The sequence below is a fragment of the Lampetra planeri genome, chromosome 74 (assembly GCF_965212315.1).
Source record: "Lampetra planeri chromosome 74, kcLamPlan1.2.h2, whole genome shotgun sequence".
In the NCBI taxonomy this organism is placed as follows: Eukaryota; Metazoa; Chordata; class Hyperoartia; order Petromyzontiformes; family Petromyzontidae; genus Lampetra; species Lampetra planeri.
Genome location: NC_136179.1, coordinates 2,482,210 through 2,626,388, shown reverse-complemented (window position 1 = coordinate 2,626,388; position 144,179 = coordinate 2,482,210). Strand labels below are relative to the sequence as shown.

The 144,179-nt window shown below is 43.9% G+C and overlaps 3 protein-coding genes, 1 long non-coding RNA gene and 1 pseudogene across 4 annotated transcripts; 2 read left to right on the top strand and 3 right to left on the bottom strand.

The window, feature by feature from the left end:
* The window catches only part of LOC144737819 (uncharacterized), a 3,320-nt pseudogene extending 103 nt beyond the window's left edge, over positions 1-3,217 (bottom strand).
* Positions 3,218-30,881: 27,664 nt separating this feature from the next.
* LOC144737818 (uncharacterized) lies at positions 30,882-81,022 on the bottom strand. Its single transcript, XM_078620692.1, has 5 exons — positions 80,984-81,022; positions 77,980-78,208; positions 56,418-56,798; positions 31,097-31,705; positions 30,882-30,898 (listed from the first exon to the last, which is right to left on the bottom strand). The coding sequence occupies exons 1-5, from the start codon at positions 81,020-81,022 to the stop codon at positions 30,882-30,884; spliced, it is 1,275 nt and encodes a 424-aa protein (XP_078476818.1).
* Positions 37,581-44,191, top strand: LOC144737855 (uncharacterized). Its single transcript, XR_013589087.1, has 3 exons — positions 37,581-37,657; positions 39,260-39,332; positions 42,271-44,191. It is a non-coding gene; the product is annotated as an uncharacterized LOC144737855 (long non-coding RNA).
* A 7,616-nt stretch (positions 81,023-88,638) lies between the features above and the next one.
* On the top strand, positions 88,639-126,956 carry LOC144737817 (uncharacterized). Its single transcript, XM_078620691.1, has 8 exons — positions 88,639-88,656; positions 89,496-90,007; positions 91,542-91,710; positions 91,792-91,929; positions 99,032-99,621; positions 113,784-114,156; positions 126,428-126,728; positions 126,934-126,956. The coding sequence occupies exons 1-8, from the start codon at positions 88,639-88,641 to the stop codon at positions 126,954-126,956; spliced, it is 2,124 nt and encodes a 707-aa protein (XP_078476817.1).
* A 454-nt stretch (positions 126,957-127,410) lies between these two features.
* LOC144737816 (uncharacterized) lies at positions 127,411-143,320 on the bottom strand. Its single transcript, XM_078620690.1, has 4 exons — positions 143,288-143,320; positions 141,175-141,690; positions 136,397-137,117; positions 127,411-127,496 (listed from the first exon to the last, which is right to left on the bottom strand). The coding sequence occupies exons 1-4, from the start codon at positions 143,318-143,320 to the stop codon at positions 127,411-127,413; spliced, it is 1,356 nt and encodes a 451-aa protein (XP_078476816.1).
* Between the last annotated feature and the right edge of the window lie 859 nt (positions 143,321-144,179).

Genomic DNA, 144,179 nt, shown 5'->3' with positions numbered 1-144,179 from the left:
CTCGGTTGAGGGTCCCCGGGTGCTGTTCCAGTCTTCAGGTCTTCGGATGTCCTCAGGCTTGAGTTGGTGAACACTGCCCGGTCCGTCCAGAGGGCCGGCCTTTTATCCCCAGGTCGGGATCACCCCTTCCCTCCTGACCCCCCCCCCCCGTCCCAGAACCTTCTGAAAGATCTTAATGGGCCTTAGGGACGAGTGGGGGGGTCAGGGGTGTTAGTCTCCGGTCACGGTGGGGGGCCGGGGGTTTAACCTTTGGTCGACCCCTACGCACCTCGCTCTCTCTCGCCTGCTCCCTGTTGACCAGTGCACGTGGTGGCAGGTCAGCTTACAGCGCCTTGTTATGGCGCTTACGCACAACTTCGTGACGAACGCTGCACGTTCCGTCACTTTCATGCAGGGGGCGCTGCAAACCTACGTGCCCCCTGCATAAACAACGGAGAGGCAGGGACAGACGTTCGATCGCGTTGGAATCGATCTGCAGACGGCGGTCTTATCGCACGGCCAGCTCTGTGTCGCCTCATCTCGATCCCGCGATCCCAAACAGGTGAAAGTCCGCATCAAACTGAACCCCCAGCAAGGCCATCTACTTCACGACGAGAGAAAATTCACACGAAATATCGTTTTCAATGAATAAGCTTTTAATGAAGTACATTTATCTAATTCAAAACATAATACAATTCAAAGTTTTCATTTTCAAACTTCAAAACGGAGCATCGGGAGCTTGCGTGGATGCGTCGCTCGTGTGCTATTTTTTTCGTCACTTTACAATCAGCAAGGACCATTTCTCGTCCTAATTCGACAAAATGTATTTCAACACATAATACAAAATTATAATTCGTGTTGTAGAGAATGTTCCTCCTTTTCGTGTAACTTTTAATTGTGTGTGCCTTGTAACTGATTAATGATCCGAGTGTGCTCACTATTTAAAAGACAATGAGTTGCTCCAGAGGCAGACGCTTCCTGAAAACACAAAAGTACGCTTTGACCTGTATCACAAGAACAATGAGTCTCACCCGAGTGATCTGTACAGGTTACTTGCAAAACACAAACTTTGTTCTAACATCACTTATTCAATGTTTGACCCTTATAGACAAAATGTTACATGTGCGCCCACCATCAGACAAGTAATCATTCTAAATTATTGACAATCATTTTAACTAATACTATTGCGCCATTCAAAACGAATGCTGGTGTCTGGGTCAAAATTGAGCAAATTCCAAACATTACCTACAAACTCCACAACCAAGGTGCCACATCAACCATCGCCCTCTACTGACAGGCTCTTGTCTACATGCAGGCCGGTGCAGGGCCACCACCTTGTGCCAAACAGGGGCAGCTGCTACTTGGGGGTGCTCTTCGAGTGTTTGAAACGAGATACGATACAAAACTCCGAGTTGCCGAGGCGATTAAGTAAGCACCATATAAATGCAATTTATAACAGTGAATGCTTGGGGGCTTATTGGCTCTCGCTCCTGGTTTGAAATCTACCCAACACACAGGTCCACAAAGACTGGCCGCTCTTACCCTGCAGGTTGAACCTAGGAACCGAGTGTTCAACTTCACATTCTTGTCATTAAAGGCCTGTGACAAAGGTGCGTCTATTGGAGCGACATCGTCTCAAGCTGACACATCTCCCGGGTCTCCATTTGACTTTCTATTGTCTCGGAGGAAGTCAACCCACACCTCCACTTCCACAAACTGCTGGGAGTTGCCTCGCTCTGCCTCACAGTGAGAATTCTCCTCCTGCTTCACGTTGCCTCCATCGATGTGAAGGTCCGCCTTTGGAGTTGAATCTTCATCTTCACATTTCACCTTCACATCTTGACGTTTCACCTCGATACCTTTCAAAGTATCCAAGTTGGGATTTTCTTCCGGTTCTTGTTTCACGAGGGATGGACTCATTGCATCACTTTGACTTTCACAAGCTGATTTCAGACTCCACTCCTTGTGGATATTGTGATGCTTGTGTGTTCTCTGGTGTCTTTGAAGATTTGGTGAAAGTGTAAACGCCTTCCCACACACACTGCACTTGAAGGGTTTCTCTCCCGTGTGTGTTCTCTGGTGTTCTACAAGAGTAGATGACCGTGCAAACGCCTTCTCACACACACCACACTTGAATGGTTTCTCTCCCATGTGTGTTCTCTGGTGTTTTACAAGAGCAGATGACTGTGCAAACGCCGTCCCACACACACTGCACTTGAAGGGTTTCTCTCCTGTGTGTGTTCTCTGGTGTTCTGCAAGAGTAGATGAATGTGCAAACGCCTTCCCACACACACCGCACTTGAAGGGTTTATCTCCCGTGTGGATTCTCTGGTGTATTACAAGAACAGATGACCGTGCAAACGCATTCCCACACACACTGCACTTGAAGGGTTTCTCTCCCGTGTGTGTTGTCTGGTGTGCTTCACGAGTAGATGACCGTGCAAACGCCTTCTCACACACTCTGCACTTGAAGGGTTTCTCTCCCGCGTGTGTTCACTGGTGTATAACAAGAGGATATGACTTTGCAAACGCCTTCCCACACACACTGCACTTGAAGGGTTTATCTCCCTTGTGGGTTATCTGGTGTATTACAAGAGCAGATGACTGTGCAAACGCCTTCCTACACACACTGCACTTGAAGGGTTTATCTCCCGTGTGGGTTCTCTGGTGTTTTAAAAGAGTAGATGACTGTGCAAACGCCTTCCCACACACACCGCACTTGAAGGGTTTCTCTCCCGTGTGTGTTCTCTGGTGTTCTACAAGAGTAGATAAAAGTGCAAACGCCTTCCCACACACACCGCACTTGAAGGGTTTCTCTCCCGTGTGTGTTCTCTGGTGATTTACCAGAGCAGATGACTGTGCAAACGCCGTCCCACACACACTGCACTTGAAGGGTTTTTCTTCTGTGTGTGTTCTCTGGTGTGCTACAAGAGAAGCTGACTGTGAAAATGCCTTCCCACACACACTGCACTTGAAGGGTTTCTCTCCTGTGTGTGTTCTCTGGTGTTTTACAAGAGTAGATGACTGTGCAAACGTTTTCCCACACACACTGCACTTGACGGGTTTCTCTGCTGTGTGAGTTCTCTGGTGCTGTGTCAAATGTTCAGTACGATCTGTGCTGTTGGCACGCAGGTCGCATTGTTGCCTTTTTGCACCGAGCCGCGCCGAGTGCCTTTGCTCCATCAGACCAATTCTGCAGAGGAAGCGACAGCTGCAGACAGAAAAATATATCCACACCATCTACACATCAGTATCAATGCATATATAGTCACACGTGACTTACACGTCTATACTTATACATATATTCAAGATAGTGAAAAAGTATCCCAAATTCATCACACGGGCTGTTATGGCACACAATGAGAGGGCAAATGGTTATAAACATGCCTGGAAGCCCTAGTATCTTCAAAATGAATGTTAACCCAAAACTCCGAGCACACGATTTCAGCTGTCTGGCTTCAAAATGACTATTTATGAAAGCTAAATTCAGCTGACATAGCAAAGGGTGTTGAAAAAAATACTATTTGTGTTATGCACAAATGCATAAATTAATGTTCAATTGCAACTTAGAGGTGTGAAGCAAGGCACAGATGTCCTTGAATGCTGGTATGAAGTTCCGACTTCAGCTGCACGTGTGCTGTGATAATTTCCTGACTCCAATCTTACAAAGACTTCCAGAGGAACACAAAAATAAACTACCGTTTTGATATAACCTCCGTGCTCAATAGAATTAATAGACTTTACTGCAAATACAAACTTGACACTGTCACACACTCAGGGGCGGAGCCAGTATTTTAAGGTAGGGAGGGGGGCAAACCCTCCAGCAATGAAAAATGATAGGAGTTAATAATAGGAGTTTTCCGCTTTTTTCTGGCAACAAAACTGAAACCTTACGACGATTCATTTCTGTGTCGTGTTTTCTCCGGAGACACTTTGTTGGGGGCACGTCTTTATTATATACACGCACCCTAACTACTAAACATCAACTCCTCGTACAGTTTATCTCGAGTACTTCCACTCGGTATATTATACGCCTCCTACGTAGCATGCCTGCCCCGGCTGTGCTTCAGGTCCTCTGGCTATAATATCCTATGGGAGACCCAGGGTCCACCACTGGCCTCACAGAGCTTCGGCCCTTAAAAAGACGGCAAAGCTAGGGGTCCAGGGTCCTATTCTAGCAGGTCTTCTTGCTTCAACTGGTCGTCTTAAACTGCCAGGACCTCTCCAGAGGTCTGCCTTATATACGTTTCTCAGCCGAGGTGCGGACCTCCGTGAGGGACGCGGGTGACCCCAGAGTCCCTCACCGAGGTCTGCATGTCTGCCGTTGCAGGCCAGTACGTCCGTAGCCCCCCCGGCCATTGGGAGTGTTTGCGAGGGATCGTAGGACCCCTCACAACCCCCAACCGCAAAAACACACTATGATAATGTGTGAGCTGTACGCCTTTTGGCGTCCTCTGGTCGAGCACCAATTGGGTCGAGGCTCAAAAAAAGCTGTCCCTTGGTGTGGACCAATCAGTTTCAAGGACAATGCATATATATTCTTGGTTTTTTCGGTAAAGTCACGTAGAAGGGAAGTAATAAAATAATAAAAATAAAACATAATAAAATAATTCTCACGACGTTTCGGCTACAACGCAAGCAGCCGTCTTCAGGTAAAGAATGAGGAGCTTATATATATAAGCTGAGTTGGGGGTGTAAGAAGAGCGCCTTAACAAAAGAATGTGCATATCAAGAGGAATTTAGCATATTCATGGGAAATGCGTAGGAGGTGGGCGGGCGGGGGGGGGGGGTTTCAAAGTCATATTATGCCCATGCATTATGCAGGATCAGCAGCACCAAAGGGAGCATTAACAAAGGGAGGGAATGTTAATAGTATGTAGAAGCAATGAAACATGTGAATGGGAGAGCGGTGGCAGGAGATCCGCAGCGGAGCAAATAATGCATTCCCTGTGGAGAACACAAGATACACAGTTAATGCCAGTGAGTGGACTGCGGTCTGAAAGTCACCGTAAACGTGAACAACAATCAGTTAAGATCCGAAATGGTTTATTACGTCCTTCCAATGATTGCTGAGCTAGAATCCATCTTCTCGGTTGAAATTGTCTCTGTGTTTGTATATGTGGATCGCCTCATGAACGAATCTCTCATGGTAGCCAGATGGCTTGCAGAGAACCTCTGTCTTGTAGAAGTCAATGTCATGTGAGCCCACTGAATTGTAACAGTGATCTGCCACGGCTGAGGTGTTTGTCCTACCGTGTTTCAGGTCTGCTTTATGTTCACGGATGCGGTCCGAGACATGTCGTTTGGTTTCTCCAATGTAACTGCTACCACAGAGGCAACTTAGTTTGTAGACGCCAGGGTACTGTATGTCTGGAACCACGTCTTTTACAGACGGGACCAGATCACGGATTTTATGTACTGTGTTGAATCGGACCTGAATCTTGTGTTTAATCAGGATTTTGGAGATCTGTGACCCCAGCAATGTAGGGTAAGGTGATGGTTTTTAAAGGCTCCTCAACAGGATCCTTCTTGATTGTTGGAGTGATTTGCTTTACGGATTGTGTAGTCGGAGTAACCATTAGCCTTAAGAGCTTGGCGTACGTGTTTGAGTTCACTGGCAATGTGTTCCTGGTCGGAGATGCATTGGGCTCTATGGTATAGAGTCTTGATGAGGGAGTTCTTCTGGGATGGATGGTGGTGGGAATCCAGTTTTAGGTAGGCATCCGTATGGGTGGCTTTCCTGTAGATAGAATGGCTCATTGAACCATCAGGTCTCCTTTTAATTAGGATATCCAAAAAGGGTAGCTTGCCATCTTTTTCGACTTCCATGGTGAATCTGATGGCTGGGTGTATGGAATTGATGTGGTCGAGAAATTGGTCTAGAGCAGGCCGGCCATGTGGCCAGATGACAAAAGTGTCATCTACGTACCTCTTCCATAAGGTTGGGTGTAGAGTGGCAGTCTGGATGGCGTCAGTCTCAAATTTCTCCATGAAACTGTTGGCTACAACCGGAGATAGGGGGGAGCCCATTGGGGTGCCCTCAGTTTGCTTGTAGAAAGTTCCATTCCAGGTGAAGTATGTATTGGTTAAGCAGTGTCTCACCAGGGTGGTACCCCAGTATTCAGTCCTTGATGAACCAAGTCTTCAATTATTGCGATGGTGTCAGGCACAGGAACCTTGGTGAACAAGGAAACCACATCAAAACTGACAAGCAGGTCGTCTGGGGACAGGGAAATCCCCTTGATTGTCGATACCAGGTCAGTAGAGTTTAGTACCGCAGAGGTGGTTTTTCCAGTGAAAGGCCGTAGGATTTCAGACAAAAAACGAGCCAGTTTGTAGGTGGGGGAGTTGATAGTAGAGACAATGGGACGAAGAGGTGTATCTTCTTTATGTATCTTTGGCAAGCCGTACAATCTTGGTGGCCTGGCTGCAGAAGGTTTCAACGAAAACTGTTTGGTCTGATCAATGAATGCGGTTGAAGCAGAAATGATTTTGTTGGTTTTGGAGACGAGGCTGTTGGTGGGGTCTCTTTTTATTTTTGTATAGCTGCCATCGTTGAGTAGTTCCTGAATCTTGTTGTTGTATTCTATTTTGTCCATGATGACAGTGGCATTGCCTTTGTCGGCTGAGAGGATGACAATGTCATACCTCTTTTTTAATTGAGCTAATTCAAAACGCTCATCTTTGCTGATGTTGCTAGCAGGCATCTTAGCGTTTTTGAGGGTTGCAGAGATTTCAGATCTTGCTACGTCTGCAGCGATGTGACTCAGGCCCTTGAGAGCTACATCTAGTCGGGCAATTATATCATTAACTGGTATGTGTCTAGGTGTGACTGCAAAGTTTAGTCCTTTAGCTAGAACGGATTTCAGACCTTCAGAAATAGAACTGTTACTGCGATTAATTACGACTTTGTTAGCGTCTAGCTTTTCTATGTGTGGGTCCGGTTTCTACAGGAAAGCCACCCATACGGATGCCTACCTAAAACCGGATTCCCACCACCATCCATCCCAGAAGAACTCCCTCATCAAGACTCTATACCATAGAGCCCAATGCATCTCCGACCAGGAACACATTGCCAGTGAACTCAAACACGTACGCCAAGCTCTTAAGACTAATGGTTACTCCGACTACACAATCCGTAAAGCCATCACTCCAACCAACAAGAAGGATCCTGTTGAGGAGCCTTTCAAAACCATCACCTTACCCTACATTGCTGGGGTCACAAAACAGATCTCCAAAATCCTGATTAAACACAAGATTCAGGTCCGATTCAACACAGTACATAAAATTCGTGATCTGGTCCCGTCTGTAAAAGACGTGGTTCCAGACATACAGTACCCTGGCGTCTACAAACTAAGTTGCCTCTGTGGTAGCAATTACATTGGAAAAACCAAACGACATGTCTTGGACCGCATCCGTGAACATAAAGCAGACCTGAAACACGGTAGGACAAACACCTCAGCCGTGGCAGATCACTGGTACAATTCAGTGGGCTCACAGGACATTGACTTCTCCAAGACAGAGGTTCTCTGCAAGCCATCTGGCTACCATGAAAGATTCGTTAATGAGGCGATCCACATATACAAACACAGAGACAATTTCAACCGAGAAGATGGATTCTGGCTCAGCAATCATTGGAAGGACGTAATAAACCATTTCGGATCTTAACTGATTGTTGTTCACGTTTACGGTGACTTTCAGACCGCAGTCCACTCACTGGCATTAACTGTGTATCTTGTGTTCTCCACAGGGAATGCATTATTTGCTCCGCTGCAGGTCTCCTGCCACCGCTCTCCCATTCACATGTTTCATTGCTTCTACATACTATTAACATTCCCTCCCTTTGTTAATGCTACCCCCTGCACCCTCCCTTTGGTGCTGCTGATCCTGCATAATGCATGGACATAATATGACTTTGAAACCCCCCCGCCCACCTCCTATGCATTTCCCATGAATATGCTAAATTCCTCTTGATATGCACATTCTTTTGTTAAGGCGCTCTTCTTACACCCCCAACTCAGCTTATATATAAGCTCCTAGCTTGGCAGTGTCTCATTCTTTACCTGAAGACGGCTGCTTGCGTTGTAGCCGAAACGTCGTGAGAATTATTTTATTATGTTTATTTTTATTATTTTATTACTTCCCTTATACGTGACTTTACCGAAAAAACCAAGATGAATCCCTACAGTCACGAAAGCTTTAAATCGAAAAATGCATATATTATCATAGTGTGTTTTGTTTGCATTTGACTGCAAGTATTGTGGTAAATGCAGACATGAATCCTCGTAAAAGACGTTTGGTTGGTTAGATCTTGTTGGTTTTTGTCATTAGGCTGTTAGTAGGATCCTACTAACAGCCTAACGACAAAGACCAACAAGATCATCAGTAGGATCCGACTAACAGCCTAACGACAAAGACCAACAAGATCATTACGAGTTCGACGTCCCTAATCGAACCAACCAAACGTCCCTCCTTAAAACCCTCGGCTGCAAGACCTCCCAGATTCTATGGTCTTCCCAAGATCTATAAAGAAGGCTCCCCACTACGACCCATAGTGTACAATCAACTCTCCTACCTACAAACTGGCCCGTTTTCTATCAGATACTCTGCTCCCCTTCACTGGCAAGACCTCGACAGCAGTACTTAACTCAACCCAATTGGTCTCTATGGTCAAGGACATGGTACTGTCTCCTGATGATATGCTCGTCAGTTTTGATGTGGTATCTCTGTTTACCAAAGTCCCAGTTCCTGACACCTTAACAAAAATCGAAGACTTGGTCCAACATGGACTGAACTCGGATGTACCTGCGCTGGTTAGGCATTGCCTCACCAACACTTACTTTACCTGGAATGGCACCTTCTACAAACAGAATGAGGGTACCCCCATGAGCTCCCCCTTGTCACCAGTGATAGCCAATGTGTTCATGGAAAAGTTTGAATCAGATGCTATCCAGACGTCCACCCTGCGTCCTTCCCTGGGGAAGATATATGTGGATGACACTTTCGTCATTTGGCCACATGGCCTCCCAGCATTGAACCATGTTTCTGGACCACATCAATTCCAGACACCCATCCATCAAATTCACCATGGAAGTGGAGAAAGATGGCAAACTACCATTCTTGGATGTTCTGTTTGAGAGGAGACCTTATGGATCCTTGGGACGTTGTGTTTACAGGAAGGCCACCCATACAGATTCCTACTTGAAACCTGATTCCCACCATCATCCGGCTCAAAAGAATTCTCTCATCAAAACACTATACCAGAGAGCTCATTGCATCTCTGACCAACACCACCTGGCCAGTGAACTGAAACATGTACATTTGGCCCTCAAGATGAACGGACACTCTGACCGCACTATCCGCCAAGCTGTTTCTCCCACCATACAGAAACAACCACTTGAAACTCCGATCAAAACTGTCACGTTGCCATACATAGCAGGCGTGACCAAAAAGATCTCCAAAATTCTAAACAAACATAAGATCCAAGTCCGATTCAGTACAGTACATAAAATCCGGGATCTGATCCCATCCGTAAAGGATGTCATTCCGGACTTACAGTACCCCGGTGTTTACAAATTCAGTTGTCCCTGCGGGGACTTGTATATTGGGGAGACGAAACGACATATTTCGGACCGAATTCGCGAAAACAAATCAGATTTGAAACATGGCAGAACAAATTCTTCAGCCATTGCCAATCATTGTTACAATGCTGTGGGTGATCATGATATCGTTTTCTCTGATACGAAGGTACTCTGCAAGCCGGCTGGATACCACCAAAAATTTGTCCATGAAGCCATACAGATATACAAATGTAGTGGTGATACGCGCTGGGTGTATACGTCGTGTGCCAGCGCGTATGTACGGGTGTGTGTGTGGTGACGCGCGCTGACGGGGAGGAGCAGGCGTCAGTGCGCGGGTGGGGGTAGTGCTGCTGATTGGCTGTGGGCCGGTGACGCGCTGAGAGGGAGTGATCGGGTGGCAGCGCGGTGTGATTGGTCGGGGAGTGGAAACACGCGCTGGGCGAAAACGGATCGTGGAGATAGCGCGTGGTGATTGGGTAACTGAGGAGCGGGTGCCGACGTTGAGGTCCGCATCCGCTCCGTCTCCCGGGAGGAAGAGATATATAAGGTGATGCACAGAGGAGTAGGGGGCAGAAGTGGAACCATCTAAGAATGAAGACGAAGGTGCAGAGATAGAGCCCGGAGAGGAGAGGAGAGTAATGGAGAGTAGAGGAGAGTAAGGTATAAGTGTGTAGCCAGAGAGAGAGAACGGTCTACACGAGCTGAGTAATGTATAGTGTGTAGCCAGAGAGAGAGAAAGGTCTACACGAGCTGAGCGATGTATAGTGTGTAGCCAGAGAGAGAGAAAGGTCTACACGAGCTGAGCGATGTATAGTGTGTAGCCAGAGAGAGAGAAAGGTCTACACGAGCTGAGCGATGTATAGTGTGTAGCCAGGGAGAGAGAAAGGTCTACACGAGCCGAGTATGCATACGGTGTAGCCAGAGAGAGAGAAAGGTCTACACGAGCCGAGTATGCATACGGTGTAGCCAGAGAGAGATGTAAAGTCTACACGCGACGAGTAAAGAGTGTAGCAGAGGCGTAAGGTCTACACGCGACGAGTGAAGAGTGTAGCAGAGGCGCAGAGTCTACACGAGACGAGAGAAGAGTGTAGCCGAGGCGCGGAGTCTACACGAGGCACAGAGAGCCAGCAGCACAGAATCTACGAGAGTCAAGAGAAGCGTAGGGCGGAGAGAAGAGGTCACGAGTTGTACCGTTGTATGGTGACCGCATTGTGAAGAAGAGAGGCCACGCGTTGTATCGTTACAAGTCAAGATTTAATAAAAGAAGTGTGTTCCCGTCAAGGAGTTTCCTGCCGTCATTTTCCAATACTTCACAAACACAGACATAATTTCACCCGAGAAGATGGATTCAAATTGAGCAATCATTGGAAAGATGTGATTAACCATGTTAAACTTAAATCGCCACTCCCCCCGCTCTGCGTCCCTCCTCCACCATCCGTGACGCCGTCTTTTAGTTCCACCTTCACCTTCCTGGCTCCACCCACATCCTAACCCCCCCCCTCCCCCATCCTACACTTTGTCCTCCCTCCAATGACTCTTTAGACGCCGTTTTACTATTTTCACCTTCCTACAACGTTTTACTATTTTCACATTCCAGGCTCCACCCACACCGCAACCCCCCCCATCCTGCACCCGTCCCCCTTGGCTCCTCCCCCTTCCTCTTACCCTATATATTAAATGCCCCATTACAAATAACTCCCACTACAGTTATTTTGCTGTGCCTTTTGACACCTGATGAAGGAGGCTTGTGTTGCCTCTGAAACGTTGTGATTTTAGTTGATTTATTTTCATTTATTATTATTATTTTACTTAAGTTTTAACCTACGTGACTTTACCGAAAAAACCTAAGAGTATGAATCCTTGCAGTCACGAAAGCTTCAAAGTTGTTAGTTAAGAGTTATTAGTAAGGACTTGTCCCTTGCTTTTTATTCGACTCGTGTGATCGGCATCGCACTCGCTGAAGGTGTTTGCCTTCAGGGAAGTCGTGTACTGTATACGCAACTGCGCACAATTCTACGAGTCGCTTGTAACTGCTTTGCTGTTACTTATTGCAAATTATGGTCTTGGACTGTTGTCCTCTCAAGAGTCCCTGGCACATAATAATATGCCACACGGTGGCGGTCGCAAAATGCTGATTTATCTATATATAAAAAAGGGAAGTTTGTGAATATGTCTGTTCGAAATGTTTAGCATACTTCCCGACATGCAACAAACTTGAAATGTGGCATGTGGGTAGCTTTCAGACTGTACACAATGCAAGAAGTATAAAAATAGATTTGAAGCTTTCGTGACTGCAAGGATTCATATTCTTAGGTTTTTTCGGTAAAGTCACGTAGGTAAAAATTTTAAAATTAAAATTAATAAAAGTAAAATAAAATAATAAATTAAAATAATAGCGACGTTTCGATTGCAGCACAAGCAATCATCATCAGGCATAAACGAAATAGCAACAAAAAACTAACTAGAAAACTATAGACAGACATACAAGCAGACAGATATCACAACGGCACACAGAGAGAGGACACACATCGGCACAAAGAGACGGGCCGCCCCTGTGACGGTCCCTTAAACATAGAGAGGGGGGCGGGGACGGAGAGAGGGAGGGGGCAGAGAAAACCAGCACATCAATGAGTGTACGGCAACGCACTGCTGCTGCAAGCAAGATGACGACGCGGCACGGGCACGCAAGCCTGAAAACTAGGAGAAAGGCACACGAAAATTAAATAACCTAGCAAAATATCGAAATGTGATGTAATACAACACAGAGAGTCGGTTAACACACAATTAACGCATAGCCTGGTTGATTACATATCCCAAAGATTGCTAAGTTAGAATTTTAAGTGTGAAAATTCCAAAGAGAGGACACAGGCAGAGAGAACACATAGCCAGAGAGAGAAAAGGATAAGCTTAAAACTTCCCCGTAGAAGTGGTTCAATCTTAATTTTGGAGCTTTCGTGACTGCAGGAATTATTCTTTGTTTCTTTCGGTTAAGTCACGTCTAAAGATAAAATAATAAATTAAAATAATAGCGACGTTTCGATTGCAACACAAGGAATCATCATCAGGCATAAAATAAATAGCAACAAAAAACTAACTAGAAAACTGTAGACAGACATACAAGCAGACAGATATCACAACGGCACACAGAGAGAGGACACACATCGGCACAAAGAGACGGGCCGCCCCTGTGACGGTCCCTTAAACATAGAGAGGGGGGGCGGGGACGGAGAGAGGGAGGGGGCAGAGAAAACCAGCACATCAATGAGTGTACGGCAACGCACCGCTGCTGCAAGCAAGATGACGACGCGGCACGGGCACGCAAGCCTGAAAACTAGGAGAAAGGCACACTAAAATTAAATAACCTAGCAAAATATCGAAATGTGATGTAATACAACACAGAGAGTCGGTTAAGACACAATTAACGCATAGCCTGGTTGATTACGTATCCGGAGTCATTGCAATTGTAATGATTCATTATTTCACGGGCTAATATTGGGTTTGTGCGATTATTTTACATATTCATACTGAATATTGTTATTTGATTCCATTTAGATGGAACATTCATCCATTAGTGGACAGCTTGATATTAATACCACCAAAGTGTTATTCAAATAATTTTAATCCCATCCTGATCCTGCACCTTCCGTTTCACATATCCCACCCTTGGTTCGCACGTCCATATTACATGCATACATGTTACATACAGACATTACATTCATGCATATTACATACATGTTACATACTCACGAGTGTGAAGCTAAGAATTCGAATGAGATTCGAATATCACAATTCAATGTACGGTGTTCTAATCTGTAATACGAGTTCACAACATTATAGTTTACTATGACACTAGTTTGTAGTGTTATTTTAAAGCGTGGAAATGTATAGCTCATAGTTTAAAGGTTATATTCTTAGAGGTTATAATGTTAGAGTATGCAATGTGAGTTTACAATTTGAGAGTTTGTGGACGTGCCCTATTCTCGTGGGACCCGACACAGATTTGGAAATAATTGGTATGATCATGTTTGAGCTGGGATGAGCGACTAATGTTTACTTTGATTAATCATAACTGTGTGTAGGTTAGTGCAATCGGGGCTTAGTGAATAATACTCATGAATGAACTCATACTTCTTTTGGATAGAAATTTGAAATAGTGTTGGTAGAACAAGTCGCCTGCCTTTTCTAGACGAATTGTTATCTTCAAGTGCGTCCGTAAATATACTGCTAAAATACACAGCATATGGAAGGCTGCCTTGTTTGGGAGATGTAGTTTGGCTAAGGCACTGTGGCCGGGTGATGACACGGATTCTCAAACAATGGAGTTAAACACTCGCTGCTTGGCCCCGTCGACAGCAGCGACGGCTGTCATATACCGCCCCATTTACGAGTTTGCTCTTTGGGGCTGTATAATGTGTATAGTTGAAGGTGCTAGGTGTTGTCTTCTTCTAACAGCTACGAACGTGCGTGTGTTGTCTGTTTTTAGGATGTGTGCATTGATGTATTTTTTTTTATTGCGGCGTTTATTTGTTGAGTTCTGTCACTTGAGTGTTGCAGTTTGTTTAAGAATTCGTCACGTGAGCGTGGTGTTTTGCTTGTGGGAATTTCGCTTTGTCACAATTTGTGATTGTTTTAATAATTGTAACGATTCATAATCTCATGAGTTTCTAATGGGTTTGTGCGTGATTCTTATACGACCACGCTGTGATTCTAATGATATTATAATACCTTACCTCCGTTTATATGGTTATAAATTAAACACTGGTTTATAATCGTTTAATGTTTAGTGTTATCGTTTTTAGTATTACAGTTTACATGTTATAGAGTACAGTTTATCCCCGACATACTTAGGGATTAGGGACTGGTACGTTGATGAACGATTAATAATGGGGCCCTTTCCCCTCCAGGAACACATGTTAATGGGGAGACAGCCAAGATGCTGCCGGTTAAGGGCAGATGTGTGACGAAGATCCTCCACCTGAAACTCGCTTAAAACACGTTGTTGATATGAATAAATAAACGGACACACATTTGTTAAAAAACTTTTTATTCATCTGCAATCATTTTTAAGTCAAAACTCGAACCGAATGTATTATGTCCTATGTTCAAACAGTTACAATACAACGCAAACCATATCCGTTCCAGGAATACCAAAGCGTTAAAGTATCATTCCCCATTATTTCCTTATTAGTTCACCACATTTGTTCACTGTACATCTATGTTGAAGTCAAGGCCATATATCCAACGAACGCGTCATGAATGTACATCCTTAAATCGGTTATCTAAAGTCGATTAATACCAACCAAAAAAAGCTATATGCTTGAAAAAAACCCGTTAAAAAGATCTAACTAAAGATGCATTCCAACTTTAGCTCAACAGGAAGACTTAAACACTACAATATTGTCCGGAATTGAATAATATCACAACCACTGCTCATCACGCCACTTCGGCAAGTAATCCGATAACATTACAAACCAACATTGTGCACGTCACTAAACTCTCACAAAAACTGTAAAACTAACAAATATTACCTGACGTAATATTTGTTCATTCATCCCTGACTTTCGGTTTGATCGTCGAGCCACTCCATTACATCCAGCCATCTCTCGGGATCCAACTGCATGGGATCGAAGGTGGACAATTTTTCAGGACTCATTGTAGCACCTTGAACTTCAGCTTTTGATTTCAGTTTCTTATCATTGTGGACCTTCTGATGCGTGTTAAGATTTGACGACTGTGAAAATGCCTTCCCACACACAGGGCACAGGAATGGCTTATCGCCCCTGTGTGTTCTCTGATGGTCTTGAAGAGTTGACGAGTGTGCAAATGCCTTCCCACATACAGAGCACAGGAACGGCTTCTCGCCCGTGTGTGTTCTCTGATGAATCTGAAGATGTGATGAGTTTGCAAATTTCTTCCCACACACAGGGCACAGGAATGGCTTCTCGCCCGTGTGTTTTTTCTGGTGACTATGAAGATGTGATGACTTTGCAAATGCCCCCAGGATATTTGCATTCGATTGTTAATTTTGGAAGGTACAATATGCATGTATATTAACATACCGAAGGGTAATGTGCCCATTGTGCTTCATGCATGAATATGTAAGTGCATCTCAGTGTGTAATTGTGCGCTTATTTTGAATAAATGGAAAAACATTGTCCTCGATTTAAAGTGAATGCAGAGAAATTAGCATGTAACTTTAGAAAAGGAAGAGAGCGGCCTTCTCGACGAGGGAGTGAAACCCAATGGGTAATATTCTTTTACAGCGTTACAATGGATAGGTTGTAGTTCATAGGTTATAATACAGTATTATGTTTCACTATGATAGAGCTTAACATGTGAGAGTATACAATATTAGAGTTGATTAAATGCGACGATCAAGGTCCTCAATCGGGTGAGTTTGATCAGAGGATTTAATCAAAGGCGTCATCCCATCACGGAACACCACCTCCCTGCGTTTATTACAGAAACAGAAGCAACTACAGCAGCAACAACAGCAGCGACAACAACAGCAGCAACCTCACATTTCGAGGGCGACGCAGCTACTTCCGATTCTGCTGCCCAGCTGTTTGTAGTCGGGACCTGCTCTCGCAGGACCCCACACGTCTTTGGAAATGATTGCGATGATGAGGTCTGAGCTGAGAATTAAGTACCTCAAGATTACTTTGTTTAACCATAACTTTAGGTAGGTTAGTGTCATCGGGGCTGTGTGAATACTACTCATAAATGAAATCACACTCCTGTATGACTGACATTGTACTAATTTTGGTTGATCGAGTAGAACAAGGCACGTGCCATGTCCAGACGAGTTATTATCAACAACAGTGTCCTTAAATGTGATGCTAAAATAAATGTTAACACTAGATTTAACGTGCACCTCTTAACCCCTCCCTCGCATTTACTACTAACGATTTGCATGTGCACATAACATACATTCAAGCACAGTAAAATGCTAATACGACCATATTGTTATTCTAAAATTTGAATGCGATTCATCTTCTTGGTTCTTTCGGTAAAGTCACAGATAAGGGAAGTAATACAATAATAAAATAAAACATAATAAAATAATTCCCACGACGTTTCGGTCCCAACGCAAGCAGCCGTCTTCAGGTGAAGAATGAAACACCACCAAGCTTGGAGCGTACATTTAAGCTGGGTTGGAGGGGGGGAGGTGGGAAGAAGAGCGCCTTGACAAAATAATTTGCATATCAATAGGAATTTAGCATATTTATGGGAAATGCGTAGGAGGTGGACGGGGGATTTCAAAGTCATATTATGCCCGTGCATTATGCAGGACCAGCAGCATCAAAGGGAGGGAATGGGGGTAGCATTAACAAAGAGAAGGAATGTTAATAGTATGTAGCTGCAGTTAATAAACAACCACGTAAAAAACTAAATTATAAACTACATAGTATCATCAGTATACTAAATATACTCTCCAATAAGCTGAGCTACTAACAGTAAGTAATACATTACAATTCTATGTCGCAAAAAATAGAATATGCTTCCAGCTAAACTTTTTTCTCTTACATCACACGGGTCTACCCCGTACTATATACTACCATAGACAAACCCAACATTAAATTACATACTGTATTACTATACACCACTCTATACCTTCGACTATAATATTACCGATTTAAAGCGTTCGTGACTGCAGGGATTCATCTTCTTGGTTCTTACGTGACTTTACCGAAAGAGCCAAGAAGATATAATATTACCCTCAGTATTATTCTACCCACCCTACTGTATACCACACTGCTGTATATTCACTATACAATTACGATATTGTATATTACGTTATACATTGTATTAAACATTACAATTTTATACTATTTATACAATCTGCTATACACTATACCATTGACCGTCGCGTGAAAGATACTAAGAGGATTCTAGATTTGAAGCTTTCGTGACTGCAAGGAATCATCTTCTTAGGTTTTTTCGGTAAAGTCACGTAGAAAGTAAAATAAAATAAAAACAAAAATCACGACGTTTCGAAGTGATACTTGATACAGCTTATCTGGCTGTGACGGTCCCACCTGATGACTGTATCAAGTGATACTTGATACAGCTAATCTGGCTGTGACGGTCCCACCTGATGACGGAGACTTGTGTTGCCTCCGAAACGTCGTGATTTTTGTTTTTATTTTATTTTACTTTCTACGTGACTTTACCGAAAAAACCTAAGAAGATACTAAGAGGATGCAATGAAATATGTCAATGGGAGAGTGGCGAACGGAGACTTGCAGCGGAGCAAAGACACCATTCCCTTTGGAAAATACAAGATACATAGTCAATGCCAGTGAGTTATTCAATGACATCTAGCAGTGAAAATCGTGATTGTAATATAACCATGTTGTAATTGAAATATGTTTTATCCGATCCTTTCACGTACACTATACATACATATGAGCAGAGTGCGATTCTTATACGACCACACTGTGATTCTAATGCTTCTAATGATATTATAATACCTTACCTCCGTTTATATGGTTATAAATTAAAATACTAGTTTATAATCGTTTAATGTTTAGTGTTATCGTTTATAGTATTGCACTTTACATGTTATAGAGTACAGTTTAACCCCGACATACTTCGGGATTAGTGACTGGTATGTTGATGAACGATTAACAACGGGGACCTTTCCCCTCAATGAACACGTGTTAATCGAGTAGACAGCCAAGATGCTGCCGGTTAAGGGCACACTTGTGTGACGGAGATCCTCCACCTGAAATTCTCTTAACATGTTTTTGCTAGGAACGTTATAAAATAAAGACCGGACAAACATTTGTTAAAAATACGTTTTAATTAATCTGCAATTATTTTTACGTCAATACTCGAAGGGAATATTTATTACATTTCCAGTACAATGCAAACTATTTCCGTTCCAGGAATACCAAAGCGTTAAAGTATCATTCCCCATGATTTCCTTAATAGTTCACATTTGTTCACTGTACATCTATGTTGAAGTCAAGGCCATATATCCAACGAACGCGTCATCAATGTACATCCTGGAATCGGTTATCTAAAGTCGATTAATACCAACCAAAAAAAGCCATATACTTGAAGAAAATGCGTTTAAAATGTTGAGTAAAGATGTAACTGGACGCATCCCAAATTTAGCTTAACGACTACAATTGAACCCTCTCACAACCAGTGCTCATCACACCACTTCGGCTAGAAATCCGATAATATTACAAACCACCACTGTGCACGTCATTAAACTATCACAAAAACTGTAAAACTAAAATGGTCAAAATTACACACAAAAGTACTCAAGACAGCTTAATAGGTATAACCGCATGCAACATTATATTTCAGTCATCCCTGACTCTCGGTTTGATCGTCGAGCCACTCCATTACATCCAGCCATCTCTCGGGATCCAACTGCATGGGATGGAGGGTGGAAAATTCTTCAGGACTCAATGCAGCACCTTGAACTTCAGCTTTTGATTTCAGTTTCCTATCATGGTGGACCTTCTGATGCGTGTTAAGATTTGACGACTGTGCAAATGCCTTCCCACACACAGGGCACAGGAATGGCTTCTCGCCCGTGTGTGTTCTCTGATGGTCTTGAAGAGTTGACGAGTGTGCAAATGCCTTCCCACATACAGAGCACAGGAATGGCTTCTCGCCCGTGTGTTCTCTCTGATGAATCTGAAGATGTGATGACTGTGCAAATGCCTTCCCACACACAGAGCACAGGAATGGCGTCTCGCCCGTGTGTGCTCTCTGATGAATCTGAAGATGTGATGAGTTTGCAAATTTCTTCCCACACACAGGGCACAGGAATGGCTTCTTGCCTCCGTGTACGTGAGGCTGTGGAGAGCCTCTCTGCTCCATGTGAGCGTAGTAACAGCAGCGGTGTAATTGAGTCAAAAGTACGCTATCGGCCGCAAGGATGTTTAACGTTGAGTTTTGGATTTTGTTAACTGCTGAAACAAGAACGACACTCGCGTCTAACCGAGACGCAAAAAAATCCCGCTAATTTAACACTTACTTGGAGATTCACGGTATATCGATGTCTGTAACCCGTCTGAAGATGTCGCCACGAACTCTCCCGACGCAAAGTCGCCTAACTGTCGACACAGCAATTGTGCTCGCCAGGCTGCGTTGTCTCGCGGTTGAAGGGCGATCAGCAGAGCGACGAGTCGAGCGTCCAACCTCATCAAGTTCCCTCTCGAAATGGCATTGAGCTCTGCTTCTGAGCCGCCTTATAACTCCCCCCCCCTAGGATCCAATCCTTTGTCTTTCAGGATATTTGCATTCGATTGTTAATTTTGGAAGGCACAATCCGCATGTCTATTAACATACCGAAGGGTAATGTGCCCATTGTGCTTCATGCATGAATATGTAAGTGCATCTCAGTGTGTAATTGTGCGCTTATTTTGAATAAATGGGATTAAAGTGAATGCAGCACTCCGGAGACAAACAGCGAGACATGGTTTTGCCAGCCACCACCTCGTTTGCCGCAGCGACTTTAATAGCTGCTCTCAAACAACACTGTCACCAATAGTGGTTTATGGGCTAGGGTGTTAAGCGGACAATCAGTCGTTTTGGGCAAGGCGTATGGGATAATACACACCTCTGTTATCCCATAAACACAATACACAGCAGCGGGAAGGCTGCCTTGTTTGGGAGATGTAGTTTGGGTAAGGCGCTTTGACTGGAGTTCGGCGATGTGACTGGGTGATCACACGGATTCCGAAAAGCAGCTTAGACGATACGATCCACTGCGCTCCATCTCCCCACATGGACAACGACATTCTAGTTTAAAAAAATTACATTGATTCGACACATTCAGTGGACAGTGTGATTCTAATACGACTAGCGGGATTCGAATAATTGTAATTCGATTCAAATCCTGCACATCCTTCCCCTGGTTCGCATATTCACTTATCATACGTACGACCACAGTGTGAGAGATTAGCATGATGTTAATGTAAGAAATAAGCATGTAACTGTAGAAAAGGAGGAGAGCGGCCTCCTCGACGAGGGAGTGCAACCCAACGGGTGCAATACAAAGGGCATGAGAGCATGATATATAATATTACATGTTTGAGTTTAACATGTGAGAGTTTACAATGTCTGAGTTGATCAAATGCGCCGATCAAGGGCGTCAATCGGGTGCGATTGATCATAGTTTTTGATCAAAGGCATTATCCCATCACGGAACACCACATCCCTGCGTATATAACAGCAAATAAAGCAACTACAGCAGCAACAACGATATCAGCAACGACAACAGCAGCAACATCACATTTCGAGGGCAATGCAGCTACTTCTGATTCTGATTTTTCTGCTGCCCGGCAGGACCCCACACGTCTTTGTAAATGATTGCTATGATCATGTCTGAGCTGAGGTTTGAGCGAATAAAGTTTACTTTGTCTCACCATAACTGTGTGTGGGTTAGTGTAATAGGGGCTAGGCGAATACTACTCATTAATGAACTCGTACTCCTTTATGACCGACATTGTACTAATTTTGGTTGATCGAGTAGAACCAGGCACGTGCCATGTCCAGGCGAATGATTATAAACAATAGTGTCCTTAAATAAAATGCTAAAATTAACGTTAACACTGGATTCAACGTGCACCTCTTAACAACTGCCTCGCATTTACGACAAATGATTGCATTTGCACATAACATACATTCAAGCACAGTAAAATGCTAATACTATTGTTATTCTAGGAATTTTAATGCGATTCTTACCCTGCACCTCCCACAATTCGCATATCCGATCCCCGGTTCGATTGAACGAACACTTTACATACATATGAGCAAAGTTCGAATATAATACTTCTAATGAGATGTGAATACCGTATCCATAAATTGCCTAAATATGAAAATGCGTCGTTAAACCCGCCACCACCCAACACACCTAATTAGTAAGGGTTGTCACGTCCAGCACAATGGTGTGTTTGAGAGCCAAGCCACAACATATACAATCTGAGTACGACGTTTCGCCAGTAATTACAACAATCTTCATTAGGCGACGGCCAGTTTTGTGGAGAAGTCCTCCCGTTTCGTTCCGTAAATAGAGAGGTAGATGTGATGACAAAACGTGTGTGCTCTTCTTGCGCGAAGTGGGGAAGGGGGGGTGTTAATGGATACATATATATATGGCGATGGGTACCCATTGCCGTTTGGGTTATTTATATGGTAATCAACGTACATTATACATGCGAATTAAGTGAACCCATTGACCTTGTACTTCCTGTCGATTGTGTGTACTAAAATAGCCTGCTAACGGTAATCCTAATTGAAGAATAGTGACCGGAATAGACATGCTTTAGTAACGAATTGTCATGTTCTGTTTAAGTGACAAACCTTACTATTTTGATGTGTCGGGTGGTGGCGGGTTTAACAATATATATTTTTTACTTACGCAATTTAACCCCAAAAACCTGTTCGATTGAACATACACTATACATATTTATGAGCAGAGTGCTATTCAAATACTTCTAATGAGATTTTAATACCGTACCTCCGTTAATGGTGTAATACATTATTAAACCAGTTTATAGTAGTTTAATGTTTAGTGTTATCGTTTATAGTGTTACAGTTTACATGTTATAGAGTACAGTGTATCCCCGGCATACTTCGGGATTAAGGACTGGTAGGTTGAGAAACGATTAACTACGGGGACCTTTCCCCTCAAGGAACACGTGTTAATCGGGTAGACAGCCAAGATGCTGCCGGTTAAGGGCACACTTGTGTGATAGAGATCCTCCTCCTGAAATAATCTTAACATGTTTTTGCTAGGAACATTATAAAATAAAGAACGGACAAACATTAGTTAATAATACGTTTTTATTCATCTGCAATCATTTTTACGTCAAAACTCGAATGGAATATTTATTATGTCCTATGTTCACATATTTCCAGTACAATGCAAACCATTTCCGTTCCAGGAATACCAAAGCATTAAAGTATCATTCCCCATGATTTCCTTATTAGTTCACCACATTTGTTCACTGTGCGTCTATGTTGAAGTCAAGGCCATATATCCAACGAAAGCGTCTTTAATGTACATCCTGAAATCGATTAATACCAATAAAAAAAGCTATACACTTGACAAAAAAGTGTATAGCTTTTTACCTACAGACGCATTCCAACTTTAGCTCAACAGGAACACATAACGACTACAATTGAACCCTCTCACAACCAGTGCTCTTCACACCACTTCGGCAAGTAATCCGATAACATTACAAACCACCATTGGGCACGTCATTAAACTCTCACAAATACCGTAAAACTAAAATGGTCAAAATTACACACAAAAGTACTCGATACGGCTTAATAGGTATAACCACATGACATAATATTTTCTCAGTCACCCCGAGGTATCTGGTTGACTCTCGAGCCACTCCATTCAAGCCATCTCTCGGGATCCAACCGCATGGGATCGAAGGTGGAAACTTCTTCAGGACTCATTGCAGCACCTTGAATTTCAGCTTTTGATTTCAGTTTCCTATCATTGTGGACCTTTTGATGCCTTTTAAGAGTTGACGACTGTGAAAATGCCTTCCCACACACAGAGCACAGGAATGGTTTTTCGCCCGTGTGTGTTCTCTGATGAATCTGAAGATGTGATGACCTTGCAAATTTCTTCCCACACACAGGGCACAGGAATGGCTTCTCGCCCGTGTGTGTTCTCTGATGAATCTGAAGATGTGATGAGTTTGCAAATTTTTTCCCACACACAGAGCACAGGAATGGCTTCTCGCCCGTGTGTGTTCTCTGGTGTCTCTGAAGATTTGATGACCGTGCAAATGCCTTCCCACACACAGAACACAGGAACGGCTTCTCGCCCGTGTGTGTTCTCTGGTGTCTCTTAAGACTTGATTGCCGTGAAAATGTCTTCCCACACACAGAGCAATTTAATGTCTCCTTGCCCCCGTGTGCGTGGGGCTTTGGAGAGCGTCTCTTGTCCATATGAGCGTAGTAACAGTAGCGGTGTTATCGGCCGCAAGTATGTTTAGCGTTGAGTTTTGGATTTTGTTAACTGCTAAAACAAGAACGACACTCGCGTCTAACCTAGGCACAAAAAATCCCGTAAATTTGACGACGAACACGTTTAAGAGTTTATCCGGGAAAATAGACACTTACTTGGAGATTCACGGTATATCGATGTCTGTAACCCGTCTGAAGATGTCGCCACGAACTCTCCCGACGCAAAGTCGCCTAACTGTCGACACAGCAATTGTGCTCGCCAGGCTGCGTTGACTCGCGGTTGAAGGTCGATCAGCAGAGCGACGAGTCGAGCGTCCAACCTCATCAAGTTCCCTCTCGAAATGGCATTGAGCTCTGCTTCTGAGCTGCCTTATAACTCCCCCCCTAAGATCCAATCCTTTGTCTTTCAGGATATTTGCATTCGATTGTTAATTTTGGAAGGCACAATCCGCATGTCTATTAACATACCGAAGCGTAATGTGCCAATTGTGCTTCATGCATGAATATGTAAGTGCATCTCAGTGTGTAATTGTGCGCTTATTTTGAATAAATGGAAAAACTTCGTCCTCGATTTAAAGTGAATGCAGAGAAATTAGCATGTAACTTTAGAAAAGGAAGAAAGCGGCCTTCTCCACGAGGGAGTGAAACCCAATAGGTAATATTCTTTTACAGCGTTACAATGGATAGGTTGTGGTTCATAGGTTATAATATTATGTTTCACTATGATAGAGCTTAACATGTGTGTTTGTTTAAGAATTCGTCACGTGAGCGTGGTGTTTTGCTTGTGGGAATTTCGCTTTGTCACAATTTGTGATTGTTATAATAATTGTAACGATTCATAATCTCATGAGTTTATAATGGGTTTGTGCGTGTATTTATATTCAATGACATCTAGCAGTGAAAATCGTGATTGTAACATGACCATGTTGTAATTGTAATAATTTTTATCCGATCCTTGCACGTACACTATACATACATATTAGCAGAGTGCGATTCTTATACGACCACACTGTAATTCTAATGCGTCTAATGATATTATAATACCTTACCTCCGTTTATATGGTTATAAATTATAACACTAGTTTATAATCGTTTAATGTTTAGTGTTATCGTTTATAGTATAACAGTTTACATGTTATAGTGTACAGTTTATCCACGACATACTTCGGGATTAGGGACTGTTACGTTGATGAACGATTAACTACGGGGACCTTTCCCCTCAAGGAACACGTGTTAATCGGGTAGACAGCCAAGATGCTGCCGGTTAAGGGCACACTTGTGTGACGGAGATCCTCCACCTGAAACTCGCTTAACATGTTTTTGCTAGGAATATTATAAAATAAAGACCGGACAAACATTTGTTAAAAATACGTTTTTATTCATCTGCAATCATTTTTACGTCAAAACTCGAAGGGAATATTTATTATGTCCTATGTTCACACATTTCCAGTACAATGCAAACCATTTCCGTTCCAGGAATACCAAAGCGTTAAAGTTTCATTCCCCATGATTTCCTTATTAGTTCACCACATGTGTTTACTGTGCGTCTATGTTGAAGTCAAGGCCATATATCCAACGGACGCGTCATCAATGTACATCCTGAAAACCGGCTATCTAAAGTCGATTAATACCAATCAAAAAAAGCTATATACTTGAAAAAAAACCGTTTAAAATGTTGAGTAAAGATGTTCCTACAGACGCATTCCAACTTTAGCTCAACAGAAACACTTAACGACCAGTGCTCATCACACCACTTCGGCAAGTAATCCGATAACATTACAAACCACCACTGGGCACGTCAATAAACTCTCACAAAAACTGTAAAACTGAAATGGTCAAAATTACACACAAAAGTTATCGATACGGCTTAAAAGGTATAACCGCATGCAACATTATATTTCACCCCGAGCTCTCGGTTTGATCCTCGAGCCACTCCATTACATCCAGCCATCTCTCGGGATCCAACTGCATGGGATCGAAGGTGGAATCTTCTTCAGAATTCATTGCAGCACCTTGAATTTCACCTTTTGATTTCAGCTTCCTATTATTGTGGACCTTCTGATGCCTGTTAAGAGTTGATGACTGTGCAAATGACTTCCCACACACAGAGCACAGGAATGGCTTCTCGCCCGTGTGTGTTTTCTGGTGACGCTGAAGAGTTGATGCCTGTGCAAATGCCTCCCCACACACAGAGCACAAGAACGGCTTCTCGCCCGTGTGTGTTTTCTCATGATCTTGAAGAGTTGATGACTGTGCAAATGCTATCCCACACACAGAACACAGGAATGGCTTCTCGCCCGTGTGTGTTCTCTTATGGTTTTGAAGAGTTGACGAGTGTGCAAATGTCTTCCCACACACAGAACACAGGAATAGCTTCTCGCCCGTGTGTGTTCTCTGATGACTCTGAAGATGTGATGACTTTGCAAATGCCTTCCCACACACAGCGCACAGGAACGGCTTCTCGCCCGTGTGTCTTCTCTGATGGTCTTGAAGAGTTGACGAGTGTGCAAATGCCTTCCTACACACAGAGCACAGGAACGGCTTCTCGCCCGTGTGTGTTCTCTGATGACTCTGAAGATGTGATGACAGTGCAAATGTTTTCCCACACACAGGGCACAGGAACAGCTTCTCGCCCGTGTGTGTTCTCTGGTGTCTCTGAAGATGTGATGGTCGTGAAAAGGACTTCCCACACACAGAGCAATTGAATGGCTTCTTGTCTCCGTGTGCGTGGGGCTGTGGAGAGCGTATCTGCTCCATGTGAGCGTAGTAGCAGCAGCTGTGTTATAGAGTCAAAAGTACACTATCGGCCGCAAGGATGTTTAGCGTTGAGTTTTGGATTTTGTTAACTGCTAAAATAAGAACGACACTCGCGTCTAACCCGAGAGGCAAAAAATCCCGTAAATGTGATGACACGTTTAAGAGTTTATCCGCGAAAATAGACACTTACTTTGAGATTCACGGTATATGGAGATGTCGCCACGAACTCTCCCGACGCAAAGTCGCGTAACTGTCGACACAGCAATTGTGCTCGCCAGGCTGCGTTGTTTCGCGGTTGAAGGTCGATCAGCAGAGCGACGAGTCGAGCGTCCAACCTTATCAAGTTCCCTCTCGAAATGGCATTGAGCTCTGCTTCTGAGCTGCCTTATAACTCCCGCTAGGATCCAATCCTTTGTCTTTCAGGATATTTGCATTCGATTGTTAATTTTGGAAGGCACAATCCGCATGTCTATTAACATACCGAAGCGTAATGTGCCAATTGTGCTTCATGCATGAATATGTAAGTGCATCTCAGTGTGTAATTGTGCGCTTATTTTGAATAAATGGAAAAACTTCGTCCTCGATTTAAAGTGAATGCAGAGAAATTAGCATGTAACTTTAGAAAAGGAAGAAAGCGGCCTTCTCCACGAGGGAGTGAAACCCAATAGGTAATATTCTTTTACAGCGTTACAATGGATAGGTTGTAGTTCATAGGTTATAATATTATGTTTCACTATGATAGAGCCTAACATGTGAGAGTCTACAATATCAGAGTTGATCAAATGCGACGATCAAGGGCGTCAATCGGGTGAGTTTGATCAGAGGCGTTTTATCAAAGGCGTCATCCCATCACGGAACACCACCTCCCTGCGTATATCACAGCAACAGAAGCAACAACAGCAGCAACAACAGCAGCGACAACAACAGCAGCAACATCACATTTCGAGGGCGACGCAGCTACTTCCGATTCTGCCGCCCAGCTGTTTGTAGTCGGGACCTGCTCTCGCAGGACCCCACACGTCTTTGGAAATGATTGCGATGATCATGTCTGAGCTGAGAATTAAGTCACTCAAAATTACTTTGTTTAACCATAACTTTAGGTAGGTTAGTGTCATCGGGGCTGTGTGAATACTACTCATGAATGAAATCACACTCTTGTATGACCGACATTGTACTAATTTTGGTTGATCGAGTAGAACAAGGCACGTGCCATGTCCAGACGAATTCTTATCAACAACAGTGTCCTTAAATATGATGCTAAAATAAATGTTAACACTGGATTAAGCGTGCACCTCTTAACCCCTCCCTCGCATTTACGACTAACAATTTGCATTTGTACATAACACACATTCAAGTACAGTAATTTGCTAATACGACCAAATTGTCATTCTAAAATTTGAATGCGATTCTTACCCTCGACCCCCCACAGTTCACATATCCGACCGTCGGTTCGATTGAACGGACAATTAACCATCATGTGTAGAGTTCCATTATAATACTTCTAATGAAATTAAAATACCGTTCCTCCGTTTATGGTGGTATAAATTATAAAACCAGTTGGTAGGTGATAATTGGTTCTTTACCCTTCTATCTGGCAACAAAACTGACACCTTTTTACAAGGAGTCATGTTTGCATAGACCGCAATACCTGCAGTCATAATACAAACAAAAGAACATAACTCTGATAATGTGCACTGTCCTTGAAGTTGATTGGTCCACACCCGAGACAGCTTTCCTTAGAGCCTAGTCTCATATGGGTTGGACCAGATGACGCCAAAAGGCGTCTTTTGGCGTCATCTGGTCCAACCCATATGAGACTAGGCTCTAAGGAAAGCTGTCTCGGGTGTGGACCAATCAACTTCAAGGACAGTGCACATTATCAGAGTTATGTTCTTTTGTTTGTATTATGACTGCAGGTATTGCGGTCTATGCAAACATGACACCTTGTAAAAAGGTGTCAGTTTTGTTGCCAGATAGAAGGGTAAAGAACCAATTATCATATTTTTACTGGCAAATGAGGTTCCCATACAGTTGGTAGGTGTTTTTGTCGTTTAATGTTTAGTGTTATTGTTTATAGTGTTATCAGTTTACATGTTTTAAGTACAGGTGATTCCCGGTATACTTCGGTATTCTGGACCTGAATGTTGCGACACGATTCATAACGAGGACCTTTCCCCACCAGAGCGCAATCCGCTAATGAAAATAACACGGGGCGGCGGGAACACGTGCTTCCATGGGCAGTGGGGGACAGGGCATGGTTGTATTGCCTCCAGGTGCCAACGGGTATGTCCCCCAAGTTGCTCCGCCCATGGCGGGGTCAGGTAGGTCATAGAGGTAGGTGATGTAAAGACAGTGCATCAACTAAGGGACAAGTGGTGACAACATGATAGAGTTCGAGAAGGGAAGGCGGGACCATGTGTGGGCGGAGGTTCACGCCGAGAATAAGAGAGGGGGAGGAACGAGGTTCGGGGCTGTGTTGACAGGGATTCGTGTCGAGGCTGGTTGCCGTCTCGTCGTAGTTGCTATATCGTGACGCCAGGGTCCTAAGCCGCGTTAATGGCTAAATAAAAGAACCTTCTGCAGTGTGAGTCCGGAGTCATTACAATAGTAACGATTCATTATTTCACGGGCTAATATTGGGTTTGTGCGAATATTTAACATTCACACTGAAAATTGCTATTTGATGCCATTGAGATGGAAAATTAATCCAATAGTGGACAGCTTGATCCTAATCCCACCAAAGTGTTATTCAAATAATTTTAATCCCATCCTGATCCTGCACCTTCCATTTCACATATTCCACCCTTGGTTCGCACGTCCGTATTACATACATACATTTTACATACAGACATATGACATACAGACATATTACATACTCACGAGCATAGTGTGATTCTTAGAGGACCACGGTGTGAAGCTAAGAATATCAAATGAGATTCGAATATCACTGTAACACTAGTTTATGATAGTATTTTATAGCGTTATAATGTATCGCTCTTAGCTTATATTGTTAGAGTTCACAACATTATAGTTTACTATAACACTAGTTTGTAGTGTTATTTTAAAGCGTTGCAATGTATAGCTCATAGTTTGAAGGTTATATTGTTAGAGTTTATAATGTTAGGGTATACAATGTGAGTTTACAATTTGAGAGTTTGTGGACGTGCCCTGTTCTCGTGGGACCCGACCGGGATTTGTAAATAATTGCTATGATCATGTCTGAGCTGGGATGAGCGACTAATGTTTACTTTGTTTAATCATAACTGTGTGTAGGTTAGTGCCATCGGGGCTTAGTGAATACTACTCATGAATGAACTCATACTTCTTTCGGATAGAAATTTGAAATCGTGTTGGCAGAACAAGTCGACTGCCTTTTCTAGACGAATTGTCATCTTCAAGTGCATTCGTAAATAACTGCTAAAATACACAGCATAGGGAAGGCTGCCCTGTTGGGGAGATGTAGTTTGGGTAAAGCGCTGTGACCGGGTGATGTCACGGATTCTGAAACAATGGAGTTAAACACTCGCTGCTTGGCCCCGTCGACAGCAGCGAAGGCTGTCATATACCGCCCCATTTACGAGTTGGTTGTATAATGTGTATAGTTGAAGGTGCTAGGTGTTGTCTTCTTCTAACAGCTACTAACGTGCGTGTGTTGTCTGTTTTTAGGATTTGTCATTGATGTTGTTCTTTTTATTGCGGCGTTTTTTTGTTGAGTTCTGTCACCTTGAGTGTTGCAGTTTGTTTAATAATTCGTCACGTGAGCGTGGTGTGTTGCTTGTGGGAATTTCTCAGTCACAATTTGTGATTGTTATAATAATTGTTACGATTCATAATATAATGGTTCTAATCAGATTATAATACCTTACCTCCGTTTACAATTATAAACACTAGTTTATAATTTAGTGTTATCGTTTATATTATTACAGTTTACATGTTATAGAGTACAGTTTATCCCCGACATACTTCGGGATTAGGGACTGGTACGTTGATGAAGGATTAACTACGGGGACCTTTCCCCTCAAGGAACACGTGTTCATCGGGTAGACAGACAAGATGCTGCCGGGTAAGGGCACACTTGTGTGACGGAGATCCTCCACCTGAAACTCGCTTAACATGTTTTTGCTAGGAACATTATAAAATAAAGACCGGACAAACATTTGTTAAAAATACGTTTTTATTCATCTGCAATCATTTTTGCGTCAAAACTCGAAGGGAATATTTATTATGTCCTATGTTCACACATTTCCAGTACAATGCAAACCATTTCCGTTCCAGGAATACCAAAGCGTTAAAGTTTCACTCCCCATGATTTCCTTATTAGTTCACCACATGTGTTTAATGCGCGTCTATGTTGAAGTCAAGGCCATATATCCAACGAACGCGTCATTAATGTACATCCTGAAAACCGGCTATCTAAAGTCGATTAATACCAATCAAAAAAAGCTATATACTTGAAAAAAAACCGTTTAAAATGTTGAGTAAAGATGTACCTACAGACGCATTCCAACTTTAGCTCAACAGAAACACTTAACGACCAGTGCTCATCACACCACTTCGGCAAGTAATCCGATAACATTACAAACCACCACTGGGCACGTCAATAAACTCTCACAAAAACTGTAAAACTAAAATGGTCAAAATTACACACAAAAGTTATCATTACGGCTTAAAAGGTATAACCGCATGCAACATTATATTTCACCCCGAGCTCTCGGTTTGATCCTCGAGTCACTCCATTACATCCAGCCATCTCTCGGGATCCAACTGCATGGGATCGAAGGTGGAATCTTCTTCAGAATTCATTGCACCACCTTGAATTTCACCTTTTGATTTCAGCTTCCTATCATTGTGGACCTTCTGATGCCTGTTAAGAGTTGATGACTGTGCAAATGCCTTCCCACACACAGAGCACGGGAATTTCTTCTCGCCCGTGTGTGTTTTCTCATGAGCTTGAAGATGTGATGACCGTGCAAATGACTTCCCACACACAGAGCACAGGAATGGCTTCTCGCCCGTGTGTGTTCTCTCATGGTTTTGAAGAGTTGACGAGTGTGCAAATGTCTTCCCACACACAGAACACAGGAATAGCTTCTCGCCCGTGTGTGTTCTCTGGTGCCTCTGAAGATGTGATGACTTTGCAAATGCCTTCCCACACACAGAGCACAGGAACGGCTTCTCACCCGTGTGTCTTCTCTGATGGTCTTGAAGAGTTGACGAGTGTGCAAATGCCTTCCCACACACAGAGCACAGGAACGGCTTCTCGCCCGTGTGTGTTCTCTGATGACTCTGAAGATGTGATGACAGTGCAAATGTCTTCCCACACACAGGGCACAGGAACAGCTTCTCGCCCGTGTGTGTTCTCTGGTGTCTCTGAAGATGTGATGGTCGTGAAAAGGACTTCCCACACACAGAGCAATTGAATGGCTTCTCGCCTCCGTGTGCGTGGGGCCGTGGAGAGCGTATCTGCTCCATGTGAGCGTAGTAACAGCAGCTGTGTTATCGAGTCAAAAGTACGCTATCGGCCGCAAGGATGTTTAGCGTTGAGTTTTGGATTTTGTTAACTGCTAAAATAAGAACGACACTCGCGTCTAACCCGAGAGGCAAAAAATCCCGTAAATGTGACGACAAACACGTTTAAGAGTTTATCCGCGAAAATAGACACTTACTTTGAGATTCACGGGATATGAAGATGTCGCCACGAACTCTCCCGATGCAAAGTCGCCTAACTGTCGCCATCCATTGTCCTCGATTATAATCCCATACCTCCATTTACGTGATTATACACTATAACAATTAATAGTATTTTACAGAGTTAAAATGGATAGGTTGTAGTTCATAGTTTATAATATTATATACTCTTTGGTTCTAGGCATTTAATAAATCACGACGTTTCAGGCGCAACCAAGCGTCCGTCATGTGGAAAAGCATGGTCTGCTGCTGAGGCAGACTGTTTTAAAAGGTTTGAAATGGGTGTAGACCTCGGGTCATAAAGAAGTGGCCGGGGTTAGTGATGTTCACGTGAGAAATAAGCATGTAACTTTAGAAAAGGAAGAGAGCGTCCTTCTCGAAGAGGGAGTGAAACCCAATGGGTAATATTCTTTTACAGCGTTACAATGGATAGGTTGTAGTTCATAGGTTATAATATTATGTTTCACTATGATAGAGCTTAACATGTGAGAGTCTACAATATCAGAGTTGATCAAATGCGACGATCAAGGGCGTCAAACGGGTGAGTTTGATCCGAGGCTTTAATCAAAGGCGTCATCCCATCACGGACCACCACCTCCCTGTGTGTATAAATTCAAAAGAAGCAACTACAGCAGCAACAACAACAGCAACAACACATTTCGAGGGCAACGCTGCTACTTCTGATTCTGCTGCTTACGCTGCCCGGCTGTTTGTGGCCGGGCACTGCTCTCGCGGGACCGCACACGTCTTTGGAAATGATTGCGATGATCACGTCTGAACTGAGAATTAAGTGACTAAATATTACTTTGTTTAACCATAACTGTATGTAGGTTAATGTCATCATGGCTCAGCGAATACTGCTCATGAATGAACTCACACTGTTTGATGACAGAAATTGTAATCATTTTGGCTGCCCGTGTAGAACAAGTCACCTTCCTTGTCTAGACGCATTCTAAACACAACACTGGATTATACGTGCACCTCTTAACCCCTCCCTCGCATTTACGACTAACGATTTGCATTTGCACGTAACAAACATTAAAACCCATTAAAATGCTAACACGGCCATATTGTTATTCAAAAATTTTAATATGATTCTTGCCCTGTACCCCCCACAGTTCACACATCTAGACCCCCGGTTCGATTGAACAGATAATTTACATACATATCTGTAGAGTGCGATTTTAATACTTATAATGAGATTTAAATACCGTACCTCCGTTTATGGTGCTATAAATTATAAAACCAGTTGATATTTTTGTTGTCGTTTAATGTTTAGTGTTATTGTTTATAGTGTTATCAATTTGCATGTTTTAAGTACAGGTGATTCCCGGTATACTTCGGTATTCTGGACCTGAACGTTGCGAAACGATTCATAACGAGGACCTTTCCCCACCAGAGCGCAAGCCGCCAATGAAAAGAACACGGGCCGGCGAGAACACGTGCTTCCATGGGCAGTGGGGGACAGGGCATGGTGTATTGCCTACAGGTGCCACCGGGTATGTCCCCCAAGTTGCTCTGCCCATGGCGGGGTCAGGTAAAGGTCATAGAGGTGGGTGATGTAAAGACAGTGCATCAACTAAGGGACAAGTGGTGACAACAAGATAGAGAGAGTTCGAGAAGGGAAGGCGAGACCAAGTGTGGGCGGAGGTTCACGCCGAGAATGAGAGAGGGGGAGGAACGAGGTTTGGGGCTGTGTTGGCTGGTTGCTGTCTCGTCGTCGTCGTTGCTATATCGTGACGCCTGGGGTCTGAAACCGCGTTAAAGGCTAAATAAAAGAACCCTCTGCAGTCTGAGTACGGAGTCATTACAATTGTAATGATTCATTATTTCACGGGCTAATATTGGGTTTGTGCGATTATTTTACATATTCATACTGAATATTGTTATTTGATTCCATTTTGATGGAACATTCATCCATTAGTGGACAGCTTGATATTAATACCACCAAAATGTTATTCAAATAATTGTAATCCCATCCTGATCCTGCACCTTCCGTTTCACATATCCCACCCTTGGTTCGCACGTCCATATTACATGCATACATGTTACATACAGACATTACATTCATGCATATTACATACATACATGTTACATACTCACGAGTGTGAAGCTAAGAATTCGAATGAGATTCGAATATCACAATTCAATGTACGGTGTTCTAATCTGTAATACTAGCTTATGATGTTATTTTATAGCGTTATAATGTATCGCTCATAGCTTACATTGTTAGAGTTCACAACATCATAGTTAACTATAACACTTGTTTGTAGTGTTATTTTAAAGCGTTACAATGTATAGCTCATAGTTTAAAGGTTATATTGTTAGAGTTTATAATGTTAGAGTATGCAATGTGAGTTTACAATTTGAGAGTTTGTGGACGTGCCCTATTCTCGTGGGACCCGACACGGATTTGGAAATAATTGGTATGATCATGTTTGAGCTGGGATGAGCGACTAATGTTTACTTTGATTAATCATAACTGTGTGTAGGTTAGTGCCATCGGGGCATAGTGAATACTGCTCATGAATGAACTTTCGGATATAAATTGAAATCATGTTGGTAGAACAAGTCGCATGCCTTTTCTAGACGAATTGTTATCTTCAAGTGCGTCCGTAAATATAGTGCTAAAATACACAGCATAGTGATGGTTGCCTTGTTGGGGAGATGTAGTTTGGCTAAGGCACTGTGACCGTGTGATGACACGGATTCTGAAACAATGGAGTTAAACACTCGCTGCTTGGCCCCGTCGACAGCAGCGAAGGCTGTCATATACCGCCCCATTTACGAGTTGGCTGTTTGGGGCTGTATAATGTGTTTAGTTGAAGGTGCTAGGTGTTGTTTTCTTCTAACAGCTACTAACGTGCGTGTGTTGTCTGTTTTTAGGATTTGGCCATTGATGTTGTTCTTTTTATTGGGCGTTTTTTTGTTGAGTTCTGTCACTTGAGTGTTGCAGTTTGTTTAAGAATTCGTCACGTGAGCGTGGTGTTTTGATTGTGGGATTTAGTTTTTGTCACAATTTGTGATTCTTATAATAATTGTAACGATTCATAATCTCATGAGTTTATGATTCTGTGCGTGTATTTATACAAATATATTCCGTCTTTTGTTATTCGATTACATATAGCAGTGAAAATCGTGATTGTAATATGACCATGTTGTAATTGTAATAATTGTATCCGATCCTTGCATGTACACTATACATACATATTAGCGATTCTTATACGACTCTAATGCTTCTAATGATATTATAATACCTACTAATACACTAGTTTATAATCGTTTAAAGTTTAGTGTTATCGTTTATAGTATTAGTTTACATGTTATAGAGTACAGTTTATCCCCGACATACTTAGGGATTAGGGACTGGTACGTTGATGAAGGATTAACTACGGGGACCTTTCCCCTCAAGGAACACGTGTTAATCGGGTAGACAGCCAAGATGCTGCCAGTTAAGGGCACACTTGTGTGACGGAGATCCTCCACCTGAAATTCTCTTAACATGTTTTTTCTAGGAACATTATAAAATAAAGACCGGACAAACATTTGTTAAAAATACGTTTTTATTCATCTGCAATCATTTTTACGTCAAAACTCGAAGGGAATATTTATTACGTCCTATGCTCCAGTACAATGCAAACTATTTCCGTTCCAGGAATACCAAAGCGTTAAAATATAATTCCCCATGATTTCCTTATTAGTTCACCACATGTGTTCACTGTGCGTCTATGTTGAAGTCAAGGCCATATATCCAACGAACGCGTCATCAATGTACATCCTGAAAACCGGCTATCTAAAGCCGATTAATACCAATCAAAAAAAGCTATATACTTGAAAAAAAACCGTTTAAAATGTTGAGTAAAGATGTACCTACAGACGCATTCCAACTTTAGCTCAACAGGAACACTTAACGACTACAATTGAACCCTCTCACAACCAGTGCTCTTCACACCACTTCGGCAAGTAATCCGATAACATTACAAACCACCACTGTGCACGTCATTAAACTCTAAAAAAAACTGTAAAACTAAAATTACACACAAAAGTACTCGATACGGCTTAATAGGTATAGCCACATGACATAATATTTTTTCAGTCACTCCGAGCTCTCTGGTTGACTCTCGAGCCACTCCATTACATCCAGCCATCTCTCGGGATCCAACTGCATGGGATCGAAGGTGGAAACTTCTTCAGGACTCATTGCAGCACCTTGAATTTCAGCTTTTGATTTCAACAAACTACAACATCAGCTAGTTGCTCTAAAACTAGTCCTAAATCCTGCCAAATCCTGCCAAAACCAAGGTGCTATGCTTCTCACCAGGACTAAAGCGGGAAGTTATTTTCCCCAAATTACATTCCTTAAATAATGATCAAATAGAGCAAGTTAAGATCTATAAGTATCTTGGGATCATCCTGGATTCAAAACTGAATTTTGAAGATCACATTGATTATATTGGGAAAAAGACAAAAATTAAAATTGGTTTTCTATATCGACACAAGCACTGCTTCCCCCCTATGTTCCGTTTGGAATTGATTAAAGCTACCATACTGCCTCTACTTGATTACTGTGACATTGTTTATAAATCAGCCCCAAGTACTGTACTGAAGAAGCTTGACTCAATGTATCACTCGGCCTTAAGATTTGCATTGAACTGCCCATATAGGACTCACCACTGTGACCTCTACATTGGGTCAAACTTAACATCTCTGAATGTTCGACGGCTTGTGCACCAGATCTTATTTATTCATGATGTACTTGCAAAAGAATCTGCAGATTACCTGCTGGATCTCATCTCTGTTTCAAAGAACAAATTTGACCTAAGGTCTACACTCATTTACCAGCTTAATATTCCCTATTGCCGTACATATACTGGAGGAAGGGCCTTTGCTATTGATGCCCCCAGGGTCTGGAATACTGTTGCCAATAAATTGAAACTTGAGTCACTACCTATGAGATCTTCACTCAAAACTGCTCTAGAGGAGTTGTACACCCCTAGCTGCCAGTGCTATTCAGTGACCTAAAGTAAAATGTTTCGCTCCGGATGATCGCTACAAAGTATGACCTGTGTTTTGATTTAGTGTGCTGATCTTAAAGGTGGAGTGACTCATGCAGCCAGCTATGGCTGCAGGGTTTTGGTAGTACATGTTGTTTATGCCATTTATTGTGAAAATTCTGTCACAGTTCCTATGATTGCTTTTTCATTGCTTTCATGGCTTTATTTTGGTGATTTCGAAAAGTGTATTGGTTTAGCCATGTTTGTTTGTTGTAGTACAGAGTTAGACTGATGGCCTTAATTTAAGCTGTCTTGTGGTTGTTGTTGTTGTTGTTTGACTTGCATCCCACTGGGATTTTTGCACACAGCGTTGGTGTACGGTGTTTTTTCTGCAATATTTTGCTGTCTTTTCTTGGATTTTCTGTTTGCACTTAGTCACATATTCACTTTAAGATGTTTTTTTGTTCATGTTTTTGTTTTTTGTTTGTTGCGGTTGCACCCGATTCAAGAGCTGAATGGCTCACAGGGCTATACCTAATAAATGAACTTGAACTTGAACTCGTATGGGCTGGACTCATTAACATAATTTATTCAAGTTAAGACCCGCTCATTGCGGAAGGGGAGTGTTTTGTACCCAAGAAGTGACGTCACGGCCTGCTGCCGCGTGGCTGTTGCATCTCCGCGCGTGAACTGAAATCCGAGGTGAGAAATTCTCATCGCGGTTGTGGTGGTGGTTGTGGTGATGGTTGTGGTGATGGTGGATGTGGTGGTGGTGGTAGTGGTGGTAGTGGTGGTGGTAGTGGTGGTGGTTGTGGTGGTTGTGGTGGTGGTTGTGGTGGTGGTTGTTGTGGTGGTTGTTGTGGTGGTTGTTGTGGTGGTTGTAGTGGTGGTTGTAGTGGTGGTGGTTGTGGTGGTGATTGTGGTTGTTGTTGTTTACCGAGGTAGAGCCTCACTCTCGTAGGGATGTCAATTGAGTAGCAGCGAGCATGGAAGCGATGTCCAGGTTGGAACTTTACAACGCGGGGCCTTGCCTCCTGCCCTCGCCTGATCGCGTTTGCTTCAATTCTCTCGCTTAGTTTAGCAATCTGTGGAAGAACGTAATCTCCCAGGCTATGCGTTCATTGTGTGTTGACCGACTCTCTGTGTTGCATTGCATTACATTTCCAAATTTTACGAAGTTTGTTTGATTAAGTGTGCTCTCTCTGTGTCCTCTACTGCAGTCACCAAACCTCCAAATATCTCATTGACACAAGGCCATAATTATAATATGTTAGAATAATTATTATATATTATAATAATTCTTATAATCAAATATGCCCCTCCAATTTATTGCTATAAAAATCTTCTTTAAAAGTAATAGTTGCGATGCTATGTTAATAAAAACAACAATTTGCTAAACCTTGGCCACGAAATCTGGACTTGTCTTCATATAACAATGCATAGATTTATGTTTATGTGATTGCGTTGTACTTTATGAATCCCTAATCTCTGCCATTACATACTATGAAACAAGAAAAGGTTAATAAAAAAACACAGCAATGTAATACAATATACTATTACACATTATTGTATCAAATAAAAAAAATTCCATCCCATGTGTTAGTGAATTTTTAAAAATATTTTAGGGAGGAAATGGCAGGAAATGAGTTTTCAAATATAGATATTTTTCTAGTGGGGGACCCTTGACCCCCTGTATGATTTGATCCCCCCCCAATGTTGACTCCATGGCTACGGCCTTGCATTGACATGCTAATTTCTCTACCCCCCCCTCTCTCTCTACCCCCCCCCCCTCTCTATTTAAGACCTCGACACAGAAGCATTGTTTCTCTGTGTGCCTATGTGTGTCTCTCTCTGTCTCTCTGTCATCTCTCTCTGTGTGTCTCTGTGTCATCTCTCTCTGTGTGTCTATGTGTGTGTGTCTCTCTCGGTGTGTCTATGTGTGTGTGTCATCTCTCTCTGTTCATGTGTCTCCGTGTCGGTGTTTCATCTCTCTCAAATTGATAAATCTTTGGAAGAACGTAATCAACCAGGTGGGGTGTTGACTGTTATGTTAGCCGACTCTCGGTGTTGTATTGCAATACATTTATGAGTTTACTAGGTTTTTTTCCTCTTTCATTTGTACCTAATGATGATTGCTTGTGTTGCAATCGAAACGTCGTATGCTATTATTATTTTTTTATACATTACTTTACTGAAAGAACCAAAGAGTATCTTGCTTACGTTTTAATTTCTCTTCACCTGGCTCGCTACTTTGTAACTTTGTTTTATTTTAAATATTCACAGTTTTTTTTCATTTTTTACCAGGCCACGCCCGCTTCAGCTGCTGTACCGCTCTTGTTTTCAGAAGCGACCTGCCCACAACAACAATAACAACAAGGTGGGGCTTGTCAACAGCGTTGCGGTGGTCACTCTAGACGCGTGGCGGTGTTCACTCTAGACGCGTGGCGGTGTTCACTCTAGACGCGTGGCGGTGTTCACTTTCGACGCGTGGCGGTGTTCACTCTGGACGCGTGGCGGTGTTCACTCTGGACGCGTGGCGGTGTTCACTCTGGACGCGTGGCGGTGTTCACTCTGGACGCGTGGCGGTGTTCACTCTGGACGCGTGGCGGTGTTCACTCTGGACGCGTGGCGGTGTTCACTCTGGACGCGTGGCGGTGTTCACTCTGGACGCGTGGCGGTGTTCACTCTGGACGCGTGGCGGTGTTCACTCTGGACGCGTGGCGGTGTTCACTCTGGACGCGTGGCGGTGTTCACTCTGGACGCGTGGCGGTGTTCACTCTGGACGCGTGGCGGTGTTCACTCTGGATGCGTGGCGGTGTTCACTCTGGACGCGTGGCGGTGTTCACTCTGGACGCGTGGCGGGTAAACCGGGGGATCCGGAGGGAAATCCCCATGACCACAGAGAGAGAGACACGCAGCCTCGGCTGTGTTGATTGATCCTCAATTATTTACTTGGTGGAGTGAGGAAGCATTAATACTGAGCAGGTGATTGTGGCCAGGCGTGGGTCTGGACACACCACCACCTGTGAACTATGCCAGTGCGTGACAGTGGTGGAGGAAGTGGGGGTGGAGTGGCACGTGCCCCCCCAATGGTCCGATCGAAATCACTAATTTCGATGGGATCATTGGGGTTTATTAGTAACATGCTTCACTACGTGGCTTCGCCCGGGACTTGGATTCTTGTCTTGGATTAATTTCATATTCCCTTTTATTTCATTGTAAAATCCTGAAAAAAATGTATGCTTGCAAGAAAGAAAAAAGCCTAAACAAATCAGTTTAACTAAATCGGATGTTTTTCACTGCAGGAAATTCAACCTTAACCCACTTCGACGTAAGGTCGATTTTGCAACTCGGGAAGGGAATGACGTGGCAAGCTGAAAATAGTCACGTTCACTTAGACATTCCAGACAGCATAAGTTGTGCAAATTTAATGATGCTAGAGCTCAGCGTTGGAGAGTTTTTGGTGCTTCACACAAACAAACAGATGTAATTTCTGCTTCATATTTAAGATAGCAGTTGTACCTGTTCTTCACACGGATATGTATTGAAACTCCGAGAAGCGAATGACTTCATCGTCCAGGAGCGACGCGCCACCTAAAATCTCCCAGCACGCTGTTAACAGCTCGAGAAGTACGGCGCACGAAGAGCCATATGGTAGGGGTAAGCATTGCAGAGCGCTTAACTCAGGTGTGTTGCGGGTTGACGCCACACACTTCATGGTCATTTCCCCCCCCCCCCCCCCCCCCAAAATACAAACGTCTATTTTTATACTTTTTTCATTGTGTACAGTATGGAACCTACCCACATGACAAATTTCAAGTGTGTTGCATTTTGGGAAGTATGCTAAACATTTCGAACAGTCACAAACACATATCCACACATTTCCCTTTTATATATAGACTAGCTTTACTACCCGGCTTCGCCCGGGACTTGGATTCTTATCTTGGATTAAAACACGGCCTACGCGGAGTGTTGGGGGGGGGATGCGTGACGTTAGCAGGTACACTGCGTAACGCTGCCGCATGTGGGTGACATCACCGATATGACATCACCGCTCACTTGCGTGCAAAATATATGCATTATTGCGCCCCCCCCCCCCCCAAAATACAAAAGTCTATTTTTATACTTTTTGCATTGTGTCCAGTCTGGAAGCTACCCACATGCCAAATTTCAATTTTGTTGCATGTCGGGAAGTATGCTGAACATTTCGAACAGACACACATTCACAAATTTCCCTTTTATATATAGATATCCATAATTGCGCCCCCCCCCAAAATATATAAAAGCCTATTTTTATACTTTTTGCATTGTGTACAGTTTGGAAACTACCCACGTGACAAATTTCAAGTTTGTTGTATGTCGGGAAGTATGCTAAACATTTAGAACAGTCACATTCACAAATTTCCTTTTTATATATATATAGATGAATCAGCATTTTGCGACCCCCACTGCCACCGTGTGGAATATTATTACGTGCTAGGGACTCTATGAGATGATAGGACAACAGTCCATGTCCATAATTGGCAATAAGTAACGGCAAAGCTGTTACAATCAACTTGCAGAATTGTGCGCAGTTGCATATCCAGTACACGACTTCAGCGAGCGCGATGCCGATCACACGCGTGAAATAAAAATCAAGGGACAAGTCCTTACTTAATAACAACTCCTACGATTTTTCATTGCTGGAGGGGTTGCCCCCTCTACCTGAAAATCCTGGCTCCGCCTCTGAGTGTGTGACAGTGTCAAGTTTGTATTTGCAGTAAAGTCAATTAACTCTATTGAGCACGGGGGTTATATAAAAACAATAGTTTTTTTGTTTTCCTCTGGAACTCTTTGTAAGAATGGAGTCAGGAAGTTATCACAGCACACGTGCAGCTGAAGTCGGAACTGTTCATCACAGCAATCAAGGACATCTGTGCCTGGCTTTACACCTCTTAGTTGCGATTGAACATTAATTTATGCATTTGTGCATAACACAAATAGTATTATTTTCAACATCCTTTTCTATGTCAGCTGAATTTAGCTTTCATAAATATTCCTTTTAAAGTCAGACACCCAAAATTGTGTGCTCGGAGTTTTGGGTTAACATTCATTTTGAAGATACGAGGGCTTCCAGGCATGTTTATAACCATTTGCCCTCTCATTGTGTGCCATAACAGCCCGTGTGATGAATTTGGGACACTTTTACAACTATATCATGAATCTATGAATACGTATTGGTGTGTAAGTCACGTGTGACTGTGTATATATGCATTCCGCTGTGCCTCGATACTGACGTGTACAAGGTGTGGATTTTCTTTTTTTTCTGTCTGCAGCTGCCGCTTCCTCTGCAGATTTGGTCTGATGGAGCAAAGGCACTCAGCGCAGCTCGGTGCAAAAAGGCGGCAATGCGACTGGTGTGCATACAGCACGAATAATCCTGGAAATTTGACACGGCACCAGAGAACTCACACAGGAGAGAAACCCTTCAAGTGCAGTGTGTGTGGGAAGGCGTTTGCACAGTCATCTACTCTTGTAGAACACCAGAGAACCCACACGGGAGAGAAACCCTTCAAGTGCGGTGTGTGTGAGAAGGATTTTGCACAGTCATCAAATTTTCATGTACACCAGAGAACACACACGGGAAAGAAACCCTTCAAGTGCGGTGTGTGTGAGAAGGATTTTGCACAGTCATCAAATCTTCATGTACACCAGAGAACACATACGGGAGAGAAACCATTCAAGTGCAGTGTGTGTGGGAAGGCGTTTGTACAGTCACCACATCTTCAAAAACACCAGAGAACTCACAAGCATCAGAAGATCCACCAGGAGTGGAGTCTGAAATCAGCTTGTGAAAGTCAAAGTGCTGCAATGAGCCCATCCCTCATGAAACAAGAACCGGAAGAAAATCCGAGCTCGAACACTTTTAAAGGTATCGAGGTGAAATATGAGGAGGTGAAGGTGAAATGTGAAGAAGTGATGGTGAATAGTGAAGAAGTGATGGTGAAGATTGAAGAAGTGATGGTGAAGAGTGAAGAAGTGATGGTGAAGATTGAAGAAGTGAAGGTAAAATGTGAAGATGAAGATTCAATTCCAAAATCGGACCTTCACATCGATGGAGGCAACGTGAAGCAGGAGGAGAATTCTGACTGAGGCAGAGCGAGGCAACTCCCAGCAGTTTGTGGAAGTGGAGGTGTGGGTGGACTTCCTCCGAGACAATACAAAGTCAAATGGAGACCCGGTAGATGTGTAAGCTTGAGACGATGTCGCTCCAATAGATGCACCTTTGTCACCGGCCTTTAATGACAAGAATGTGAAGTTGAACACTCGGTTCCTAGGTTCAACCTGCAGGGTAAGAGCGGCCAGTCTTTGTGGGCCTGTGTGTTGGGTAGATTTCTAACTAGGAGCGAGAGCCAATAAGCTCCCAAGCATTCACTGTTATAAATTGCATTTATATGGTGCTTACTTAATCGCCTCGGCAACTCGGAGTTTTGTATCGTATCTCGTTTCAAACACTCGAAGAGCACCCCCAAGTAGCAGCTGCCCCTGTGTGGCACAAGGTGGTGGCCCTGCACCGGCCTGCATGTAGACAAGAGCCCGTCAGTAGAGGGCGATGGTTGATGTGGCACCTTGGTTGTGAAGTTTATAGGTAATGTTTCTAATTTGCTCAATTTTGACCCAGACACCAGCATTCGTTTTGAATGGCGCAATAGTATTAGTTAAAATGATTGTCAATAATTTAGAATGATTACTTGTCTGATGGTGTGCGCACATGTAACATTTTGTCTATAAGGGTCAAACATTGAATAAGTGATGTTAGGACAAAGTTTGTGTTTTGCAAGTAACCTGTACAGATCACTCGGGTGAGACTCATTGTTTTTGTGATACAGGTCAAAGGGTACTTTTGTGTTTTCAGGAAGCGTCTGCCTCTGGAGCAACTCATTGTCTTTTAAATAGTGAGCACGCTCGGATCATTAATCAGTTACAAGGCATACCAATTAAAAGTTACACGAAAAGGAGGAACATTCTCTACAACACGAATTATAATTTTGTATTATGTGTTGACATACATTTTGTCGAATTAGGACGAGAAATGGTCCTTGCTGATTGTAAAGTGACGAAAAAAATTGCACACGAGCGACGCATCCACGCAAGCTCCCGATGCTCCGTTTTGAAGTTTGAAAATGAAACAACTTTGAATTGCATTATGTTTTGAATTACATAAATGTACTTCATTAAAAGCTTATTCATTGAAAACGATATTTCGTGTGAATTTTCTCTCGTCGTGAAGTAGATCGCCTTGCTGGGAGTTCAGTTTGATGCGGACTTTCACCTGTTTGGGATCGCGGGATCGAGATGAGGCGACACAGAGCTGGCCGTGCGATAAGACCGCCGTCTGCAGATAGATTCCAACGCGATCGAACGTCTGTCCCTGCCCCTCCGTCGTTCATGCAGGGGGCACGTAGGTTTGCAGCGCCCCCTGCATGAAAGCGACGGAACGTGCAGCGTTCGTCACGAAGTTGTGCGTAAGCGCCATAACAAGGCGCTGTAAGCTGACCTGCCACCACGGGCACTGGTCAACAGGGAGCAGGCGAGAGAGAGTGAGGTGCGTAGGGGTCGACCAAAGGTTAAACCCCCGGCCCCCCACCGTGACCGGAGACTAACACCCCTGACCCCCCACTCGTCCCTAAGGCCCATTAAGATCTTTCAGAAGGTTCTGGGACGGGGGGGGGGGGGTCAGGAGGGAAGGGGTGATCCCGACCTGGGGATAAAAGGCCGGCCCTCTGGACGGACCGGGCAGTGTTCACCAACTCAAGCCTGAGGACATCCGAAGACCTGAAGACTGGAACAGCACCCGGGGACCCTCAACTGAGGCTCTTGTTAGAGCCGGGTTGTAGCGGACCCGAGGTGAGCTCAGACACTCTGGGACCCTCCCCCAGCTCTAGCCAGAGCCGGGTTGTAGCGGACCAGAGGTGAGCTCCAGTACCCTGGCTGGGACGGGTCGTCCAGTCTTCCCTTAACGCCGGGCTAAGGGACCCGTGGGTGGCAGAGCCCGGAGTGTGCAGGCTGCGATAGAAACGAGGCTGTCACTCCCGTAGGCTATCGGGTGGAAGGGGTCGTACCCCTTCGTGTTTCAGTCGTGTGTAGAGCCGAGTTCGAAAGAGTTATCTTAAACAACTACGCTGGTTTGGTCGTCTGCGTGCGTATCTGGACGTTAATTTATTTACGGACCCGCCCAAACAGCTAGCTCTGATTCGTCGATAAAAATTAATAAAACAGCCGGCAAAAAGCCACAGCTCACTTTCATTCGACAAATATAAATAAATAAACCTGCCGCACAACAGAGTCTCTTCGGTCAACAATTGCACCTACTTTCACGCAACACCATATTCACAGTGATGGTCGCAACGCAAAATCTACTGTAGGTACAGTGTTGCTGTTGCACCCGCCGAACACTGCGTTTTGGTGGCGATATCTCCCCAACGAAGAACGTCCGCGGCTGCAACCAAGAACCCTCCACTAATCAGATAGCCACATACATTTTCAATTCCAGAACTTTCAATAAAATCTGTTCATTATTGGTGGGGTTCGCTTCGACGGCCCATGCAGTGGACAAAACTGACTACTCTTTCGTACGCAGCTCCATCAATATTGCGCCCATTCCCTTGAAACCACTGTGCTTAATCTTTCATTGGGCCGAAACAAGTGTGTGCAAAGTGGCCCTGCACAGTTCCCCGCCCTACATATCAAACCAGCGCTCGAGAAATTATGTCGGTGTTGCCTTCAATCTCATTGGACTAATTCATTATCCCTTACATTTAATTGCCTCAAAGTGGGCTGCTTGCTTTGTGGCGGCAGCACGCGTCAGTCAGTCAGTCGTCCATTTCCAAACAAGCAGAAGCACACAGAAGGTAAGCGCTGTGTGATAGCATAGGTCTGCCAAGGTCTGCGCCGCAGTGCTGCAGTGCACTGTGGGCGCAGACCCTGCGCTGTGTGAGTGTGGTGTGTATGCAAGTGTGCGAATGGTAGTTACGCTAATATTATGTATATTTATGTAAAAAATGGGTGCTGCGTGCTGCGATTAGTGGAGTCCCCAAACAACTTTACCTGACGAGTAGGCAGGGGTCGCTATACAGTGAGTCTTAGCGGACTGAGCTGGCAGCTTCACCTGCCGGGACCACGGCCAGTTGCGTAGCGCCCCCTACAGTTTCGCCCATGGGTCAATACCCCCATGGGGCAACCCAGCTGACTGTTTGATGGGTACAATGGGTACTTTTCGGTTTATCCGGCTTATTACCATTATTATGTATTGACGTTGATCACGTCTCCGTGGACGGCTTGCTGTCTACTTCGGTTGTGTAATTCAGATGTTGTGCATGCTGCTGCTGGTAAGGGCATGTGTTGCGTAATATGCAGCATGTGTCCGCGTATCATTTTTGCCACGGATGCAGTTGGCGTTGCTGTACATTTATCATGTTTTGGAGTGTCAATCCCATGCACTTTGAAATGTAATAAACTGTCTAAAAAGGTTGCAGCCCGGACCCCACCGCTGTTACTCTCTGGCCGTTGCACAAGCCATATCGGAATTTGCGACATGCTAAAACAATGAGTCCAGTGTAAAACCACCCGGGTAACTCCCAGGATCAAAATGGGCATTGGAAAGTGATCGCTTTATTGAGATGATTATGGTACTACCACAGGGTATTGTGAACGGTTCAGTAGGAGGAGAGGTCTGGATTTATAAGTATCACAGTACCGGTAAGAAGCGCCGGGTGGGGGATGCCCTCCACTGGGGTACAAATTCTGTCATTATTAGTATACGATCATGCAATGTTTCTATCTGCAAGCTGTCATAACTCAAACGATCCCCGTTATTGTTCGATTGAGAAATGGAGTGACCCACACCTCTGATACCATATGTGAGGAACCCAAAAATCTGATGCATGCGTAAAACACCCACAATGGGAATACGTAAACGTCAAAACACCAACAAAATACATTTTAATATAAGAAAAAAATAGGTGGCCCCATAACGGATCTGTCTGTGTGTGTACATACAGACGGAAGATGCAGGGGCTAACCTGTGTGCGATCGGAACGGTGCATTTTCTGACCAATGTCACTGTGGATGGCGCACACGCTGACGCACACCGGAGCTGTGTCTTTGCGATGCAAGGGCATGGTGGATGGTGGAGCGCATATGAATGGTGCGTTACGAATAAAATTAAACAAAACAAACCGCTGGAAGCAGCCATGCGAGCAGGATACCTTGAGAGCGATCGCGAATGGGTTGCGTGTCTGGAAGAAGCCTCGCTCTTTCAGATGCCGTACCAGCTTCTTCAACTCTTCGCTACCATTCTGCTGTATTCCATGCCAGCAGATACCAAGGCTCTCTGGGATAAATTCTATGACGAATTGGCTCGCGATTACGAGTACCAGTACCGCCAGCTGACCAACAAAGAAGATATGCTAAATCTTCTTGGTTCTTTCGCTAAAGTCACGTACAAGAGAAGTTATACAATAAAAAAAATTAAACATAATAAAATAATTCTCACGACGTTTCGGCCACAACGCAAGCCGCCGTCCTCAGGTGAAAACCAGGTCTGTCGAGGCGACAGCGTCTGAATGAAACAGCACACGTGCTTGGAGCATATAGATAAGCTGGGTTGGAAGGGGGGGAAAGGGCGCCTTGACAAAAGAATTTGCATATCAAGAGCAAGTTAGCATATTTATGGAAAATGCAGGTATGTGATTAGTACTACTTATGCCCGTGCATTATGCAGGATTAGCAGCATCAAAGGGAGGGGATATGGGATATGCAGGTATGTGATTAGTACTACTTATACCCGTGCATTATGCTGGATTAGCAGCATCAAAGAAAATAAAAGAAATGGTAAAGTGCAAGACCCTTCACAGCCTCCACGAGTTCCTCACGGCAGGTGGGATGGCTCTGTCGGACTTTGACGACCTCCCGCAGCTTTCCGAGTACCCACACTTGGTCTTGGACTCGCTGCTTGAGAAAAACCATATCCGCCGCGAATTGGACACGAAGGACTTCCCATTTCGACTTCGGCGCAAACAGTTCCCCATTGTCCCAGCCTTCGCCCTGACAGCTCACTCTGATTCGATGAAAATTAAACAGCCGGAAGAGAGCGAAAGCTCACTTTGATTCGATAAAAATAAATAAATAAAACAGCCGCCTGTCAGCAAAAGCATAGGTCTGCCAAGGTCTGCGCCGCAGTGGTGCAGTGCACTGTGGGCGCAGACCCTGCGCTGTGTGAGTGTGGTGTGTATGCAAGTGTGCGAATGGTAGTTACGGTAATATTACGTTTATTTATGTAAAAAATGGGTGCTGCGTGCTGCGATTAGTGGAGTCTCCAAACAACTTTACCTTACGAGTAGGCAGGGCTCGCTATACGCTGAGTCTTCGCGGACTGAGCTGCCAGCTTCACCTGCCGGGACCACGGCCAGTTGCGTAGCGCCCCCTACAGTTTCGGGAGTTCCGCCCATGGCTCAATACCCCCATGGGGCAACCGAGCTCACTGTTTGATGGGTACAATGGTTACGTTTCGCTTCATCCGGCTTATTACCATTTAGATATATTGACGTTGATCACGTCTCCATGGACGGCATAACACCGACAAATCACATTTTCGAAGTAAAAAAACAGGTGGCCCCATAGCGGATCTGTTTGTGTACATACAGGCGGAGGATGCAGGGGCCAACCTGTGTGCGACCGGAACGGTGCCATTGCTGACCAATGTCACTGTGGCTGGCGCACACGCTCACGCACACCGGAGCTGTGTCTTTGCAATGCAAGGGCATGGTGGATGGTGGAGCGCATATGGATGGTGCGTTACGAATTAAATCAAAAATAACAAACCGCTGCATCTGTAAGTGTGCCAGTGTGCGCTTATGGTGGATAGTGGTGCGTGCGGAAGTGAGGGTCATCTTTGGGTAAAAAAAACACTGAACGCGCAAGAACATAGCTGGCGGTCGCGTAGGGACTTGGTAGCGAGCAGGGTAGAGGCACTGCGTGTATTATATATGTCGTCACAACGTTTGTGCGTCAGTCGGGGGGGACTTTATCTGCCAGTACCCGTGCGCAACAGTACAGCGATATATATTCTACAGTGCTTCAGATGTCACGGACTGAGAGGCAACGCGGTTTACATAGGCTTTCTGTCTAACGCGTCACGTTTGTGTACGCAGACTTCCAGATATCTGACCACAGCCACCACCATTACTACAAGCACTGGTCGTGGAACACGGAGAGGGTGCCTAAGCTGCTCAACTATTTCATACTCCATCTCCCCACAAGGTCCACGAAATTCTCAGTTTTTTTTTAAATGAACGTATGTTTTTCAAATCATATGAAATGCAATTATGTTATAATATGTCCATAATCAACGATTTTTGGGTTTAGATCGCGTTATTTATAAATGTGTCGTAACCCTCCACCACCCGACACGGCCAATCAGTAAAAATGTGTCACGTTGACAAAAGACAAATAGTTCACTGCTTTAGCCCACCGGTGTGTTGAAGCCACAACATTTACAATTTGAGTACGACGTTTCGCTGGTAATTGCATCCAGCATCATCGGGCAATTCGCCAGAATGGTGAATTGCCCGATGATGCTGGATGATGCTGGATGCAATTACCAGCGAAACGTCGTACTCAAATTGTAAATGTTGTGGCTTCAACACACCGGTGGGCTAAAGCAGTGAACTATTTGTCTTTTGTCAACGTGACACATTTTTACTGATTGGCCGTGTCGGGTGGTGGAGGGTTACGACACATTTATAAATAACGCGATCTAAACCCAAAAATCGTTGATTATGAATGACATTGGTCGCGAAAGCCTACGTGTTAAACCGTTATAATATGTGATTGTTATACACTTTATCTGTTTACATACCGTATATAGCTATTCGATTCAATTAACATGACATTCATACAACAGTGGACAGTTTGATTCTAATACGACTACAGTGGGATTTTAATAATTGTAATGAGATTCAAATCTTGCATATCCTACCCCCGGTTCGCATTCACTTAACATGCATATGACCACAGTGTGATTCTAACATTATCACAGTGCAATTGTAATGCGGGCGTAAGCGACCTTCCGGATGTGACGTCACGAGGAGGCGGAGCCAGGTGACGTGGGTGAAAGGTTGGGGTCCTTAAGCGGGTAAACCGGAAAGAGAAGTCAGTCGGGTTGTGAATGGAAAAGGGTGAGGCCACGAGGGCGAATGAGAGGAGGGGGGCACCGCCGGCGAGCGGGAGCCGACCCCAGAGTACAGCCAGGAAGGCTGTGTGTTAGAGGCAGCGGTGTGGCTGCAGAGAGTCGCAGGAGCGACGAAGAGAGAGAAGAGTACAGCCAGGAAGGCTGTGTGTTAGAGGCAGCGGTGTGGCTGCAGAGAGTCGCAGGAGCGACACAAGAGAGAGAGACAGCACGAGTCTGTCAGAGCGCTGCGGAGTAAGCAGGAGCGAGAAGAGCAGCAGCGATTACAGCCAAGGGGGCTGAGAGTGAGTAACAGCAGCGGAGCTGCTGTGGGGCTGCAAGAGCGACAAAGAACAGCAGCGGGGCTGCTGATGGTGACTGGAGTGACTTCGGAACCAGCACTGAGAGTATAAGAGAGACAGCCGTGTGGGAATGCAGTACGGACCAAATAAAGGACACTGAGCCAGAGATCGTGGTCAAGTCTTTTATTACACTGGTGTCAGAAGTGAAACGGCTTGTCAAGACGGCTCGGAAGAAAGAATATTCCTGTGCCATCATCTGCTACATCATCCGACTTACGATTGAGACAGATGGCGCAGCTGGAGACCTGGAAAATCGTGCTGGCGAAACCGTGTGAGCTCACCACGCCGACGACGGCAGTGGGGAGAGCCGATGGTGGTCTGCAGGCCGACGCCTTGCCTGCGCTGCCAGCGCCATCTGCCACGCGGCACGAAGACGCCATCTTGGGCGTGGCAGGGGAGAAACGGCGGGAAGCCGCCATCTTGTCTTCACCGCGGCGGGGAGACGCCGCCATCTTCAACATCGCGGCGGAGAGGCAGCCTTGCGCTGCCATCTGGAGGTGCCGCGGGGAGAGCAGCCTGCTGTGAGCTGCTGTTTTGCGAGGGGGAGCTGCGAGGAGAGGACGACGACGCTACAGCTGCTGGGGCGGGAGCTCTCCCGTCCTGGCTCGGGTGCGTGACAACGGAGCAGTCAAGTCGCCGAACGAGTTCTGCGAGACGACTCAAGTTGCCGCCCTGCCGTCCTCTTCTTGCTGCAGCCCCGGGCGGGTCGTAACGATACGCAACCGGCCTTTACACACACCTCACCCATCTTTCGAGGGCCGGGTGGGGGCGATTTTGTTTTCTCTCATGACTCGATTGTGCGGAGCGCGGTTCGGACTGTGGGTATGTGTGTGTAATAACGATGAACGCGCTATCTGCTTGTTGCTCGGTGTCAATTAAAGTGTGTACGTGTGTTGAGAATGGACGGAGAGTATGCTGTGCTTGCTGAGTGTTAAATTGTGTGTGTGCGCTGCGGTGTGGAGTTGTTATATTGATGGCGAAGTTAATTATTAACTCGGGAGCGTCGGGTATCTTGCGCTGTATCATCTCGTGGGTTACCTTGTGCGATGGGCTTAATTGAAAAATATATATATTTTTTTTGGTGTATTGTGCTGCGAGGTGCTATGTGCGATGTGGTTGTTGCAAGAGAGAGAATATTTGTGTTGTTGCTGCAATGTTACGACTGGATTAATGGTGTGTTGGTTACCTGCAGATCGGTTTGCTATTGTGCTTAAATGTGCGCGTGTGATCGCGATATGCTGACTGTATGTGCTGTTACACCGTTCTGTACGGTTATGGGGTGCGATGCATTGATTGACTATTGGGATTGGGATGTTATTAATTGTGCGTACCTGTTTGGAAATTGGTAACAAATTCGAGGGGGACCCTATTATTTGGTCGTATGGATGTTATGTACACGCGATTTTGTGTATATTATGGGTAACGGCGCTTTGTGAGAGAGAGAGCGCGCTTTGAGGGTGCGTGATGACGCCGTTGTGGGTGTCTCAAAGGTTAATGCTAATGGGACCGTAATTGGCGCCAAGTTGCGTCGCGTATTCGGTTGGTCGCATGCAGCCACGAGTTGCTTTGCGAGTTGGGTTGTGTAACCAATGTGGTTGGTAAAATATTGGTTAAAAATTCCCCGATATGACTGCTGCGCGCAGCAAGCTGGGGCTGTGCGTCTGTCGTTGTTGGGATTGTTACAATAAGACGGGGGAAGCAATTTGTGACCCCCAGCAAAGGGAAGCTGGGGTGCACGAATGGAGAAAACTGGCCACGTGTTCGCACGTTGGGCCGCCATTTTGCGCACACGCGGGGTATGGCGTCGATGCGCTTTGCGGAAAGAGCCGCCATTTTGAGTGCGCGCGAGATATTGCGCGAACGCGCTGGGCGAAGGGGGCCGCCATTTTGAGCGCGCGGGAAAAACCTCGGTGGGGCAAATATTCCATCTGTTATGCCTGCCATTGTTGATTGGGTGATGCACGAGTAATGGTCACGTCGGCCTATGGCTGATGGCTGACCTGACAGCCCGGAGGCGAGACCTCCGTGGTATGTCTTAAACTAATGGGCCGTGTGCTCATATGGCTCGGGGAGTCATGGTTCAGTTGTGCGGAGGCAGACTGAACCTGGTGTGCCGGGGGCTCACGGGTTTTGGGTTAGGGCGTTATTGTCTCTATAAGAGAACATTACCCCGTAGGGGGGGTCGTTGATATCTGGCCTTGCCGAGGGATTGATCTTCCCTTGGCTATGAAGCGCATTTCAAAGATTGATGGAGCTCGTTGACGGGGTTGCAGTGGCAGACGTGTCTTATATATTTGGACGATATCATTGTCTTCAGCCGCACATTTGAGGAACATTTAACACGGCTGGAGACAGTGTTCACGAGGATGCGCTCTGCAAATTTAAAATTTAAACCAAAGAAATGCCACCTACTGCAACGGTCCGTCCGTTATCTGGGGCACATTGTGAGTGCTGAGGGGGTGTCCACGGATCCGGAAAAGACGGCGTGCGTCCGGGATTGGCCGACTCCGGCCACCGTGGGGGGATGTTCGGCGGTTTTTGGGATTTGCCTCGTATTACCGAAGATTTGTGCCGGGTTTTGCGACGATTGCGAGGCCCTTGCATCTCCTTACGGGTAAAGGACGGAAATTTGTTTGGGGACAGCCGGAAGAGGCGGCCTTTCGGAGTCTGCGTGATCTATTGGCTACGGCCCCGACATTGGATTATCCCGATTTTGATCGCCCTTTCATTCTTGATACGGACGCGAGTGACACAGATAATGGGGCGGTATTATCACAGTCTAAAGGGGGCGTAGAGCGCGTCGTGGCGTATGGTAGCCGAGTCTTGTCGCCTGCGGAAACACGCTACTGTGTCACTCGTAGAGAACTTTTGGCGGTTGGTTTTTCCTACGGCAATTTCGACCGTACCTTTACGGTCGTTCTTTTATTGTGGGTACGGATCATGCGGCCTTGCAATATGCACTTAAAATGGACCAGCCATCGGGACAGTGGGCACGTTGGTTGGACACGCAACAGGCATTTTCCTTCCAAATTCAACATCGGAAGGGAGTGCGCCATGCGAACGCTGACGCACTTTCCAGATTACCAGGGCGCGCCCCTTGTAAATGTGCATCGGGGACGCATAGGTGTTCGCCGATTCTAAACCCCCCTCAGCCGCTTACGTTGGCCGTCGAGAAGTCGGATACTCCGATGGAACCGGGACCGACTGACGGGGTTTTGAATCTGCCGCGGTCTGTCTGGATTCGGGAACAAATGATGGATGAGTTGTTGTTGTCCATGCAGAAGCGGTCTATGAGGGACAATGGGAGTCCGAGTACGGCTGTGGGGCCGCGAACCGCTCTCCGAGATGGTCTGCTTATGTGGCGAGAAGGGTTCCAGGAAAGCTGGCGTGTGGTGCTACCAACGTCCTCGCGATTCGAGTTGATGAGAACTCTCCATTGTGACACACTATTGCATTTAGGGGTGCAGAAGACTTTGTTGACGTTGCAACGTCATTATTTTTGGCAAGGCTGGTGTGTGTCCATCGCTGATGGGATAGTAAGGGAGGAGCATGGCCGAGTGCTGCTCATCCCCGAAATGGCACTAGCTGAGAGTATGGTAAATGGATGTTGCCGTGGGTTGACGACCACGGTGAGGGTTACGGCAAATTAAACGTTACCGCTGGGGAGCGTGGCTCTCTCCACGCGAGGGTGTGCGATTAGGGGTTGTTGGGTTGTTGAGAGTGACTGTGGGTACATGCTGTGTACGTCTGAGGTCTGTGCTGGTCCTCAAGGGAGGACTGCTGGTGGGTAAGAGCAGAAATTTTTTTGTTGTTGTTGTTTTCACGTGTAAATAATATTGCTGTTAAAATGTAAATACTGGGGCGTCCATCGCGGTTATTTGGGTAATTATTGGGGTTTTCTTAAGCGGCCCGGAATTACATCATCTCCACTATCCTGGGGCCGGGTGGCTGTCGTGTACGACATGCGGATGTGCGTTGTTGTGCTTTGTGCTGTTGTTGTTCTTGTTGTTATATTACATGCTTAGTGTCCTTTAAGGGGGAAGGTCGGTTCACCGCATTACGCTTTGGTATTGTTCAGCCGAGGTCGGCTGGGTTTTTTCTATGGGGGAGGGTGGTGTAATGCGGGCGTAAGCGACCTTCCGGATGTGACGTCACGAGGAGGCGGAGCCAGGTGACGTGGGTGAAAGGTTGGGGTCCTTAAGCGGGTAAACCGGAAAGAGAAGTCAGTCGGGTTGTGAATGGAAAAGGGTGAGGCCACGAGGGCGAATGAGAGGAGGGGGGCACCGCCGGCGAGCGGGAGCCGACCCCAGAGTACAGCCAGGAAGGCTGTGTGTTAGAGGCAGCGGTGTGGCTGCAGAGAGTCGCAGGAGCGACGAAGAGAGAGAAGAGTACAGCCAGGAAGGCTGTGTGTTAGAGGCAGCGGTGTGGCTGCAGAGAGTCGCAGGAGCGACACAAGAGAGAGAGACAGCACGAGTCTGTCAGAGCGCTGCGGAGTAAGCAGGAGCGAGAAGAGCAGCAGCGATTACAGCCAAGGGGGCTGAGAGTGAGTAACAGCAGCGGAGCTGCTGTGGGGCTGCAAGAGCGACAAAGAACAGCAGCGGGGCTGCTGATGGTGACTGGAGTGACTTCGGAACCAGCACTGAGAGTATAAGAGAGACAGCCGTGTGGGAATGCAGTACGGACCAAATAAAGGACACTGAGCCAGAGATCGTGGTCAAGTCTTTTATTACACAATTATAATTATTATTATGCGATTATAATCACGAACCTCCATTTATGTTGCTCAAAACTAATAATACCGTACCTCTGTGTTTGGTGTTATAAATGATGAAACTAGTTAATAGGTTATTGCATTTTAATTATTTTTGTTATCGTTGATAGTGTTACAGTTCACATGTCATACTTGATGATTAGGGACCGTAACGCTGCGAATAGATTTATAATGGGGACCTTTCCCCTCCAGGGACACATGTTAATGGAGAGACAGCCAAGATGCTGCCGGTTAAGGTCAGATTTGTGTGACGAAGATCCTCCACCTGATACTCGCTTAAAACACGTTTTTGCTATGAACATTGTAAAATAAATAAACGGACAAAAACTTGTTAAAATACGTTTTTATTAATCTGCATTAATTTTTACGTTAAAACTCTTACCGAATAAGTATTATGTCCTATGTTCACACATTTCCAGTACAATGCAAACCATTTCCGTTCCAGGAATACCAAAGCGTTAAAGTATCATTCCCCATTATTTCCTTATTAGTTTATCACGTTTGTTCACCTGTGCGTCTATGTTGAAGTCAAGGCCATATATCCAACGAACGCGTCAATGTACATCCTGACATCGACAATCTAAAGTCGAGTATTACCAACCAAAAAAAACTTTATACTTGAAAAAAAAAAGTTTAAAATGTTGAGTAAAGATCTAACTACAGACGCATTCCAACTTTAGCTCAACAGGAACACCTAACGACTACAATTGAACCCTCTCACAACCAGTGCTCATCACACCACTTCGGCAAGTAATCCGATAACATTACAAACCACCACTGGGCACGTCATTAAACTCTCACAAAAACTGTAACACTAAAATGATCAAAATGACACACAAAAGTATTCGGTACGGCTTAATTGGTATAACAACATGACATAATCTTTTTTTAGTCACCCGGAGCTCTCTGTTTGACCCTCGAGCCACTCCATTACATCCAGCCATCTCTCAGGATCCAACTGCATGGGATCGAAGGTGGAAACTTCTTCAGGACTCATTGCAGCACCTTGAATTTCAGCTTTTGATTTCAGTTTCCTATCATTGTGGACCTTCTGATGCCTGCTCATGTTTGATGACCGTGCAAATGCCTCCACACACACAGAGCACAGGAATTACTTCTCGCCCGTGTGCGTTCTCTGATGAGTTTGAAGAGTTGTCGATTGTGCAAATGTCTTCCCAAACACAGGGCACAGGAATGGCTTCTCGCCCGTGTGCGTTCTCTGATGAGTTTGAAGAGTTGTCGATTGTGCAAATGCCTCCCCACACACAGGGCACAGGAATAGCTTCTCGCCCGTGTGCGTTCTCTGATGAGTTTGAAGAGTTGTCGATTGTGCAAATGTCTTCCCGCACACAGGGCACAGGAATGGCTTCTCGCCCGTGTGTGTTCTCTGATGACTCTGAAGATGGGATGACTGTGCAAATGTCTTCCCACACACAGGGCAAAGGAATGGCTTCTCGCCCGTGTGTGTTCTCTGATGAGTTTGAAGAGTTGATTGTCCTCGATTTAAAGTGAATGCAGCCCCGTGGCGTTGACAAAAACCGCTGAGCTTCGTGAGTGAGCACGTACAGACACGTAGTGACCACACTTGCAACACAATCACTCTAACATCAGTAACCAAAATCAGATCTGGTACATGGTCCCCGCTTGGTCTGGTTTGTATCCGTCATCACTCCGGAGACAAACACGAGGCATGGTTTGGCCAGCGACCACCTCGTTTGCCAAAGCGACTTTAATAGCTGCTCTCAAACAACACTATCACCAATGGTGGTTTACTGGCTAGCTGTTTAGCGGACAATCAGTCTTTTTGGGCAAGGCGTATGGGAAAATACACACCTCTTTTATCCCATAAACATAATACACAGCATCGGTAAGGCTGCCTTGTTGGGGAGATGTAGTTTGGGTAAGGTGCTGTCACTGGAGTTAGGCGATGTGACTGGGTTATCACACGGATTCCGAAAAGCAGCTTAGACGATACGATCCACTGCGCTCCATCTCCCCACATGGACAACGACATTCTCAGTTTTAAAAAAATGAATAGCAATGTTTAAATACGTTTTTGAATGGTAGGTTTTTACCCTTTTAACTGGTACAAAACTGACACCTTTATTCAAGGCATCATGTTTGCAATGACCACAACACAAGTAGTCAATAAAGCAAACAAAAAGAAGCAACTCTGATAAGGATAATAATATGCACTGTCCTTGAAGTTGATTGGCCCACACCCGAGACGGCTTTCTTTAGAGCCTAGTCCCCATTGGTGTAGGGCCAGATGACACCAGAAGGCGTACAACTCAAAAACAGTGCAATATCAGAGTATTGAGAGTTCGGGGTAAACATTTACACTATGAGATCTCTTTTACCAGTGGCAAAATATAATGGTAGGTTTTTACCCTTTTAACTGGTACAAAACTGACACCTTTATTCAAGGCATCATGTTTGCAATGACCACAACACAAGTAGTCAATAAAGCAAACAAAAAGAAGCAACTCTGATAAGGATAATAATATGCACTGTCCTTGAAGTTGATTGGCCCACACCCGAGACGGCTTTCTTTAGAGCCTAGTCCCCATTGGTGTAGGGCCAGATGACACCAGAAGGCGTACAACTCAAAAACAGTGCAATATCAGAGTATTGAGAGTTCGGGGTAAACATTTACACTATGAGATCTCTTTTACCAGTGGCAAAATATAATGGTAGGTGTCAGTTTTGTACCAGTTAAAAGGGTAAAAACCTACCATTATATTTTGCCACTGGTAAAAGAGATCTCATAGTGTAAATGTTTACCCCGAACTCTCAATACTCTGATATTGCACTGTTTTTGAGTTGTACGCCTTCTGGTGTCATCTGGCCCTACACCAATGGGGACTAGGCTCTAAAGAAAGCCGTCTCGGGTGTGGGCCAATCAACTTCAAGGACAGTGCATATTATTATCCTTATCAGAGTTGCTTCTTTTTGTTTGCTTTATTGACTACTTGTGTTGTGGTCATTGCAAACATGATGCCTTGAATAAAGGTGTCAGTTTTGTACCAGTTAAAAGGGTAAAAACCTACCATTATATTTTGCCACTGGTAAAAGAGATCTCATAGTGTAAATGTTTACCCCGAACTCTCAATACTCTGATATTGCACTGTTTTTGAGTTGTACGCCTTCTGGTGTCATCTGGCCCTACACCAATGGGGACTAGGCTCTAAAGAAAGCCGTCTCGGGTGTGGGCCAATCAACTTCAAGGACAGTGCATATTATTATCCTTATCAGAGTTGCTTCTTTTTGTTTGCTTTATTGACTACTTGTGTTGTGGTCATTGCAAACATGATGCCTTGAATAAAGGTGTCAGTTTTGTACCAGTTAAAAGGGTAAAAACCTACCATTATATTTTGCCACTGGTAAAAGAGATCTCATAGTGTATACGTTTTTGAAATAATGTGTATTGTATAAATGTTATAATGTGTGATTGTTATACTATTTAAATGTGTGTATATTCTGAAAATAGCTAACCAATTCCATTGATACCACACATTCATCCAACAGTGGACAGTGTGATTTTAACACGACTATTGGGATTCGAATAATTGTAATTCGATTCTAAACCTGCATATCCTGCCCCCGGTTGGCATATTAACTTACCATACGTACAACCACAGTGTGCTTCTAATTAGCTCAGTGCGATTCTAATGATTAGTATGCGATTATAATCCCATACCTCCAATTATGTGGTTCTGCACTATAACAGTTAATCGTATTTTAAAGCGTAACAATGGATAGGTTGTAGTTCATAGGCTATAATATTATATTTCACTATGTTAGAGTTTAACATGTGAGAGTTTACAATGTCAGAGTTGATCAAATGCGACGATCAAGAGCGTCAATCTTAATCGACGCAGAAGCAAATACAGCAGCAGCAACATCACATTTCGAGGGCGACGCAGCTACTTCTGATTCTGCTGCATCCGCTGCTCAGATATTTGTTGCCAGGCCCTGCTCTTGCGGGACCCCACACGTCTTTGGAAATGATTGAGATGATGATGTCTGAGCTGATAATAATTTAATAAAGAGTACTTTGTTTGTGTGTAGGTCTGTGTCATCGGGGATCAGCGAATACTGCTTATGAATGAACTCACACACCTTTATGACTGACATTGTACTAGTTTTGGTTGATCGAGACGAACAAGGCACGTGCCATGTCCAGACGAATTGATATTAACAATATTGCCCTTAAATATAATGCTAACACTGGATTAACGTTAATACTGGATTAAACATGCACATTTTAAACCCTGCCTCGCATTTATGACTAACGATTCGCATTTGCACATAACATATATTCAAGCACAGTAAAATGCGCATACGAACATATTGTTTCTAGAATAATTTTAATGCGATTCTAACCCTGCAAACCCCCACAGTTCGCATATTCGTCCCCCGATTCGATTGAACGTATACTTTATATACATATGAGCGATTAAAATGCTTCTAATGACATTCTCATACCGTACCTCCGTTTATCTATTATAAAAATAAAAATAAAGTCGTTTAATGTTCAGTGTTATTGTTCAAAGTGTTATCAGTTTACATGTTATAGAGTACAGGTGATCCCCAGTATACTTCGGGTTTCGGGACCAGAACGTTGTGAAACGATTAGCAAGCCGCTAATTAAAAGAACACGGGGCGGCGGGAACACGTGCATCCATGGGCGGTCGTAGACAGGTTGTATTGCCCAAAGGTGACACCGGGTAGGTCCACCAAGTTGCTCCGCCCACGGCGGCGACAGGTAGAAGTCATAGAGGTGAAATGGCCGCAGTGTGTACGCATGTAGTTATGTCCGTCCCCACCCAGACAGCTCATCCCCATGTCCTGTACAGCCCAAGTCTGGTGTGTCCAACGTGGTGGGGCACTCGGCAACGGAAACCGTACTCTAAAGGAAATGTGTTGTGGCGCCCACAGTTTCCGAGCCCCTGAGGCCCGGGGTGCCTCAAGGATCCGCCACGTGCGAGGAACCGGTGCCTGGAGCCTGATCAAATTCTTCAAAAGAAGCCAGGGACCTGCCTAATCCTTCAAGGCTGTGGTGCGAACTCTTGACGCCCCGAAATGCAGAATATTCTACCATGGGCGAGGGACGGGCGTCGAGAACCAGGTCAAAATGCGCAAGGTAGCGCTTGAAGGCTCCACGCCCAATATCAATACTGTATAGTGCTATTCGGTGCCATTGAGATGGAACATTCTACCAGCAGTGGGCGGCTTGAATAAGAATCATGGTGCGATTTTAATAATTTTGATGCGATTCTAAATCTGGCACCACCCAGGCCGCATTTACGACTCCCGATGTGCATCTACATATAACATACATTCTAGCTCAGTGTAATTCTAATACTACTGTAATGTAGTAACTCGGCGGGAGACGACTTCACGGGTAACACACTCTTTATTTTATCAAACTTGGTTACAGGTGACTAACACCTACTTTGTATCTCGGGTGACAAACACCCACTTAGCTACTTGGCGACTAACGCCCACTGAGCTACTCGGATGACCAACATCCACTTAGCTACTCGGCGACTAACGCCACTGGGCTACTCGGATGACCAACATCCACTTAGTACTCGGGTGACAAACACCCACTTAGCTACTTGGCGACTAACGCCACTGGGCTACTCGGATGACCAACATCCACTTAGCTACTCGGCGACTAACGCCACTGAGCTACTCGGATGACCAACATCCACTTAGCTACTCGGCGACTAACGCCACTGACTAAGTCTTCAGCTCCGTCTTCGGGTCTTCAACTGGGTAACTCTCCCCGAGTGCTCTCGCGCGTCCCCCTTTATACCCCACCTGCGGACGTCGCTGCGAGCACCCACTTATTCGACCAATCGCCGGGCGCTGGCTACGATCCTCTTTTCCCACATCTCATCGTGCCTCACCACTCACTCCGCGCCGCCTCGTCATCTGTCACTCCCGGCGCGCGCGTCCACACCACGCCCACAACGCGTGCCCAACCCCGCACCCCGCGCCGCCCCGTGATCCATCACTGTCACAGTCGGCGCACGTCAATACCACCACTACATCACCCCCTACCACATAGCTCGCAGCCGCCCCGGCTGCTACAAAAATATACAAACCCTCCCTGTGTGCCCTGTAACACAACACAACAACAAGAACAACAACTAAGCTAACAACACAACACGACGCGAACACCACCATCCGCAACCCTCAACCAATGCCACCGCGACAATAGAACAATATATACAAACCGGCGAGTGACAATAGCAATGTGTATACAAAAAAAATAAATGGAAAATTTTTTTTTTTTCTTTCGACTCGTGCAGTGTCCCCTTTTCTTCCGAGCGTCCCTACAACGGGACATTACCCCGGCAGAGGGGAACACCGGGCGAGCTCGGTGTAGAGCACAAAAAAACCGTCCTCATGAAAATTGTTGAGACCTAGCCCGAGTCCGCCTTGCCGGTCCGTCGTACGGCACCAGACGCGGTTGAACGTCCGGTGGTGCCGGCGGTTCAGGAAGACATCGGCCAGGCATCGAGGACTCGTGCGTGCCCCGGGGTTCAGGCTCTCGACGGTCAGCAGCCGTCAAGCCCGAGGCACCGGGTTTTGTTGGGATGACTTGTGGCCCTGGTCGTCGTCCCGACGTGGTCCTGCGGCGCGCGGACGCGGGGCCCGGCACCCGGCTGCGACGTGACCCCGAAGGCCGCAGTTGTAGCAGACGACGGACGTCGTAGGTTTCGGTTGCTCCAGCTTGCGGGGCGAACGTGTGGGCGAACGACCTCCCGTTCTCCACTCCCCCGGACACGATGCAGCGAAGCCCCGCTCCTGCACCGCAGCTGGCTGAGGTTCGGCAATCGTGGCGGCCAGTGCCGCATTCCCCGGCCATTTGCAGACGACCCCCGGCTTGCGTTTGAGGACCTCGTACGCGTGAATGCTCGTGGCGATCGCCAGGGAGCAGATCTCCATCTCGTCTGCCACGTTGATGGGGACCCCCAACTCGTGGGCCAACACCAGCAGCTGCTCCGTCACCATGGCGTCCTTCCCCTCCTTATCCATGCGGGGAAAAGCCGCGTCCGCCAAGGCGAGCAGTGCCGTGCGGTAGGCTAGCGTCGTTTCCCCAGCCACCTTCCGCCGATCGTAGAACTGGTGGCGGCACGTGGAGGGCGGCCCGAACACCTTCGCCATCAGGTGTAGTGCGGCCTGGATCGTAGAGCGGGACGACCTTGCAGCAGATGTGAAGGCTGCAAGCGCGTCGTCGTCAAGCATCGCTGGCAACGCACGCAGGGCAGTGGTGTCGGACCACCCCGACATCTCCTGATGAGCGAGGAACCTTCGTTGGAAGGCTCCCCAGTCGCCCCCATCCGCCTTGAACGCCGACAGCGCGGGCAATCTTTGCTGGAGGACCCGATCGTCGTCGACGTCGGAGAGATTTTCCCGCGCTCCGCTGGAGTTGTGTAAAATGTCGGCTCGGTTGTCAGGCGCAAAATGGAGGGCTCCGGCGCGCGCCGATGACGTGGGCTGCGCTGCGCGGAGGTGTCCGGCCACGTGGCGTCCGTCTTTCCCGCCAATCGGTGGCGGCCCCCCAAAAACGGCGGCAACTTCCAGACTTTTGGCGCGAAGCGCCCTTTGGCGGGAATCCTCCACCGTCGCTTCCTCCACGACCCCCGCAGCCGTTTTTTCCGCTCGCCGGAACGGAGATGTCGGCCAAGACAGCGGCGGCGGCGAGTAGCAACTCCGCCAACCGGGCGTGCGCGTCCTGGAGGCCGGTGTCGGAGGCAAGCGGAGCGTCGGCCATCACCGCGAAGTGCTGCATCGGCGGCAACTCCTCGTCCTCTACTCCCGAGGTCGGTGTCCCCGGTACGCCGTCGTCATCCCGACCTCGCTCGTGGGTACGGGTAGTCTTCCTTGTGTCCATACTTCTTGAAGACAGGTTTACTTCTGACGCCAGTTGTAATGTAGTAACTCGGCGGGAGACGACTTCACGGGTAACACACTCTTTATTTTATCAAACTTGGTTACAGGTGACTAACACCTACTTTGTATCTCGGGTGACAAACACCCACTTAGCTACTTGGCGACTAACGCCCACTGAGCTACTCGGATGACCAACATCCACTTAGTACTCGGGTGACGAACACCCACTTAGCTACTTGGCGACTAACGCCCACTGAGCTACTCGGATGACCAACATCCACTTAGCTACTCGGCGACTAACGCCACTGGGCTACTCGGATGACCAACATCCACTTAGTACTCGGGTGACAAACACCCACTTAGCTACTTGGCGACTAACGCCACTGGGCTACTCGGATGACCAACATCCACTTAGCTACTCGGCGACTAACGCCACTGAGCTACTCGGATGACCAACATCCACTTAGCTACTCGGCGACTAACGCCACTGACTAAGTCTTCAGCTCCGTCTTCGGGTCTTCAACTGGGTAACTCTCCCCGAGTGCTCTCGCGCGTCCCCCTTTATACCCCACCTGCGGACGTCGCTGCGAGCACCCACTTATTCGACCAATCGCCGGGCGCTGGCTACGATCCTCTTTTCCCACATCTCATCGTGCCTCACCACTCACTCCGCGCCGCCTCGTCATCTGTCACTCCCGGCGCGCGCGTCCACACCACGCCCACAACGCGTGCCCAACCCCGCACCCCGCGCCGCCCCGTGATCCATCACTGTCACAGTCGGCGCACGTCAATACCACCACTACACTACCATAGTGATATTCTAATCATTTTAATCCGATCATAATCCTGCACCCCCCAATTCGCATATCCGACCACCGGTTCGCATGTCCATAGATGCATATTACATACGTACATACGAGCAGTTCGCTTGCACGTGTAGTGACATAGAACGGTCACTACTGTGTCGGCCCGTACGAGGGCTGGGGGCCCCAAGGGGGTGCCTGGGGGGTCACGTGCCTGAGCACGGGCCGTCGCACACCGGGCAGCCTCTCGCGCCTCCGTTACTCGTTCAAGCGAGTCACGCACGTGGTCAGGCAGGGAGCGGGACTGTTGTTTACTCGGCTTACCCAGTTGCACATCGATGGGTGGAACATTTTCACGGCCATACATAAAAAAAAATGGTGAGTATCCCGTGGACGTGTGCGGAACCATGCGGTATGCCGCCAAGACGCCTGGTATGTGCAGGTCCCAGTCGGTTTGCTTTTCACTGACCGTGTGACAAAGCATAGCCGAAAGGGTACGGTTGAATCGTTCCACCATACCATCTGTTTGTGGATGGTATGGGGAGGTGCGAACTTTCTTTGTACCTAGCGCGTCACAAACCTCCCTAAGCAAACGAGGTGGTGGCTGGCCAAACCATGCCTCGCTGTTTGTCTCCGGAGTGATGACGGATACAAACCAGACCAAGCGGAGACCATGTACCAGATCGGATTTTGGTTACTGATGTTTGAGTGATTGTATTGCAAGTGTGGTCACTACGCGTCTGTACGTGCTCACTCCCGAAATTCGACGATTTTTGGCAACGCCACGGGGCTGCATTCACTTTAAATCGAGGACAATGGAGGGCATGGGGAACGTGTTTTTCCAGCGCTAATCCCATTTATTCAAAATAAGCGCACATTTACACACTGAGATGCACTTACATATTCATGCATGAAGCACAATGGGCACATTACCCTTCTTTATGTTAATATACATGCGGATTGTGCCTTTCAAAATTAACAATGGAATGCAAATATCCTGAAAGACAAAGGATTGGATCCTAGGGGGGGGGAGTTATAAGGCGGCTCAGAAGCAGAGCTCAACGCCATTTCGAGAGGGAACTTGATGAGGTTGGACGCTCGACTCGTCGCTCTGCTGATCGCCCTTCAACCGCGAGACAACGCAGCCTGTCGAGCACAATTGCTGTGTCGACAGTTAGGCGACTTTGCGTCGGGAGAGTTCGTGGCGACATCTTCAGACGGGTTCTAGACATCAATATATAACGTGAATCTCCAAGTAAGTGTCTATTTTCGCGGATAAACTCTTAAACGTGTTTGTCGTCAAATTTATGGGATTTTTTTGCGTCTCGGTTAGACACGAGTGTCGTTCTTGTTTTAGCAGTTAACAAAATCCAAAACTCAACGCTAAACATACTTGCGGCCGATAGCATACTTTTGACTCGATAACACCGCTGCTGTTACAACGCTCACATGGAGCAGAGACGCTCTCCACAGCCCCACGCACACGGAGGCAAGAAGCCATTCAATTGCTCTGTGTGTGGGAAGTCATTTTCATGGCCATCATATCTTAAGAGACACCAGAGAACACACACGGGCGAGAAGCCATTCCTGTGCTCTGTGTGTGGGAAGGCATTTGCAAAGTCATCACATCTTCAGAGTCATCAGAGAACACACACGGGCGAGAAGCCATTCCTGTGCTCTGTGTGTGGGGAGGCCTTTACACGGGCATCAACTCTTCAAACTCATCAGAAAACACACACGGGCGAGAAGCCGTTCCTGTGTTCTGTGTGTGGGAAGGCATTTTCACTTTCAGCAAATTGCCAACGCCATCAGAAAACACATACGGGCGAGAAGCCATTCCTGTGCCCTGTGTGTGGTAAGACATTTGCACACTCGTCAACTCTTCAGAACCATCAGAGAACACACACGGGCGAGACGCCATTCCTGTGCCCTGTGTGTGGGAAGGCATTTGCACGGTCATCAACCATGAACAGGCATCAGAACGTTCACAATGATAGGAAACTGAAATCAAAAGCTGAAATTCAAGGTGCTGCAATGAGTCCTGAAGAAGTTTCCACCTTCGATCCCATGCAGTTGGATCCCGAGAGATGGCTGGATGTAATGGAGTACTTTTGTGTGTAATTTTAGTTTTACAGTTTTTTTTAGAGTTTAATGACGTGCACAGTGGTGGTTTGTAATGTTATCGGATTACTTGCCGAAGTGGTGTGAAGAGCACTGGTTGTGAGAGGGTTCAATTGTAGTCGTTAAGTGTTCCTGTTGAGCTAAAGTTGGAATGCGTCTGTAGGTACATCTTTACTCAACATTTTAAACGGTTTTTTTTCAAGTATATAGCTTTTTTTGATTGGTATTAATCGGCTTTAGATAGCCGGTTTTCAGGATGTACATTGATGACGCGTTCGTTGGATATATGGCCTTGACTTCAACATAGACGCACAGTGAACAAATGTGGTGAACTAATAAGGAAATCATGGGGAATTATATTTTAACGCTTTGGTATTCCTGGAACGGAAATGGTTTGCATTGTACTGGAAATGTGTGAACATAGGACATAATAAATATTCCCTTCGAGTTTTGACGTAAAAATGATTGCAGATGAATAAAAACGTATTTTTAACAAATGTTTGTCCGTTCTTTATTTTATAATGTTCCTAGCAAAAACATGTTAAGCGAGTTTCAGGTGGAGGATCTCCGTCACACAAGTGTGCCCTTAACCGGCAGAATCTTGACTGTCTACCCGATTGACACGTGTTTCTTGAGGGGAAAGATCCCCGTAGTTAATCGTTTCTCAACGTACCAGTCCTTAATCCCGAAGTGTGCCAGGGATAAACTGTACTCTATAACATATAAACTGTAACACTATAAACGATAATACTAAACATAAAACGACTATAAACTAGTGTTTTAATTTAGAACGATATAAACGGAGGTAAGGTATTATAATCTCATTAGAAGCATTAGATTCACAGTGTGGTCTTATTAGAATAGCACTTTGCTCATATGTATGTATGGTCTACGTGCAAGGATCGGATAAAAAAAAATTAAAATTACAACACGGTCGTATTACAATCACGATTTTCACTGCTAGATGAAGGTCTCATCTCAATGTCATCGAATAGCAAAAGACGGAATATTATTATATTAATACTTAGAAAAACACCACTGTCACATGACAAATTCTCAAACTGCAACATTCAAGTGACAGAACAAAAAAAAGCCTAAAAAAAAGAACAACAATGGACAAATCCAAAAAAACAGTCATAACACGCATGTTAGTAGCTGTTAGAAGAAGACAACACCTAGCACCTTCAACTATACACATTGTACAGCCCCAAAGAGCCAACTCGTAAATGTAGCGGTATATGACAGCCTTCGAACTTCTTACTTTCGTTCTCGATTAATTAAGACATTCTTGGCAAGTGCTATCGTTTTCGCTCGTGATTTGCCTCCTAATTATTGGTCTCAGTTTTCGAGAACCAACAAAATAGATGTGATGTCCTCAATAATTCCAAGCTGCACAATCCACGGTTGCAGACTGCTTTGAACAGCCAAATGTTATCACGGTAAACAATTCGGACCACAGCAGGACGCTCAATCTCGAGCATCTGCGAAGCAACGATATGAGGGCTGAGACCTGCAAGTTTATTCGAGTGTTGACGTTTTTTTAGCAAGATAGTTAAGTTCATTTATGATAAGAATTCGTCGACATGGCAGGTGTCTTGTTCTCCTTAATCAACCAAAATTATGACAAATTATGTCATAAATGAGTGTGAGCTAATTCTTCGGTAGTATTCGCTAAACACCGATGGCACTAACCTACACTAAGTTATGTTTAAACAAAGTAAACTTTAGTCGCTCAAATCTCAACTCAGATAGGATCATCTCAATTGTTTCCATAGACGTGTGGAGTCCCACGAGAGCAGAGTCGGCTGCAAACAGCCGGGCGGCAGTTTGAGCAGAAGCAGAAGTCGCTGCTTTGCCATCGAACGGTTTTGTAGCTGCTGTAGTTGCTTCTGTTACTGTTATATAGGCAGCATGTTGGTGTCCCGTGATGGGATAACGCCTTTGATGAAAAACTCTGATGAACCTACCAGATCGAAGCCATCGATCGACGCCTTTTGATATACTGTTACATTGTAAACTCTCACACTGTGAACGTTAACATTATGAATTCCAACAATATAACTTAAACATTAACATATACATTTGAAGAATATACAAAATACTGTAAACTAGTGTTATAGTAAACTCTAACAGCCAACACTGGTATAAACAGTGACCACGAGTCCATTCATCCCACAGTGACTTGCGCACAAACAACATAACAAAGAGCGGCGTAATCGTATCTAATTCATTTACCCACCCAGCAGTATAACAAAAGCAGTAATTGACCACTTCACAACTCCTCCTCCCCCGCTGCCCTTCCTGGCTCCTCCCCCCTTAACCACTATATAAGGTACAGATATTTTGCTGTGACGGTTTCACCTGAAGACGGAAGCTTGTGTTGCCTCCGAAACGTCGTGATTTTTATTGTTTTATTTTTATTAATTTTAATTTCATTTTTACCTACGTGACTTTACCGAAAGAACTAAGAGTATAGACTATGAGCTATACATTATAAGGCTATACAATAGCATCATTAACTAGTGTTATAGATTAGAACAACCTACATTGAAGTGTGATATTCGAATCGCATTCAAATTATTCGAATCACTCCGTGGTACTCTTCCAATCAGACTACGGTCGTAAATACGTAACATGCATGCATGTAACATCTCTGTATGTAGTAAGTATATGTGCATGTAGCATGTCTGTTTGTAGTAAGTATATGTGCATGTAATATGTCTGTACGTAACATGTCTGTATGTAGTAAGTATGTATGCATGTATCATGTCTGTATTTAACATGTCTGTATGAAGTAAGTATATATGCATGTAACATGTCTGTGACTGCAGGAATCCATACTCTTTGGTTCTTTCGGTAAAGTCACGTAGGTAGAAATAAAACCAAATAAATCACGACGTTTCGAACGCAACACAAGCGCATTCAGATGAAAATCGCGTTGTCCGCGATGTGTTACGTCCGATACGTCGTGATTTATTGTTTTATTTCTACCTACGTGACTTTATCGAAAGAACCAAAGAATAGACATATTCTAATACAATATTAGAATATAATTAGAAGTATTAGAATCGCAATGTGATCGTTTTGGAATCACACTGCGCATATTTATGTAGAGTGAACGTGCAAGCGAACGCTGCTCGTATGTATGAAATCACACTCCTGTATGACCCACATTGTACTAATTTTTGTTGACGAATTCTTATCAACAATAGTGCCATTAAATAGTATGCTAAAGTAAATTTTATAACTGGATTAAACATGGACCTCTTAACCCATCCCTCGCATTTACGACTAACAATTTGCATTTGCACATAACATACATTCAAGCACAGTAATTTGCTAATACGATCATATTGTTATTCTAAAATTTGAATGCGATTCCTACCCTCTACCCCCACAATTCACATATCCTACCGCCAGTCCGATTGAACGGACAATTTACATACATGTGTCGAGTGCCATTATAATACTTCTAATGAGATTTAAATACCGTACCTGCGTTTATGGTGCTATAAATTATAAAACCAGTTGATATTTATTTTGTCGTTTAATGTTTAGTGTTATTGTTTATAGTGTTATCAATTTACATGTTTTTTTAAGTGCAGGTGATTCCCGGTATACTTCGGTATTCTGGACCTGAATGTTGCGAAACGATTCATAACGAGGACCTTTCCCCACCAGAGCGCAATCCGCTAATGAAAAGAACACGGGGCGGCTGGATCACGTGCTTCCATGAGCAGTGGGGGACAGGGCATGGTTGTATTGCCCACAGGTGCCACCGGGTATGTCCCCCAAGTTGCACCGCCCATGGCGGGGTCAGGTAGAGGTCATAGAGGTGGGTGATGTAAAGACGGTGCATCAACTAAGGGACAAGTGATGACAACAAGATAGAGAGAATTCGAAAAGGAAATGCGAGACCAAGTGTGGGCGGAGGTTCACGCCGAGAATGAGAGAGGGGGAGGAACGAGGTTTGGGGCTGTGTTGGCTGGTTGCTGTCTCGTCGTCGTTGTTGCTATATCGTGACGCCTGGGGTCTGAAACCGCGTTAAAGGCTAAATAAAAGAACCCTCTGCAGTCTGAGTCCGGAGTCATTACAATTGTAACGATTTATTATGTCACGGGCTAATATTGGGTTTGTGCGATGATTTTACATATTCATACTGAATATTGCTATTTGATGCCATTGAGATGGAACATTCATCCAATAGTGGACAGCGACTTAGCCAAACTACATCTCCCGAACAAGGCAGCCTTCCCTATGCTGTGTATTTTAGCAGTATATTTACGGACGCACTTGAAGATAACAATTCATCTAGAAAAGGCAGGCGACTTGTTCTACCAACACGATATCAAATTTCTATCCGAAAGAAGTATGAGTTCATTCATGAGTAGTATTCACTAAGCCCCGATGGCACTAACCTACGCACAGTTATGATTAAGCAAAGTAAACATTAGTCGCTCATTCCAGCTCAGACATGATCATACATAGCAATTATTTCCAAATCCGTGTCGGGTCCCACGAGAACAGGGCACGGCCACAAACTCTCAGATTGAAGAAGAAGTCGCTGCTTTGCCATCGAATGGTTTCGTAGCTGCTGTAGTTGCTTTTGTTACTGTTATATCGGCAGCATGTTGGTGTCTCGTGACACCAACCTGCCAGACCAACGCCATCGATCGACGTCTTGGATATACTCTCACATTGTAAATTCTCACACTGTGAACTTTAACATTATGAACTTCAACAATGGTAACTTAAAAACATTCACATATACATTTGAAGAATCTACAAATTACTGCAAACTTGTATTATAGTAAACTCCGTGTGGGGTCCCACGAGGACAGGGCACGGCCAAAAACTCTCACATTATGAACTCAAACTGTAAGCTCTAACATTATAAACTCTAACAATATAACTGTTATAGCTATACATTGTAACGCTATACCAATAACACTGTAAACTACTTTTATAGTAAAATCTAATGTTGTGAACTCTAACAATGTAAACTATGAGCTATACATTTTAACGCTATACAATAACATTATTAACTAGTGCTATAGATTAGAACAACCTACCTTGAAGTGTGATATTCGAATCGCATTCGAATAATTCGAATCACTCCGTGGCCCTCTTCGAATCACACTACGGTCGTAAGTATGTAACATGTATGTATGTAACATATCTGTTTGTAGTGAGTATATGTGCATGTAACATGTATGCATGTAACATGTATGTATGTAACATGTATGTATGTAGAGAACACACACGGGCAAGAAGCCATTCCTGTGCCCTGTGTGTGGGAAGACATTTGCACAGTCATCATCCATGAACAGGCATCAGAAGGTCCACAATGATAGGAAACTGAAATCAAAAGCTGAAATTCAAGGTGCTGCAATTGGTCCTGAAGAAGTTTCCACCTTCGATCCCATGCAGTTGGATCCCGAGAGATGGCTGGATGTAATGGAGTGGCTCGAGAGTCAACCAGAGAGCTCGGGGTGACTGACAAAATATTATGTCATGTGGTTATACCTTTTAATCCGTATCGAGTACTTTTGTGTGTAATTTTGACCATTTTAGTTTTACAGTTTTTGTGAGTTTAATTACGTGCACAGTGGTGGTTTGTAATGTTATCGGATTACTTGCCGAAGTGGTGTGATGAGCACTGGTTGTGAGAGGGTTCAATTGTAGTCGTTAAGTGTTCCTGTTGAGCTAAAGTTGGAATGCGTCTGTAGTTAGATCTTTGCTCAACATTTTAAAAGGTTTTTTTTTCAAGTATAAAGTTTTTTTTGGTTGGTAATAATCGACTTTAGATAGTCGATTTCAGGATGTACATTGATGACGCGTTCGTTGGATATATGGCCTTGACTTCAACATAGACGCACAGGTGAACAAACGTGATGAACTAATAAGGAAATAATGGGGAATGATACTTTAACGCTTTGGTATTCCTGGAACGGAAATGGTTTGCATGGTACTGGAAATGTGTGAACATAGGACATAATACATATTCCCTTCGAGTTTTGACGTAAAAATGATTGCAGATGAATAAAAACGTATTTTTAACAAATGTTTGTCCGTTCTTTATTTTATAATGTTCCAAGCAAAAACATGTTAAGAGAATTTCGGGTGGAGGATCTCCGTCACACAAGTGTGCCCTTAACCGGCAGCATCTTGGCTGTCTACCCGATTAACACGTGTTCCTTGAGGGAAAAGGTCCCCGTAGTTAATCGTTCATCAACGTACCAGTCCCTAATCCCGAAGTATTTCGGGGATAAACTGTGCTCTATAACATGTAAACTGTAATACAATTAACGATAGTGCTTTAATTTATAACCATATACACGGAGGTAAGGTATTATAATATCATTAGAAGAATTAGAATCACAGTGTGGTCGGATAAGAATCGCTAATATGTTTGTATAGTGTACGTGCAAGGATCGGATAAAAATTATTACAATTACAACATGGTCATATTACTATCACGATTTTCACTGCTAGATGTCATCGAATAACAAAAGACGGAATACATTTATATAAATACACGCACAAACTCATTATAAACTCATCAGATTATGAATGGTGACAATTATTAAAACAAATCACAAATTGTGACAGAGAAATTCCCACATGCAAAACACCACGCTCACGTGACGAATTCTTAAACAAACTGCAACACTCAAGTGACAGAACTCAACAAAAAAACGCCGCAATAAAAAATCAATGGACAAATCGTAAAAACAGACAACACACGCACCTTAATAGCTGTTAGAAGAAGACAACACCTAGCACCTTCAACTATACACATCATACAGCCAACTCGTAAATGGGGCGGTATATGACAGCCTTCGCTGCTGTCGACGGGCCAAGCAGCGAGTGTTTAACTCCATTGTTTCAGAATCCGTGTCATCACCCGGTCACAGCGCCTTAGCCAAACTACATCTTCCGAACAAGGCAGCCTTCCCTATGCTGTGTATTTTAGCAGTTTATTTACGGACGCACTTGAAGATAACCATTTCGTCTAGAAAATGCAGGCGACTTGTTCTACCAACACGATTTCAAATTTCTACCGAAAGAAGTATGAGTTCATTCATGAGTAGTATTCACTAAGCACCGATGTCACTACCTACACACAGTTATGATTAAACAAAGTAAACATTCGTCGCTCATCCCAGCTCAGACATGATCATAGCAATTATTTCCAAATCCGTGTCGGGTCCCACGAGAACAGGGCACGTCCACAAACTCTCAAATTATAAACTCACATTGCATACTCTAACATTATAAACTCTAACAATATAACCTTTAAACTATGAGCTATACATTGCAACGCTTTAAAATAACACTACAAACTAGTGTTATAGTAAACTATAATGTTGTGAACTCTAACAATATAAGCTATGTGCGATACATTATAACGCTATAAAATTACATCATAAACTAGTGTTACAGATTAGAACACCGTACATTGAAGTGTGATTTTCGACTCTCATTCGAATTCTTAGCTTCACACCGTGATCCTCTAAGAATCACACCATGCTCGTGAGTATGTAACATGTATGCATGTAAAATGTATGTATGTAATATGGACGTCCGAACCAATTGTGGGATATGTGAAACGGAAGGTGCAGGATCAGGATGGGATTACAATTATTTGAATAACACTTGATGGTATTAGGATCAAGCTGTCCACTATTGGATGAATGTTCCATCTCAATGGCATCAAATAGCAATTTTCAGTATGAATATGTAAAATAATCGAACAAACCCAATATTAGCCCGTGAAATAATGAATCGTTACAATTGTAATGACTCCGGACTCAGACTGCAGAGGGTTCTTTTATTTAGCCTTTAACGCGGTTTCAGACCCCAGGCGTCACGATATAGCAACGACGACGACGAGACAGCAACCAGCCAACACAGCCCCAAACCTCGTTCCTCCCCCTCTCTCATTCTCGGCTTGAACCTCCGTCCACACTTGGTCTCGCCTTGCCTTCTCGAACTCTCTCTTTCTTGTTGTCACCACTTGTCCCTTAGTTGACGCACTGTCTTTACATCACCCACCTCTATGACCTCTACCTGACCCCGTCATGGGCGGAGCAACTTGGGGGATTTTCCCGGTGGCACCTGTAGGCAATACAACCATGCCCTGTCCCCCACTGCCCATGGAAGCACGTGTTCCCGCCGCCCCGAGTTATTTTCATTAGTGGATTGCGCTCTGGTGGGGAAAGGTCCTCGTTATTAATCGTGTCGCAACATTCAGGTCCAGAATACCGAAGTATACCGGACATCACCTGTACTTAAAACATGTAAACTGATAACACTATAAACAATAACACTAAACATTAAACGACAAAAAATATATCAACTGGTTTTATAATTTATAGCACCATAAACGGAGGTACGGTATTTAAATCTCATTAGAAGTATTATAATGGCACTCGACACATGTATGTAAATTGTCCGTTCAATCGTAATGGCGGTAGGATATGTGAACTGTGGGGGTAGAGGGTAGGAATCGCATTCAAATTTTAGAATAACAATACGGTCGTATTAGCGAATTACTGTGCTTTAATGTATGTTATGTGCAAATGCAAATTGTTAGTCGTAAATGCGAAGGAGGGGTGCACGTTTTAATCCAGTTATAACATTTACTTTAGCATACTATTTAAGGACACTATTGTTGATAAGAATTCGTTTGGACGTGGCACGTGCCTTGTTCTAATCGATCAACAAAAATTAGTACAATGTCGGTCATAAGGGAGTGCGTTTTCATACATACGAGCAGCGTTCGCTTGCACGTTCACTATACATAAATATGCGCAGTGTGATTCCAAGACGATCACATTGCGATTCTAATACTTATAATTATATTCTAATATTGTATTAGAATATCTCTATTCTTTGGTTCTTTCGGTAAAGTCACGTAGGAAGAAATAAAACAATAAATCACGACGTATCGGACGTAACACAAGCGCCCAAAACGATGTCTGCAGCAGACATCGGGCTGCTCGCAGTAGACATCGCGGACAATGCGATTTTCACCTGAATGCGCTTGTGTTGCGTTCGAAACGTCGTGATTTATTTTGTTTTATTTCTACCTACGTGACTTTACCGAAAGAACCAAAGAGTATGGATTCCTGCAGTCACGAAAGCTTCAAATCAATATTACATACATATTACATGCATACATACTACATACAGACATGTTACATGCAAATATACTTTCTTCATACACAATGTTAAATACAGACATGTTACATGCATATATACTTACTACATACAGAGATGTTACATGCATACATGTTACATTCTTACGACCGTAGTGTGATTCGAAGAGGACCACGGAGTGATTCGAATAATTTGAATGCGATTCGAATATCACACTTCAAGGTAGGTTGTTCTAATCTATAACACTAGTTAATAATGCTATTGTATAGCCTTATAATGTATAGCTCATAGCTTATATTGTTAGAGTTTACTATAACACTAATTTACAGTATTTTGTATATTCTTCAAATGTATATGTTAATGTTTAATTTATATTGTTGGAATTCATAATGTTAAAGTTCACAGTGTGAGAGTTTACAATGTAACAGTATATCAAAAGGCGTCGATCGATGGCTTCGATCTGGTAGGTTGCATCAGAGTTTTCATCGAAGGCGTTATCCCATCAAGGGACACCAACATGCTGCCTATATAACAGTAACAGAAGCAACTACAGCAGCTACAAAACCGTTCGATGGCAAAGCAGCGACTTCTGCTTCTGCTCAAACTGCCGCCCGGCTGTTTGCAGCCGACTCTGCTCTCGTGGGACTCCACACGTCTATGGAAACAATTGAGATGATCCTATCTGAGTTGAGATTTGAGCGACTAAAGTTTACTTTGTTTAAACATAACTTAGTGTAGGTTAGTGCCATCGGTGTTTAGCGAATACTACCGAAGAATTAGCTCACACTCATTTATGACATAATTTGTCATAATTTTGGTTGATTAAGGAGAACAAGACACCTGCCATGTCGACGAATTCTTATCATAAATTAACTTAACTATCTTGCTAAAAAAACGTCAACACTCGAATAAACTTGCAGGTCTTAGCCCTCATATCGTTGCTTCGCAGATGCTCGAGATTGAGCGTCCTGCTGTGGTCCGAATTGTTTACTGTGATAACATTTGGCTGTTCAAAGCAGTCTGCAACCGTGGATTGTGCAGCTTGGAATAATTGAGGACATCACATCTATTTTGTTGGTTCTCGAAAACTGAGACCAATAATTAGGAGGCAAATCACGAGCGAAAGCGATAGCACTTGCCAAGAATGTCTTAATTAATCGAGAACGAAAGTAAGAAGTTCGAAGGCTGTCATATACCGCTACATTTACGAGTTGGCTCTTTGGGGCTGTACAATGTGTATAGTTGAAGGTGCTAGGTGTTGTCTTCTTCTAACAGCTACTAACATGCGTGTTATGACTGTTTTTTTGGATTTGTCCATTGTTGTTCTTTTTTTTAGGCTTTTTTTTGTTCTGTCACTTGAATGTTGCAGTTTGAGAATTTGTCATGTGACAGTGGTGTTTTTCTAAGTATTAATATAATAATATTCCGTCTTTTGCTATTCGATGACATTGAGATGAGACCTTCATCTAGCAGTGAAAATCGTGATTGTAATACGACCGTGTTGTAATTTTTTTTTTATCCGATCCTTGCACGTAGACCATACATACATATGAGCAAAGTGCTATTCTAATAAGACCACACTGTGAATCTAATGCTTTTAATGAGATTATAATACCTTACCTCCGTTTATATCGTTCTAAATTAAAACACTAGTTTATAGTCGTTTTATGTTTAGTATTATCGTTTATAGTGTTACAGTTTATATGTTATAGAGTACAGTTTATCCCTGGCACACTTCGGGATTAAGGACTGGTACGTTGAGAAACGATTAACTACGGGGACCTTTCCCCTCAAGAAACACGTGTCAATCGGGTAGACAGTCAAGATGCTGCCGGTTAAGGGCACACTTGTGTGACGGAGATCCTCCACCTGAAACTCGCTTAACATGTTTTTGCTAGGAACATTATAAAATAAAGAACGGACAAACATTTGTTAAAAATACGTTTTTATTCATCTGCAATCATTTTTACGTCAAAACTCGAAGGGAATATTTATTATGTCCTATGTTCACACATTTCCAGTACAATGCAAACCATTTCCCTTCCAGGAATACCAAAGCGTTATAGTATCATTCCCCATGATTTCCTTAATAGTTCACCACATTTGTTCACTGTGCGTCTATGTTGAAGTCAAGGCCATATATCCAACGAACGCGTCATCAATGTACATCCTGAAATCGGTTATGAAAGTCGATGAATACCAACCAAAAAAAGCTATATTCTTGAAAAAATCCTTTTAAAATGTTGAGAAAAGATCTAATTACAGACGCTTTCCAACTTTAGCTCAACAGGAACACTTAACGACTACAATTCAACCATCTCACAACCAGTACTCATCACACCACTTCAGCAAGTAATCCGATAACATTACAAACCACCACTGTACACGTCATTAAACTCTCAAAAAAACTATAAAACTAAAATGGTCAAAATTAAACACAAAAGTACTCAAGACAGCTTAATAGGTATAACCGCATGCAACATTATATTTCAGTCACCCCGAGCTCTCGGTTTGATCCTCGAGCCACTCCATTACATCCAGCCATCTCTCGGGATCCAACTGCATGGGATCGAAGGTGGAAACTTCTTCAGGACTCATTGCAGCACCTTGAATTTCAGGTTTTGATTTCAGTTTCCTATCATTGTGGACCTTCTGATGCTTGTTCATGGTTGATGACCGTGCAAATGCCTTCCCACACACAGAGCACGGGAATGGCTTCTCACCAGTGTGCGTTCTCTGATGGTTTTGAAGAGTTGACGACCGTGCAAATGCCTTCCCACACACAGAGCAAAGGAATGGCTTCTCACCAGTGTGTGTTCTCTCGTGACTCTGAAGATGTGATGACCGTGCAAATGTCTTCCCACACACAGGGCACAGGAACGGCTTCTCGCCCGTGTGTGTTCTCTGGTGTCTCTTAAGATGTGATGACCGTGAAAAGGACTTCTCACACACAGAGCAATTGAATGGCTTCTTGCCTCCGTGTGTGTTATCGAGTCAAAAGTACGCTATCGGCCGCAAGGATGTTTACTGTTGAGTTTTGGATTTTGTTAACTGCTAAGACAAGAACGACACTCGCGTCTACCCGAGAGGAAAAAAAATCCCGCTAATTTAACTACGAAAACGTTTAAGAGTTCATCCGCGAAAATAGACACTTACTTGGAGATTCACGGTATATCGATGTCTGGAACCCGTCTGAAGATGTCGCTACGAACTCTCCCGACGTAAAGTCGCCTAACTGTCGACACAGCAATTGTGCTCGCCAGGCTGCGTTGTCTCGCGGTTGAAGGGCGATCAGCAGAGCGACGAGTCGAGCGTCCAACCTCATCAAGTTCCCTCTCGAAATGGCATTGAGCTCTGCTTCTGAGCCGCCTTATAACTCCCCCCCTAGGATCCAATCCTTTGTCTTTCAGGATATTTGCATTCGATTGTTAATTTTGGAAGGTACAATATGCATGTATATTAACATATCGAAGGGTAATGTGTCCATTGCGCTGCATGCATGAATATGTAAGTGCATCTCAGTGTGTTATTGTGAGCTTATTTTGAATAAATGGAAAAACTTTGTCCCCAGCAACCCCATTCCGGCTCCGCTCGCCATGTGCAGCGCGCGGTCCGAGGCCTGCAGGTGACGCACGTCGACCCCGATCGCGCTGCAGTGCGCTGCGCTCACGAGCGAGGCCACCGCCCCCGTGTCCAGCAGGATTCGGGTACGCACTCTGTCGGATACGGGTGCGCATTGGTAACGTGGTTATTCGACGTGGAGGCGAGTGCCGCACAGGGCTGTAGACGAGCGCACGCTCGCAGCGTGCGAGAGCTGTACGTAGCGGCGTAAAGAGGGGGAGTATGGCGTTTGATTGATGATGCCGTGCGCACGTATGCTTGCAGCGTGGGAGCGCTGCGTGAAGCCGTATGGGTAGGAGCGTCGCGTTCGAAGGCCGGCGAAACCCTAGCGGGTATTAGGGAGGTGGGGTAACATAAACGGAATAGGGGATGATGGCGGGAGAGACCCCGGGGGCCAACGGCCCCCACAGGGTCCTGCGAGAGCAGGTCCCGACTACAAACATCTGGGCGGCAGAATCGGAAGTAGCTGCGTTGCCCTCGAAATGTGATGTTGCTGCTGTTGTTGTTGCTGCTGTTGTTGCTTCTGTTGCTGTGATATAGGCAGGGAAGTGGTGTTCCGTGATGGGATGACGCCTTTGATTAAAGCCTCCGATCAAACTCACCCGATTGATGCCCTTGATCGTCGCGTTTGATCAACTCTGATATTGTAGACTCTCACATGTTAAGCTCTATCATAGTGAAACATAATATTATAACCTATGAACTACAACCTATTGGGTTTCACTCCCTCGTCGAGAAGGCCGCTCTCTTCCTTTTCTAAAGTTACATGCTAATTTCTCTGCATTCACTTTAAATCGAGGACAAAGTTTTTTCCATTAATTCAAAATAAGCGCAAAATTACACACTGAGATGCACTTACATATTCATGCATGAAGCACAATGGGCACATTACCCTTCGGTATGTTAATAGACATGCGGATTGTGCCTTCCAAAATTAACAATCGAATGCAAATATCCTGAAAGACAAAGGATTGGATCCTAGGGGGGGAGCTGAAATTCGAGGTGCTGGAATGAATCCTGAAGAAGTTTCCACCTTCGATCCTATGCAGTTGGATCCCGAGAGATGGCTGGATGTAATGGAGTGGCTCGAGAGTCAACCAGAGAGCTCGGGGTGACTGAAAAAATATTATGTCATGTGGTTATACCTTTTAAGCCGTATCGAGTACTTTTGTGTGTAATTTTGACCATTTTAGTTTTACAGTTTTTGTGAGAGTTTAATGACGTGCACAGTGGTGGTTTGTAATGTTATCGGATTACTTGCCGAAGTGGTGTGATGAGCACTGGTTGCGAGAGGGTTCAATTGTAGTCGTTAAGTGTTCCTGTTGAGCTAAAGTTGGAATGCGTCTGTAGGTACATCTTTACTCAACATTTTAAACGTTTTTTTCAAGTATATAGCTTTTTTTGGTTTGTATTAATCGACTTTAGATATACGATTTAAGGATGTACATTGATGACGCGTTCGTTGGATATATGGCCTTGACTTCAACATAGACGCACAGTGAACAAACGTGGTGAACTAATAAGGAAATCATGGGGAATGAAACTTTAACGCTTTGGTATTCCTGGAACGGAAATGGTTTGCATTGTACTGGAAATGTGTGAACATAGGACATAATAAATATTCCCTTCGAGTTTTGACGTAAAAATGATTGCAGATGAATGAAAACGTATTTTTAACAAATGTTTGTCCGTTCTTTATTTTATTATGTTCCTAGAAAAAACATGTTAAGCGAGTTTCAGGTGGATGATCTCCGTCACACAAGTGTGCCCTTAACCGGCAGCATCTTGGCTGTCTACACGATTAACACGTGTTCCTTGAGGGGAAAGGTCCCCGTAGTTAATCGTTCATCAACGTACCAGTCACTTATCCCGAAGTATGTCGGGGATAAACTGTTCTCGATAACATGTAGACTGTAATACTATAAACGATTAAACGATTATAAACTAGTGTATTAGTCGGTATTATAATATCATTAGAAGCATTAGAATCACAGTGTGGTCGTATAAGAATCGCTAATATGTATGTATAGTGTACAGCAACAACTGCTGCAGCAACACAAGTCTGACCTTAACCGGCAACGTCTTGGCTGTCTCCACCATCAACATGTGTTCCTAGAGGGGAAAGGTCCCCGTTATAAATAGTTTAGCATCGTTCCTTTCCCTAATTCCGAAGTATACTGGAGATCACTTGTACTCTAAAACATGTAAACTGTAACGCTTTAAAGAGAGCATTAAACATTAAACGAATATAAACTAGTTTTTTAATATAATTTATAAGACCGTAAACGGAGGGACAGTATTAGAATATCTATACTCGCGTAGGTATAAATAAAACAAAATAAATAACGACGTTTCGAACGCAACACAAGCGACCGAAACGATGTCTGCAGCAGACATCGTGCTGCTCGCAGCAGACATCGCGGATATCGAGATTTTCACCTGAAGACGTGCGCTTGTGTTTCGTCCGAAACGTGATTTACTTTGTTTTATTTCTACCTACGTTACTTTACCGAAAGAACCAACGAGTATTAATTCCTGCAGTCACGAAAGCTTCAAATCAATATTAGAATATCATTAGAAGTATTATAATCGCAATGTGATCGTAATAGAATCACACTGCACATATGTATGCATACATACATACTATGGTCGTATGTATGTAATATGTATGTCCGTTGGACATGCAAACCAGGGATCGGATATGCGAACTGGGGGATTAGGATCGATTTAAAATGATTAGAATAACACTATGGTCGTATTAGAATTACACTGAGCTAGAATGTATGTTATATGTAGATGCACATCGGGAGTCGCGAATGCAACCTGGGAGGTGCGCGGTTTTAATCGCATTACAATTATTATAATAACAACGTGGTCCTATTAGAATCACGCTATCTACTGCTGCTGATGTTCGGGTGGCGGCTTCCGATTCGGGCTCAGCTCTTCATTTACTCGCCTGGTTGGTGCCGCGGGACGCAGCGTCTCATCCGACAGGCGTTGCAGCAGCTAGGTGATGGCATCCGTGAGTTTGTCAACTTTCTCTTCAAGTTGAGGCCGTCTCCCTCGTGGTCTCCTCCCTCTGGGCGTGATGTGGCTTCATGTTGAATAGGGTGTAGACGTTATTTTAGCAACATATTAAAGGTCAGTGTTGTGTTTAGAATGCGTCTAGACAAGGAAGGTGACTTGTCCTACACGGGTAGTCAAAATGATTACAATTTCTGTCATCAAACAGTGTGAGTTCATTCATGAGTAGTATTCGATGAGTCATGATGACGCTAACCTACATACAGTTATGGTTAAACAAAGTAATATTTTGTCACTTAATTATCAGTTCAGACGTGATCATCGCAATAATTTCTTAAGACGTGTGCGGTCCCGCGAGAGCAGTGCCCGGCTACAAATAGCCGGGCAGCAGAAGCAGCTGAATCAGAAGTAGCAGCGTCGCCCCCGAAATGTGTTGTTGCTGCTGTAGTTGCTTCTTTTGAAGTTATATACGCAGGGAGGTGGTGGTCCGTGATGGGATGACGCCTTTGATTAAAGACTTTGATCAAACGCACCCGATTGACGCCCTTGATCGTCGCATTTGATCAACTCAGAGATTGTAAACTCTCACATGTAAAACTCAAACATATAATATTATAAATCATGCTCTCATGCCCTTTGGATGTAGTAAGTATATATGCATGTTACATGCATATATACTTACTACATAGAGACATGTTACATACAGACATGATACATGCATATATACTCACTACATACAGACGTTACATACAGACATGTTACATGCACATATACTTACTACAAACAGACATGTTACATGCATGCATGTTACATACTTACGACCGGAGTGTGATTCGAAGAGGACCACGGAGTGATTCGAATAATTGGAATGCGATTCGAATATCACACTTCAAGGTAGGTTGTTCTAATCTATAACACTAGTTAATAATGTTATTGTATAGCGTTATAATGTATAGCTCATAGGTTATATTTCTAGAGTTCATAAATTTATAGTTTACTATAACACTAGTTTTAGTAATTTGTAGATTCTTCAAATGTATATGTGAATGTTTTTAAGTTACCATTGTTGAAGTTCATAATGTTAAAGTTCACAGTGTGAGAATTTACAATGTGAGAGTATATCCAAGACGTCGATCAATGGCGTTGGTCTGGTAGGTTGGTGTCACGGGACACCAACATGCTGCCTATATAACAGTAACAGAAGCAACTACAGCAGCTACGAAACCGTTCGATGGCAAAGCAGCGACTTCTGCTTCTGCTCAAACTGCTGCCCGGCTGTTTGTGGCCGGCCCTGCTCTCGTGGGACCCCACACGTCTATGGAAATAATTGCGATGATCCTATCTGAGTTGAGATTTGAGCGACTACAGTTTACTTTGTTTTAACATAACTTAGTGTAGGTTAGTGCAATCGGCGTGTAGCGAATACTACCGAAGAATTAGCTCACTCATTTATGACGTAATTTTTCATAATTTTGGTTGATTAAGGAGAACAAGAGACAGGCCATGTCAACGAATTCTTATCATATACAGTGTCTTTAAGTATATTGCTAAAATAACGTCAACACTCGAATAAACTTGCAGGTATTAGCCCCCTCATATCGTTGCTTCGCAGATGCTCGAGATTGAGTGTCCTGCTGTGGTCCGAATTGTTGACTGCGATAACATTTGTAACAAGATGCTGCCGATTAAGGGCACACTTGTGTGACGGAGATCTTCCACCTGAAATTCTCTTAACATGTTTTTGCTATGAACATTGTAAAATAAATAAGGGACAAACATTTGTTAAAAATACTTTTTATTCATCTTGCAATCATTTTTACGTTAAAACGCGAACCGAATGTTTATTATGTCAGTACAGTGCAAACCATATCCGTTCCAGGAATACCAAAGTGTTAAAGTATCGTTCCCCATGATTTCCTGATTAATTCACCACGTTTGTTCACTGTGCGTCTATGTTGAAGTCAAGGCCATATATCCAACGAACGCGTCATCAACGTACATCCTAAAGTCGATTATTACTAACCAAAAAAAGCTTTATACTTGAAAAAAAAAACTTTTAAAATGTTGAGTAAAGATCTAACTACAGATGCATTCCAACTTTAGCTCAACAGGAAGACTTAAACACTACAATATTGTCTGGAATTGAACCATCTCACAACCACTGCTCATCACACCACTTCACCAAGTAATCCGAAAACATAGGTTATATTGTTAGAGTTCACAAATTTGGAGTTTACTTTAACACTTGTTTACGGTAATTTGTATATTCTTCAAATGTATTTGTTAATGTTTTTAAATTATATTGTTGGAGTTCAAATTGTAAGACTATATCAAAGGCGTCGATCGAGAGCGTTAATCTGGTAAGCCGTTATCCTCTTACGGGACACCAACATGCTATGGAAATAATTGAGATGATCCTATCTGAGCTGAGATTTGAGCGTTATCGTTCATAGTATTACAGTTTACATGTTATAGAGTACAGTTTATCCCCGACATACTTCGGGATTAGGGACTGGTACGTTGATGAACGATTAACAACGGGGACCTTTCCCATCAAGGAACACGTGTTTAATCGGGTAGACAGCCAAGATGCTGCCGGTTAAGGGCACACTTGTGTGACGGAGATCCTCCACCTGAAATTCTCTTAACATGTTTTTGCTAGGAACATTATTAAATAAAGACCGGACAAACATTTGTTAAAAATACGTTTTTATTCATCTGCAATCATTTTTACGTCAAAACTCGAAGGGAATATGTATTATGTCCTATGTTCACACATTTCCAGTACAATGCAAACCATTTCCGTTCCAGGAATACCAAAGCGTTAAAGTTTCATTCCCCATGATTTCCTTATTAGTTCACCACATTTGTTCACTGTGCGTCTATGTTGAAGTCAAGTGCACATTATCAGAGTTATGTCTTTTGTTTGTATTATGACTGCAGGTATTGTGGTCTATGCAAATATGACTCCTTGTAAAAAGGTGTCAGTTTTGTTGCCAGATAGAAGGGTAAAAAACCAATTATCATACTATAAACTGGTTTAATAATTTATTACACCATAAACGGAGGTACAGTATTAAAATATCATTAGAAGTATTGAATAGCACTCTGCTAATAAATATGTATAGTATATGTTCAATCGAACAGGTTTTTGGGTTAAATTGCGTAAGTACAAAATATATTTTGTTAAACCCGCCACATGAAAATAGTAAGGATTGTCAATAAAACAGAACATGACAATTTGTTACTAAAGCATGTCTATTCCGGTCACTATTCTTCAATTGGGATTACCGTTGGCACGGCTATTTTAGTACACACAATCGACAGGAAGTACAAGGTCAATGGGTTCACTTAATTCGCATGCCTAATGTACGTTGATTAACATATACATAATCCATACTGCAATGGGTACCCATAGCCATATATATATGTACCCATTAACACCCCGCCCTTCCCCACTTCGCGCAAGAAGAGCACACACGTTTTGTCATCACATCTACCTCTCTATTTACGGAACGAAACAGGAGGACGTCTCCACAAAAACTGGTCGTAGCCTAATGAAACTAGTTGTAATTACTGGCGAAACGTCGTACTCAGATTGTAAATGTTGTGGCTTGGCTCTCCAACACACCATTGTGCTGGACTAGTAACGAATTAGCATGTCCTGTTCACGTGACAAACCTTACTAATTGGGTGTGTGGGTGGTGGCGGGTTTAATGACACATTTTCTTATTTAGGCGATTTATGGATACGGTATTCGAATCTCATTAGAAGTATTAAAATCGCAATCTGCTCATATAAAAGAAAGCTTACGTTCAATCGACCCGGGGGTTGGATATGCTAACTGTGGGGGTGCAGGGTTAGAATCGAATTCAAATTCCTAGAATAACAATATTGTCGTATTATAATTTTATTGTGCTTGACTGTATGTTACGTGTAAATGCAAATTGTTAGTCGTAAATGCGAGGCAGGGGTTAAGAGGTGCATGTTTAATCCAGTGTTCGTCTCGATCAACCAAAATTAGTACAAAGTCGGTCATAAAGGAGTACGAGTTATTTCATGAGTAGTATTCGCTGAGCCCCCAGATACTAACCTACACACGGTTATGGTTAAACAAAGTAACGTTTAGTCACTTAATTTTCAGCTCAGACATGATCATCGCAATAATTTCCGAAGACGTGTGGGTTGGTCCCGCGAGAGCAGGGCCTGGCTACAAATAGTCGAGCACCAGAAACAGCAGAATCAGAAGTAGTTGCGTCGCCCTCAAAATGTGTTGTTGCTGCTGCTGTTGTCGCTGCTGTTATTGTTGCTGCTTTAGTTACTTCTGTTGCTGTTATGTATTGGGTGGTGGCTCATTTACTCATTACCACCCATAATCATCAACACCAATCATCAGTATCAACACCCATTATCATAACCAATCATCATTATCACTATCAACTCACCATCACAACCATCGCCACCACCACCACCCAACCATCACAACCAACATTCATCATAACCACCACCAATCATTCATCATCATCAACACCCATAATCACAACCCATCATCATCACCACCCATAACCATCACCACCCATCATCATAACCTCACCAATCATTACCACCCATGATCATCACTACCACCCATCATAATCACTGCACATTATCATCACCAACCATCATCATTACCACCCTTCATAATCACCACCCATCATCATCATCACCACCATCCATTATCAAGATACATCATCATCATCACCACCCATCATAAATTAACAAACACACACAGCTACAAACATAGATATGTAACCTGACACAGACATAGATAACAGACACACACAAATAAACAATCTCATTAACAACTTAATTATAAAAAGCCCATATTACCACTGCCAGGATAGGTGCACACAGACAAATCCTTTACACAATAATAATTTACATGGAACTCAAATTCACACTTAGTACAACCACCTCACTCACTTAAATATAACTACAGATCAAAAACTCTAATAAAAACCTGAATTTAAAAGTAAAAAAACCAATGGGAGGGTGTTCATACCCTTGAAATGTAATGAATGAAATGCAAGTTAATAATTACAATTAAATAAATATGAAGCCTGAGGCCTAGGTATATGCCAGGCCTAATGGCCAGGCATTGCTTCAGTACTCGCCGCAGTAACGGCGACATCAAAGACAGCACAAAGCGAGAGGGCAAATGTTTAATGTCGAACCGAGGGCTCTGCTGTTTCCGGTGACGCACACCACCCGCACTGCACCACGTGGTGCGCCCGCCAAGCGCGTGGGGGCGGAGCCTCGCTGTAGTGACGTCACGTCTGTTACGTCATTGCCACGCCTCCACCCGCAGTCGAGAGGAATGCGCACGAGTGAGCAGCAGCAGAAGAAGCCTTTGCAGAGCGAATTCTCAACGAGGTGAGCATCCCTGTTGACGATGTGTGTTGTTTATTTTTACTGCACGTTTTGACTACAAACTAAAGCTTCATTATTTTTGAGTATGTTGGTATTTGTATTTTCTAAAACCAAATTAGGACTATTAGTTAGGTTGCTTGGCATGCTCTGATATGTTGCTGTTACTGTCATTGTTTAGACCCAAAGCAAGTCAACATTTAAAACGTTCATAACTAACCTGTTTAAATGTCATATAATATGATTAACATGTCCATAATGATTGTGTTCTGATTGCCTGCATAATTGTGCCCTGCAATACATGTTTTGAATGTTATCCAACACGGGGGAGGAGTTTGCCTTTTAGTTCAGACCCTAGCTGCTGCCATAGACGTCTCCTATCTGTGACGTCACAGCCACATGGGCGGTACCTCTGACATCACGTGACCAGTGACGTCATTCTCGGGTTATAACATAATTTAAGTATTGTCATTTGACCCCAATGACCTACAAGACATAGGGGGGCCTTTATCAAGCAGTCGATTCATACAAATGGGCTGTGCATCAACATGCTTGTCTGGATTAGAGGTTAATCATCACGGTTATGTTTGGCGATTATGTTTAATGCAATAGGCAGTTGGAATAAACATGTTCGCGTGGGTGGATGAGTGAGTGATCTGACGCACGCGTGAGTGGGCAAACAAGCGAGTGAGTGGACTTGTAAAACAAACGGCACGAAAGTGATTTGATTGGTACAGCGAGTGGTCAATATGGAATAATTGTGAGGATGAGTGATTCAAAAGGCTGATAAATCTGAGCGTTTTGACAACCTCTCCAGCCCCTCCAACATCAAACAGAAACGACTCCTTCACCACAAAACATGGACAGACAACGCAAGTGGGCTGATATCTTGGAGGACTATGATGGTAAGTCCCAGTTACCTGCATCACGTGGCTTTTATGCAGAGGAGGAAGCTCCCTGATTAATTATTTTTAGTGGACGTGGCTTGGTGGCAATGGGAAGAGGTAACGGTCAAGTGTGGCAGACAGCATGGATTTAGAGCTGCGTTTAAGGCATCTTTGTTTAAACGGGGGTCTCAAGTTCATGGAATTGATGGTCTCAACATGCTTACAAAAATATGACTTGTAAAGTTTTACTGCCATGTGACTAATGTTTCTCAACAGCAGGTCATGTTACGTGTTAAGAGGTCATAGCAGGGATCTCAGAATTAGTTCCGTGAATATCCACATGCTTCGATCTCTAATACATTACTCGTCCTTTGAATTAATTTTGTTTTCCGTAGCCCGGGAGTCATGGCGCCAGTCGACCACGTGGGGGGACATTATGGATGAAGTGGACCCTTTCCCAGGCCAAAGCTACGAGCATCCCTCCCCAAAGGTGTGTATGGGGTCTATGGGGGTCAAACACCACATTCTCACACCATTTCACCACACCATTGCACCAAAACATCACTACAACTCACATTATCTCTTCACGTCACTTTCTCATCACACCACCACCAACTCAATACACCGTCACAGAGCCTCAATGCGTCAATACCATCACGACACCATCTCTCCAGAACATTCCACAATTTCACCTCTCTATATCACAACACCATCTCCCAACACCATCACTCCATCTCTCCACCATCACGTCATGCCATATCCCACTCGTGCAGGCAAATGAAGTCGCCATTCATTACCAATGAAGACAGAATGATATCATGCAATCTCATGGATTATGTCTGTGAGCTGATTGGAAGTTGCCATTCCAGTTGCCCATTATGGGTGCTGCAATACAATTTGTCCAGATTATGGGCATCCAGATCTTTACAATGGAACATTCTATATAAACTATTGCCCGTGATGATTGTTACAACAATCGCCATGAAATCGTTGTAGACTATCACTGCATTAAGTGCGTGTATTGAATTTGTGAGAATATGAGGATGTAATATGTATTTTGATAACATTAGGTGATGGTGTATATTCATACGTTTGCTAGCATGTTTGCATGAGTTAATGTGCATGTTTGCATCCGTACATAGATGTGCCAGTAAGCATTTTTGTTTGTCTATGTGCCCGTCCATGTTTGTGTGTCTGCGAGAATAGATGTTGTCCTGAGTGCGCATGTCTGAATGGTCATGTGCTTATCTTCGCGTGAACAGAGGAGCATTGGGGAGGTGAAGAACTTCAGCGGAGTGAAGCGTCTCCAGGAGGACAAGCGCCTTGCGAAGGAGAAATGCCCAATGGAAGAGAAGCGCCCCAATGAGGTGAAGCACCTCGCCAAGTTGAAGCACCAAACGGAGCAGAAGTGCCTTCGAAACAATATCCTCAACGACGTGAAACACGTCATGGAAAAGCGCCTCCTTGAAGAAACGCGCTTCATAGAGGAAAATCGCCTTCGCGAGGTGAAGCGTCTCAAGGAGAAGCATCTGGAGGAAGAGAAGCGCCTCATAGATGTGAAGCGGGTCAAGGAAGAGAAGCGCCTCATGGAGGAGAATCGTCTTGAGGAGAGGCGCTTTCGCAAGGTGAAGCTCCTCGAGGAGAAACGTCTCATGCAGGAGAAGCGCCTGCTTGAGGTTAAGCGTCAAGAGGAGGAGGAGGAGCACTTGATGGAGGAGAAGCGTCTTGTGGAGCAAAAGCGCCTCGAGGAGGAGGAGCGCCTCGCCAAGATCGAGCGACAATGGCTCCAGACCGATACCACCAGCAGCACCACCACTACCACTGACACCACCTCCACCACCGCCGCCATCGCCGCCACCACCACCACCACCGCCGCCACGTCCTCCAATGCTGTGTGGGGCCCAATAGCTCCGAGCTTTGGAGAAGAGGGCTTCCAAGAAGATAAAGCAAACTCCGGAGTCGCTGAACCACGGTAAACCACTCTGCGTGTGCACCCTGTGTGTTTATTTTTGTTATTTATTGCCATGCTTCTCACGCAGCATCAGCCTTACTCGGTCTCAAGACTTTTTTTCAGGAGGATCCTGCCAAGTTTGCTCGCATTTTGCAACAAAGTTGCTACTGTTTGCGATCCAAATTGAACGATTTGCATTGCTTGTGTGGGTTCAGTAACAGGGAGAAGGCTGCAGAACCTTCCCAGAACAGGGGGCTGCATAATCCACAAGGAGAATGTGGCCAAACGTGGAAATCAAACCAATGTCAATGTTGCTGTGACGCACAGGTGCTCAAGCCCTGTCGCGCTCTCAAAATTCACAGACACTGCAAACCCCACGTGTACATTCCGCTATACTGTGGACAGATTTATTTTTCATAACTGGTTTTTGGGTTAGACCACATAACAAAGTGGGCATATCTTCACCATGTAACCCTCCATCCACTGTGAGATTTTCGCTCTTTATCACCTGTTTCCAGGCCAGCTGCCAAGTCGCGAGAGAGATGCGAGAGATTTGTGGTCGAGAGAGGTGGCTCTCTCGACCACAAATCACTGACGGACACTTTTTTGAAATCGTGGTTGTGTTGAAGCGACTAAATGGTCGTGCAATCATTCTTCACCATTACAGTTCAAATTTTGCTTCCCGCCTTGGCTATTATTGCTGCTGCATTAACCACACAGATACACACCCATTCCGTCACAGTGGACGTTCAGGATCTCTATCGATGCTATTTGAAATGCTTAGGACATTATGCGCTAGAGGTCAATTAGAATATACATATAGAAAGTTTCAATCTAGATTTGAAGTTTTCGTGACTACAGGGATCCATACTCTTTGGTTATATCGGTAAATTCACGTAGGTATGAAATAAAATAAATTAAACTAAATCACGACGTTTCGATGGCCATGTCGTTATTGCAAGAAAGTTTCTTGCTGTGGTTTTCCCACCTGATGATGATTGCTTGTGTTGCAATCGAAACGTTATGATTTAATTTATTATATTTTATACCTACGTGACTTTACCGAAAGAGCCAAAATAATGTCACTTCAAATTATTCAGCTAAATTTGCACAGCAACGCCACCCACTACTGTGAAGCTACAGCAGTCTGTGTGAGACACAGCTGCACCTATCTCAAGGATAGCCTGGCGCCATGAGAATAACAGCACCAATACTAAGCACACTCACTGGCCACGTCAGATTGCTGTTTCTATTCAGCTCGAATTAATCCGCCACACATTCCACCCACGGACGATGGGGAGATGGGCATGTCTCCCGTAGCAGCAAGGTGGAACGGTGTCGTGTTGTCTCTTCACAGATCTGAGCCAGTGCAGCCCTCCTCCTCACTCGTCCAGGCCTTTGAAGTGAAGACAGAGGTTATGGAGAAGGAGACGAAGGGAGAGGTGAAGGAGATGATGGAGGATGAGGTAGAGACAGAGGAGGAGAAATCGGAGGAAGAGAATGCAAAGGAGGACGAGATTGTGATGGTGACAATGGAGGAGAACACGGAGGGAGAGGAGAAAGACAATACGGAGATGGAGGACAAGGAGACAACAAAGGATGAACAGATGGTCGTGGTGGAGGACATGGAGACGACGGACAAAGGGGAAACAATGGTGGTGGAGGAGGAAGAGAAGACGGTGGTGGAGAATGAAGAAGAGGGGTTGGAGGAGGATGAGACGGAGGAGAAAACGGAAGAGGTGCAGGTGGAGATGCACGAAAAGAAGAGGAAGCGAGGGGGCCTCGCTCGCGTGGCGAGAGCGATCGCCTCACTCCTCCGCCGCGTGCTGCTTTGTGGTGGCAGGTCCACCGCCCAGTAGGGGTGGTGGCGGTGGTCGTGCATCGGTGCCAACCGTGACCGCTATCACCACACTACCCGCCCACCCCGTGATACTCGCTACACACACCACACGGTTCCCCAGAGAGACGGTGCCACTGGGACCACAGCTGGGTATTGAAGCTGAGCAGCAGATGCCAGGACTACAGCGGAGAATGACTGCTGCCAGGAGACCTCACATCACACACACACACGGGACTATGCCTTTAGCATAGCGGCCCAACACTGGGCCCCTTCCATACTGGTTTTCATCCAGGCAGTCCTCATGGGATGACCTAGCCATGGTTTCCAGGACATGGTCGTATTAGCATTTTATTGTGCTTGAATGTATGTTACGTGCAAATGCACATCATTAGTCGTAAATGCGAGGGAGGGGTTAAGAGGTGCACGTTTAATCCAGTGTTAACATTTATTTTAGCATCATATTTAAGGACACTGTTGTTGATAAGAATTCGTCTGGACGTGGCACGTGCCTTGTTCTACTCGATCAACCAAATTTAGTACAATGTTGGTCATACAGGAGTGTGATTTCATTCATGAGTAGTATTCACAGAGCCCCTATGACACTAACCTACCTAAAGTTATGGTGAAACAAAGTAATCTTGAGTGACTTAATTCTCAACTCAGACATGATCATCGCAATCATTTCCAAAGACGTGTGGGGTTCTGCGAGAGCAGGTCCCGACTACAAACAACTGGGCAGCAGAATCGGAAGTAGCTGCGTCGCCCTCGAAATGTGATGTTGCTGCTGTTGTTGTCGCTGCTGTTGTTGCTGTTGTAGTTGCTTCTGTTGCTGTGATAAACGCAGGGAGGTGATGTTCCGTGATGGGATGACGCCTTTGATTAAAGCCTCTGATCAAACTCACCCGATTGACGCCCTTGATCGTCGCATTTGATCAACTCTGATATTGTATACTCTCACATGTTAAGTTCTAACATAGTGAAACGTAATATTATAACCTATTAACTACAACCTATCCATTGTAATGCTGTAAAAGAATATTACCCATTGGGTTTCACTCCCTCGTCGAGAAGGCCGTTCTCTTCCTTTTCTAAAGTTACATGCTAATTTCTCTGCATTCACTTTAAATCGATGACAAAGTTTTTCCATTTATTCAAAATAAGCGCACAATTACACACTGAGATGCACTTACATATGCATGCATGAAGCACAATGGGCACATTACCCTTCGGTATGTTAATATACACGCATATTGTACCTTCCAAAATTAACAATCGAATGCAAATATCCTGAAAGACAAAGAATTGGATCCTAGGGGGGGAGTTATCAGGCGGCTCAGAAGCAGAGCTCAATGCCATTTCGAGAGGGAACTTGATGAGGTTGGACGCTCGACTCGTCGCTCTCACTGATCGCCCTTCAACCGCGAGACAACGCAGCCTGGCGAGCACAATTGCTGTCGACAGTTAGGCGACTTTGCGTCGGGAGAGTACGTGGCTACATCTTCAGACAGGTTACAGACATCGATATACCGTGAATCTCCAAGTAAGTGCCTATTTTCGTGGATAAACTCTTAAACGTGTTCGTACATTTTTAGGGATTTGTTTGCGTCTCGGTTAGACACGAATGTCGTTCTTTAGCAGATAACAAATCCAAAACTCAACGCTAAACATCCTTGAGGCCGATAGCGCACTTTTGACTCGGTAGCAGCAGCGGTGTTATCACGCTCACATGGAGCAGAGACGCTCTCCACAGCCCCACGCACACGGAGGCAAGAAGCCATTCAATTGCTCTGTGTGTGGGAAGTCCTTTTCATGGCCATCACATCTTCAGAGACACCACAGAACACACACGGGCGAGACGCCGTTCCTGTCCTCTGTGTGTGGGAAGGCATTTGCACAGTCATCAACTCTTCAAGACCATCAGAAAACACACACGTGCGAGAAGCCATTCCTGTGCCCTGTGTGTGGGAAGACATTTGCACAGTCATCAACTCTTCAAGATCATAAGAAAACGCACACGGGCGAGAAGCCATTCCTGTGCCCTGTGTGTGGGAAGACATTTGCACAGTCATCAACTCTTCAAACTCATCAAAGAACACACACGGGCATAAAGCCATTCCTGTGCTCTGTGTGTGGGAAGAAATTCGCACACTCATCAACCAGGAACAGGCATCAGAAGGTCCACAATGATAGGAAACTGAAATCAAAATCTGAAATTCAAGGTGCTGCAATGAGCCCTGAAGAAGTTTATCCCATGCAGTTGGATCCCGAGAGATGGCTGGATGTAATGGAGTGGCTCGAGAGTCAACCAGAGAGCTCGGGGTGACTGAAAAAATATTATGTCATGTGGTTATATCTTTTAATCCGTATCGAGTACTTTTGCTCATAATTTTGACCATTTTAGTTTTACAGTTTTTTTAGTTTAATTACGTGCACAGTGGTGGTTTGTAATGTTATCGGATTACTTGCCGAAGTGGTGTGATGAGCACTGGCTGTGAGAGGGTTGAATTGTAGTCGTTTGGTGTTCCTGTTGAGCTAAAGTTGGAATGCGTCTGTAGATACATCTTTACTCAACATTTTAAAGATTTTTTGTCACGTGTATGGTTTTTTTTTATTGGTATTAATCGATTTTAGATAGCTGATTTCAGGATGTACATTGATGACGCGTTCGTTGGATATATGGCCTTGACTTCAACATAGACGCACAGTGAACAAATGTGAACTAATAAGGAAATAATGGGGAATGATACTCTAACGCTTTGGTATTCCTGGAACGGATATGGTTTACATTGCACTGTAACTGTTTGAACATAGGATATAATACATTCGGTTCGAGTTTTGACTTAAAAATGATTGCAGATGAATAAAAACGTATTTTTTACAAATGTTTGTCCGTTTATTTATTCATATCAACAACGTGTTTTAAGCGAGTTTCAGGTGGAGGATCTTCGTCACACATCTGCCCTTAACCGGCAACATCTTGGCAGTCTCCCTATTTAACATGTGTCCCTGGAGGGGATAGGGCCCCATTATAAATCGATTCACAACGTTACGGTCCCTAATCATCAAGTATACAGGGAATCCTGTACGCTATGACATGTGAACTGTAACACTATAAACGATAACACGAAACATTAAAATACTATAAACTAGTTTAATCATTTATAACACCAAAAACAGAGGTACGCTATTATAATCTCATTTCAAGAATTAGAATTACAGTCTGTGCATATGAATGTATAATGTACGTGCAAGCGAACTGTGCTCGTATGTACGAATGTAATATGCATATATGGCCTTTGGACATGCGAACCGGTGGTCGAATATGGGAATTGGGGGGTGCAGGATTATGATCGGATTAAAATGATTAGAATATCACTATGGTAGTATTATAATTACACTGAGCTAGAATGTATGTTATATGTAGATGCACATCGTGAGTCGTAAATGCGGCCTGGGTGGTGCCAGATTTAGAATCGCATCAAAATTATTAAAATCGCCCCATGGTCGTATTAGAATCAAGCTGCCCACTGCTGGTAGAATGTTCCATCTCAATGGAACCGAATAGCACTATACATCTTCTTGGTTCTTTCGGTAAAGTCACGTAGAAGGGAAATAATAAAATATAAAAATAAAACATAATAAAATAATTCTCACGACGTTTCGGCCACAACGCAAGCAGCCGTCCTCAGGTGGAGAACAGGTCCGTCAAGTAGACAGAGTCTGTATGTCACGCTCCAGGCTTGGAGCGACTCTTTATGCTGGGATGGAGGAGCGAAGAGCGTCTTGACAAAATAATTTGCATATCAAGAGGAATTTAGCATATTTATGGGAAATGCAGATATGCGATTAGCACTACTTGTGAAATGCGTAGGAGGTGGGCGGGGGGGTTTCAAAGTCATTATGCCCATGCATTATGCAGGATTAGCAGCATCAAAGGGAGGGAGTAAGGTCAGAATTAACAATATACAGTATTGATATTGGGCGTGGAGCCTTCAAGCACATTTTGACCTGGTTCTCGACGCCCGTCCCGCGCCCATGGTAGATTCTTGTGCATTTCGGGGCGTCAAGGGTTCACACCACAGCCTTGAAGGATTAGGCAGGTCACTGGCTTCGTTTGAAAACTATGACCAGATTCCAGGCACCGGTTCCTCACACGTGGCGGATCCTTGAGGCACCCCGGGCCTCAGGGGCTCGGAAACTGTGGGCGCCACAAGACATTTCGTTTGGAGTACGGTTTCCGTTGCCGAGAGCCCCACCAGCGTCTGACACACCAGACTTGGGCTGTACAGGACATGGGGATGAGCTGTCTGGGTGGGGACGGACATAACTACATGCGTACACACTGCGGCCATTTCACCTCTATGACTTCTACCTGTCGCCGCCGTGGGCGGAGCAACTTGGTGGACGTACCCGGTGTCACCTTTGGGCAATACAACCTGTCTACGACCGCCAATGGAAGCACGTGTTACCGCCGCCCCGTGTTCTTTTCATTCGCCACTTGCGCTCTGGCAGGGAAAGTTCCTCGTTATAAATCGTTTCACAACGTTCTGGTCCCGAAACCCGAAGTATACGGGGGATCACCTGTACTCTATAACATGTAAACTGATAACACTATGAACAATAACACTAAACATTAAACGACTTTAATTTTTTTTAAATATATAAGAGATTCCACCATAAACGGAGTTACGGTATGAGAATGTCATTAGACGCATTTTAATCGCTCATGTATGTAAAGTATACGTTCAATCGAATCAGGGGACGGATATGCGAACTGTGGGGGTTTGCAGGGTTAGAATCGCATTAAAATTATTCTAGTAACAATATGTTCGTATGCGCATTTTACTGTGCTTGAATATATGTTATGTGCAAATGCGAATCGTTAGTCATAAATGCTAGGCAGGGTTTAAAATGTGCATGTTTAATCCAGTGTTAACGTTAATCCAGTGTTAGCTTTATATTTAAGGACAATATTGTTAATATCAATTCGTCTGGACATGGCACGTGCTTTGTTCGTCTCGATCAACGAAAATTAGTACAATGTCGGTCATAAAGGTGTGCGAGTTCATTCATAAGCAGTGTTCGCTGATCCCCGATGACACAGACCTACACACAAACAAAGTACTCTTTATTAAATTAATTATCAGCTCAGACATCATCATCTCAATCATTTCCAAAGACGTGTGGGGTCCCGCAAGAGCAGGGCCTGGCAACAAATATGTGAGCAGCGGAAGCAGCAGAATCAGAAGTAGCTGCGTCGCCCTCGAAATCTGATGTTGCTGCTGCTGCTGTATTTGCTTCTGCGTCGATTAAGATTGACGCTCTTGATCAACTCTGACATTGTAAACTCTCACATGTTAAACTCTAACATAGTGAAATATAATAGTATAGCCTATGAACTACAACCTATCCATTGTTACGCTTTAAAATACGATTAACTGTTATAGTGCAGAACCACATAATTGGAGGTATGGGATTATAATCGCATACTAATCATTAGAATCGCACTGAGCTAATTAGAATCACACTGTGGTTTTACGTATAGTAAGTGAATATGCGAACCGGGGGTGGGATATGCAGGATTAGAATCGAATTACAATCATTCAAATCCCGCTAATTGTATTAGAATCACACTATCCACTGTTGGATGAATGTGTCGTATCAATTTAATCGAATATACAGTATATATACACATACAAAGAGTAAAACAATCAAACATTGTAACATATATACAATACACATAATTTAAAAAACGTATTGAATTTTTTTCATTTTTTTTAAACTGAGTGTCGTTGTTTATGTGGGTAGATGGAGCGCAGTGGTTCGTTTTGTCTCCACTGCTTTTCGGAATCTGTGTGATCACCCAAACCACATCGCCTAACTCTGGTCACAGCGCCTTACCCAAATTACATCTCCCCAACAAGGCAGCCTTACCGATGCTGTGCATTATGTTTATGGGATAACAGAGGTGTGTATTTTCCCATGCGCCTTGCCCAAAACGACTGATTGCCAGCTTAACAACCTAGCCTGTAAACCACCATTGGTGATAGTGTTGTTTGAGAGCAGCTATTAAAGTCGCTGCAGCAAACGAGGTGGTGGCTGGCCAAACCATGCCTCGTGTTTGTCTCCGTAGTGATGACGGATACAAACCAGACCAAGTGGAGACCATGTACCAGATCGGATTTTGGTTACTGATGTTAGAGTGATTGTATTGCAAGTGTGGTCACTACGCGTCTGTACGTGCTCACTCCCGAAGCTCAGCGATTTTTGGCAACGCCACGGGGCTGCATTCACTTTAAATCGAGGACAATGGAGGGCATGGGGAATGTATTTTTCCAGCGCTAATACCATGTATTCAAAATAAGCGCACAATTACACACTGAGGTGCACTTACATATTCATGCATGAAGCACAATGTGCACATTACCCTTCGGTATGTTAATAGACATGCATTTGAACCTTCCAAAATTAACAATCGAATGCAAATATCCAGAAAGACAAAGGATTGGATCCTAGGGGGGGAGTTATAAGGCGGCACAGAAGCAGAGCTCAATGCCATTTGAGAGGGAACTTTATGAGGTTGGACGCTCGACTCGTCGCTCTGCTGATCGCCCTTCTACCGCGAGACAACGCAGCCTGGCGAGCACAATTGCTGTGTTGACAGTTAGGCGACTTTGCTTCGGGAGAGTTCTTGGCGACATCTTTAGACGGGTTACAGACATCGATATACCGTGAATCTCCAAGTAAGTGTCTATTTTCGCGGATAAAATCTTAAACGTGTTCGTCGTCAAATTTACGGGATTTTTTTTGCGTCTCGGTTAGACACGAGTGTCGTTCTTGTTTTAGCAGTTAACAAAATCCAAAACTCAACGCTAAACATACTTGTAGCGTACTTTTGACTCGATAATACCGCTACTGTTACTACGCTCACATGGAGCAAGAGACGCTCTCTACAGCCCCACGCACACGGAGGCAAGAAGCCATTCAATTGCTCTGTGTGTGGGAAGGCATTTTTACGGCCATCAAATCTTAAGAGACACCAGAGAATACACACGGGCGAGAAGCCATTCCTGTGCTCTGTGTGTGGGAAAGCATTTGCACAGTCATCAACTCTTCAAGACCATCAGAAAACACACACGGGCGAGAAGCCATTCGTGTGCCCTGTGTGTGGGAAGACATTTTCAAAGTCATCAAATCTTCATAGTCATCAGAGAACACACACGGGCGAGAAGCCATTCCTGTGCCCTGTGTGTGGGAAGACATTTGCTCAGTCATCACATCTTCAGATTCATCAGAGAACACACACGGGCGAGAAGCCATTCCTGTGCCCTGTGTGTGGGAAGAAATTTGCAAACTCATCACAGCTTCAGAGTCACCAGAGAACACACACCGGCGAGAAGCCATTCCTGTGCCCTGTGTGTGGGAAGGCATTTGCACACTCGTCAACTCTTCAAGACCATCAGAGAACACACACGGGCGAGAAGCCATTCCTGTGCCCTGTGTGTGGGAAGACATTTGCACAGTCATCACATCTTCAGAGTCACAAGAAAACACACACAGTCGAGAAGCCGTTCCTGTGCTCTGTGTGTGGGAAGACATTTGCACACAAGTCACACATCAACAGGCATCAGAAGGTCCACAATGATAGGAAACTGAAATCAAAAGCTGAAATTCAAGGTGCTGCAATGAGTCCTGAAGAAGTTTCCACCTTCGATCCCATGCAGTTGGATCCCGAGAGATGGCTGGATGTAATGGAGTGGCTCGAGAGTCAACCAGAGAGCTCGGGGTGACTGAAAAAATGTGATGTCATGTGGCTATACCTTTTAAGCCGTATCGAGTACTTTTGTGTATAATTTTGACCATTTTAGTTTTACAGTTTTTGTGAGTTTAATTACGTGCACAGTGGTGGTTTGTAATGTTATCGGATTACTTGCCGAAGTGGTGTGATGAGCACTGGTTGTGAGAGGGTTCAATTGTAGTCGTTAAGTGTTCCTGTTGAGCTAAAGTTGGAATGCGTCTGGAAGTATATCTTTACTCAACATTTTAAAGTTTTTTTCAAGTATATAGCTTTTTTTGGTTGGTATTAATCGACTTTAGATATACGATTTAAGGATGTACATTGATGACGCGTTCGTTGGATATATGGCCTTGACTTCAACATAGACGCACAGTGAACCAATGTGGTGAACTAATAAGGAAATCATGGGGAATGATACTTTAACGCTTTGGTATTCCTGGAACGGAAATGGTTTGCATTGTACTGGAAATGTGTGAACATAGGACATAATAAATATTCCCTTCGAGTTTTGAAGTAAAAATGATTGCAGATGAATAAAAACGTATTTTTAACAAATGTTTGTCCGTTCTTTATTTTATAATGTTCCTAGCAAAAAACATATTAAGCGAGTTTCAGGTGGAGGATCTCCGTCACACAAGTGTGCCCTTAACCGGCAGCATCTTGGCTGTCTACCCGATTAACACGTGTTTCTTGAGGGGAAAGGTCCCGTAGTTAATCGTTTCTCCACGTACCAGTCCTTAATCCCGAAGTGTGCCGGGGATAAACTGTACTCTATAACATGTAAACTGTAACACTATAAACGATAATACTAAACATAAAACGAGTATAACTAGTGTTTTAATTTAGAACGATATCAACGGAGGTAACGTATTAGAATCTCATTATAAGCAGTAGAATCACAGTGTGGTCTTATTAGAATAGCACTTTGCTCATATGTATGTATAGTGTACGTGCAAGGATCGGATTAAAATCATTACAATTACACTACGGTCGTTATAGAATCACGATTTTCACTGCTGGATGAATGTTACATCTCAATGGTATCGAAGAACAATAGACAGTTTTCTATTCATAAATAAACGCATAAACACATTATAAGCTCATGAGCTTATGAATTGTTACAATTATTACAACAATCACAAATTGTAACAAAGCGAAATTCCCACTAAGCAAAACATCACGCTCACGTGGCGGATTATTTATCAAACTGCAACACTAAAGTGGCAGAACTCAACAAGAAATGCGCAGGACAAAGCTAACAACAGCAATGGACAAATCCTAAAAACAGACCACACGCACGTTAGTAGCTGTTAGAAGAAGACAACACCTAGCACCTTCAACTTTACACATTATACAGCCCCAAAGATCCAACTCGAAAATTAGGCGGTATATGACACCATTTGAACTTCCTACTTTCGTTCTCGATTAATGAAGATATTCTTGGCAAATACTATCGCTTTCGCTTGTGATGTACCTCCTAATTATGGCCTCAGGTTAAAAAAAAACAAAAAAATTAATGCGAATTCCTCCATTATTCCAAGCTGCACAATTCAGGGTTGTGGACCGCTTTGAATGCTTCAATGTAATCACAGTAAACGCTTCAGACCACATCAGGACACTCAACCTAGAGCATATTTGAAGCAACGTGATGAGATGGCTAAGAACTGCAAGCTTATTCTAGTGTTAACGATATTTTAGCAATATGGGAGAATTCGTCAACATAGCAGGTGTCTTGTTCTCCGTAATCAACCAAAATTATGACAAATTCTATCATAAATGATAGATAATTCTTCAGTAGTAGTCGCTAATCTCCGTCACACAAGTCTGCCTTTAACCAGCAGTATCTTGGCTGTCTCCCCATAAACATGTTCCTAGAGGCGAATGGCCCCGTTATAAATCGTTTCGCAGCATTCTGGTCCCTAATCCCGAAGTATACTGGAGATCACATGTACTCTATAACATGTCAACTGTAACATTATAAACGATAGCACTAAACATTAAACTACTATAAACTGGTTTAATAATGTATTACACCATTAACGGAGGTACGGTATTAAAATCTCATTAGAAGTATTGAATAGCACTCTGCTAATAAATATGTATAGTATATGTTCAATCGAACAGGTTTTTGGGTTAAATTGCGCAAGGAAAAATATATTTTGTTAAACCCGCCACATGAAAATAGTAAGGATTGTCACTAATACAGAACATGACAATTCGTTACTAAAGCATGTCTATTCAGGTCACTATTCTTCAATAGGGATTACCGTTGGCACGGCTATTTTAGTACACACAATCGACAGGAAGTACAAGGTCAATGGGTTCACTTAATTCGCATGCCTAATGTACGTTGATTACCATATACATTACCCAAACGGCAATGGGTACCCATAGCCATATATATATATGTGTATCCATTAACACCCCCCTCCCCCACTTCGCGCAAGAAGAGCACACACGTTTTGTCATCACATCTACCTCTCTATTTACGGAATGAAACAGGAGCACTTCTCCACAAAACTGGACGTCGCCTAATGAAGATTGTTGTAATTACTGGCGAAACGTCGTACTCAGATTGTAAATGTTGTGGCTTGGCTCTCCATCACACCATTGTGCTAGACTAGTAACGAATTAGCATGTCCGGTTTACGTGACAAACATTTCTAATTGGGTGTGTGGGTGGTGGCGGGTTTAATGACACATTTTCATATTTAGGCGATTTATGGATACGGTATTCGAATCTCATTAGAAGTATTAAAATCGCAATCTGCTCATATAAAAGAAAGCTGACGTTCAATCGACCCGGGGGTTGGATATGCGAACTGTGGGAGTGCAGGGTTAGAATCGAATTCAAATTCCTAGAATAACAATATTGTCGTATTAGAATTTTACTGTGCTTGACTGTATGGTATGTGTAAATGCAAATTATTCGTCGTAAATGCGAGGCAGGGGTTAAGAGGTGCATGTTTAATCCAGTGTTCGTCTCGATCAACCAAAATTAGTACAATGTCGGTCATAAAGGAGTACGAGTTATTTCATGAGTAGTATTCGCTGAGCCCCCAGATACTAACCTACACACAGTTATGGTTAAACAAAGTAACGTTTATTCACTTAATTTTCAGCTCAGACATGATCATCGCAATAATTTCCGAAGACGTGTGGGTTGGTCCCGCGAGAGCAGGGCCTGGCTACAATTAGTCGAGCACCAGAAACAGCAGAATCAGAAGTAGTTGCGTCGCCCTCAAAATGTGTTGTTGCTGCTGCTGTTGTCGCTGCTGTTATTGGTGCTGCTTTAGTTACTTCTGTTGCTGTTATGTGTCGGGTGGTTGCTCATTTACTCATCACCACCCATAATCATCAACACAAATCATCAGTATCAACACCCATTATCATCAATATCACTATCAACTCACCATCACCAACCATCGTCTCCACCACCACCCAACCATCACAACCAACATTCATCATAACCACCACCAATCATCCATTATCACAACAACCCATCATCATCACCACCCATAACCATCACCACCCATCATCATAACCTCCCCAATCATTACCACCACCCATCATCATCACTACCACCATCATAATCACTACACATTATCATCACCAACCATCATCATTACCACCCTTCATAATCACCACCCATCATTATCATCACCACCATCCATTATCAAGAAACATCATGATCGCCACCCATCATAAATTAACAAACACACACAGCTACAAACATAGATATGTAACCTGACACAGACATAGATAACAGACACACACAAATAAACAATCTCATTAACAACTTAATTATAAAAAGCCCAAATAACCACTGCCATGATAGGTGCACACAGACAAATCCTTTACACAATAACAATTTACATGGAACTCAAATTCACACTTAGTACAACCACCTCACTCACTTAAATATAACTACAGATCAATAACTATAATAAAAACCTGAATTTAAAAGTAAATAAACCAATGGGATGGTGTTTATACACTGTAAAAACCGAGACTGGGGTTAATTAATGTTTAGTAAATATATAGGAGTAGCCTATACATAAAAATAATGACTATGTGTAGTTTAGAATCACACTGAGCTGAATTCAACACCTTTCTATTAGTTATTAATTGTATTTTACTCAGTTTTGTTCAAATAAAATCAGCCATCAATAACTGAGTAGAATTTAATTGTATTTTATCAGGAAAGTCAAAAATGCCAAAAATTGATTAATTTTACTAACCGGAGGTTTTTGAATTTAATGACGTTACACTCCCGCCCAAACTCGAGGCATTTTTTCGCGCCACGTGCATGTCAACCATCTTCTTCAACAGACACGTTTCAGGGACCGCCGTTCTCCCAAAGGTAAGACATGTTTTATTATTTTAGCGAACAATGTTTTAACAAAGGTGTGGTAGCAGTTGAACATTGTTTTATGTTACTGCATGTTAGCAGCATGCCAATTTAACTGGCTGTAACGTATATCAGAATTAACTAGCACAACGTCAGGCCTTTGGAAGTCAGTCTGATTCGACTAAAAGCACGAGACTATAATTTTTGTTCCGCACACGAAAAAGTAACGTGCGTGATTAAAACTAGACTATATTCATTCGGATCACAGCGTGTACCGAACCAAAATCCTGTACCTGCCGTTACACCTCCAGTATATTCTATCTTGGTGTTGATGTACGTACAGTATGCTAACGTTAGCTAGCTTGCCACCAGTCAGTTAGCGTCACCTTTACGTTGTGGCTAGCTTGTTGTGTAGTTGCTAGCTAGCTAGATGATGTGAGTGACAATAAGTTGATGTGCTAAATTTGAGCATGAAAATTTGAATATTAAAAATAATAAAAAATTATCTTGTAAATGCGATTCTATTGTCCTCATGTGATTAGAGACCTGGTGGCCTTGCATCTGATACATGGACCTTTTTCTGCCTCAGGTTTTTGCTTATGGAATGGAAGTGTAAGATCTGCAAGTCTTTGTCTGCCACAAAGGGAAATCTACTAAAGCATTACAGACAACACGCAATATTTGGTCGTGGCCAATCCCAGCCATGCCTATATGACAGTTGCCCTTGCACATTTAAAACGCAGAGTGCCCTTCGCACACATTTGTCCAGATACCATTCAGATGAAGAAAGTCTACGGTCAGGAAACATCTCTGCTTTTAAGTGTTTAGTTTGCAATTCTTGTTGTTCTATAGAGAAGGACTACTTTCAGCATATTGGAAATCATCTGAAGAGCCACGAAACTGTCTTTTGTGTATTTGAAGGATGCAGCTTTCAGACAAATATATACAATACATTTCTAAAACACAAAAGCAAAAGACACAAATCCTATTCTTTGAGTGATTTTAAGAAAGATGTGTATGAGAGTCGCCATAATCAGACTGTTGACCATTCTGATTTACCAGAGGCCAATGATGGTGAGGGCACTAGTTTAGATTGTGATCAGGAAAGTGCATCATACTTAGTTCTTCAAAGAATTGGCTTACTTCTGCTGAAGCTAGAAACCATCTATAATGCCTCAGTGAAGTGCATTGATGCCTTGGTTGAAGACCTTCAGTTCATTTCATCTTCAGTATCAGTTGCAGTTGTTAGGAACATACTAGATTCAACATTGAAGGTGAATAAATGCATTGTTGACCAGGCCATCGTAACTGAATTGTCAGCAGTTGTGCAACTTCCATCCCATTAGTACAGCACTTGGAGCAGGTGGTCCACTTGGTACGGCTTTAAAGAGAAGAAAGTATTTTAAGGTGCATTTCCAGTGTGTTGATAGCATTGAATATATTATTGATACTGAAAAGAACAAGACCTTTCAATATGTGCCTATTCTCCAGACTTTGCAGGAAGTCTTGATCGGTTGACTTAACGTAAGTGAATTGTGGCACCACGAAGGCATGATATTGGGTGGATTAGAAATAGAAAAGTTATGGCAACAGACATTCAATATAAGTATTTTATTTAGTAAATCCAAATCATTTTGATCCAGATATTTAGTAAGCTTATATCAATTTCACCCAGACAATTAGTAAATGTAAATCAATTTCACCCAGATCATTAATAAATATTAATCAGATTCCACCAGATATTTAGTAAATCTAAATTACCATTGCTCAGATATTAAGTAAATATAAATCACTTTTCCTTGTAAAATCTATTTGGATTTACACAATTGTTTTTAGGCTATATAACTCATCATTTGGAATCATATTACTAAACCCAACACATTTTAACTGTTGCTTTTATTACCATGTACTTATTTTTTATTATTATTTTTTAGTTAATTTATTCAACACTTTTTATTCAAAGTTGTAGTGCTTAAAATCTACTCAATTATATTACGTGTCACTTTGTTGCCATAATTTTTTTAAGTAACAATGTGTCACATTTTTTACAGTGTACGCTTGAAATGTAATGAATGAAATGCAAGTTAATAATTCCAATTAAACAAAAAATAGCTACGAACAAATATGAAGCCTGAGGCCTAGGTATATGCCAGGCCTGATGGCCAGGCATCGCTTCAGTCCTCGCCGCAGTAACGGCGACATCAAAGACAGCACAAAGCGAGGGGGCAAATGTTTAATGTCGAAAAGAGGACTCTGCTGTTTCTGGTGACGCACCCCACCTGCACTGCACCACGTGGTGCGCCCGCCAAGCGCGTGGGGGCGGAGCCTCGCTGTAGTGACGTCACCTCTGTTACGTCATAGCCACGCCTCCACCCGCAGTCGAGAGGAATGCGCACGAGTGAGCAGCAGCAGAAGAAGCCTTTGCAGAGCGAATCCTCAACGAGGTGAGCGTCCCTGTTGACGATGTGTGTTGTTTATTTTTATTGCACGTTTTGACTACAAACTAAAGCTTCATTATTTTTGTATATGTTGGTATTTGGATTTTCTGCAACCAAATTAGGACTATTAGTTAGGTTACTTGGCATGCTCTGACATGTTGCTGTTACTGTCATTGTTTAGACCCAAAGCAAGTCAACATTTAAGTACGTTCATAACTAACCTGTTCAAATCCTATATAATATGATTAACATGTCTATAATGATTGTGTTCTGATTGCCTGCAAAATTGTGCCCTGCATTACATGTATTGAATGTTATCCAACACGGGGGAGGAGTCTGCCTTTAGTTCAGACCCTAGCTGCTGCCATAGACGTCTCTTATCTGTGACGTCACAGCCACATGGGCGGTATCTCTGACATCACGTGACCAACGACGTCATTCTCGGGTCATAATTATTTAAGTATGGTCATTTGACCCCAATGACCTACAAGACATAGGGGGGCCTTTATCAAGCAGTCGATTTATACAAATGGGCTGTGCATCAACATGCTTGTCTGGTTTTTGGAGCTTTCGTGACTGCAGGAATTATTCTTTGGTTCTTTCGGTAAAGTCACGTATAAAGATAAAATAATAAATTAAATAATAGCATACAACGTTTCGATTGCAACACAAGCAATCATCATCAGGTATAATGAAATAGCGACACAAAATCTAACCAGAAAACCACAGACAGACATATAAGCAGACATATATCACCAAGATACATAGAGAGAACAACACAGGTACAGAGAGGGGTGATCGTCTCTGTGGGGTGGCCTTAAATAGACAGAGGGGGGCGGAGGCAGAGAGAGGGAGGGGTTAGAGAAAACATTTACATGTCAATGAGTACGAAGAGACGCGTAGTAAAGTACGCAGGCTTAGAGGGAGAAAGAACACACTAAATTAAACAACCTAGCAAAGTATCGAAATGTTATGTAAAACGACACAGAGAGTCGGTCAATAGACAATTAACGCATAGCCTGGTCGATTACGTATTTCAAAGATTGCTAAGTTAGAATTTAAGTGTGAAAATTCTGCCTCCGCCACCCTCTGTCTATTTAAGGCCACCCCACAGAGACGATCACCCCTCTCTGTACCTGTGTTGCCCTCTCTGTGTATCTTGGTGATATCTGTCTGCTTATATGTCTGTCTGTGGATGAGTGAGTGATCTGACGCACGCGTGAGTGGGTAAACAAGCGAGTGAGTGGACTTGTAAAGCAAACGGCACGAAAGTGATTTGATTAGTACAGCGAGTGGTCAATATGTAATAATTGAGAGGATGAGTTATTCAAAAGGCTGCTAAATCTTAGCGTTTTTACAACCTCTCCAGGCCCTCCAACATCAAACAGAAACGACTTCTTCCCAACAACATGGACAGACAACGCAAGTGGACTGAGATCTTGGAGGACTATGATGGTAAGTCCAAAATACCTGCAGTGCGTGGTTTTTATGCAGAGGAGGCAGCTCCCTGATTAATTTATTTTAGTAGACGTGGCGGTGATGGGAAGAGGTAAAGGTCAAGTGTGCAGACAGCATGGATTTAGAACCGAGTTTCAGCCATATTGGTTTAAATGAGGGTCTCAACTTTATGAAATTGATGATCTCAACATGCTTACAAAAATATTACTTGTAAAGTTTTACTGCCATGTGACTAATGTTTCTCAACAGCAGGTCATGTTATGTGTTAAGAGGTAATTACAAGAATCTCATAATTAGTTGTGTGAATATCCACGTGCTTCGTTCTCCAATACATTACTCGTCCTTTTAATTAATTTTTATTTCCGTAGCCCGGGAGTCATGGCGCCAGTCGACCACGTGGGGGGACATTATGGATGAAGTGGACCCTTTCCTAGGCCAAAGCTACGAGCATCCCTCCCCAAAGGTGTGTATAGGGTCTATGGGGGTCAAACACCACATTCTCACACCATTTTACCACACCATTGCACCAAAACATCACTACAACTCACATTATCTCTTCACGTCACCTTTCTCATCACACCACCACCAACTCAATACACCGTCACAGACCCTCAATGCGTCAATACCATCACGACACCATCTCTCCAGAACATTCCACAATTTCACCTCTCTATATCACAACACCATCTCCCAACACCATCACTCCATCTCTCCATCATCACGTCATGCCATATCCCACTCGTGCAGGCAAATGAAGTCGCCATTCATTACCAATGAAGACAGGGTGATATCAGGCAATCTCATGAATTATGTCTGTGAGCTGATTGGAAGTTGACATTACAGTTGCCCATTATGGGTGCTGCAATAAAATGTGTCCAGATTATGGGCATCCAGATCTTTACAATAGTACATTCTATAGACACTATTTCCCGTGATGATTGTTGCCAAAAATCGCCATGAAATCGTTGTAGACTATCACTGCATTAAGTGCGTGTATTGAATTTGTGAGAATATGAGGATGTAACATGTATTTTGATAACATTAGGTGATGGTGTATATTCATGCGTTTGCTAGCATGTTTGCATGAGTTAATGTGCATGTTTGCATCCGTATGCGAGTATGCATTTTTGTTTGTCTATGTGCCCGTCCATGTTTGTGTGCCTGCGAGAATGGATGTTGTCCTGAGTGCGCATGTCTAAATGGTCATGTGCTTATCTTCGCGTGAACAGAGGAGCATTGGGGAGGTGAAGAACTTCAGCGGAGTGAAGCGTCTCCAGGAGGACAAGCGCCTTGCGAAGGAGAAATGCCCAATAGAAGAGAAGCGCCCCAATGAGGTGAAGCGCCTCGCCAAGTTGAAGCACCAAACGGAGCAGAAGTGCCTTCGAAACAATATCCTCAACGACGTGAAACGCGTCATGGAAAAGCGCCTCCTTGAAGAAACGCGCTTCATGGAGGAGAAGCGCCTTCGCGAGGTGAAGCGTCTCAAGGAGAAGCATCTGGAGGAAGAGAAGCGCCTCATAGATGTGAATCGGGTCAAGGAAGAGAAGCGCCTCATGGAGGAGAAGCGGGTGGAAGAAGAGAAGTACCTCATGGAGGAGAATCGCCTCTTTGAGGTGAAGCGTCTCATAGAGCTGAAGCGTCTCGAGAAGAAGAAGAAGCGTCTTGAGGAGAGGCGCCTTCGCAAGGTGAAGCTCCTCGAGGAGAAACGTCTCATGCAGGAGAAGCGCCTCGTTGAGGTGAAGCGTCAAGAGGAGGAGGAGGAGCACTTGATGGAGGAGAAGCGTCTTGTGGAGCAAAAGCGCCTCGAGGAAGAGCAGCGCCTCGCCAAGATCGAGCGACAATGGCTCCAGACCGCTACCTCCAGCAGTACCACCACCACTGACACCACCTCCGCCACCACCACCACCACGTCCTCCAATCCTGTGTGGAGCCCAATAGCTCCGAGCTTTGGAGAAGAGGGCTTCCAAGAAGATAAAGCAAACTCCGGAGTCGCTGAACCACGGTAAACTACTCTGCGTGTGCGCCCTGTGTGTTTATTTTTGTTATTTATTGCCATGCTTCTCACGCAGCATCAGCCTTACTCGGTCTTAAGACTTTTTTTCAGGAGGATTCTGCCAAGTTTGCTCGCATTTTGCAAGAAAGTTGCTACTGTTTGCGATCCAAATTGAACGATTTGCATGGCTTGTGTGGGTTCAGTAACAGGGAGAAGGCTGCAGAACCTTCCCAGAACAGGGGGCTGCATAATCCACACGGAGAATGTGGCCAAACGTGGAAATCAAACCCAGGTCAATGTTTCTGTGAGGCACAGGTGCTCAAGCCCTGTCGCGCTCTCAAAATTCACAGACACTGCAAACCCCACGTGTAAATTCCGCTATTCTGTGGACAGATGTATTTTTCATAACCGAATTCTGGGTTAGACCACGTAACAAAGTGGGCATATCTTCACCATGTAACCCTCCATCCACCGTGAGATTTTCGCTGTCTATCGCCTGTTTCCAGGCCAGCTGCCAAGTCGCCTTGTAATGCACAGCGACAGCTACCACTGAGAGGGGTGTCCAATTTAAAACGCGATGAGATGAGAGATGCGAGAGGCTCATCGCATGCAATGGATGTGTTGAAGCGGCCAAATGGTCGTACACTCATTCCTCACCGCTTACAGTTCAGATCTTGCTTCCCACCTTATGATTGTATGTGTTACAATCTAAACGTTGTGATTTAATTTACTATATTTTATACCTACGTGACTTTACCGAAAGAACCAAAAAAATGTCACTTCAAATTATTCAGCTAAATTTGCACAGCAACGCCACCCACTACTGTGAAACTACAGCAGACTGTGTGAGACACAGCTGCACCTATCTCAAGGATAGCCTGGCGCCATGAGAATGACAGCACCAATACTAAGCACACTCATTGGCCATGTCGTGATTGCTGTTTCTATCCAGCTCGAATTAATCCGCCACACATTCCACCCACGGACGATGCCTTCATATCCGCCTGCCCGCCGTACCTTTCTTTATTATTGACAACTTGCAGCTCAGCACACGGCAGATGCCTGCGCAGCGCGACTCACGACCTCCTCTCGATACCAAGATCCAGGATGGTCATGTCTATGCGCCGCTTCTCGGTGGCAGCCCCAACAGTCTGGAACAATATCCCCCTGCACATTCGCAGCATCACCTCAATCGCCTCCTTCAAGAGACACTTACTAACTCACCTCTACAATCATGCTTTTGAGCGACTCTGAGCTTGGCTCCGCGCCTCTGAGTTGCGGCCACTACGTCTGCAAATTTGCGCGCGTTACAAATTGAACTATTATTATTATTATTAGATGGCGATGTCTCCCGTAGCAGCAAGGTGGAACGGTGTCGTGTTGTCTCTTCACAGATCTGAGCCAGTGCAGCCCTCCTCCTCATTCGTCCAGGCCTTTGAAGCGAAGACAGAGGTTGTGGAGAAGGAGACGAAGGAAGAGGTGAAGGAGGAGATGATGGAGGATGAAGTAGAGACAGAGGAGGAGGAGAAATCGGAGGAAGAGAAGGCAAAGGAGGACGAGATTGTGATGGTGACAATGGAGGAGAACACGGAGGGAGAGGAGAAAGACAATACGGAGATGGAGGACAAGGAGACAACAAAGGATGAACAGATGGCCGTGGTGGAGGACACGAAGACGACGGACAAAGGGGAAACAATGGTGGTGGAGGAGGAAGAGAAGACGGTGGTGATGGTGGTGCCGGAAGTTGAGGAGGAGATGAAGGAGGAAGAGATGGTTCTAGCGGAGGAGAAGAAGATGGAGGTGGTACAGGAGGAGGAGGAGGTAGAGGAGGAGATGGTGGTGGAGGATGAAGAAGAGGGGATGGAGGAGGATGAGACGGAGGAAAAGATGGAAGAGGTGCAGGTGGAGATGCACGAAAAGAAGAGGAAGCGAGGGGGCGTCGCTCGCGTGGCGAGAGCGATCGCCTCACTCCTCCGCCGCGTGCTGCTTTGTGGTGGCAGGTCCACCGCCCAGTAGGGGTGGTGGCGGTGGTCGTGCATCGGTGCCAAACGTGACCGCTATCACCACACTACCCGCCCACCCCGTGATACTCGCTACACACACCACACGGTTCCCCAGAGAGACGGTGCCACTGGGACCACAGCTGGGGAATGAAGCTGAGCAGCAGATGCCAGGACTACAGCGGAGAATGACTGCTGCCAGGAGACCTCACATCACACACACACGGGACTATGTCATTAGCATAGCTGGCCCCACAATGGGCCCCTTCCATGCTGGTTTTCATCCAGGCAGTCCTCATGGGATGACCTTGCCATGGTTTCCAGGACATGGTCGTATTAGCATTTTATTGTGCTTGAATGTATGTTATGTGCAAATGCACATCATTAGTCGTAAATGCGAGGGAGGGGTTAAGAGGTGCACGTTTAATCCAGTGTTAACATTTATTTTAGCATCATATTAAAGGACACTGTTGTTGATAAGAATTTGTCTGGACGTGGCACGTGCCTTGTTCTACTCGATCAACCAAATTTAGTACAATGTTGGCCATACAGGAGTGTGATTTCATTCATGAGTAGTATTCACAGAGCCCCTATGACACTAACCTACCTAAAGTTATGGTTAAACAAAGTAATCTTGAGTGACTTAATTCTCAGCTCAGACATGATCATCGCAATCATTTCCAAAGACGTGTGGGGTCCTGCGAGAGCAGGTCCCGACTACAAACAGCTGGGCAGCAGAATCGGAAGTAGCTGCGTCGCCCTCGAAATGTGATGTTGCTGCTGTTGTTGTCGCTGCTGTTGTTGCTGTTGTAGTTGCTTCTGTTGCTGTGATAAACGCAGGGAGGTGGTGTCCCGTGATGGGATGACGCCTTTGATTAAAGCCTCTGATCAAACTCACCCGATTGACGCCCTTGATCGTCGTATTTGATCTGACATTGTATACTCTCACATGTTAAGCTCTAACATAGTGAAACGTAATATTATAACCTATGAACTACAACCTATCCATTGTAACGCTGTAAAAGAATATTACCTATTGGGTTTCACTCCCTCGTCGAGAAGGCCGCTCTCTTCCTTTTCTAAAGTTACATGCTAATTTCTCTGCATTCACTTTAAATCGAGGACAAAGTTTTTCCATTTATTCAAAATAAGCGCACAATTACACACTGAGATGCACTTACATATTCATACATGAAGCACAATGGGCACATTACCCTTCGGTATGTTAATAGGCATGCGGATTGTGCATTCCAAAATTAACTTTCGAATGCAAATATCCTGAAAGACAAAGGATTGGATCCTAGGGGGGGAGTTATAAGGCGGCTCAGAAGCAGAGCTCAATGCCATTTCGAGAGGAAACTTGATGAGGTTGGACGCTCGACTCGTCGCTCTGCTGATCACTCTTCAACCGCGAGACAACGCAGCCTGGCGAGCACAATTGCTGAGTCGACAGTTAGGCGACTTTGCGTCGGGAGAGTTCGTGGCGACATCTTCAGACGGGTTCCAGACATCGAAATACCGTGAATCTCCAAGTAAGTGTCTATTGTCGCGGATAAACTCGTTCTTGTTTTAGCAGTTAACAAAATCCAAAACTCAACGCTAAACATCCTTGACTCGATAACACCGCTGCTGTTACTACGCTCACATGGAGCAGAGACGCTCTCCACAGCCCCACGCACACGGATGCAAGAAGCCATTCAATTGCTCTGTGTGTGGGAAGACATTTGCACGGTCATCAACTCTTAAAGATCATAAGAAAACACACTTGGGCGAGAGGCCATTCCTGTGCCCTGTATGTGGGAAGACATTTGCGCAGGCATCAACTCTTCAAACTCATCAGAGAACACACACGGGCGAGAAGCCATTCCTTTGCTCTGTGTGTGGGAAGACATTTGCACAGTCGTCAACTCTTCAAACTCATCAGAGAACACACACGGGCGAGAAGACATTCCTGTGCCCTGTGTGTGGGAAGACATTTACAAACTCATCACATCTTCAGAGTCACCAGAGAACACACACGGGCGAGAAGCCATTCCTGTGCTCTGTGTGTGGGAAGGCATTTGCACACTCGTCAACCATGAACAGGCATCAGAAGGTCCACAATGATAGGAAAATGAAATCAAAAGCTGAAATTCATGGTGCTGCAATGAGTCCTGACGAAGTTTCCACCTTCGATCCCATGCAGTTGGATCCCGAGAGATGGCTGGATGTAATGGAGTGGCTCGAGAGTCAACCAGAGAGCTCGGGGTGACTGAAAAAATATTATGTAATGTGGTTATACCTATTAAGCCGTATCGAGTACTTTTGTGTGTAATTTTGACCATTTTAGTTTTACAGTTTTAATGACGTGCCCAGTGGTGGTTTGTAATGTTATCGGATTACTTGCCGAAGTGGTGTGATGAGCACTGGTTGTGAGAGGGTTCAATTGTAGTCGTTAAGTGTTCCTGTTGAGCTAAAGTTGGAATGCGTCTGGAAGTATATCTTTACTCAACATTTTAAAGTTTTTTTCAAGTATATAGCTTTTTTTGGTTGGTATTAATCGACTTTAGATATACCATTTATGGATGTACATTGATGACGCGTTCGTTGGATATATGGCCTTGACTTCAACATAGACGCACAGTGAACCAATGTGGTGAACTAATAAGGAAATCATGGGGAATGATACTTTAACGCTTTGGTATTCCTGGAACGGAAATGGTTTGCATTGTACTGGAAATGTGTGAACATAGGACATAATAAATATTCCCTTCGAGTTTTGAAGTAAAAATGATTGCAGATGAATAAAAACGTATTTTTAACAAATGTTTGTCCGTTCTTTATTTTATAATGTTCCTGGCAAAAACATGTTAAGCGAGTTTCAGGTGGAGGATCTCCGTCACACAAGTGTGCCCTTAACCGGCAGCATCTTTGCTGTCTACCCGATTAACACGTGTTTCTTGAGGGGAAAGGTCCCGTAGTTAATCGTTTCTCAACGTACCAGTCCTTAATCCCGAATTGTGCCGGGGATAAACTGTACTCTATAACATGTAAACTGTAATACTATAAACGATAACACGGAGGTAAGGTATTATAATATCATTAGAATAACAGTGTGGTCGTATAAGAATCATGCACAAACCCATTATAAACTCATAAGATTATGAATCGTTACAATTATTATAACAATCACAAATTGACGACTAGTGGGATTCGAATAATTGTAATTCGATTCTAATCCTGTATATCCTATACCCGGTTCGCATATTCACTTACCATACATAAGACACCAGTGTGATTCTAATTTGAGGACAGTGCGCTTCTAATTATTCTTATGCGATTATAATCCCACTATAACAGTAAAAAGTATTTTACAGCGTTCATAGGTTATAATATTATGTTTCACTATGTTAGAGCGTTTGATCAGAGTCTTTGATCAAAGGCGTAATCCCATCATGGAACACCACCTCCCTGCGTATATAACAGCAACAGAAGCAGCAACATCACATTTCGAGGGCGACGCAGCTACTTCTGATTCTGCTGCTTCTGCTTCCCGGCTGTTTGTGGCCGGGCTGGAAATGATTGCGATGATTACGTCTGAACTGAGAATTAAGTGACTAAATATTACTTTGTTTAACCATAACTGTGTGTAGGTTATCTTCTTGGTTCTTTCGGTAAAGTTACGTAGAAGGGAAATAATAAAATAATACAAATAAAACAGAATAAAAAAATTATCACGACGTTTCGGCCACAACGCAGGCAGCCGTCCTCAGGTGAAGAACAGGGCTGTCGGAAAGACAGCGTCTGAATGAACACCACCAAGCTTGGCAGCGTATATTTAAGCTGGAGGGGGAAGGGCGCCTTGACAAGGGAATTTGCATATCAACAGATGAATTTAGAATATTTATGGCAAATGCAGATAGGGGATTAGTCACTACTTGTGGAATGTGTAGGAGGTGGGGGGGGGGGGTCTCAAAGTCATATTATGCCAGTGCATTATGTAGGATTAGCAGGAAGAAAGGGAGGAATTGTGGTTAGCAGTAATAAAGGGAAGGAATTTAAATAATAAGGAGCTGCAGCTGCCATACCACCACGTAAAAAACTAAAATATAAACTACATCAATATTATCAATATGCTAAATATACTCTCCAATAAGCTGAGCTACCAACAGTAAGTCATACATTACAATTCTAGGCCGCAATTTTTCTTTTTTTAATATGCCTCCAGCTAAACTTTTTCTTACATCACACGGATCTACCCCGCACTATATACTGCCATAGACAAACCCGAAATTAAATTATATTTCAAAATACGGAATATTTATATGTAATACTTAGCAAAACGCCACTGTCACTAGACGAATTCTCAAACTGCAACACTCAAGTGACAGAACTCAAGAAAAAAAGCCTAAAAAAAAAACAACAACAATGGACAAATCCTAAAAACAGTCATCACACGCACGTTAGTAGCTGTTAGAAGAAGAAAACACCTAGCACCTTCAACTCGACACATTGTACAGCCCCAAAGAACCAACTCGTAAATGGTGCGGTATTTGACAGCCTTCGAACTTCTTACTTTCGTTCTCGATTAATGAAGATATTCTTGGCAAATACTATCGCTTTCGCTTGTGATGAACCTCCTAATTATGGCCTCAGGTGCAAAAAAACAAAAAAAAATTAATGCGACTTCCTCCATTATTCCAAGCTGCACAATTCAGGGTTGTGGGCCGCTTTGAATGCTTCAATGTAATCACAGTAAATGCTTCAGACCACATCAGGACACTCAACCTAGAGCATATTTGAAGCAACGTGATGGGATGGCTAAGAGTTTATTCTAGTGTTAACGATATTTTAGCAATATAGGTAAGTACACTATATGTACTAAGGATTCGTCAACATAGCAGGTGTCTTGTTCTCCGTAATCAACCAAAATTACGACAAATATTGTCATAAATGAGTGTGAGCTAATTATTCGGTAGTATTCGCTAATCACCGTCACACAAGTCTGCCCTTAACGAGCAGCATCTTGGCTGTCTCCCCATTAACATGTTCCTAGAGGGGAATGGTGCCCGTTATAAATCGTTTCGCAGCATTCTGGTCCCTAATCCCGAAGTATACTGGAGATCACCTGTATTCTATAACATGTCAACTGTAACATTATAAACGATAGCACTAAACATTAAACTACTATAAACTGGTTTAATAATTTATTACACCATAAACGGAGGTACGGTATTAAAATCGCATTAGAAGTATTGAATAGCACTCTGCTCATAAATATGTATAGTATATGTTCAATCGAACATGTTTTTGGGGTTAAATTGCGTAAGTAAAAAATATATTTTGTTAAACCCGCCACATGAAAATAGTAAGGATTGTCACTAATACAGAACATGACAATTCGTTACTAAAGCATGTCTATTCCGGTCACTATTCTTCAATAGGGATTACCGTTGGCAGGCTATTTTAGTACACACAATCGACAGTAAGCACAAGGACAATGGGTTCACTTAATTCGCATGCCTAATGTACGTTGATTACCATATAAATTACCCAAACGGCAATGGGTACCCATCGCCATATATGTATCCATTAACACCCCCCCTCCCCCACTTCGCGCAAGAAGAGCACACACGTTTTGTCATCACATCTACCTCTCTATTTACGGAACAAAACAGGAGCACTTCTCCACAAAACTGGCCGTCGCCTAATGAAGATTGTTGTAATTACTGGCGAAAAGTCGTACTCAGATTGTAAATGTTGTGGCTTGGCTCTCCAACACACCATTGTGCTGGACTAGCAACGAATTAGCCTGTCCTGTTTACGTGACAAACCTTACTAATTGGGTGTGTGGGTGGTGGTGGGTTTAACGACACATTTTCATATTTAGGCGATTCGTGGATACGATATTCGAATCTCATTAAAAGTATTATAATGGAAATCTGCTCATATAAAAGAAAGTTTACGTTCAATCGACCCGGGGGTTGGATATGCTAACTGTGGGGGTGCAGGGTTAGAATCGAATTCAAATTCCTAGAATAACAATACTGTCGTATTAGCATTTTACTGTGCTTGACTGTATGTTTTGTGTAAATGCAAATTGTTAGTCGTAAATGCGAGGCAGGGGTTAAGAGGTACATGTTTAATCCAGTGTTAACGTTTATTTTAGCATCATATTTAAGGACAATATTAGTAATAAAAATTCGTCTGGACATGGCACGTGCCTTGTTCGTCTCGATCAACCAAAATTAGTAGAATGTCGGTCATAAAGGAGTGCGAGTTATTTCATGAGTAGTATTCGCTGAGCCCCCATGCAGATACTAACCTACACACAGTTATGGTTAGACAAAGTAAAGTTTAGTCACATAATTTTCAGCTCAGACACGATCATCGCATTCATTTCCAAAGACGTGTGGGGTCCCGCAAGAGCAGGACCTGGCTACATATAGTCGAGCAGCAGAAACAGCAGAATCAGAAGTAGTTGCGTCGCCCTCGAAATGTGTTGTTGCTGCTGCTGTTGTCGCTGATGTTATTGGTGCTGCTGTAGTTACTTCTGTTGCTGTTATGTATTGGGTGGTGGCTCATTTACTCATCACCACCCATAATCATCAACACAAATCATCAGCATCAACATCCATTATCATCACCAATCATCATTATCACTATCAACTCACCATCACCAACCATCACAACCAACATTCATCATAACCACCACCAATCATCCATCATCATCAACACCCATAATCACAACAACCCATCATCATCACCACCCATAACCATCACCACCCATCATCATAACCTCACCAATCATTACCACCACCCATGATCATTACTACCACCCATCATAATCACTACACATTATCATCACCAACCATCATCATTACCACCCTTCATAATCATCACCCATCATCATCACCACCATCCATTATCAAGAAACATCATCATCACCACCCATCATAAATTAACAAACACACACAGCTACAAACATAGATATGTAACCTTACACAGACATCGATAACAGACACACACAAATAAACAATCTCATTAACAACTTAATTATAAAAATCCCATATTACTACTGCCAGGATAGGTGCACACAGACACATCCTTTACACAATTATAGTTTACATGGAACTCAAATTCACACTTAGTACAACCACCTCACTCATTTAAATATAACTACAGATCAAAAACTCTAACAAAAACCTGAATTTAAAAGTAAATAAACCAATGGGATGGTGTTTATATGCTTGAAATGTAATTAATTAAATGCAAGTTAATAATTCCAATTAAACAAAAAATAACTACGAACAAATATGAAGCCTGAGGCCTAGGTATATGCCAGGCCTGATGGCCAGGCATCGCTTCAGTCCTCGCCGCAGTAACGGCGACATCAAAGACAGCACAAAGCGAGGGGGCAAATGTTTAATGTCGAACAGAGGGCTCTGCTGTTTCCGGTGACGCACACCACCCGCACTGCACCACGTGGTGCGCCCGCCAAGCGCGTGGGGGCGGAGCCTCGCTATAGTGACGTCACCTCTGTTACGTCATAGCCACGCCTCCACCCGCAGTCGAGAGGAATGCGCACGAGTGAGCAGCAGCCGAAGAAGCCTTTGCAGAGCGAATCGTCAACGAGGTGAGCGTCCCTATGGGAACCTCATTTGCCAGTAAAAATATGATAATTGTTTTTTTTTACCCTTCTATCTGGCAACAAAACTGACACCTTTTTACAGTGCGCCTTTTGGCATCATCAGGTCCAACCCATGTGAGACTAGGCTCTAAGGAAAGCTGTCTCGGGTGTGGACCAATCAACTTCAAGGACAGTGCACATTATCAGAGTTATGTTCTTTTGTTTGTATTATGACTGCAGTCATTGCGGTCTATGCAAACATGACTCCTTGTAAAAAGGTGTCAGTTTTGTTGCCAGATAGAAGGGTAAAAAAACAATTATCGTGAGCGTCCCTGTTGACGATGCGTGTTGTTTATTTTTATTGCACGTTTTGACTACAAACTAAATCTTCATTATTTTTGTATATGTTGGTATTTTGATTTTCTGCAACCAAATTAGGACTATTAGTTTGATTACTTGGCATGCTCTGATATGTTGCTGTTACTGTCATTGTTTAGACCCAAAGCAAGTCAACATTTAAGTACGTTCATAACTAACCTGTTTAAATGTCATATAATATGATTAACATGTCTATAATGATTGTGTTCTGATTGCCTGCATAATTGTGCCCTGCATTACATGTATTGAATGTTATCCAACACGGGGGAGGAGTCTGCCTTTTAGTTCAGACCCTAGCTGCTGCCATAGACGTCTCCTATCTGTGATGTCACAGCCACATGGGCGGTACCTCTGACATCACGTGACCTACGACGTCATTCTCGGGTTATAACAAATGATGTACGTATGGTCATTTGACCCCAATGACCTACAAGACATAGGGGGGCCTTTATCAAGCAGTCGATTAATACAAATGGGCTGTGCATCAACATGCTTGTCTGGATTAGAGGTTAAACATCACGGTTATGTCTGGCGATTATGTTTAATGCAATAGGCATTTGGAATAAATATGTTCGCGTGGGTGGATGAGTGAGTGATCTGACGCACGCGTGAGTGGGCAAACAAGCGAGTGAGTGGACTTGTAAAACAAACGGCACGAAAGTGATTGGATTGGTACAGCGAGTGGTCAAATATGTAATAATTGAGAGGATGAGTGATTCAAAAGGTTGCTAAATCTGAGCGTTTTTACAACCTCCCCAGGCCCTCCAACATCAAACAGAAACGACTTCTTCACCACAAAACATGGACAGACAACGCAAGTGGGCTGACATCTTGGAGGACTATGATGGTAAGTCCCAAATACCTGCAGCACTTGGTTTTAATGCAGAGGAGGCAGCTCCCTGATTAATTATTTTTAGTAGACGTGGCTTGGTGGTGAGGGGAAGAGGTAACGGTCAAGTGTGCAGACAGCATGGATTTAGAACCGAGTTTCAGCCATATTGGTTTAAATTGGGGTCTCAACTTTATGAAATTGATGATCTCAACATCCTTACAAAAATATTACTTGCAAAGTTTTACTGTCATGTAACTAATGTTTCTCAACAGCAGGTCATGTTATGTGTTAAGAGGTAATTACAGGGATCTCAGAATTAGTTGCGTGAATCTCCACGTGCTTCGTTCTCTAATACATTACTCGTCCTTTGAATTAATTTTGTTTTCCGTAGCCCGGGAGTCATGGCGCCAGTCGACCACGTGGGGGGACATTATGGATGAAGTGGACCCTTTCCCAGGCCAAAGCTACGATCATTCCTCCCCAAAGGTGTGTATGGGGTCTATGGGGGTCAAACACCACATTCTCTCCACACTCCCACACCATTGCACCAAAACATCACTACACCTCACATCACCACACCATCTCTTCACATCACCTTTCTCATCACACCACACCACCACCAACTCAATACAATATACTCTTAGTTTTTTCGGAAAAGTCACGTATGTGACTCTTTCTTAAGTTTTTTCGGTAAAGTCACATACGTGAGTAGGAATCCTTGCAGTCACGAAAGCTTCAAATCGCGAATCAATACAATATCATAGAGCCTCATAAAGTGTCAATACCATCACAAGGCACCGTCTCTCCAGAACATTCCACAATTTCACCTCTCCATATCACAACACCATCTCTCAACACCATCACTCCATCCCTCCATCATCACGTCATGCCATGAGTTAATGTGCATGTTTTCATCCGTACATAGATGTGCTAGTATGCATTTTTGTTTGTCTATGTGCCCGTCTATGTTTGTGTGCCTGCGAGAATATATTTTGTCCTGAGTGAACATGTCTGAATAGTCATGTGCTTATCTTCGCGTGAACAGAGGAGCATTGGGGAGGTGAAGAACTTCAGCGGAGTGAAGCGTCTCCAGGAGGACAAGCGCCTTGCGAAGGAGAAATGCCCAATGGAAGAGAAGCGCCCCAATGAGGTGAAGCACCTCGCCAAGGTGAAGCACCAAACGGAGCAGAAGTGCCTTCGAAACAAAATCCTCAACGACGTCAAACGCGTCATGGAAAAGCGCCTCCTTGAAGAAACGCGCTTCATGGAGGAGAAGCGCCTTCGCGAGGTGAAGCGTCTCAAGGAGAAGCATCTGGAGGGAGAGAAGCGCCTCATCGATGTGAAGCGGGTCAAGGAAGAGAAGCGCCTCGTGGAGGAGAAGCGGGTGGAAGAAGAGAAGCGCCTTGTCGAGGAGCAGCGCCTCAATGAGGTGCAGCAGGTCGAGGAAGAGAAGCACCTCATGGAGGAGAATCGCCTCATGGAGGAGAATCGCCTCTTTGAGGTGAAGCGTCTCGAGAAGAAGAAGAAGAAGTGTCTTGAGGAGAGGCGCTTTCGCAAGGTGAAGCTCCTCGAGGAGAAACGTCTCATGCAGGAGAAGCGCCTCGTTGAGGTGAAGCGTCAAGAGGAGGAGCACTTGATGGAGGAGAAGCGTCTTGTGGAGCAAAAGCGCCTCGAGGAGGAGGAGGAGCGTCTCGCCAAGATCGAGCGACAATGGCTCCAGACCGATACCACCAGCAGCACCACCACCACTGCCACCGCCACCACCGCTACCACCACCGCCGCCACATACTCCAATCCTGTGTGGGGCCCAATTGCTCAGAGCTTTGGAGAAGAGGGCTTCCAAGAAGATAAAGAAAACTCCGGAGACGCTGAGCCACGGTAAACCAGTCTGCGTGTGCATCCCCTGTGTGTTTATTTTTGTTATTTATTGCCATGCTTCTCACGCAGCATCAGCCTTACTCAGTCACGAAACTTTTTTTCAGGAGGATCCTGCCAAGTTTGCTCGCATTTTGCAACAAAGTTGCTACTGTTTGCGATCCAAATTGAACGATTTGCATTGCTTGTGTGGGTTCAGTAACAGGGAGAAAGCTGCAGAACCTTCCCAGAACAGGTGGCTGCATAATCCACACGGAGAATGTGGCCAAACGTGGAACTCAAAGCCAGGTCAATGTTGCTGTGACGCACAGGTGCTCAAGCCCTGTCGCGCTCTCAAAATTCACAGACACTGCAAACCCCACGTGTACATTCCGCTATACTGTGGACAGATTTATTTTTCAAAACTGGTTTCTGGGTTAGACCACATAACAAAGTGGGCATATCTTCACCATGTAACCCTCCATCCACCGTGAGATTTTCGCTGACTATCGCCTGTTTCTAGGCCAGCTGCCAAGTCGCCTTGTAATGCACAGCGACAGCTACCACTGAGAGGGGTGTCCAATTTAAAACGCGATGAGATGAGAGATGCGAGAGGCTCATCGCATGCAATGAATGTGTTGAAGCGGCCAAATGGTCGTGCACGCATTCTTCACCGCTTACAGTTCAGATCTTGCTTCCCGCCTTGGCTATTATTGCTGCTGCATTGACCACACAGATCCACACCCATTCCGTCACAGTGGACGTTCAGGATCTCTATCGATGCCATTTGAAATGCTTAGGACATTATGTGCAAGGGGTCAATTAGAATATACATATAGAAAAATGTCAATCTAGATTTTCATTTTTCGTGACTGCAGGGATCCATACTCTTTGGTTATATCGGTAAATTCACATAGGTATGAAATAAAATAAATTAAATCACGTTTCGATGGCCATGTCGTTATTGCAAGAAAGTTTATTTCTGTGGTTTACCACCTGATGATGATTGCTTGTGTTGCAATCGAAACGTGACTTTACCGAAAGAACCAAAAATGTCACTTCAAATTATTCAGCTGAATTTGCACAGCAACGCCACCCACTACTGTGAAACTACAGCAGTCTGTGTGAGACACAGCTGCACCAATCTCAAGGATAGCCTGGCGCCATGAGAATGACAGCACCAATACTAAGCACACTCACTGGCCATGTCGTTATTGCTGTTTCTATTCAGCTCGAATTAATCCGCCACACATTCCACCCACGGACGATGGGAAGATGGCCATGTCTGCCGTAGCAGCAAGGTGGAACGGTGTCGTGTTGTCTCTTCACAGATCTGAGCCAGCTCAGCCCTCTTCCTCACTCGTCCAGGCCTTTGAAGTGAAAACAGAGGTTATGGAGAAGGAGACGAAGGAAGAGGTGAAGGAGATGATGGAGTATGAGGTAGAGACAGAGGAGGAGAAATCGGAGGAAGAGAAGGCAAAGGAGGACGAGATTGTGATGGTGACAATGGAGGAGAACATGGAGGGAGAGGAGAAAGACAATACGGAGATGGAGGACAAGGAGACAACAAAGGATGAACAGATGGTCGTGGTGGAGGACATGGAGACGACGGACAAAGGGGCAACAGTGGTGGTAGAGGAGGAAGAGAAGACGGTGGCGGAGATGGTGGTGCCAGAAGTTGAGGAGGAGATGAAGGAGAAAGAGATGGTGCTAGCGGAGGAGAAGAAGATGGAGATGATGGAGGTGGCGCAGGAAGAGGAGGAGGATAAGATGGTGGCGGAGGATGAAGAAGAGGGGATGGAGGAGGATGAGACGGAGGAGAAAACGGAAGAGGTGCAGGTGGAGATGCACGAAAAGAAGAGGAAGCGAGGGGGCCTCGCTCGCGTGGCGAGAGCGATCGCCTCACTCCTCCGCCGCGTGCTGCTTTGTGGTGACAGGTCCACCGCCCAGTAGGGGTGGTGGCGGTGGTCGTGCATCGGTGCCAACCGTGACTATCACCACACTACCCGCCCACCCTGTGATACTCGCTACACACACCACACGGGTCCCCAGAGAGACGGTGCCACTGGGACCACAGCTGGGGAATGAAGCTGAGCAGCAGATGCCAGGACTACAGCTGAGAATGACTGCTGCCAGGAGACCTCACATCACACACACACACACGGGACTATGTCATTAGCATAGCCGGCCCCACACTGGGCCCCTTCCATGCTGGTTTTCATCCAGACAGTCCTCATGGGTTGACATTGCATTGGTTTCCAGGACATGGTCGTATTAGCATTTTATTGTGCTTGAATGTATGTTATGTGCAAATGCACATCATTAGTCGTAAATGCGAGGGAGGGGTTAAGAGGTGCACGTTTAATCCAGTGTTAACATGTATTTTAGCATCATATTTAAGGACACTGTTGTTGATAAGAATTCGTCTGGACGTGGCACGTGCCTTGTTCTATTCGATCAACCAAATTTAGTACAATGTTGGTCATACAGGAGTGTGATTTCATTCATGAGTAGTATTCACAGAGCCCCTATGACACTAACCTACCTAAAGTTATGGTTAAACAAAGTAATCTTGAGTGACTTAATTCTCAGCTCAGACATGATCATCGCAATTATTTCCAAAGACGTGTGGGGTCCTGCGAGAGCAGGTCCCGACTACAAACAGCTGGGCAGCAGAATCGGAAGTAGCTGCGTCGCCCTCGAAATGTGATGTTGCTGCTGTTGTTGTCGCTGCTGTTGTTGCTGTTGTAGTTGCTTCTGTTGCTGTGATAAACGTAGGGAGGTGGTGTTCCGTGATGGGATGACGCCTTTGATTAAAGCCTCTGATCAAACTCACCCGATTGACGCCCTTGATCGTCGCATTTGATCAACTCTGATATTGTAGACTCTCACATGTTAAGCTCTATCACAGTGAAACGTAATATTATAACCTATGAACTACAACCTATCCATTGTAACGCTGTAAAAAAATATTACCTATTGGGATTCACTCCCTCGTCGAGAAGGCCGCTCTCTTCCTTTTCTAAAGTTACATGCTAATTTCTCTGCATTCACTTTATATCGAGGACAAAGTTTTTCCATTTATTCAAAATAAGCACATAATTACACACTGAGATGCTCTTACATATTCATGCATGAAGCACAATGGGCACATTACCCTCCGGTATGTTAATATACATGCATATTGTACCTTCCAAAATTAACAATCGAATGCAAATATCCTGAAAGACAAAGGATTGGATCTTAGGGGTGGAGTTATAAGGCGGCTCAGAAGCAGAGCTCAATGCCATTTCGAGAGGGAACTTGATGAGGTTGGACGCTCGACTCGTCGCTCTGCTGATCGCCCTTCAACCGCGAGACAACGCAGCCTGGCGAGAACAATTGCTGTGTCGACAGTTAGGCGACTTTGCGTCGGGAGAGTTCGTGGCGACATCTTCAGACTGCTTCCAGACATCGATATACCGTGAATCTCCAAGTAAGTGTCTATTTTCGCGGATAAACTCTTAAACGTGCTCGTCGTCAAATTAGCGGGATTATTTTGCGTCTCGGTTAGACGCGAGTGTCGTTCTTGTTTTAACAGTTAACGAAATCTAAAACTCAACGCTAAACATCCTTGCGGCCGATAGCGTACTTTTGACTCAATAACACCGCTGCTGTTACTACGCTCACATGGAGCAGAGACGCTCTCCACAGCCCCACGCACACGGAGGCAAGAAGCCATTCAATTGCTCTGTGTGTGGGAAGTCATTTTCACGGCCATCACATCTTAAGAGACACCAGAAAACACACACTGGCGAGAAGCCATTCCTGTGCTCTGTGTGTGGGAAGACATTTGCACAGTCATCACATCTTCAGATTCATCAGAGAGCACACACGGGCGATAAGCCATTCCTGTGCCCTGTGTGTGGGAAGGCATTTTCACAGTCGTCAAATCTTAACACGCATCAAAAGGTCCACAATGATAGGAAACTGAAATCAAAAGCTGAAGTTCAAGGTGCTGCAATGAGTCTTGAAGAATTTTCCACCTTCGATCCCATGCAGTTGGATCACGAGAGATGGCTGGATGTAATGGAGTGGCTCGACGATCAAACCGAGAGTCAGGGATGACTGAACAAATATTACGTCAGGTAATATTTGCTAGTTTTACAGTTTTTGTGAGAGTTTAATGACGTGCACAATGGTGGTTTGTAATGTTATAGGATTACTTGCCGAAGTGGGGTGATGAGCAGTGGTTGTGATATGATTCAATTCCGGACAATATTGTAGTGTTTAAGTCTTCCTGTTGAGCTAAAGTTGGAATGCATTTTTAGTTAGATCTTTTCTCAACATTTTAAACGGGTTTTTTCAAGAATATAGCTTTTTTTGGTTGGTATTAATCGACTTTAGATAACCGATTTAGGGATGTACATTGATGACGCGTTCGTTGGATATATGGCCTTGACTTCAACATAGACGCACTGTGAACAAATGTGGTGAACTAATAAGGAAATAATGGGGAATGATACTTTAACGCTTTGGTATTCCTGGAACGGATATGGTTTGCGTTGTATTGTAACTGTTTGAACATAGGACATAATACATTCGGTTCGAGTTTTGACTTAAAAATGATTGCAGATGAATAAAAACGTTTTTTAACAAATGTGTGTCCGTTTATTTATTCATATCAACAACGTGTTTTAAGCGAGTTTCATGTGGAGGATCTTCGTCACACATCTGCCCTTAACCGGCAGCATCTTGGCTGTCTCCCCATTAACATGTGTTCCTGGAGGGGAAAGGGCCCCATTATTAATCGTTCATCAACGTACCAGTCCCTAATCCCTAAGTATGTCGGGGATAAACTGTACTCTATAACATGTAAACTGTAATACTAAAAACGATAACACTAAACATTAAACGATTATAAACCAGTGTTTAATTTATAACCATATAAACGGAGGTAAGGTATTATAATATCATTAGAATCACAGCGTGGTCGTATAAGAATCACGCACAAACCCATTATAAACTCATGAGATTATGAATCGTTACAATTATTATAACAATCACAAATTGTGACAAAGCGAAATTCCCACATGCAAAACACCACGCTAACGTGACGAATTCTTAAACAAACTGCAACACTCAAGTGACAGAACTCAACAAATAAACGCCGCAATAAAAAAAAAACAACATCAATGGACAAATCCTAAAAACAGACAACACACGCACGTTAGTAGCTGTTAGAAGAAGACAACACCTAGCACCTTCAACTATACACATTATACAGCCCCAAAGAGCAAACTCGTAAATGGGGCGGTATATGACAGCCTTCGCTGCTGTCGACGGGGCCAAGCAGCGAGTGTTTAACTCCATTGTTTGAAAATCCGTGTCATCACCCGGCCACAGTGCCTTAGCCAAACTACATCTCCCAAACAAGGCAGCTTTCCCTATGCTGTGTATTTTAGCAGTATATTTACGGACGCACTTGAAGATAACAATTCGTCTAGAAAAGGCAGGCGACTTGTTCTACCAACACTATTTCAAATTTCTATCCAAAAGAAGTATGAGTGCATTCATGAGTAGTATTCACTAAGCCCCGATTGCACTAACCTACACACAGTTATGATTAATCAAAGTAAACATTAGTCGCTCATCCCAGCTCAAACATGATCATACCAATTATTTCCAAATCCGTGTCGGGTCCCACGAGAATAGGGCACGTCCACAAACTATCAAATTGTAAACTCACATTGCATACTCTAACATTATAACCTCTAAGAATATAACCTTTAAACTATGAGCTATACATTTCAACGCTTTAAAATAACACTACAAACTAGTGTCATAGTAAACTATAATGTTGTGAACTCGTATTACAGATTAGAACACCGTACATTGAATTGTGATATTCGAATCTCATTCGAATTCTTAGCTTCACACTCGTGAGTATGTAACATGTATGTAATATGCATGAATGTAATGTCTGTATGTAACATGTATGCATTTAATATGGACGTGCGAACCAAGGGTGGGATATGTGAAACGGAAGGTGCAGGATCAGGATGGGATTAAAATTATTTGAATAACACTTTGGTGGTATTAATATCAAGCTGTCCACTAATGGATGAATGTTCCATCTAAATGGAATCAAATAACAATATTCAGTATGAATATGTAAAATAATCGCACAAACCCAATATTAGCCCGTGAAATAATGAATCATTACAATTGCAATGACTCCGGACTCACACTGCAGAGGGTTATTTTATTTAGCCTTTAACGCGGTTTCAGACCCCAGGCGTCACGATATAGCAACGACGACGACGAGACAGCAACCAGCCAAAACAGCCCCAAACCTCGTTCCTCCCCCTCTCTCATTCTCGGCGTGAACCTCCGCCAACACTTGGTCTCGCCTTCCTTTCTCGATCTCTCTCTTTCTTGTCCCTTAGTTGATGCACTGTCTTTAGATCACCCACCTCTATGACCTCTACCTGACCCCGCCATGGGCGGAGCAACTTGGGGGACATACAGATATGTATGTAAATTATCTGTTCAATCGAACCGGGGGTCGGATATGTGAACTGTGGGGGGGGGGGGGGTACAGGGCAAGAATCGCATTCAATTTTTATAATAACAATATGGTCGTATTAGCATTTTAATGGACTTTAATATATGTTACGTGCAAATGCAAATCGTTAGTCGTAAATGCGAGGGAGGGGTTAAGAGGTGCACGTTAAATCCAGCGTTAACATTTATTTTAGCATCATATTTAAGGACACTGTTGTTGATAAGAATTCGTCTGGACATGGCACGTGCCTTGTTCTACTAGATCAACCAAAATTAGTACAACATTAGTACAATGTCGGTTATTCAGGAGTGTGATTTCATTCAAGAGTACTATTCACAGAGCCCCGATGACACTAACCTACCTAAAGTTATGGTTAAACAAAGTAATCTTGAGTTACTTAATTCTCAGCTCAGACATGATCATCGCAATCATTTCCAAAGACGTGTGGGGTCCTGCGAGAGCAGGTCCCGACTACAAACAGCTGGGCAGCAGAATCGGAAGTAGCTGCGTCGCCCTCGAAATGTGATGTTGCTGCTGTTGTTGTCGCTGCTGTTGTTGCTGCTGTAGTTGCTTCTGTTGCTGTGATAAACGTAGGGAGGTGGTGTTCCGTGATGGGATGCATGAAGCACAATGGGCACATTACCCTTCGGTATGTTAATAGACATGCGGATTGTACCTTCCAAAATTAACAATCGAATGCAAATATCCTGAAAGACAAAGGATTGGATCCTAGGGGGGGAGTTATAAGGCGGCTCAGAAGGAGAGCTCAATGCCATTTCGAGAGGGAACTCGATGAGGTTGGACGCTCGACTCGTCGCTCTGCTGATCGCCCTTCAACCGCGAGACAACGCAGCCTGGCGAGCACAATTGCTGTGTCGACAGTTAGGCGACTTTGCGTCGGGAAAGTTCGTTGCGACATCTTCAGACGGGTTCTAGACATCGATATACCGTGAATCTCCAAGTAAGTGTCTATTTTCGCGGATGAACTCTTAAACGTTTTCGTCGTTAAATTAGCGGGATTTTTTGCGTCTCGGTTATACGCGAGTGTCGTTCTTGTTTTAGCAGTTAACAAAATCCAAAACTCAACGTTAAACATCCTTGCGGCCGATAGCGTACTTTTGACTCAAAAACACCGCTGCTGTTACTACGCTCACATGGAGCAGAGACGCTCTCCACAGCCCCACGCACACGGAGGCAAGAAGCCATTCAATTGCTCTGTGTGTGGGAAGTCCTTTTCATGGTCATCATATCTTAAGAGACACCAGAGAACACACACGGGCGAAAAGCCATTCCTATGCCCTGTGTGTGGGAAGGCATTTTCACAGTCGTCAAATCTTAACACGCATCAGAAAGTCCACAATGATAGGAAACTGAAATCAAAAGCTGAAATTCAAGGTGCTGCAATGAGTCCTGAAGAAGTTTCCACCTTCGATCCCATGCAGTTGGATCCCGAGAGATGGCTGGATGTAATGGAGTGGCTCGGGGATCAAACCGAGAGCTCGGGGTGATATATGATGTCATGTGGTTATACCTATGAAGCCGTATCGATAACTTTTGTGTGTAATTTTGACCATTTTAGTTTCACAGTTTTTGTGATAGTTTAATGACGTGCACAGTGGTGGTTTGTAATGTTATCGGATTACGTGCCGAAGTGGTGTGATGAGCACTGGTTGTGAGAGGGTTCAATAGTAGTCGTTAAGTGTTCCTGTTGAGCTAAAGTTGGAATGCGTTTGTAGGTACATCTTTACTCAACATTTTAGATAGCTGATTTCAGGATGTACATTGATGACGCGTTCGTTGGATATATGGCATTGACTTCAACAAACGTGATGAACTAATGCGATGCAAGGGCATGGTGGATGGTGGAGCGCATATGGATGGTGCGTTACGAATAATTATTAAACAAAACAAACCGCTGGAAGAAGCCTCGCTCGTTCAGATTCCGTTCCAGCTTCGTCATATTCCATGCCAGCAGATACGAAGGCTCTCTGGGATAAATTCTACGACGAATTGGCTCGCGATTACGAGAACCAGTACCGCCAGCTGACCAACAAAGAAGATATGCTAAATCTTCTTGGTTATGTCGCTAAAGTCACGTACAAGGGCAGCTATACAATAAAAAAAATTAAACATAATAAAATAATTCTCACGACGTTTCGGCCACAACGCAAGCCGCCGTCCTCAGGTGAAAACCAGGTCTGTCGAGGCGACAGCGTCTGAATGAAACAGCACACGTGCTTGGAGCATATAGATAAGCTGGGTTGGAAGGGGGGGAAAGGGCGCCTTGACAAGAGCAATTTAGCATATTTATGGGAAATGCAGGTATGTGATTAGTACTACTTATGCCCGTGCATTATGCAGGATTAGCAGCATCAAAGGGAGGGGATATGGGAAATGCAGGTATGTGATTAGTACTACTTATACCCGTGCATTATGCAGGATAAGCAGTATCAAAGAAAATAAAAGAAATGGTAAAGTTCAAGATCCTTCACAGCCTCCACGAGTTCCTCACGGCAGGTGGGATGGCTCTGTCGGACTTTGACGACCTACCGCAGCTTTCCGAGTACCCACACTTGGTCTTGGACTCGCTGCTTGAGAACAACCATATCCGCCGCGAATTGGACACGAAGGACTTCCCATTTCGACTTCGGCGCAAACAGTTCCCCATTGTCCCAGCATTCGCGATGACCATCAACAAGGCGCAAGGGCAAACTGTTCACAACCTGGGATTATATCTACCAACGCCATGCTTCTCGCACGGCCAACTGTACGTGGCACTATCGCGAGTAACGGCAAGATCCAACATCACGATGCTTATTGAATGACCTGACGACGAGGAGGAAGACGGAGTGTACACGAAGAATATCGTGTATCGCCAGATATTTGAATAAGTTGCATTCTATATTTGAATAAGTTGCATTCTTTAATATTGTCGATTGAGCATCTCATAAAAATGCATATAACCTCACAAAAATAAACATAAAGCAATCACCAAAACATGTCTATTGTGTCCAGCCACTTTCAACTCCCCACCAACCAAGCACATACACACCGCCCGCGAAGCGGGCGGCGACTGCTAGTTGCTTAATGGTGGCAAGCAATCATCTGACAAATTTGTTTTTACGGGTTAATTTTTGAAATCCTTTATATTAAGTTCACTTGCTTGCTTGCACGCTTACGACCGTGCAAATCTTTCAGTCGGTCTTTAACCCACTTCCCGTGATCCAATCGAGCTGACATTTTGCACACAGACTCGTTGTGCGTGACAATTTATTTTCGTGAATTTTTTTCTTCCAAAATTGTACACTTTTTAGGAAAAAATAAATTATATTTAATTACCAATTGCTTAATGGTGGCAGGCAATCATCTGACCCATAGGTGGCAGCCATCTCAAGCCAAAGGACGAGAGGACTCTAGCCGCCACGCATATAAAGAATTTATAGTGAAAAACTTTGTTTTCACGGGTTAATTTTTACAGCGTTACAATGGATAGGTTGTAGTTCATAGGTTATAATATAATGTTTCACTATGATAGAGCTTAAGATGTGAGAGTCTACAATATCAGAGTTGATCAAATGCGACGATCATGGGCGTCAATCGGATGAGTTTGATCAGAGGCTTTAATCAAAGGCGTCATCCCATCACGGAACACCACCTCCCTGCGTATATCACAGCAACAGAAGCAACTACAGCAGCAACAACAGCAGCGACAACAACAGCAGCTACATCACATTTCAAGGGCGACGCAGCTACTTCCGATTCTGCTGCCCAGCTGTTTGTAGTCGGGACCTGCTCTCGCAGGAACCCACCCGTCTTTGGAAATGATTGCGATGATCATGTCTGAGCTGAGAATTAAGTCACTCAAGATTACTTTGTTTAACCATAACTTTAGGTAGGTTAGTGTCATCGGGGCTGTGTGAATACTACTCATGAATGAAATCACACTCCTGTGTGACCGACATTGTACTAATTTTGGTTGATCGAGTATAACAAGGCACGTGCCATGTCCAGACGAATTCTTAAATATGATGCTAAAATAAATATTAACACTGGACTAAACGTGCACCTCTTAACCCCTCCCTCGCATTTACAACTAACGATTTGCATTTGCACGTAACAAACATTCAAGCACAGTAAAATGCTAATACTACCATATTTTTTTTCTAAAATTTGAATGCGATTCTTGCCCTGTACCCCCCACAGTTCACATATCCGACCCCCGGCTCGATTGAACAGATAATTTACATACATATGTGTAGAGTGAGATTTTAATACTTCTAATGAGATTTAAATACAGTACCTCCGTTTACAGTGCTATAAATTATAAAACCAGTTGATATTTTTTTGTCGTTTAATGTTTAGTGTTATTTTTCATAGTGTGATCAATTTACGTGTTTTTAAGTGCAGGTGATTCCCGGTATACTTCGGTATTCTGGACCTGAATGTTGCGAAACGATTCATAACGAGGACCTTTCCCCACCAGAGCGCAATCCGCCAATGAAAAGAACACGGGCCGGCGGGAGCACGTGCTTCCATGGGCAGTGGGGGACAGGGCATGGTTGTATTGCCTACAGGTGCCACCAGGAAAATCCCCCAAGTTGCTCCGCCCATGGCGGGGTCAGGTAGAGGTCACAGAGGTGGGTGATGTAAACTCAGAGACAAGTGGTGACAACAAGATAGAGAGAGTTCGAGAAGGGAAGACGAGACCAAGTGTGGGCGGAGGTTCACGCCGAGAATGAGAGAGGGGGAGGAACGAGGTTTGGGGCTGTGTTGGCTGGTTGCTGTCTCGTCGTCGTCGTTGCTATATCGTGACGCCTGGGGTCTGAAACCGCGTTAAAAGGCTAAACAAAAGAACCCTCTGCAGTCTGAGTACGGAGTCATTACAATTGTAATGATTCATTATTTCACGGGCTAATATTGGGTTTGTGCGATTATTTTACATATTCATACTGAATATTGTTATTTGATGCCATTGAGATGGAACATTCATCCAATAGTGGACAGCTTGATCCGAATACCACGAAAGTGTTATTCAAATAATTGTAATCCCATCCTGATCCTGCACCTTTCATTTCACATATCCCGCCCTTGGTTCGCACGTCCATATTACATACATGCATTTTACATGCATACATGTTACATACAGACATATTACATTCATGCATATTACATACAGACATGTTACATACTCACGAGCATAGTGTGATTCTTAGAGGACCACGGTGTAAAGCTAAGAATTCGAATGAGTTAATCTTCTTGGTTCTTTCGGTAAAGTCTTTCTACGTGACTTTACCGAAAGAACCAAGAAGATGAAGCCCTGCAGTCACAAAAGCTTTAAATCGAAATTTGAATGAGATTCTAATATCACACTTCAATCTTAATTATATAGCGTTAAAATGTATCGCTCATAGCTTATATTGTTAGAGTTCACAACATTATAGTTTACTATAACACTAGTCTGTAGTGTTATTTTAAAGCTGGGATGACCGACGAATGTTTACTTTGTTTAATCATAACTGTGTGTAGGTTAGTGCCATCGGGGCTTAGTGAATACTACTCATTAATGAACTCATACTTCTTTCGTATAGAAATTGAAATCGTGTTGGTAGAATAAGTCGCCTGCCTTTTCTAGACGAATTGTTATCTTCAAGTGCGTCCGTAAATATACTGCAAAAATATACAGCATAGTGAAGGTTGCCTTGTTGGGGAGATGTAGTTTGGCTAATGCGCTGTGACCGGGTGATGACACGGATTCTGAAACAATGGAGTTAAACACTCGCTGCTTGGCCCCGTCGACAGCAGCGAAGGCTGTCATATACCGCCCCATTTACGAGTTGGCTCTTTGGGGCTGTATGTGAATAGTTGAAGGTGCTAGGTGTTGTCTTCTTCTAACAGCTACTAACGTGCGTGTGTTGTCTGTTTTTAGGATTTGTCCATTGATGTTTTTTTTTATTGCGGCGTTTTTTTGTTGAGTTCTGTCACTTGAGTGTTGCAGTTTGTTTAAGAATTCGTCACGTGAGCGTGGTGTTTTGCATGTGGGAATTTCGCTTTGTCACAATTTGTGATTGTTATAATAATTGTAACGATTCATAATCTCATGAGTTTATAATGGGTTTGTGCGTGATTCTTATACGACCACGCTGTGATTCTAATGATATTATAATACCTTACCTCCGTTTATATGGTTATAAATTAAACACTGGTTTATAATCGTTTAATAGTTAGTGTTATCGTTTTTAGTATTACAGTTTACATGTTATAGAGTACAGTTTATCCCCGACATACTTAGGGATTAGGGACTGGTACGTTGATGAACGATTAACTACGGGGACCTTTTCCCTCAAGGAACACGTGTTAATCGGGTAGACAGCCAAGATGCTGCCGGTTAAGGGCAGATGTGTGACGAAGATCCTCCACCTGAAACTCGCTTAAAACACGTTGTTGATATGAATAAATAAACGGACACACATTTGTTAAAAAACGTTTTTATTCATCTGCAATCATTTTTAAGTCAAAACTCGAACCGAATGTATTATGTCCTATGTTCAAACAGTTACAATACAACGCAAACCATATCCGTTCCAGGAATACCAAAGCGTTAAAGTATCATTCCCCATTATTTCCTTATTTGTTCACCACATTTGTTCACTGTACATCTATGTTGAAGTCAAGGCCATATATCCAACGAACGCGTCATCAATGTACATCCTTAAATCGGTTATCTAAAGTCGATTAATACCAACCAAAAAAAGCTATATGCTTGAAAAAAACCCGTTAAAAATGTTGAGAAAAGATCTAACTAAAGATGCATTCCAACTTTAGCTCAACAGGAAGACTTAAACACTACAATATTGTCCGGAATTGAATAATATCACAACCACTGCTCATCACGCCACTTCGGCAAGTAATCCGATAACATTACAAACCAACATTGTGCACGTCATTAAACTCTCACAAAAACGGTAAAACTAACAAATATTACCTGACGTAATATTTGTTCATTCATCCCTGACTCTCGGTTTGATCGTCGAGCCACTCCATTACATCCAGCCATCTCTCGGGATCCAACTGCATGGGATCGAAGGTGGAACATTTTTCAGGACTCATTGCAGCACCTTGAACTTCAGCTTTTGATTTCAGTTTCTTATCATTGTGGACCTTCTGATGCGTGTTAAGATTTGACGACTGTGAAAATGCCTTCCCACACACAGGGCACAGGAATGGCTTATCGCCCGTATGTGTTCTCTGATGGTCTTGAAGAGTTGACGAGTGTGCAAATGCCTTCCCACATACAGAGCACAGGAACGGCTTCTCGCCCGTGTGCGTTCTCTGATGAGTTTGAAGAGTTGACGATTGTGCAAATGCCTTCCCACACACAGGGCACAGGAATGGCTTCTCGCCCGTGTGTGTTTCCTGGTGACTATGAAGATGTGATGACTTTGCAAATGCCTTCCCACACACAGAACACAGGAACGGCTTCTCGCCCGTGTGTGTTCTCTGGTGACTCTGAAGATGTGATGACTTTGCAAATGCCTTCCCACACACAGAACACAGGAACGGCTTCTCGCCCGTGTGTGTTCTCTGGTGACTCTGAAGATGTGATGACTTTGCAAATGTCTTACCACACACAGGGCACAGGAATGGCTTCTCGCCCGTGTGTGTTCTCTGGTGACTCTGAAGATGTGATGACTTTGCAAATGTCTTCCCACACACAGGGCACAGGAATGGCTTCTCGCCCGTATGTGTTCTCTGGTGGCTCTGAAGATGTGATGGCCGTGAAAAGGACTTACCACACACAGAGCAATTGAATGGCTTCTTGCCCCCGTGTGCGTGGGGCTGTGGAGAGCGTCTCTGCTCCATGTGAGCGTAGTAACAGCAGCAGAGTCAAAAGTACGTTATCGGCTGCAAGGATGTTTAGCGTTGAGTTTTGGATTTTTTTAACTGCTAAAACAAGAACGTCACTCGCGTCTAACCGAAACAAATCCCGCTAATTTGACGACGAACAAGTTTAAGAGTTTATCCGCGAAAATAGACACTTACTTGGAGATTCACGGTACCCGTCTGAAGATGTCGCCACGAACTCTCCCGACGCAAAGTCACCTAACTGTCGACACAGCAATTGTGCTCGCCAGGCTGCGTTGTCTATCGGTTGAAGGGCGATCAGCAGAGCGACGAGTCGAGCGTCCAACCTCATCAAGTTCCCTCTCGAAATGGCATTGAGCTCTGCTTCTGAGCCGCCTTATAACTCCCCCCCTAGGATCCAATCCTTTGTCTTTCAGGATATTTGCATTCGATTGTTAATTTTTGAAGGCACAATCCGCATGGCTATTAACATACCGAAGGGTAATGTGCCCATTGTGCTTCATGCATGAATATGTAAGTGCATCTCAGTGTGTAATTGTGAGCTTATTTTGAATAAATGGAAAAACATTGTCCTCGATTTAAAGTGAATGCAGAGAAATTAGCATGTAACTTTAGAAAAGGAAGAGAGCGGCCTTCTCGACGAGGGAGTGAAACCCAATGGGTAATATTCTTTACAGCGTTACAATGGATAGGTTGTAGTTCATAGGTTATAATATTATGTTTCACTATGATAGCGCTTAAGATGTGAGAGTCTACAATATCAGAGTTGATCAAATGCGACGATCAAGGGCGTCAATTGGTTAAGTTTGATCAGTCTTTGATCAAAGGCGTCATCCCATCACGGAACACCACCTCCCTGCGTATATCACAGCAACAGAAGCAACTACAGCAGCAACAACAGCAGCGACAACAACAGCAGCAACATCACATTTCGAGGGCGGCGCAGCTACTTCCGATTCTGCTGCCAAGCTGTTTGTAGTCGGGACCTGCTCTTGCAGGACCCCACACGTCTTTGGAAATGATTGCGATGATCATGTCTGAGCTGAGAATTAAGTCACTCAAGATTACTTTGTTTAACCATAACTTTAGGTAGGTTAGTGTCATCGGGGCTCTGTGAATACTACTCATGAATGAAATCACACTCCTGAATAACCGACATTGTACTAATGTTGCACTAATTTTGGTTGATCTAGTAGAACAAGGCACGTGCCATGTCCAGACGAATTCTTATCAACAACAGTGTCCTTAAATATGATGCTAAAATAAATGTTAACGCTGGATTTAACGTGCACCTCTTAACCCCTCCCTCGCATTTACGACTAACGATTTGCATTTGCACGTAACATATATTAAAGTCCATTAAAATGCTAATACGACCATATTGTTATTCTAAAAATTGAATGCGATTCTTGCCCTGTACCCCCCCCCCCCCACAGTTCACATATCCGACCCCCGGTTCGATTGAACAGATAATTTACATACATATCTGTATGTCCCCCAAGTTGCTCCGCCCATGGCGGGGTCAGGTAGAGGTCATAGAGGTGGGTGATCTAAAGACAGTGCATCAACTAAGGGACAAGAAAGAGAGAGTTCGAGAAGGGAAGGCGAGACCAAGTGTGGGCGGAGGTTCACGCCGAGAATGAGAGAGGGGGAGGAACGAGGTTTGGGGCTGTTTTGGCTGGTTGCTGTCTCGTCGTCGTCGTTGCTATATCGTGACGCCTGGGGTCTGAAACCGCGTTAAAGGCTAAATAAAATAACCCTCTGCAGTGTGAGTCCGGAGTCATTGCAATTGTAATGATTCATTATTTCACGGGCTAATATTGGGTTTGTGCGATTATTTTACATATTCATACTGAATATTGTTATTTGATTCCATTTAGATGGAACATTCATCCATTAGTGGACAGCTTGATATTAATACCACCAAAGTGTTATTCAAATAATTTAAATCCCATCCTGATCCTGCACCTTCCGTTTCACATATCCCACCCTTGGTTCGCACGTCCATATTACATGCATACATGTTACATACATACATTACATTCATGCATATTACATACATGTTACATACTCACGAGTGTGAAGCTAAGAATTCGAATGAGATTCGAATATCACAATTCAATGTACGGTGTTCTAATCTGTAATACGAGTTCACAACATTATAGTTTACTATGACACTAGTTTGTAGTGTTATTTTAAAGCGTTGAAATGTATAGCTCATAGTTTAAAGGTTATATTCTTAGAGGTTATAATGTTAGAGTATGCAATGTGAGTTTACAATTTGAGAGTTTGTGGACGTGCCCTATTCTCGTGGGACCCGACACGGATTTGGAAATAATTGGTATGATCATGTTTGAGCTGGGATGAGCGACTAATGTTTACTTTGATTAATCATAACTGTGTGTAGGTTAGTGCAATCGGGGCTTAGTGAATACTACTCATGAATGAACTCATACTTCTTTTGGATATAAATTTGAAATAGTGTTGGTAGAACAAGTCGCCTGCCTTTTCTAGACGAATTGTTATCTTCAAGTGCGTCCGTAAATATACTGCTAAAATACACAGCATATGCCTTGTTCGGGAGATGTAGTTTGGCTAATGCGCTGTGACCGGGTGATGACACGGATTCTGAAACAATGGAGTTAAACACTCGCTGCTTGGCCCCGTCGACAGCAGCGAAGGCTGTCATATACCGCCCCATTTACGAGTTGGCTCTTTGGGGCTGTATGTGTATAGTTGAAGGTGCTAGGTGTTGTCTTCTTCTAACAGCTACTAACGTGCGTGTGTTGTCTGTTTTTAGGATTTGTCCATTGATGTTTTTTTATTGCGGCGTTTTTTTGTTGAGTTCTGTCACTTGAGTGTTGCAGTTTGTTTAAGAATTCGTCACGTGAGCGTGGTGTTTTGCATGTGGGAATTTCGCTTTGTCACAATTTGTGATTGTTATAATAATTGTAACGATTCATAATCTCATGAGTTTATAATGGGTTTGTGCGTGATTCTTATACGACCACGCTGTGATTCTAATGATATTATAATACCTTACCTCCGTTTATATGGTTATAAATTAAACACTGGTTTATAATCGTTTAATGGTTAGTGTTATCGTTTTTAGTATTACAGTTTACATGTTATAGAGTACAGTTTATCCCCGACATACTTAGGGATTAGGGACTGGTACGTTGATGAACGATTAACTACGGGGACCTTTCCCCTCAAGGAACACGTGTTAATCGGGTAGACAGCCAAGATGCTGCCGGTTAAGGGCAGATGTGTGACGAAGATCCTCCACCTGAAACTCGCTTAAAACACGTTGTTGATATAAATAAATAAACGGACACACATTTGTTAAAAAACGTTTTTATTCATCTGCAATCATTTTTAAGTCAAAACTCGAACCGAATGTATTATGTCCTATGTTCAAACAGTTACAATACAACGCAAACCATATCCGTTCCAGGAATACCAAAGCGTTAAAGTATCATTCCCCATTATTTCCTTATTAGTTCACCACATTTGTTCACTGTACATCTATGTTGAAGTCAAGGCCATATATCCAACGAACGCGTCATCAATGTACATCCTTAAATCGGTTATCTAAAGTCGATTAATATCAACCAAAAAAAGCTATATGCTTGAAAAAAACCCGTTAAAAATGTTGAGAAAAGATCTAACTAAAGATGCATTCCAACTTTAGCTCAACAGGAAGACTTAAACACTACAATATTGTCCGGAATTGAATAATATCACAACCACTGCTCATCACGCCACTTCGGCAAGTAATCCGATAACATTACAAACCAACATTGTGCACGTCATTAAACTCTCACAAAAACGGTAAAACTAACAAATATTACCTGACGTAATATTTGTTCATTCATCCCTGACTCTCGGTTTGATCGTCGAGCCACTCCATTACATCCAGCCATCTCTCGGGATCCAACTGCATGGGATCGAAGGTGAAACATGTTTCAGGACTCATTGCAGCACCTTGAACTTCAGCTTTTGATTTCAGTTTCTTATCATTGTGGACCTTCTGATGCGTGTTAAGATTTGACGACTGTGAAAATGCCTTCCCACACACAGGGCACAGGAATGGGTTATCGCCCGTATGTGTTCTCTGATGGTCTTGAAGAGTTGACGAGTGTGCAAATGCCTTCCCACATACAGAGCACAGGAACGGCTTCTCGCCCGTGTGCGTTCTCTGATGAGTTTGAAGAGTTGACGATTGTGCAAATGCCTTCCCACACACAGGGCACAGGAATGGCTTCTCGCCCGTGTGTGTTTTCTGGTGACTATGAAGATGTGATGACTTTGCAAATGCCTTCCCACACACAGAACACAGGAACGGCTTCTCGCCCGTGTGTGTTCTCTGGTGACTCTGAAGATGTGATGACTTTGCAAATGTCTTACCACACACAGGGCACAGGAATGGCTTCTCGCCCGTGTGTGTTCTCTGGTGACTCTGAAGATGTGATGACTTTGCAAATGTCTTCCCACACACAGGGCACAGGAATGGCTTCTCGCCCGTATGTGTTCTCTGGTGGCTCTGAAGATGTGATGGCCGTGAAAAGGACTTACCACACACAGAGCAATTGAATGGCTTCTTGCCCCCGTGTGCGTGGGGCTGTGGAGAGCGTCTCTGCTCCATGTGAGCGTAGTAACAGCAGCAGAGTCAAAAGTACGTTATCGGCTGCAAGGATGTTTAGCGTTGAGTTTTGGATTTTTTTAACTGCTAAAACAAGAACGACACTCGCGTCTAACCGAGACGCAAAAAATTCCCGCTAATTTGACGACGAACACGTTTAAGAGTTTATCCACGAAAATAGACACTTACTAGGAGATTCACGGTATATCGATGTCTGGAACCCGTCTGAAGATGTCGCCACGAACTCTCCCGACGCAAAGTCGCCTAACTATCGACACAGCAATTGTGCTCGCCAGGCTGCGTTGTCTATCGGTTGAAGGGCGATCAGCAGAGCGACGAGTCGAGCGTCCAACCTCATCAAGTTCCCTCTCGAAATGGCATTGAGCTCTGCTTCTGAGCCGCCTTATAACTCCCCCCCTAGGATCCAATCCTTTGTCTTTCAGGATATTTGCATTCGATTGTTCATTTTGGAAGGTACAATCCGCATGGCTATTAACATACCGAAGGGTAATGTGCCCATTGTGCTTCATGCATGAATATGTAAGTGCATCTCAGTGTGTAATTGTGAGCTTATTTTGAATAAATGGAAAAACATTGTCCTCGATTTAAAGTGAATGCAGAGAAATTAGCATGTAACTTTAGAAAAGGAAGAGAGCGGCCTTCTCGACGAGGGAGTGAAACCCAATGGGTAATATTCTTTACAGCGTTACAATGGATAGGTTGTAGTTCATAGGTTATAATATTATGTTTCACTATGATAGCGCTTAAGATGTGAGAGTCTACAATATCAGAGTTGATCAAATGCGACGATCAAGGGCGTCAATTGGTTAAGTTTGATCAGTCTTTGATCAAAGGCGTCATCCCATCACGGAACACCACCTCCCTGCGTATATCACAGCAACAGAAGCAACTACAGCAGCAACAACAGCAGCGACAACAACAGCAGCAACATCACATTTCGAGGGCGGCGCAGCTACTTCCGATTCTGCTGCCAAGCTGTTTGTAGTCGGGACCTGCTCTTGCAGGACCCCACACGTCTTTGGAAATGATTGCGATGATCATGTCTGAGCTGAGAATTAAGTCACTCAAGATTACTTTGTTTAACCATAACTTTAGGTAGGTTAGTGTCATCGGGGCTCTGTGAATACTACTCATGAATGAAATCACACTCCTGAATAACCGACATTGTACTAATGTTGCACTAATTTTGGTTGATCTAGTAGAACAAGGCACGTGCCATGTCCAGACGAATTCTTATCAACAACAGTCTCCTTAAATATGATGCTAAAATAAATGTTAACGCTGGATTTAACGTGCACCTCTTAACCCCTCCCTCGCATTTACGACTAACGATTTGCATTTGCACGTAACATATATTAAAGTCCATTAAAATGCTAATACGACCATATTGTTATTCTAAAAATTGAATGCGATTCTTGCCCTGTACCCCCCCCCCCCCCCACAGTTCACATATCGATTGAACAGATAATTTACATACATATCTGTATGTCCCCCAAGTTGCTCCGCCCATGGCGGGGTCAGGTAGAGGTCATAGAGGTGGGTGATCTAAAGACAGTGCATCAACTAAGGGACAAGAAAGAGAGAGTTCGAGAAGGGAAGGCGAGACCAAGTGTGGGCGGAGGTTCACGCCGAGAATGAGAGAGGGGGAGGAACGAGGTTTGGGGCTGTTTTGGCTGGTTGCTGTCTCGTCGTCGTCGTTGCTATATCGTGACGCCTGGGGTCTGAAACCGCGTTAAAGGCTAAATAAAATAACCCTCTGCAGTGTGAGTCCGGAGTCATTGCAATTGTAATGATTCATTATTTCACGGGCTAATATTGGGTTTGTGCGATTATTTTACATATTCATACTGAATATTGTTATTTGATTCCATTTAGATGGAACATTCATCCATTAGTGGACAGCTTGATATTAATACCACCAAAGGGTTATTCAAATAATTTTAATCCCATCCTGATCCTGCACCTTCCGTTTCACATATCCCACCCTTGGTTCGCACGTCCATATTACATGCATACATGTTACATACAGACATTACATTCATGCATATTACATACATGTTACATACTCACGAGTGTGAAGCTAAGAATTTGAATGAGATTCGAATATCACAATTCAATGTACGGTGTTCTAATCTGTAATACGAGTTCACAACATTATAGTTTACTATAACACTAGTTTGTAGTGTTATTTTAAAGCGTTGAAATGTATAGCTCATAGTTTAAAGGTTATATTCTTAGAGGTTATAATGTTAGAGTATGCAATGTGAGTTTACAATTTGAGAGTTTGTGGACGTGCCCTATTCTCGTGGGACCCGACACGGATTTGGAAATAATTGGTATGATCATGTTTGAGCTGGGATGAGCGACTA

Bases quoted from the DNA above. Each gene is read 5' to 3' on its own strand.
- LOC144737818 (XM_078620692.1), bottom strand. From the start codon at position 81,022: ATGTTGATGGTGGAGACAGCCAAGACGTTGCCGGTTAAG. The intron at 78,209-80,983 runs GTCAGACTTGTG...TCACATCTTAAG, and splicing joins CCAAGACGTTGCCGGTTAAG to AGACACCAGAGAACACACAC. The intron at 31,706-56,417 runs GCGAGAAGTAAT...ACGCACACGGAG, and splicing joins TCATCAGAGAACGCACACGG to GCGAGAAGCCATTCAATTGC.
- LOC144737817 (XM_078620691.1), top strand. The intron at 91,711-91,791 runs GTGACAATGGAG...AAGGATGAACAG, and splicing joins AGGAGGACGAGATTGTGATG to ATGGTCGTGGTGGAGGACAT. The intron at 126,729-126,933 runs GTGCTGCAATGA...GTAATGTTATAG, and splicing joins ATCAAAAGCTGAAGTTCAAG to GATTACTTGCCGAAGTGGGG.
- LOC144737816 (XM_078620690.1), bottom strand. From the start codon at position 143,320: ATGGGCGGAGCAACTTGGGGGACATACAGATAT. The intron at 137,118-141,174 runs GTCCACAATGAT...CGCTCTCCACAG, and splicing joins ATCTTAACACGCATCAGAAG to CCCCACGCACACGGGGGCAA. The intron at 127,497-136,396 runs GTGCTGCAATGA...TTTCCCCTCCAG, and splicing joins ATCAAAAGCTGAAGTTCAAG to GAACACATGTTAATGGGGAG.